Below are 121896 nucleotides of genomic sequence, written 5' to 3' on the forward strand. Positions count from 1 at the left end.
TGTTGTTTGACAAAATGTCTTTCTTGCTAAATGATGCAAAACCATAATTGTAGCATGAAATTCTGTGACAAAACCCTCAAATACAGAAATATCTTAGATGTAAAGTAATTGTTGCCACAAAACTACACTTTTAAGCATGCTTTTAGTCATCCATGTTGTAGTAAATTTGTGTTGGAAATATAATAAACTATTTATAAAGAACAACTACAGAATTATTTTCCATATTTTCTATATTATATTTTACAATGTCAATGCAGCTGGGAGCATTTTATTTCTAAAGGTTTATAAGAGTATGTGTTTAGCCATATGTCAAGGTCACACCTCAGAAATGGCAGTGTTCCTGGTCCTCCATTGCCTCAACGTGAGCAAAATCTATTTTGATGGCACCCAGTAAAGCTCCAGTATGCAGCTGGAAGAGCAACAAGAGTAGTGTGTGTGTGTGTGTGTGTGTGCGACATAGGGATTTCATTTGTATGTACATGTCACAGAGTCCAGAGCTCGGAGATGTTTGATGATGGTAGAATGAGGTTTCTGGCTGCCCTCACTGTCACATGCGGATAACATCTGTCTACAAACACATCCTGTTCACTCACTCATTTCTCATAATGACAAATAATAAAAGTCAATGTAAAGTGAACAAAACACCTTTGCTAAGTCCTGTCGGCTTGTCCAGCTGTCCTGCAAAATAAACAGCCCCTTCCTGAAATGTGCAGTCTCATTCTTAGAGTCACTTCCAAGAGCTTATGACGTTAGTGCTGGCCGTCAGAGCAAACCTAAGCAGTATATCAAGAGGCTTTGCTTTGTGGCTCAGCTCTCTCTTTATCACCATGGCGCAAAATGATTCCTACATTACTGCAGCAGCTGCTGCTAAGCAGCGGTCAATCACATAATTACTTTTACCCTCACTCATAAATAATCTGCTGTCACATGCTGTCAGAGATACAGGAATTACATCTTGCTGACGTAGAAGCTGCTCATGAATCTCATCATGGTGGGAGGTTCACAAAAAAACTGATTCACGAGGTTGAACTGGGAGAGCTTTCTGTCATAGACATGTTTTCTTATTTAAAAGGACGCAATGTATAGATACAATGTAGGAAGCCTGCTGTAAATTATGTAGTAATTTAGTGGCAGCTGGATGCTGGAACGTTACAGCAAAAATATCCTGTATCCTGTAATTGCATTTACTGTAATTTGCTGTAAATTTGAATGGCCACCTTGTGCTGAGTGGCAGTTAACTGTTAAAGTGACATCTTTTCTCTGTTATCCTTTTGCTGCAACCTCAAACGGATGGTTAAACATTGAATTTTAAAAGAAGACTCTGCCATTGGTCAGTTTTTCCCATGCAGGTTTTACTTCTGTAAAATGGAATTACAGTAGTGAACCAATATTTTCCCATAATCCTTTGCCATTTACAGTAAATTACTCTGTAAACCTACTATACTATCTTACTGTTGGCATTACAGTATAATACTGTTCAAATTACAGAAACTGGTTACAGTATATGAATAAAATAAATTTATAACAGAGATTTATAACAATATGATTTTATTTCTTATTCAGGATGTGGAAATAACAATATAAAAAAAAATCTGTTTTATCACAGACTCTAATATTCTGACACATTTCTGGGCCACTCTTTACCTTAAACATTACAGTTTTCATCAGACTTGGATGCTTTAATCAGCCAACGCATCTCCTTGACAATCATAATGTGGGAAGATTGGAAGTTGCAAATTAAACGTTAATGAAGAGGTTATATCATTGTTATTACTACTCTTGTAAAGTTAATCAAAATCTGTTTCCACTCTTCTGGACCCCAGCTTTTCATTTTAGAGTAGCAGCTGCACACTGCTGCACAACCTGAAAAACCAGGCTGCTCCAAACAAGGGGATGGATGTGTGTATGGAAGGTAGTGTGGGGGTAGAGGACAATCTGTGTGTTTGTGTGTGAGTGTGTGTGCATGATGAAGGGCCAGGGGACGGGGTGTTTATAGGGAGAGTTCAACCTGTCTGCACATGAGCAGAAGGTATCCACAAACACACATACAAATGCATATGCAAGCAAGTGTGTGAACATGTGATACAACACTGGATAACACATAAGGAGGCAAGCAAGCGAGCACATATAAGCAACTACACACTGATACACACAAAACCAAAGTGCCTTCTCATTTGCACACAGGGTGTAAGTTGGACACTCCATTTGCAGAAGTGAAATGTTTTGATCACATACTGGGTATAGACAAAATAATAGGAACAGTTTACCGTGTGGTGCAATCAAATGCAATATCCCTGCAACAAATGAAAGCCTTTCACAGCTACAGCTGTGGGGTAATGTGGCTGTAATGTTCAGTTTGCTGACTCTGTGTCAAGAGAGTGGAGATTAAATGTGACTGAAACTTGGATAGTTTGTGGAGTTGCATTGATCTCCTTGTATTTTGGCCACACTTTGAACAGCAGTATGAACGGCATTCATGTGACAATTTCAGAGTAGCGGACCATCTAAATTAGTGATTTAATGCAAATATTCACACCATTATATCACTGAGACGAACATCAGTGAATGCATAACAGCCAAATATTCCACGTTGTTTTTGTTTTTTTTCCAGAAGCAGCAGCAGCAAAAATTTTGTTTACGAGCTGAAGTTTATATCTGGTCATCTGGTAATTCGCAGACTACATTTCACACCTGAGTGCAGAATAGGTGACCCAGAACAGAGGAGAACAGAGCACAGCAGAGCCATGCTGGACCATACTGGCTCCCAAGCTGTCCTGCTGTACAGCACACCTTCAACACCGTGGCTGCAGCTGCTCTGTCCTGTCTCATGTGTGCATACATTTATGTGCATGTGTGTGTGTACGTATCCCCTGCACATTGACCTCAGCTGTCCCTACCTCTATGCAGGTCTCCCGGGCAAGGCTGACCTCTCTCCTGAAGCCACTTCAAAGAGACCAGGGATGGGCTGTAGGTGCACAGGGTGCTGAGCCGGCCAGCACGGCTGCTTCCCTGGGCTTTGGGAGCTGGGGCTGGAGTTAAGGTAGGAGGGAGTGTTGCAGAAGGTGAAGGGAGTCACAGTGGCAGGCGAGCAGAGACAGGAGGTAAGGGAACGGGATTAGGGATGTTATGATCGTCAAAAGCTGGAAGTTTAGACTTGTGTTTGTTTGCTTTTCAACCTGGGCAGGCTTTCTGTGCTCTGGTGTCACCTATAGGAGTATGTGCATGCGTGTGTTATTCACTCAGCAGCACATCCCCTCACCCGCAGGGAGTCATATGTTCAGCTTGGTAAGAAGCGACGGCTAGGGGACCTGGGGGCCACTGTTACATTGGACTCCCAGTGGAAAAAAAAGATTACAAGACAAACACACCCATATTAAGAGATGGGTGAAATAACATAACATCTGATATAATCACGGAATCTAGTTTAACAGACATAAATGCATTTTTAGAGTTTATAAGTTAAAGAAATTGGGTGGAAAAAAAGGAAATAACAAAAAAGATTGGATTGAGATGTTAATAATATAGAACAACTGCTGGTGAAAAACCTTATTTATAGATTCTTCAAGACAACTGTCCAAATATGTGCCTGGACACCTGCTTACTGTTGGCCCAAGGACCACCACTTTGGTTCACTTTTCGCATCTTTGTGAATTTTATGTACCGTATGGATTACACACATACAGGTTATGTATGTATTTCTAGATTAACCATATAAATGAAATGTGAAAACCTTCCACGTGCAAGACTCAAACTTTGGTTTCTGGTGTGAGCAGCAAAATCCAACCTTTTAAAAGTGAAAACAATAATTTTAAACACAACGACACAAATCAGTGCATATGATACTGACCAGATTCAAAAGAAATTTTGTCCAGGCACACATAAACTAAGGCTGTGAAACTGTGTTCTTTGCTGTTCTTTGTACAGCAGGTTTATTCAGTCGGTACATTTCTCCAGAGCATTTCCAAAAAATTGAAATGTGACTCTACTGAGACATTTAAAACACAATGGATTTCAGTCATGTGTTAAGATTCACAGACTTGTCGGACTCTTTAGAAAGGGCGACATTACAATGACAGGCAGCTGGATACCCTAGTCAAAGAAAAGCAGCAAAGGATGACATCCATTCAAGCCACTATGTTGGTCAGCTGAAAAACTATTATGTTATTATGCATGTTCTCTCTGCGCCTGTGGGTATGAATGGCACATCTGCTTGGGGTGTATCCCACCTCTTGACCAATGTCAGCTGGGATAGGTTTCATTGAGGGATACTGATCGTGAGGCAGTTATTATCATAATGGAGCGTTTTTAGGAACTATATTGTCATTTCATCTGTGGGTGCACCAGTTTTCATCCAGTCAAGCAAACACTGGATGGATTACCATGAAACGCTGTGCAGACATACTCCTTGAGCACCAACAGCTGAAAAGGATCTCAGTTTAACCTTGATGGACTGATACAGCATTTAGTGCAGATATTCATGTTTCCCAGGGGCAGTGTATCTTTACTCTTCCTCTTTTTTTGGCCTCAGGAATATATTGACAGGTATTTTGTTCCTGTAGAAAACAGGAAGCAGGAAACAGGAAGCAAACTGATATGCAATTATATGTAACACCAGCTACAGGTTGAGACATCTGTCACCTTGCATTCTTCTGTTACATCATCATTGTTTTTATTTTATTTTTTATTTAGTGCGTGACTTTCACCAGCTGTCTTTGAAAGATTAGCCAACCTTTTAGTTAGCTAGTATCTTTTCTTGAGAGCGCAAAAACCTCAGTGAAACATAAATACACACAAAAGCAAGATGGACAACGACAAACAAACAAAGATTAAAGGATGGTGGAATGAAGTTTCTTTCACCTCTACTTTCTCTCTGTCTCTCTATCTTTTTTAAAATTTGTGGACATGTGCATGTAGCCTTCCGAGGTAGTTTTTTTTTTTTAGTAAAAAATTAATGGTAGACATTCATCCACCTCAAAGCAAATGGCAAAGAATTTGCTGATCTCTTCTTTTTTATATGTTGTGCTAAAAACTAAAAAAGTACTGCTTCTTTCAGACTCTCTCTCTCTATATATATATATATATACATATATATATATGTATATATATATATATATATATATATATGAATATTTACTTTGAGTTTGTTCTGCTTATTTCAAATATATGTAGTGTTTCTTTTGTTTGTTTCTTTTACTTCTTTATGTTGTTGTATTATTAGAGGGCTAATATTTTCGAAGTTGCTTACTGACTCTAAGTTATCTGTAGGTTTGTGTGTGTGTGTGTGTGTGTGTGTGTGTGTGTGTGTGTGTGTGTGTGTCACAGGGGCACGTCTGGCCACAGCAACAGTAACAGAAGGGCTCCCCTGTGTTGCCTTTTTCCTTTTCAAGCTGTCTCTTTACCCCCACCTCAGTTATTCGACCTCCACACCACACACACACACACACACACACACAACACACACACACACACACCTTCCTTTTGCTGCTGGTTGCTACCCATACTCCCCCTCGTGCACACAGGGCTGTGAGCGAAAGGCCAGCTGATGGCAATACGTGTATGTGTGTTAAGGGAGGCCAGAACAGTAAACACATATATTATGTGACACGCTAGGTCCACCTGTGTCTGCACTCTGTGCCCAGCCATGGTCCCATACCTAAACCCTCTGCTGCTGAAGCTCCATGCTCCACACAGATGATGATAATGGAGGCCAAAAAGCCAACAAATGAAAATTCTAGTTTTAATATAAGGACATGTCTTTCTAAGATGTTATCAAAAGCATAAAAATCATTTGTCTGTATCAACTCTTGAATAACCAAACTGACGCTAGGATGCCCTAATTCAATACTGGCTGTAACAAAATTAAAGAACCATAATAGGACAGCTGACCCTGTTGGCTTGAAACAAACTGCACAGGAATTCAAAAAATGTGTTGCATAAACAATCTGAGCCTTATATGTGCACTGAACATTCTGGTTTACACTAGACTGATCAGCTGTTGTGTAGAGATTTCAGTCATATGCTGTGCAGCTGTCTGATCCTTCCGGGCTGTAAACAGCATTTGGAAAATGGCAGTGAAGAGGATGCATGGATTGTTGACCTCACAGGTTGGTCATTGTTCAGACACTGTGTCTTTGAAATACAAAAAGTAATAAAAAACAAAGAAAAATCTATTAAAACATTTCTAATGATACAACATTTCAATGTAACACAACCACCCAGTGAATTCTCCTGGCTTTTGTTTGTTTATTCCAAGACTGATCTTAAAGATGAAAAAAAGTTTAACTGAAATCCAGATTGCCTTGTAGGATTAAGTGGTTTCCAAGATTTATCTGTTTGCATACAACAGCCCAGTGTCTTAAACTGGTATCTCTCTTTTTATAACAACAGATCAAGGGTTTTCTAACTTTTCAAGATTTAAAGATGTTGTAGGCTTTCTTCAAGCAACAGTAGGAATATCATTTAACCATCCATCCACCTTGGGGGCCATGTTGCAAGTTTATTGCAGGTCTAATAGAGATAAACAACTAGTCACGCATATATTCACACTTAGGACCTATTTAGGGTCACACTGATCACAGCATTGATGTGATTCATTGTTCATTTTTCTAAGCAAATTTTGGGTTTCTGTGTTCTGACTTTTAGACCTCTTCATGGACATCGGCAAATGTCCCCAACGGGTGCCTGAGGATCTTGTGATCATGGCGTATTTGTTGTGCACCACACCAGTCTGAAAACTCAGTGGTCTCTTTCAAGAAGCAACTAAAAACTTATCTTTTCAGACTTGCTTTTGGTTAACTCCCTTTTTTCTCATTTTTTAATACTCTGGAATTTTTTTGTGAAACACTGTTATCTTTGTCTGGAAAGGTGCTATATAAACAATGTTTTACTTACCCACAAATAAACCAGACATGCATGTCCTTGAAGTGTGGGAGGAGTGGGAGGAGAGAACACATGCAGGTGTAGGAAAATCTCTTCTCCAAATACAGTAAGATCATAACTGTAAATAATAAATCAGTAATGGTTTCCATATCAGTAACACTTAGCTCCACTGATTTTAGAATGGGTCACCCTGTAACAGCTGGGATAGACTCCAGTCCAAATGTGACCCTGAACTGGATAAGGTAAAGAAAGTGGATGGATCATTTGTGGACATTTGGTGAAGCTAACATTTTGGCAGTATTGTTAGTAATTGGTTGCTTATTCACACAGACAGCAGTTACAGAACGGGGCATTATTATTAATATGAGTCATATTTTTGGATGTAGCTGAAATTAATTGAAAAATAAAGAACAGCCAGGAAGGTATTTTTGGTACATGGTGTTAATGATCATAAGTATAAATACAACTGACAAAAGTACATTTTCAGTCAGTGGTAATAACATCTAATGGTTTTTTGTTTTTTTTTGTAATATGACATTAAATTGTAACATTAGGGTGACATTTGGGCTGAAGGGTTAGCTTAGGCTGCTGCCCCCGCGACCCGGCCTCGGATAAAGCGGATGAAGATGGATGGATGGTTAGTTTTGTGTGGGTTAATATGTGAGAGTCAATATGAAACTGTGATATACTTCAGCAAAAGATAAAGAAACTGGTTTGTATCAGTCTTGTGATGAATAAATATAATGTTGGGTGTTTTTTTTGTTTGTTTGTTTTTTTAACTTTAATTCATACCTTCTTATTCACCTAAATGGAGGTTAGATGTTGTTTTTCTGGTCTAACTGATAACATTTGTACATTAGTGAATTCCCTTTTTCTGTTGCAATACCTGTTGAAATTTCTAACTGTTATTTCAGTTGCCTTTCTGTTTGGTAATCATCTTTGGGTTTCGCCAAGGATCCATTCACAGATCAGGCCTTTTGAGCCACAAGTTTCTTGTGAGATGTGTCCAGTTTCGCAAGGGACAAGGGATACAAAACAGAGAGACCTGTTTCCACTGATTTTCATCCAATCACTGTGTAATTTGGAATACCTCAGCATTTTCTCCCTGTTCCTCTTCCTTAAGAATTAGTTCTTGGATTAGCTGGAGGGCCAGATGTATCTCTCAGGTTCTTGCTGGATTTTCTTTCTCTTAAGGACATGACTTTCACATACTCTTCATCTGCTGTAGGTTGTTTTTCAGGCCCGCCACTTCTTTTTGTGTCTTCCACTTGTTTAGTTTGCTTAGTTTTTTAAGGAGACACGACACACCATGTCAAAATATGCCAGGTTTTCAGCTAATAGTTCTTTCAAAATCTCTTGTTGGTGGAAAAATGTAATTTTATGCCTTTCAAACAGGCAGCAGCAGGCTGCTAGTCACAAAGCGCTTGCAGATGTAATGTAAAATAATAATACATGTGATAATGCACTTTTATTTAAGAATAATCACTTAAAGTTATCACACGACTTCTACTCTACACACTGTATTGTTCTCTGCTGCTTCCATATATAACTTACTGTCTGGAGATATGGGGTAATGCATATATAACAAGGCACTCTTCCTATTTTCAAGTTACAAAAAAGAGCTATAAGAATTATAAATCAATCAAACTATATAGAAGCAACTAACATTTTGTTTATTAATCTGAATACCCTGAAATTTTTATGATTTAGTTGAATATAAAATGGCACAGATAATGTATAAAGCACAAAATAACTTGCTTTGCCCCAGTACTCAGAAGCTGTCCAAAGTCAGAGAGAGTCAATATGACTTAAGGGGAACAGATTTCTTTAAAAAAAACAAGATAAGGACAAATATAAAGCAGAGATGTGTTTCTGTTAGAGGAGTTAACCTGTGGAATAGTTATGACAGTGATTTAAAAAGGTGTAGTTCATTTTCCTTGTTTAAAAATATGTTTAAAAATAGAGTATTAGAAAAATATATAAATCAAGAATGAAAAGAGCAAACCCCCCCCCCCCCAAAAAAACCCCTCTTGATTCTTTTGCTTTGATGTAGTTACTTATCTAAGGTGGAAAGTTTTTTTTTTCCTTGTTTGTTTGTTTGTTTGTTTTGTTTTTGCTTTGTTTTATTATTTGCTTCGAGCCCTGTGTACAGGAGCTGCATGCAAAAAGATCTTTTGTTAAAAGGGTTGGCGTAATAAGCAAATGGTTCAGCCAATACCTTTTGATTAGCCTTGTCTCATGCTTTCTTGCTTTGTGGTAGATCTTTGTTCTGTCTTCACTGAGATATTTGAATGCTAATCAATAAAATAAAATAAAATCTACTTTTACTTACAAAGTAAAAACCTCACTTTAGTTCAACAGTCTTTGCTTCAAAACTAACGTAAAAAAAAAATAGTAAATGATTTCACACTTTGCAAAGTGACCCAGTAGGCCAAATTTGATCCTTTGGTGCACCTTATGTTTGACACCCCTATGGTTATTCAAGTAAGTACAGCTCTGATGAACAGATGATGAGTGGCTGCACCTTTGCTAAGGCCAATAAAATTAATTTAATGGACATGTTTTTTGAGATGTTTACTGAGATTTTGGATGACTGCAAGTGTGTGAGTCAACAGTTTTCAAAAAATTAATGATTTACCAAAATCTGTATCTGCTCAATACTGTAAGGACATTAATGAAGAACGATAACAACTTGTAATATAGCCCATAACTAAGGGCGTAATTCCCCTGTAATTAAAAGGAATTTCAATGTATTTTATTTTAAATTACAATGTAATTATATTTGCATTCAAATACTTAGAAGAATTTGGTAAGAAATCAGATTTTTACAGGAAATAAAGAATTAATACTGTGAATTTTAAGTATAGCATAAGTAAAGTTGTGTGTAATATCATGGTAAATATTGAGGAAAAACAAAAAAAATCTGGTTTATTATTAATATACTTAATGTATACTTAATATAAGTATGTTTTGGGGTGCAGGTCGTATTATGAAGTGACTTAATCTTTTCTCATCTTTATTTGTTTTAGATCTTTGTTAAATATTTATTATGTAGATGTGCAATTTGCCTGTTCTTTCATTTCCCCTTTTAGTAGGCATGCAGTAGGGATTTAGAACACTTTATTCTTAAAGTTATAGTTGAACAGTTATTGTGAGGTGATTGTGAAGTTTGATATTTTAAATTTTAATGGTATTTGTTTTTGTGTAAGTTACAAAAAGAATAGTCATGATCACATTTAAATATCACATTATCACAGATTATTATGATAAAAGCACAGTTGTATAATAGAACATCCATCATGCACATTAACATAATGAATATTAAATAAGAACGTAAGAAAGCGAGATTAAAGCACTTCATTATATGGCCTGCGCGAGAAGTACAGTACAGTATGTAAGATTTAAGATGGGGAAATGTTGTTTAAAAAAACACAATAAAATTACGCTGTACTTAAACTTACCTATGGTGTACTGAAGATGACTTATGCTGTACTGAAATTCACTTGCCCTATACTTAAAATTACTTACAATGTAATTAATTCTTTGTTTCCCATAAAAACCTGACTTGGTGCTCCCTTATTCTAGTGTACTTACCTTAAAGTATTTGCAGGTAAATATAATTACATTGTAATTTCAAATAAAAAAGTGGAAATGAAGTTTTATTACAGGGGACTTGAGCCCTTAATGATAGGCTTATTATAAGGTGTTACCTAAGAGACTAACAAAAACACTAAAAGAAATAAAAACTAAAATGAAATTTAAAAATTTCAGAGAATAAGAACTCATGTTATTTCCAGCTAAGAAAACCAAATAATACTAACTTGAATTTTAAAAATAGGGAAAAAATTAAATAAAAATAAATAAAAATAAATAAAAATAAAAACTACTTAGACAACATCATGGTATTGCTCTATTTTAAAAATTGTGCTCCAATTTTTCTGCTCTTGTCATATTATGCTCCTTATATCTGGAACAAACTCCCAGAAAGCCTCAGATCAGCTGAAACACTCAGTTTATTTAAATCCAGGTTGAAGACTCACCTGTTCTCAGCTGCATTTGAATAAAGCACCAAATCCACACTTTAAGCTTAAATTTCAAAACTTACATTTAACTACTGATTTTATCTACTGTTCTGATTTTATCTGTTTTGATTTTATATACTGTTTTGTTTGTTTGTTTGTTTGTTTGTTAATTAGTTAGTTAGTTTATTTGCTTGTTTTAATCAATTTTAAATCATGCTTTTTATTTGTTCTTGTTTCTAATGTCTCTGTAAAGCACTTTGAATCACCTTGTTGTTGAATTGTGCTATACAAATAAACTTGCCTTGCCTTGCCTTGCCTTACTGTTCTTCTTTATTTAAGCTATTGTCATAGGCTGTGTAATGTCTTGACTACTGTGACACAACAATCACCAAACTTCTGGGATCGATAAAGTCTGTCTCACATCTTATCTCTGATGATATGTTTGGGTTTGTGATTCAGTTATCTCGCAGATAAACCACCTAAGCACTTAATTCTCGCGATACTTGGCTTATTAGCCGGCACAGACGCACAGGGTGTTGGGATGAGATGATGAGAGAGCTCCACAGGGAAGGAAAACAAGACACAGAACTGAAACCGTTAAAATCGAAAACGGGAGAACGAGACGAGACGGTAGGGAGTGCGCGCGCGTGCGTGCGTGTGTGTGAGAATGTGGGTGGGGGGATGGGGACATAACAGAAATGGGGTTGCCGTTTCCCTGAGTGACGTCACCGGTTTTCCTCACCAGAGTCAAAACAACCGTTGGCTGCGGTAAACGAAAGCTCCGCGGAAATCCGTTTGATGTGTCTGCAAACGATTATTTCTGCATCGGCTCGTAACGTGAACCGACGACGGTTTCTTAGCTTACTTAGCTTGCAGTCCCAGGGATAGCTTAGTGTTCCTCACTTAAGAAGCGTGGAAAAAAATAATTAATAACCCGAGCCGTCCTGTCAACAGCAGGTGCAAGGGGGATACCACACACCACCACCTCTACCGCACCTGCGGCTACAGGTAATACTGTTAGCTAGCCACACTGTTGTGACAGTAAACACGGCACGAGCAACGCTAAAGCTAGTAATATAATGCCTCGTGATAACATTAGCGAGGTGTGTTTGACCGCTCACAAGGGAAAACTGAGGCGGGGGATAAAAAGTAGTGTTTTTAAACGTTTATCGTGCGTGCAGTTTTCTGCCTGCGTGTGATATGCGTCAGTTGTTTCAAATCACCGTGACGCAGGTATTGCAGTGGTGGTACCTGTGTGTCTTAATCAATCATATTCATCCTACCTGCTGGATACATCACTGCAGTTTGAGGCAGCAGTATATCGGGATGATTTGCATGTACGCGGTATGCAGAGAAACGGCAGACTAGGCCTGGCTCGATTTGCCTACACAAGTTACGGCAAGTAATTAAGAGGGTGTGCCACACTCGTAGATAATCCAGTTGATAATAATGGGAATAGTGCTGGTTGAATTAGTAAACAATATGTGTTGCAAATTTTTACTTTTGGAGCCTGATATTTGGATTATAATCGATTTAGGAGCCCAAGCAGAATAGAAATTAGAGGAAACCTGCTTACCAATTTTTATTGATTCTTATTTTCTTTTTAAGAATTGTATCAGAACAAAATATTATCTTCATGTCAAAGAGATCATTACAAAAATCCCCAAACTGCAATAAGGCTACAGAATCTTCTCTCTCTCTCTCTCTCTCTCTCTCTCTCTCTCTCTCTCTCAAAAATAAAAAAATAAAAAAAATAAAAAAATGCTTTGCTACTGGAAAGATGTACAGATAATAAACTGAAAATGAGTTGCTTTTACCCACCTTTAACTTACCCTATGAAAGAAAAGTAGGTGCCCCAGATTTATGTAACATGACAAAGAGTAGGCACTTGTATTATTTACCTAATGTTTGTAACTTCACCCTTTTCTCTTTTTTACTCATTTTTATAATTTTCTTCAAAACTGCTTTGATTCTTTGCTCATACTGATTCTGCTGGCTCTGAGCTTGCAATAGGTCATATGGGAGGCTGACCATCCGATCACTGGTTTTGAGCTGAGAAGACTGGCAATTGACCGATTTGGTCCCTGGCCGGTCAGTTGGCGCATGTCTAATACAAATGCTTAATTTAAACAACTTAGGTCAATTAATTAGGCCCAAACTGATTATAATTGTTCAATTTAAACAATTTAATGTAATCCTTTGGTTTGTTTCTTTCCATATACTTCTCCTTAATGTAAATAGGGAATATACTTTTCCTTTTCACCAAAATGTCAGTTTACAACCTTAAAGGCTCCCCTGCAATGGGTTTTTTTTAATGCAAACTCTCAAGAAGCTTAGAGCAAAACAAAACGCATATCTGATCAAATGCACAGAAATACTGAGTGGCGATAAGGTAACCACCGAGGCATATTCATTACTTTGGTTTTGAACATAATAGCCTCTGTTTAGTATGTGTATTGCAACACTCAACATTAAATATTGACCCACTTTTTAAATGTAGTATATATTTTTTTAATTGTTTGATTTAATAGTTTCTTTACATAAAGTCTGAAAAATGGTTAGTACATGAATTCTAATGAAAAGGAAAAATTAATTTATAGAGCACTTTTCTGCTCTTGCTTGTAGTGTAGATAGAACAAAGTGCTTGTAGTGTAAAGCACTTCAATGACCAATTGAAGTGCTTTACACTACAAGCACTTTGTTCTATCTACTTAAGCACTTTATCTAACTTACATCCCCACCTCCAGCCAATTTGGATCCAGCAATTAACCTAACAAACATATCTTTAGACTTTGGGCGGACGAACATGCGATCTCAGTACAGAAAGACACCATCTGACCAGAGGTTCAAACGAGGGATGTATCAGTAATAGTAAAAAATAATAATAATATTTCATTAATAGGAAAAATTAAGTCTATACATTTCTATAATAGGCAGAATCCAGCATATGTGAACATTGAGGTTATGCATGCATATAAATAACATACCAATACCATAATCCAGTAATGACATAAAATTTCAAGCAACAAGTCTTGCACATTGCAACGCCCACCCACCCTCAAACCTTTCCATTATAACAAAGCATAGAGCGGGGGCTGGACTGGGTGACACTGAATCCACCTTTAGTTACGATAAAATAGGCCAAGGCTGCTGGGGGCTTCCCATGATGCACTAACATCACTCACTATGTCTTTTTATACCACTCTGCATTTAATCATTAGTTATTATTATCTCTGCATGTCTTTTGTCCTGTCTTCCTCTCATCACCCATAACCAGTTGTGGTAGATGGCTGCCCCTCCCTGAGCCGGCTTCTGCTGGAGGTTTCTTCCTGTTAAAAGGGCAATTTTCTTTCCCAGTGTTGCCAACTGCTTGCTCACAGGGGGTCGTTTGATTGTTTTCTTTGTATTATTGTAGGGTTTTTACCGTACAATTTAAAGTGCCTCAAGGTGACTGTTTTTATTATTTGGTGCTATAAAAATAAAATTGAGTTAAATTGAACTGAACAAGTCTTATTGTTGATTCTAAAGTAGAAACCTAGTTTCAGTTTTAAGTTTTCTCACCAGTTGCTGAAGTGAGGAGTAAACGAGAGAGTCATAACTACATATATAGAGAAAGTTTTAGTGCATCAAATGCATCTGTCCAGCACCTTTTGTTGCTAGGCTACACAAGGCTTCTCAAGTTTTTCTCCTTTGCTGTTATTTGCAGAGCAGATATTTTAAGTCCCATCCCTTCTGATTTCAGTTGGTTAGTGAAAGAAGAGAGAAGTGACCTTGACAAGTTCCTAAACCTGAACTGTTTTGAACAAAGAACGCAACAAAAATCAAAAAACACTTGTGTACCAAGGCCAGTTTTGGGTCTAGGACTTTTAGCACTGTGAACACTCAGCTTGATAGGATTTGTATAGAAAATAAAGCACAGATCTAGACACAAACATTTAATCTCATGTGTTCACTTTCTAGTTAAATTCACTTTCATTTAATAATAACAAATAAATAACAGTTACATTACATTCCACATCTCAGGCTTTTCATACAAAGGAAGAACTTACATTTCAGAAACTCTGATAACCATCCTCAGCATGTTTGCTTGATGCAAAAGATTAAGCACTTGTACAACAATTGACTAATCATTTTATTTTTAATTTTATTTTCCGTCTCTTCTAATGAAAGCAGCACTTCATACAGAAGCATCAGTGTTGTGTGCTTACCTGTGTTTTGGCAGTGTTCGCCATCGAATGTACCCTCGCATCATTAAATGCTTATGAAGAGAAGAAAATAGACTTGAACCCTAAGTAGCCTGTGAAGGCAGCTTCATTGATTAAAATAGAAGCGAATTTCTCATATCAGATCCGGATTAAACAGACCATCTAAGGGAGGGTGGGGGACAACAACACCTAAAGCACTTTCTGTGTTAGCAGAGTGTAACACTTGAGGTCCTGCCAAAGGCTGGCTTTCATTTAGGAATTTAGATTGTGGACTTGCGGCTGTGGATGTCAGCCAGAGTTTTCATGAGGCCAGTGTTGTGGGTGAGGAAGGGTGATGAAAGGTGAATTGAGGTGAGGTGTACTGTCCTGACCTGAGTTTGATGGGAATGTTCTACCTTTTAGAGCTGATTACATATAGAATTAGCTAAAGAATAGTGATAGCTTGCGACGTCAGCGTATATCTCCTTTTGTAGATGACTTGTTCTGTAGAGCTACACCAGTAATGGTGCATATTTTAGTCTTATATATTTGTATATTTTATACAAGTGCTTTGCTTGGAGTACAGTAGACTCTCTTCCACTTAGGCTTCAGTTTCTATCGTAGCACTGCAAAAAAATCTACTTGCAGACATTCTTCCTTATTACTGTTAAAATTTATATCAATTAGTGATATAACTTTTTCTGTCTTAATACCTTAGGTATCTGTTGATATTGAGTACAGATTAACACCAGAGTTAAATTAATAAACTATATTCCTTACTGTGGGTAAGAGACTGGGAATCAGTTCAACATGCTTGACTTACACAGTCTCATTTGATATCATCTTCCAGTCAGCTGAACAGAGAGACCAGTGCTGTTTGGCTAACTTATATGAAATTTTATGTTTTTATGTTTTTGTTATGAGTTATGGATTGGTGAACTTTCTTTCCAACTATACTGAAGTGAACCACTCCTTATTACATACACTTGAAGAGTAGTATGTATACCTCAACTCACAATTATTTATTTTGGTCTTAGTCTTTACAGTATTTTCACAATCAGAAGAGATAAGTGGTGAAACAACAGCTAGTAATTCAGCAATGAACGAATTTGCCTGTGCAGAGACTAGCTGCACAGACCCATGAATTGGGATGTGTGTTGCCAGGTTTTGCTGCCAGATGGTTGAAGTTCTATGTAGTGTGTGGTTGTGTGTATGAAGACTGTGTTTCATAGACAGTCTGGCAACTTGAGCAACATAAGAGGAACACAAAACTTGCTGATTTTTTTTTAGTAGAAAGTTTGCGGGTCATGCCAAATACAGAAGTTTGCCAGGAGAGTCTTGAAATATTAGAGAACCTGGGGAAAAACCCTGTTTGCAGGTATGCTTGTTAGTATGTTACAAGAAAGATGTTTAGCTTTCTTTCCTTGAACAGTGGTTGTAAAATGCTGGTGTCTGAAATGTGATCTGTTTTTTTTTTTGTTGTTTTTTTAAATAAAATACAACAAAGATTAAATTGTTTGAGGCAGACCTGTGGATTTAGATTTGGGTCTGTTTCTTACCTTTGCAATATTAAGAGACATGAGTGGGGATTTGAGCAGTGTAGATAGCTTAACTTGTGTAAGAACTGGCATTGCTTGTATTAGTGTTCGTCAAGCTGAAAGTGTTCCAGTTCAAAGCTAAAGCAGATGGAGCTTATAAAGTGTTGAAATTATTCCACTTTCATCACAATTTCAGAGTAAATTATGGGGGAATTCATCAAGTATTCTGTGGTTCTCAGTTGTAACAAAGACTGTTAAAAGAGAAGCACAGAGCTCTCAAGCAACCCTCAATGTCCCTGGAAGAAGTATAATTCTGGGGACAAAAAACAATTTAAAGCTTTATTCTGGGGTGGAACTTACTGGTGATTATAGAGATGCAATTTATATGTCCCCGTAAATGAACTGACAATAAACTTAATTCAGATAATGCTTTATATCAATTGCCCAAATATGTGCTGAGAGGTGTTGTATCGTTACAACACCTTGTAAGTATAGTTCTTCTAGTTACATTGAGTTCAAAATCCCATACTGTGCTCTATGTACTCAATATCATGGTTCAACAAACTTAAAACCATGGTAACACTACTTAAATTATGGATAGACAAATTAAAAATGGAAAAATTGTATATTTGCTTTAAATCCCAATTTACTCGTCCATCAATATCACTACATTGCATTGTGGAGTATACATGCCAATGTAGTGTCTTGTGCTTGCAAACTATAATATTCCCTTCGTATTGAGATTGCTCATATACTGAAAAAATATTTTAAATTTATATATTAAATTTTTTTACTAAGTAGTAAGTTTGTTTATTATTTTGAACGCACATTGTTTTCTATAGGTGTGGCAACTGATGCTCTTGGATACACTATCTCAAAATTATAGTGAGAACATCACTTCTGCAAAACAAAGTAAATAATAAAAACAGGGTTCTGCTGTTATGTAACACATATTCTTTGAATGCTGCCACTCGCTATGTGTCTGCCTCCACTGAGTCTTTTTCTCTTTTCTTAGTTTCTTTTCCTTATTTTTATTTTTTTGTCTTTGTTGTTGCCTCTGAAATGAAAGGGCATGAAATAAATGTTGTCTGGCAGGTGCTTCCCCTGGCATGGTTGGTTCATCATGGCAGTACATGTCACCATAGCAACAGCCACCCTAGTGACAAGGGGTTGCCGCTGTCTGGACATTCCTCTCCTCTCCTCACTTCAACTCTCCTCAACTCAACTCAGTCCAGGCTATGCTCCACAGATTAAGGTTGAAGCTAACCAAAGCTTTATTGAATAACAAGCTTAATCCAGAATTGTATAGTGTCTATAAAAAGAATTGTATCCCCTTGGATGTAATTACTAGGGCTGAAAGTCATTTATTTTTCTCTTCTAAAGTAGTGCCATTATGATAGTCTTTATGCCTCAGTTTCACAAATATGAACTGGATTTCAAGAACGAGGTCTCTTTCTATTGAACAAAAGGACACAAAAGGAACCATCTGAATAAGTAATATTGTAAATTAAATGTTTGATTTTTGTCTTCTGTAACACAAGCACCTTATCTTATGGTGTGAATTTGATTGATTTTAATTTTTAGACATTTCAGAAATAGATATTTAAGAACTAGAAAAAAGTATGATGAATAAAATCCAAACATTAAAACTACAGCAAGAGATGTTCCCATAGGGTTAATATATTTGCCAACAAAATTAATAGGTTAGATGTGCTGGGGGGGAAAAATTGACTATTTAACTAGTCTAAAAATAAGAGAGCACACACACTTTATGTGCATTTAAGTTGTTTGAAAACAAAAATGTATTTCTTTATAATCAGATAATCAAATCTTATTTCTAAGTTTGCTGAAATATGTGGCAATTCGACACTAAAGTGTGGCCGATGTTTACTGTGTTAGCGTAAGCACCCTTCTTTCTTACAGGTTAGCATCCATGCACCTTTGCAGAACATGGTTGAGTGGTCTTTGCCATTTTACTCTGGCACAGCCTCTTACTGATTTAGATCCAAGTAGTGCAGAACCATGATGTGATATTTACAACTTCAGGGCAGGACAGTAGCCGTCGTAGGTGGCTGCCTAAAATCTTAAAACCAACAGTTGGCTGGTGATGTACCTGTATAAAATGTGAATATCCTGACTAGAAACTCCAGTTTAATTGTATAGTTGATTAGTTGATTGATTAGTTGCTCACATACCTAATTACATTGTATTTGGATTGGTAAAATATTAAACATCCTCAAATCCAAGGTCATTTTTAGATATTATCAAAGGTGCAAAAATGTACATTATTGATTGTTTTCAATAATTAAACAAAATAACGGCATAAAACGTGCTATAATTTCTTAAATCCAAAAGTGTTGAAAAAAAGTTATCATTTTGACATTTGAGACATATGACATGTTTGAAATGTGAAAGTAGATATCCTCCTGTTGATTAAATGAATCTCTGAGCTTTGATTACCAACAAACCTAAATGTGATGAACTAGTCTGCATTTGTTCATTTGCTCGCTGACTAGTCACGACTCTGCTGCTTCAAAATGTATTAAAAAAAAGAAAGAAAAGAAAAAGCCCTGTGTCACCTACTAGGGTGTGTGCGCATCTGTGGGTCTATTCCAGCATTCGCTCTGACGCTGCAGACCCCACAAGTGTCTGCAGCATTGCAGACAGTAGCTGATCTGAATACTGATTTCCAGCTAGATAGCATTGACTACTAGCCTAGCTCCCATGGTGCTGATCTTCATTCAAGCTGAGCAGCGTAGTGTCATTGCGGGGTTTTGTAATATAGTGTAGTAGGGTGCATCTGAGGTGAACGCAGCAGCTATGCAGAGAGACAAAGAGAGGGGAGGGAGAGCAGGAGTGAGACGACAGAGAGGTGCAGAGATTTGCAGAGAGAAAGGGAGCGTGAGAGCATCCCTAACTGCCGTTGTTGCTATTTATAACCAAGCCCTACTCCACAGTCCTGAGAAGCTCTCTCACCTCCCACATACATTCAAATCAGCCCACACATACCCACACACACACATACACACACACACACATTGAAAAAAATTATTTGATATACAGAAATATATTGAAGGCAGAGCGCTAGATTGGCTTATGTATGGAGCACAACCTGCTAACCAGGACAGACATATCTGTGAATGAATGAGTTCTTTAGCTCTGAGATTTTGGTTTGGCAGTCAGTGTCAGGTTTTTTTTTTTTTTTTGGCTTCATTGACAGTTCTGTAATAATTCATCTTGTTTATCAGAGAGAGTGTTGCGTGGATAAAAAGAGGAACTCGGTGTATGATTGGGTGGAGAGAGAAGGAGAGGAAGCAGCCCTCCCAATAACTAGTTGTTTGTCTTGTCAGAAAAGGACTTATGAGAGGAAGAGGGGACCAGCAAGAGAGGAAGAAAAATAAACCCATCTCTACTTTTTTCTGTATTATTATTTTTCTCTCCTTTCACTTCCTTACAGGCTGAGTCACTGCTGGTGAGGAGGAAGGTCTGGAGAGGGAACGAGAGAGGAGGAGGTGGAGGAGGAGGGGGAGAAGAAGAAGAAGGAGAAGAAGTAGGGAGGGAGCTGAGGAGATAAGCCACAACAGGAAGCAAGTCGACACACACGTACAATATACATACACACCGCGTGTTTGTGTGTGTGTGTCTAAGAGAGAGGCTGCGCGAACGAGAGGGTGAACGGGAAAGGAAGGGAGGGAGAGTGACGCGGAGGCTGGGAGAGCCGGCCCCCCTCCTCTCCTCTCCTCCTCCTCTCCCTCTCTTTCTCTCCTCCTCTCCTCCCCTCCTCCCTCTCTCTCTCTCAGTGGAGCAGGCGTGCAGCGGCATCAGACTCGGCGTGAAGGAACCATGAGCGATGTCACCATCGTTAGAGAGGGATGGCTCCAGAAACGGGGTAAGTACATCCAGTACCTCTCTTCTTCTTCTACACCCCTCCCCTGTGCTTCTGCCTCCTCTCTTCTTCTTTTCCTCTGCCTCTTGTCTAGACTGAGGGCCTGGCTGTGCCTGTCCACATGTGCTGGTGGGAGGATGTGAGTGTTGCGATTGTGTGTGTGTCTGTGTATGAGTGATAACATGGATGTCTGATTATGTAGTATGAGACTGTACATGAGTGTGTGTGTCTTTGTATATTATAAGCTTGCCTGGCTGTGTTTGCTAAGCCACTATATGCCCCTCTCAAGTTGTGACTGAAAGGACTGTGCATGGGTATGTGCTTAAATTTGTATGCACAAGTGTATATATGTGTGCACTTAACAACATCTACTGGGCTGGTGTGTAGTGTTCTTTTTCTGTTTTTTGTTTTTTAATGCCAGTGTCTCTGCTTGTCTGAAATACAGTTCTGTCTCTCTGTGGTGTTATTGAAACAGAAGTTTTAAGTTCATAGCGTGGTGTCATTGGGAGTCATATGATGTGGGGTTGAGGGGATAGTTGGGGTGGAGTCAGGGTGTGTGTGTGTGTGTGTGTGTGTGGTGGGGGGGTTCACTGACAGCACATCCTGTTTACAGCAAAATGAATGAGAAATGGGAAAATTTTGCAATAGCTGAAGAACATGTGGCAAAAAATAGTACTTCCCTGTCCTCAAACATTCACAGCTTATGCTCACTCAGTGGTAGTCACAACACAAAAGAAGGCATTTGTAGCAAGGCCAGACTGGACAGAATTGGCCAAGAAAGTGCTATAGAGTAGCTCTGTGATGAATGCATCACTGACTGGTAGACACTTCAGGACTTTTTTTTTTTGTTTTTCTCCTAAACCACAATTTCATGGGGTCGTGTGTCTGCCTGAGGGATAAGACTAAGTGTATGTGAATGTCTTTTAGAAGGAGTGCTTCAGGGGTAGAACAAGGGGATTTCCAGTCTTTTAGGCCAATGAGCAGCATCCTCTTGACTGTGATGCTGTTTTAGGAATGTGTAACAGAAACTCTTGAACAGGAAGTGACATGGGTACATAACAGACAGCAGGTTTCTGGGTATTGTAGGCTCAGCCTACAGCACAGCAGGAGTATATGCTGCTCCTACTACATGGACTGGATTATCGCTCTCTCACTGTGTCAGACACTCAAAAACAATCTGTATTAGTAAAAAAGAGGGGCAAATCGTTGTCAATATACGCCAACATGCCAGTATGATTCTCAGACAGTCGTCTGTGCATATTAAGAGGAACACATCGCCCCCAGTCACGACGCAGCAATACTAGTGCTTGCAGTGAGAGGGAGAGAGAGATAGAGGTTAGGGAGGAAAGAAGGGGTGTTTGTTTGTGTCAGGAATATGAATGTTTGTCTGCATCATATGCTAAATCTTTCTCTGTGTTTGTGTGTGGAGCGAAGCAAGGTCAGGGTGCTGACTCACTGTCCAGGTCGTGATACAGCAGACACTGCAGTCTTAGTCATTAAACAGCTTTATGCTGAAATAAAATGGCAAGATAGGCCAACGCAGAAAGTTAAACTTCCACATACACAAAGCTTTGTGCTAATATGATTGCATTCAGTTGTGCTCTCACTGTCTGGAAGAGCCTGTACTTTCTAACTCTTCTAACGTCTTTTTGTTTTGAACTGAGTGACAGTGACAATAGACACAGAGACTAAAACACTGAACCTCTGGAGTTTTAGAATCTCTCTGTATAAAGGAATGAGGCTCTTAAGTGCCTTTGAAAATCTCTAGTTAAAAAAATTGTAAAAACAGTTTTCCTGTTTTTGTTCTAGTCAGTATGAGAGCAATACCTAAATAACTGCTGGGTTTGTGTATAGTTTCTGCTTAGATGAGTACTGATGTGTTTGTCTTCCTGTTACTAATTCAGTCTTGTTTGTGTATTCCATAATTCAGGTTGTATTTTTGGTAATCTTGTAATTGATCATTTTAGTTTAATTTTATTCTCTCAGTTCAGGTCTACAGCAGCTGTTAAGTATGTGGTTCCAATATGGTAAAATCTTGCTATCAAAAACAACTTGATGTTAATTAGTTGGAAAAACTCTGCTTGCGTACAGAAATTTTCTTTTAATAATAAGCAGGTTGGTTGAATATTTTGGTTGTTGTTTTATTTGGTCTTATTGCTGATAGCTCAGGCTTGGTTCAGATATAAAAGAGCTTTATAAAGACTGTTGTTTGTACGTTTGCTGATGATATAACTGTTCTAAAGTTGTAGATATGTATGTCCATTGGATAAATAAAACGGACAGTTTTGTCTTCTTTTAATTTAACCAGATTAGCTAAAAGATAACTATGATAAGAAATGTCTGATTTTTATTTATTGTTTTATGCTACTCTTTCCTCTGCTTATAAATTAGAAATGATTGATTAAGAGAAAGCATTTACCCTTCAAAATATCAGTGACGGTCATGACTTCTTGCTCATGGACTTCGAAGGGACTATGTGTACCTGTGAGTTTAATTGACAAGTTGGTGTCTGTATACACTTATTTCTGTAGCTTATATCTGTATATGTATGCCCAACTGCACCAACCTCAGTCAACCTTTTTAACCTGTACTGTAACTATATCAGAGCTTCAGGATGCATCCTTACTTTCCGTATTGCCTTTCCTTTCAAACAATGAGACCAATTTGAAATACAAAGTGTTTCATAAACACTGAGTAAAAGATCCATAAGACATGAAAGAAATGCACAAGAGATCGCATAAAATAAAGCGTAATGAAATGTAAATGTAATAAAAGCATAAAGTTGCGCAAAGTTAAGATGAATTATCTTTGTAATCTTGCAACCCAGAGATAAGCATCAAGAGCTTTACCTCTACAAAAACAGAGTGCACCATGTCCTTAGATGACCGAGCCTTTGAATGCTTACTCGCTCACTACCACAATGATGATTTCCTTCCTCCTTTCATTGAATCAGAGTGGGGAGTGCATTTGGCTGCATTATGTCTTTATCAATGGAAGTAAAAAAAAAACAGTGGATAAATCCCGTAAGCTGCCACACAATGCGTCATAAAAGGAACAGATGGAGAAGTAAACCAAAATCATTATGGAATTAAAACAACTATAAATTTTAAAAATATCTAAATAAATTGTTAATTTCTGAAAATAGGTGCAAGTGTAACCTTGGAAGGACACTGTATTGTGTTGATTATCTTTGGGTAACAATCAACATTTAAAGGCCTAACAGAGCTGTTTTAGTTTAGCTTTAATATCTAAATCTTGAAGTATAGCTGTCTTCTTTTCTGCCAAAGCTGGGACTTTACTTTCTGACAACCTATATGAGGCCACAGAGGTCACACAGTAGTTGTGGATAATGTTACCTCCATCAGCATCAGCCCACACAGCAGTCAGCACAACAGATGGCTAGGAGGGAGGAGAAACACTGAAGGAGAGAGGACAGGGTGAAAAGCATTGTCTTTTCTTTGACACTTTGTCCCATGTGAAGTGCTCTTCTGTAAAGCTAATAATCTCAAAACTATATCAAAGTAGAGTTAGGCTTCTTGCAGACTTGTTTGATCATTATTTATCTCCCAAGAGATAGAGGAGAGATACAGTTTTTTTTTCAAACAACTTAGATTTATTTTTACATGAAACTTAAAGAATATAGACTCATTTAGAAAAAAATGTTTAAAGAAAATGCTATGAAAACTTACTGTTGAACTCAGAAGGGACACACAATATGCTGCAAATATATGCTGCAGTTTTTGCAAACAATATGTTTCCTTCTTTAAATTTCACTCAGCTTCATTTAAAAGTATAAATCTTGTATTTCTGCTAGGAATTAAAAATATAAAAAGGGCATCAGGCTAGTTCAGTTCAAATACCTCTTTGCATATCACTTCTATTCCCATAAGCTGTAAGAAACTAGAAATTATACTACAAATACACATCCATGTTTTCTCAAATGCAGTCATCTTAATAATATATGAATCATCACCACAGGAAGGAACACTTCTCTTTGTTCTTCCTCTCTGAGTTCAATAATTTTGTAGTGGAAATTATTGATTTCTTTGACTGCATAATGGAGGGAAAAATCAAGAGGTCAAACGAGGCTACAGGCTCGGACATATGGTCTCGATTGTGTATTGGTTATGATATTATATTATAAAAGGAATTAAATTACATTGCAGCAATTAAATTACATTGCAGCATCCTACATATTCACAAAAATGTTTGTTCTTCATAACTTCATTTGTATCTTTAGCTCTGCTCATGCTGCTCATGTTGCCTGTATCTTTCCATCGTTTGTTTGGAAATGACATAATACGGAACCCAGGAAGTAGCTGCATTAGATATTCAATGTGTCTCTTTATGAAAATCCATTTATCTGTCCCCAGTGAAGTGGCTTTCCTCAAAGCTACTGATCTCTAAACTATGTCAAAGTGGAGTGTGTCTTGTTACAGACGTGCTATGAAGTGGTCAGGATCAATAATTCTTTGTTGATAGAATCAAGGGGATGTTGTACATACTCGTCCTTGTGCAGTTTCACATTAGGCTTTTCACGCAACCTGTCTGCATCTCACCACTCTCTTATGAGACACTGAGCTGCAATAAGGAACAGCACACCTGTCCTTTCTGCACTCTTTCCTCTTGTACAGTCTCTTAAAATTAATCCCTCTGGGAACTGTACGTGCTATACTGTATACATTGGGCCGCTGTGGGGTTCATTGGGTGCAGTGCAGTGAGGCAGCCATCTTGGCTCAGTGAGTTCAGTGAGTTCAGTGATGCTGGAGGGAGGCTGGCTGGATCAGGTGGCAGTGCCAGATCTCTGATATCAATCACCAGCCGCTGCTGCCTCTGCTACTGTCTGCTGTGTCGCCTTTCTCTTTTCTCTTCTCTTTTCTTCTCTTCTCTTCTCTTTTCTTCTCTTCTCTTCTCTTCTCTTCTCTTCTCTCTCATTTCCATGTACCACTATTCATCCCCTCTTTTTCTCAAACTTATTCTACAGGCCAATAGTAGACACACAGACAGTGAAGGCTTTGTTATGAATGGCATCCTCTTGCACATCCGGAGGAAGTGTACGCTCCAGTGTGGCTTTACAAACTGTCTCCATTGTCCTGAGAATGACTCACTCTACACTGCAGAGAATGGCAGACAGCCAGGCAGTCAGACAGACTGACAGCACAGTGCAGACAGACTAGTCTGCAGAGCCTACAGACGAACAGCAGAGAGACAGTTTGTGACAGGTAGAGCCAATATGGAACAGAGGAAGCCAACTTGTGAACTAAAAAGACCTGCAGCTAGCACGTGTGGACACAAAATGTAGATGGATAACATACACAGATAACTTTGTGTTTAGCTGGAATATGTTTTTTGGTTTTTGGATTATGTCTGTGTTAGCGTTACACTGCCTCAGCATAACCACGGATAAATTTTGCGAGTTGTGAGCTCAATGGCCTGAAGCAATATAACTGTCAGCTCAGTAAGATCGGCTGAAGCATCCCTATAAAAGCCATGCACAAGGACACTCCTGGAGTAATGGATGGGTGTGTGAATGAATTAATGTAGAGTTAGGCAGTCTTGGATAAATGAATGAGTGAATCAATGAATGGAGTGCTGATCACTGCAGATGAACAGCTTGGACAGAGGAAGCGAGCGGGGAGTAAAGGAGGAGAGGTTGAATAATGGGATTAGTTTGCAGCTCAGGATCATCAAAATGCTGACCTCAAACATTTGATCACACTGTGGGTGGATGCACATATATTCACACATGTACACTTCACAAGGTTATTGTTAGTTATTATTTATCACTACTCTGAAAATCATTGTCAGAATCCAAATTTTGCTTAATGCACCCTGCTTACATGCTATACATTATCACTCCTTTCACTTGATTAGTAATAAGTGTGATCAGAAGCACCCTCAGCTAAACATATTGTCTGTCATCTGCTGCTAATAATTAAACAAATTATGCAGTTTGTTATCAATGTTAGAATTTAATACATATATAAATTAATAATTCATCCATATAAAGGTGCTACTGTGTGTATATATAAGAATGTGACTCAAGCTTGTTAGACATTTTCATGGTCACGCAACACAAATCCAACAACTAACAGATGTTATATGATGGATTTCTTTAACAACATGGTTTATGCCACTTGCATCAGTAAGGCTATTGTTGAATATCGTTGCCAATGCTTGCTTTGTTTTTCAAATTTAGCCCAGACAATGTTTTTTTTTTTTTTTTTTTTTTTTGTTTTTTTTAAGGGAAAAAACCTTTATGAATCCTAGATTTCCTACATGCCTCAGGTTCCTCCACAAGTATTTTCCCTTGTTCCAAAGGGAGCCTGTAGATGTGTCCTTAGTTTAATAAGATCTGTTGACAGCAGCTGCACTGTCCTCACTTGACAAAGCAATTTGAGTTTAAGTGGAAACCAGAATCTATGTTTAAATGTGCTAACACAGATTAGACTAATAGGGTAGTGTGTGGTTTAACATCTTGAGGTTATTGAGAGCTGGTGGGAGCAGGCTTTGGGTTGATTAGAGAAGGCAGGTTACAGTGGGGGTTGGTTTGGCTGATTTGGGCCAACAGATTAGTTCCTAGTCGCTAGCAGCTAATGTAAGTGTTACAGTAGCTGGCAGAAGTATTACCCCAGAGTGAGACTTTTTTGGCTTTTTATGTGGCCATTTTTTTTTTCTTTTCCAGTTTTGACAAAATTTTAATCCATATCTTGATATGATATTAAAACTTCTTTCTGGTTTCAAATACTAGAGAAAAATAATAGTCTACTGTATTTAATAAAATGCTGTAATGAGACCTTGTACAGCTCCATTTCAAACTAGTTTTTCTCTCCAGTATCGAGTACTACAGATAATCAGATATACTGTCTGTTTGTGCCTTTTTAAATAATAGAACAGCACAGTCTGATCGTATGTCTTAGAACTGCCTTTCACACTGACAACAGGACGACACTAGCCAGGCTGTTGCTTACCACAGCTGACAAAATGATTACTGCTCCAGTAACAGTGTGTGTATTATTTAGTATGTCCATGCTGAAAATTTCCCTAGAAACTGTTTTTGGTGCCCAGTTTTTTCTCTGTGATGATTTTATTCTTGTATGATTTTTTTTTTCACATGCTGAAGTTTCAAATAAGATAAGGATGAATTAAGAAATGCTTTATCCCCTGTTTGGGGAAAAAATGGATGTTGCAGTTGATTTGGGTGCAGCAAGAATAAATCAGGTGTATAACACAACAAAGGTGTTTTCAGCAGAACCAAAATGGTCGACAGTGGTGTACATCTGTTTGCTCAAAGCAACTGGACAGCATCCTTGATGCATTTCTCTTCAATTTGTAGCACAGAGCTCTTTGTTGCCTCATTTTTAAGTCCGAGCATGAGCTCCACAGAGCATCGTCTGTTACAGAAGCCAGGAAAGAGGTTTTTGTGGTTATTGGAGCCCCTTTTTAAAATTTTTATTCAGCATTTCTGAATCTGACTGATGGCTATTGGGTTGGTTTAGGAGTAAGTTATGCCTGGATGGAGTGTGCAGGAATCAGCACGTAGGATATGTAGTCGCTTGCTTAAATTCACTCTTCTCACACAATCTAGGATCTCAGTTTGTGCAGTATTAGTGAGCTGGCAGGGCAGAGTTTTTATTGTCCGATCCAACTTTGTGGATTTGGGTTCTCGCATACACCTCTGTGGGGTAAGATCTAAAATTCTCAGAGGGTTGTAGTGCATGTGTGAAGACCTCTGCTTATATGTGAAGCCAAGACATACCACTACATCTGAGGTTGTCTTTAAGCTCATGTAGAAGAATGATTGATTACTGCATGAAACACTTTTTTTTAAAACTGTCTTTAGTAGGTTTGATTTGAGTTTGCTCCTGTTATGCCTGACTTAATAGTTGAGCTGCATGTTGATGTTACAGTGATCATGGTTAAAGGGTCAGTCAGTCTATTTATAACTTCCCACCTGTAATCTGTCCCTGACGGGATTAACAGAGCCACTAGCTTCAGCCTGCTGTGCCACACAGACACGCTGAAAATGTGACACATGAATAAATACATGCATTAATAAAGGTATAAAGGTGTACAGTGCATGCAGACCAGAGAAAATGCATAAAATGTGACCATGTTTTTTTTTACTGTACGTGTACATGTTTGTTTGCATGCATTTTTCTTATTGGTATACACGTTTCACAGAATCTTGGTTATTTGGCCTGACTAAAAACAGAAGAAGACGACACCAAACAGTGACAACATTTTTTCATCCTCCCTCAGACTCCTCCATCTATGGTTGCCAATCTCCAGTCATTAATTAGCTGTCCATGATAAAATTCCCCATTCCCAATCTGACACTAGTGTAGAGCAGTGGACAGCAGTGGTAATCATGTCAGCAAGGCTTGGCTCAATGTTCTGAGGGGGCTAAATGGCCCCCATATGGTCCACTGGCTGGGACCCGCTCTTCACCATGCTCTCATTAAACTACTGCTTAATATACCAAGGTAAAGAAACACACACACACACACACACACAGACTAATGCATACTCTCAGCTGTAAGAAACAAATCAAGGCATTTGACAAGGGATTGGACACAAAGGGACAGGAGGACAAGGAGGTGGTGTTTGTTTCTGTGTTTGTGTGTACATGTGGTGTGTGTGTCTGTGTTTTGAGAGACTGACGCTGTACAATTGTTGACTTGCCATCTGTCATCAAGCAAAGAATTCTGTGTGTGTGTGTGTGTGTGTGTGTGTGTGTGTGTGTGTGTGTGTGTGTGTGTGTGTGTGTGTGTTTGCATAGACAGGAAAGATGAGACAGAAAGGAAAGAAAGAAACAGTGAGTGAGGTGCAGATGTCTCACAGCATAGCGGCTGGAACATGAGGTTCAACAGCAGACTGCTGTATGAGAGGAGGTGGAGGGGGAGAACTGAGAAGAAAAGATGACGAACATCTGCCATATTCAGATATTGCTCCGTGGTTTGAGTGTTTCCACAAAATATTTTGAGCTGGAATAGGCCTGGGACATTGCCTGCTTATTAAGTAGTTTGCAGGACTAGACTGGCAAGTTCACAAATATTCTTAAGTATTTAACCAATAATGCGATTTTATCTCCCTTCACCAACGTTTTGTTTCACTGGGTGTATGTCTTTGTTGGTGAAATACTCTGTGGAGAAACAGATGAGCAATTTGGAGCCACGGAGAGCAAACAGTTGAACGAGTTGGTGCAACTATAAACCTCAAGAAATATTTTAAAGTCAGATAAATCGTACTGCTTGTTAGCTGGTGTTCTTTGTCTGTATATTGGAGTTTTTCTATACTTCAGTCATCTATCATTTCCTCTTTACTGTTAGGGGAGTGACATATATAATGATTTGTTGCCTTCACTTTTTGATTGATCACTTGTTTGGAAGCTTTTTCTTTTGCAATTACAGTAGTTAGCTGTTACTGACTGGGAACTTTTCCCCATTTCCCCATTGTAGTGAATGAATTTTAACATAACTGCGTGTGAAAACTTTGGTTTGATTTTAGTCTGGCATATGTATTTTTTAATCTTGTTTGTAATTTTCAGGAAGTGCAAGTAGCAGATTTAATACTTAATATGAATACTTTGAGTTAAATGAAAATTAAAGGTTTAATTTTCATTAGTAATTGGCTAAAACTGATTACAGCATAGATGACACACATATAGCCATCTTTGTTTCTTTTTAACTGTGTGAGAGGCCTAAGTGCCTGATGCTGGCCAGCTGAGGTGGACAAGTTGTCAAAAACAGCCTCTTAGACAGAAAGGCGTTACAAAATGACAAGCACCAGCTCCCAGGGACAGAGAGAAAAGTGTTTGCTGTAGTTAAAGTGATATACTGTCTGCCACCTCAAAGTGTTACAGACAGGCAAGCGGTCACTAATTGCAATCACACTGTGATTCGTTTGTCCAAAGTCTGTAATACTTCCTGAATTTACATTGCCAAATTTTAAATAAGCAATCCATCCATCCAGGCATCCATTCATTGATCACCCAGGTTGAGTCATGGGGGCAGCAGTCTAAGGAGAGATGCCCAGACCTCCCGAGGATGGGAATGCAGAGGTGAAGTAATTTCTTCAGCATCCTTGGCCTGCCTAGGGGTCTACATCTGGTTGGAGATGCCCAAACCATGTCCAACCAAAACTAGACACCTAGTTTATGCTTGCCATTGTCATGAGCAGAACTTAGGGTGAGCCCCTACCAATGGAAGCTCATTCTGGTATCTGAGGTCTTGTGCTTTTGGTCTCTAACAGAATTATAGACAGCTTTACTTTGCTTTCACCCTTACCTGTGAAAGCACAAGTCTCTTGTTGTGGGCACAACTGGGGCGCCACTGTTTCCACAAGACCCTGAAAATATTTTTTAAGGCTTACGCTCAAGTCTTTTATTGAACTGAGTTGTGGTGTCTTTATGAGACATCGGGAAGTTTTAGTTGCAGGTGAACCAAAACAAATATGATTTTCGTTCAGACGACGAGGAGTGAGTAATTGTGAGGGAATTGAATAAGTGTTACATTTTAAAAGCTTTATGAACTGCAGTCTGTCACATCCCTCTATATCCATTATCCTTGAATTCAGATGTAAACAACTATATTACTTATGTACTTCATCACATAAAAAACTAAATAAAGTCTCTTTTCTCTGGTTATTTGTTGGCATCGCAATTTCTGAGTTGCAAGAACAAAGTTTAGTGAGAAAATAATAAAAAGTGTGTGAATGAGCTGTGCTAAATATGCCCACAGTGAATTCACCGTAATAGACAGATGGGCACACACTGAGGCAGGTGGAGAGACAGACAGGTAAACAGGCAGGACGGAGAGGAGAGCAGAGAGCAGCAGTTAGTGAGGTGGAGAGCACTTACTGTCGGCCCTTCAGTGCAGCACATGAATGGACCCTTTGAATGAGGCGCGGCTGGGCTGGTGTGTGTTGGGGGGAGTACGGGTGCAGGGGAGGCGGTGCTCTTGACAATACTTGGGGTATAGTACTTGATTGTTTACTCTTGCCTGTGGGGCTGAGCTATTGTGCTCTAGTGTGTATGCGTGCATGAGTGTGTATTTGTGGTTGCAGAGTAGAGTGTGTATGTGTGGTGGTGTGTATAAAGTTTACAGGCATTCAAGGAGACAAACGGCACAGTGCTTCTCTGTTGATCTAGAAGAGTATAGGGGCTTCACAAATGATCAGGGAGGGGGTCTTATGTTGGCCACACAAACACTCACATCCACACATAATGCCAGCTGCCGCCCTTAGCCCCAGCCCAGTATTTCTGAATTAATAATACAGGGCCAGCCACTCTGGAATAATGGTGATTTACACACACACACATCCATGCACAAAGCTTTGCACCTGTTCACCACTGCTTAACTGGACAGGGTTGGGCTTCACCACCACACGCGCACACACACACACGCACATCCACACCCCCCTTGAGTCTGTTGTGGGCAATAGTTAGACAGCTGTGTCTATCTCCTGACCCTCCCCTTCTATTTCTGATGGCAAGCTATTCTCACTGAATGATTGGTCCAGTTGTGTTACTTTGTTCCCCTGATTGGATAGTTTTATATCCAATGAGGCAAAGAAACAGGATAATAATTTGAATATGAATGTCAGATTTAAATGGGGACCCTCAAAGCTATGCACTTCTAAGTGTTAATGCACAGTATGAATATAGCAAATACTGAATGGGGGGAATGCAACCCGTTGTAAAATTGTGAGCCCATACTGGTATTGTTTTTTGTTTACTATTATTGTATTTTTATTTTTAGTATTCATATTTACATTTTTTTCATATTTTATGTTCAGCACTTTGGTCAGTGCTAGCTGTTTTTAAAATGCTCTGTAAGTAAAGTTGACTTGGCTTGTTTTTGTTCCTCCTTTTGCTCCAGACTAACAAGTAAAATCTTTGTAACTTAGCTTTTTAAAACCTTAAACCGCTTCATCATTTTCAACATTTAACCCAGATAAACAGAGAAATGTCAAGAAGGGACATTAGTGTATTGCAGCAGAACCAGACTAGTCATCAGGAAACCACTGATAACTTTGGTGTTGTTATGATGATTTTCATTTGTAAACAGCGCCTCTCAGGCATGAACTAACTGAAAGTAATAGTTGAGGGAAGTAAATTGCCTTTTTTGAAACAATTTAAAAATATATTTAGACCTGCTAAAGATTTAAATTATATTTCTATTAAAAGCAAATGAGAAATATCTATACAGCATTTAATTACTGCATTAAATGTAATTGCCAGTCATACAAAAATAAAGAAATCCAGGGTGCTAACACACAATGCCTCAAGGAGAGAAAAAGAGGAGCAATATACCAACAATCAGTACAATATGATTAGCCTGCTTATTGGCTGTGTGTGTGCCTTTCCTAATCTCATTGGATCCACCTCTTTCTGAACACAGGCAGCATGTCATTCCTAATGTTATCGGGTGTTTGAATGCAAAGGATTTTTTTTCTGGTCAGCTCAGATTGTATTTTTACCTTCTTGATGTGCGAGAAGACATACAAACACATCAGTCTTCGTGTTTTCAGTGACATGCTGCCTGGGTAGTTGTGCGTGTGGGGGTGGATGGTTATATATAAAAATGTATTTTGGCGGGGCAGACCATCTGACTGAGCCGTTTTGAATATTGTTGACAGAATTTACAGATTTAAACCTGGATTGTCCGGTCAATGATTCTATCAGCATCAATATTTGCATATCTTGCATATCTAAATCTTACTTATACATTGACAAACAAACTACGAATTTTAAAAAATGTAACAATTTTAGGGAAAGTCTGCAAAAAATAGTATAATATTTTTCTGATAAATAAAAAATGGTCATCTTATGTATTGATTTCCTGCTTTTGGCTGATGTTGGCCTATTGCAGATATATTAGTATTAACTTGTTTGTTTTTGTTTTGTACCTTCAAACTACGAAGGTTTTCTGACTTACAGCCCCTCAAAGTAAATTGGTGTATTTGGATAGAAATTTCAAACTTAACTTACCTTTGAGTCACGTAAAGTTTTAAGGACGGAAAAATGCATTTAAATTACTTAAAAAAAATTTAGCATGAGTTTTTTCTGTTATCAACTTTAAATATCATTATCACGAGTTGCAGTAATTGGCGTACATCAATTTAATGCCTCGAGAATATCTTGAGAGCAGGGGTTAAAGTGGGCTTGGACTGCCTGGATCAGTATTTTGGCACCTTCAGTTAATAAGCAATTAAATCTGATGGGTAGGTTAATGTAAATTGCTGTCAAATGAGTTAATTTTTTTATGTACTCCAGTCCCTAAAGGTCAGCACCAGTCAGGTTCAAGTAGAGATGTATTTTATTTGTAGCTGAAACTGTAAAAAGAAGCCTCTGTAATGTGTAAGGAGAAGAATTTGTACTGAACCAGGCTTCATTTACTGGACAGGAGGTCGTTCTGGGCCCAGGTGTGTCTCATGCCCCTAATAATACCTCGTCACAGGACTGATTTCTGAAAACAGAAGAGCATAGAACATAAAGCTGGGCAGATGGGGAATCGCAAAACCCTTTGAATGACACCATTAAGTCAGAAAACTCCTCACACTTTCTAAAGTTCATTAGCTTCTGTGGGCATTTTTGTGTGCGTTACATATCTGTTCTCTGTCTTTTACAAAGCAAAGATTTGCTGTAGGGGTGGGTGACAGACCCTACACAATGCGGTCACATAATAAAACTGAAATTCAAAAATATTTTCTGCTTGGGATGTTTTAGCCTGGGTGCCTCTTAAAAGCACTCCATTTTTATCATATGAGTTGGCACCATATACTTGGCCGCACAATATTTAACCACATCAGTAATTTCCATCCACTGTTTGCTGTTCCCGTTTTCCTGTTATATGGAGTCTAACTAGCATGTGCTCTAGCCATTGAATATTTGTTTACTTTTGGGCCATACATCACCTGCTGCTTATCTCCTTGCGTGCCTTCCTAGCCTGGTTGAATTGTATGATGTGTGCATTTTTTTTGGTTTTGTGGTAAAACAAGTTTGTTGTTTCCACCTTTACCACTATTGTTGGAGGGTGACATGCGGCTCTGGCTGTCGGACATGTCTGGACTGGTCTCATTGTTTCGTGCATTAGGGAATGTAAATGTTGTTGCTATAGCAATGATATCATGATATGACACTTTTTTTCTTATGACGTTAAAATGTATATCATATTGAAGCTGACTGAACTGGAGAAATGGTCAAACTGACATCAATTGACATACAAACACGGAACTGCCATCTTATATATATACTGTTCACACACACACACACTAGCACACACACTCACAACTGTGCTCTTAGGGGGATTAGAATGAGCGGCATCTTGGCTGAACCATGTTTGTCAGTCACTTTCCAGCACAGCAGCAGTGGCCACCATGCTTCAGGGAGCCACCACCATCTACTGGACTGTAGTGGTACTGCAGGAGAGGATATCATAAAAAGAGAAGAATTTTATTTTTTTTAAGCAGAAGAAATGAGTCGAGGAAAAAAAAAAAAAGGTTCAATTCTGTAGTAATGTTTCCCCAAAAGAGATGTTGTATTCCTTGTATTGCAATTGAATGTGTATGCTGCCAGTGTGTATGTGTGTGTGCATGAGTCCATGAGTGTACCTCCTTCTGTACCAGCTGAGGGAGCAGAGGGGCACCAGGGCATGCTGCATGCATGTGTGAGTGTGTGTCTAAGTGCACCCAGCACAGCTTACCAGGAGGCTCTGGCTGTGTGCAGCTGGCTGGGTAAAATCTCCTTGGCCCCCAAGGGATGGACATACTCCCATGGGTTTACACTCAATCTGGTCACCCTGTGGCTGCCCTGCCCTGTCCCAGCTTTCTGTCACTGTCATAGCTTCAACCACACACACACTGAGCCTTGTCTCACTCTCACTCAGTATCTTGCTCAGTGTTTTCCCCTCACTCTTCACCATGACATCCTCTTCATCATTACACTGTTGTGGCTCCGTGTAGTAACGCCCCACAGACAGCGCTATAAGCTTCTACAATTACTCTAGCACTAAATGTTTAAACACAGCACAAGCAGGAAAAATGCCATCTCAGTTTTACAGGGAGCACGTAGCATAAGTTTTATGCTCTCACTGTATTTAAAGCAGTCATGCACACGCTGGTAATGTGGTAATGAGACTAATGCACACTAAGTAGATTGGCTTTGAAGAGTCTGGACTCGCCTTAAGAAGTCTGAGCAGACTGGAGTTAGAATTGCTGGGGTTGAGGTCACGCATAGAGATATTTCCTAATAAATGCTCACATGGCTGATGGAGTAGACTCTCCAGATAATGCTAAAATTTTGCGCTCTTTTGAACCAGTGAGACTGACAGTAAATGTCTTCTGCAGCTGCATATACTGGACAAACTCTCAGAAAGATATAGTCATATTGAAGCATCTTTCAGCACAGTTCTCCCAGTTCCCCGTATTCTCCGTGCTCTCTGTGCAGTCACTACACTGTTACCTTTCCTAACATCAGAAACCAGTTAGGTGTACCTCTTCGTCCTCCACACGATCTGTTAATGCCTCCTTCACACAATGTCTTGTGATGTATGTTGACTTTTGTCAATAAAGAGGTCAGCTAAAAGCCCACCTACCAGTTTGACTGTGTTCTGCTTTTGTTTCACAATGGTTCGTTAAACCCCTAAAAAACAGTAATTCCTGCCCACCTACTATAGGTCAACTGCATAATATTTTGGTTTTTCAATGCTTTTTAAACATGATAATTTTTTGCTTTAATGCAGTAACTGGAATGTCACAATAATAAATAAAAAGACTAATAAAAGCTCAACTAAATCTGCTCTGGAAACTAACAGAAACTAACTAGGATTGAAAGCAAACATTCAAGGCATAAAATACATGAAAAAACGAATTTAAAGAAATACAAAACAGCAGTAAATCTGATTGCAAGCAAACCCTGTTATATGGAAGTGAGTGTGTGGTGTTATGTGGCCAGACGTTTTTCTTTCTGCTGGTGAGCTGCTGTGTATGTGCTGGAACGTGGCAGAAATTTCCCTCCACCCTCATCCCCGCCTCTCCCTACCTCTATACACCACCACCCACCACCTCTCCAGCTCCCAGAGTGCCAGTCACACAGCCCCGTCTCTGCACCATCTGCATATCAGCTCTAGCCTCGGCCAAAGCATTAAATTAAATCCCTGTTTGGGTTGATTAACAAATGGCTGGTGAGCTCACATAGTTATGGACTTATTTATTTAATTGTCATCAAAGCTTTTCCTGATTTTCGTCTGTCGTGTTCTCAGCTAAAATGTGGTTAAATCAGGAGAGCAGAGGTATACCGATGTCCTTAAGGAGTCAGTGCGAAACAAAGAGATGGGGAGAGACGAAAGAAGTTTGTGCAAGTTTGTGTGTCTCATTCCTGTTTTGCTGGCTGAATTTCAGCCTCGTCATTTGTACCTGTCTCCCCATTTATTCTCTCTGCATTTCCCTCACTGATTCTCTCCTCTTTTTTCCTCCGCCCCGAAATGAATAGTTAATCAGTCCGCTAATTGAGTGACAGTTAGCGAGCGCATTGTTGTAATTGTCCAATCAGAAAGCTTGGAACGGACACAGTCACAGCTGATTCATCTCTGCTTCTTTCTGCTAAATCCACAAGCTGCAACTGGAGGAGGTGCCAACGAGATTTATTTCTCCTATAAATCGGAAAAATTACTTTAAAAAAGTCTAGCTTGATTTTTATGTCATGTTGACCTTTGTGAGTCAGCGTTACACTTTTATTTAATATTTTCCTAATAGTTACAGAAAACGGAATAGAGAGGAATGTATGAATATGCAACCTCTCATTTCTAATTATATGGAAAAGAGCACTTTACATCTCCTGCTGAAGTCTATATTTTGTCGTCTTTTTGAAGCAATTTGAATACACTTCAGAATGGTGTATCCTATTCTCCTAAACATCTTCTGTTCCTTCGATCCTTCAGATCTCCCACGTTCTCCTGTTTTACTGATACCCTGTCGTTCTAACAAGAAACAAGAGACTCCTGTTGTTTTAAGCACTGTGTACTGTAGTATTTACTAATTGGCCTTAAGGGAAAAGTAAAGTTGTGCAGAAAACTAAATGAAACTGAAGTGAGGAGTCCGAGAGAGATGGTGTGGGAAGGAGACCGGCTGTTCTGTTTTCTCCAGCAGTCCAAGCTAGAGACATGTGGCTCCCCAGACAAGCTGTCCAGAGTGGGAGAGCTCGCTGGACTCATTACAGGCAGGGCCAAGACGGGATAGCTTGACAGAACAGCATTGGATCATACAGAGAATTGGATCGGTCAGAGCAGAATTGTTTTAGTCTGTGTGTGCGTGTATGTGCATGCGCGTGTGCTTGTGTTTGTTTGGAACGGCGTGTGCGGACAACTGTCCATCTCCTCTCTCTCCGTCTGTGCCACCCCTGGCTGCCCCCCCCCCCCCCCCCCAGTGGACATGTACACACAGAAAAACACACTCACAGACTCACACACTCACGTACACGCTGTCTAGGCCCGGCCAGAAGGATCGCTTAAATGTTTTCAGTTGTACTGGACAGCTGAGGGATGAAGTGGCCAACCACAGGCTTCCATTGGTTGGACACCTCATCTAGAAACTGACTCATAGAAATGACTGGACTTGGACCGGCAGGCCAGCCGTCGCTGCCAGTTTATAATAGTTTTATCAGTTTAACTTTCTCTTTATCTTCATCCATTTTGACAGTCAATCCATCTCTTTTTCAATCCAGTTTGAAGTTAAGCAGAGTTTCTTTTTTCCAGATGATCAGTTTCCATTTTCATTCCTTTCTGAGCTCACAGCTGGAACGGATAAACCTCCAAAACTGCTAATTTCTGTCAACTTTCCACCATAGATCTTATATTCATTCATTTTTAATGTCTGATGCATATCTATAAGAGCTGAACACAGTTGCACAATAATAATTTACATGTGCACTGCCAAACTCAGTTTGTGTGATGTGTAGGAATGTCATTTTGATTCTTGATACCCATATGAAGATGTCATGGTATGAAAACCAAAAATGATTACCCTGTTTACTTAATCGTAAACCTCTCCAATAAAATGTATTTTTAGATCACTGACACAATGGTTTATCTAAAATATGAGCATTATATTTTATTGATACAGAAATCTTGGGAGGCTTGCTGAGTAGTTTAGTAACATTACTACAAGGTTGCATTAGGTTAGCTTCAGCAATAAAACAACATTACATACTAAATGTGCACAGAGGGACTAAATATTTTCAGTAGTACTGTAGAGTTTAGTTTTTATTGCAAACATTTTATGCTGTGGACCACAGATGATTTTACACTGCCTGCAGTACTATCAGGATGGCCGGGCCAATAGGACACCTGCAAAATATTGTACATACATTATATGAAAAACACAATTTTCCTGACATTTTCTCTTCTGTATAGTAATTCTGGCATTGGTGCTCCTGTGCATTTCATTGAAAAATAGATATCCTAAACCCTCCTTCAGTTTTTACACTGTGCAAAGCTATCCAATTGGATTGGACCTTTGGGTGGGCTCCTTCTGGCTTCCATAAAGATGGATCATGACATCTTCAATCTCTAAAAACACTGAACATCTGTATTTAGTTTAATTTTTACTTCATCTTCATCTTTTCAAAGTCCATCCATCTCTTTCTTAATCCACTTTTAAGTTACTTAGTTTCACTTTAAGTTTTTTTTCAATCATTAATCATTAACTTCTGTCTACTGATTAATATCTAATGATTAAATCATAAAATATCATAAAGATATCTAACCTCGGAATTAAACTTTCAATAAATAGAGCATTAATACACTTTCTCTGATGCAAATCTAAAGGAGCTTAACTTAGCTACAGAAGAGAATATCTCATCATAATGTTTTCCAGACACGGTCTCCGCAAGCACTGAACATTATAACCTTCAGTATTTATCACAGGGCTTTTTTTTGCCTTAGATAATTTTTTCTGGACTTTATAAAGCACACGTTGTTTAGAAAGTCTAGTGATTTTCCACTTACATTTATTCACAAAGTAGCAATGAAAGAAACATTCATTCCTGCTTCAGGGAACCAAAACCCACAAAGTATAACAAAATGCTGAATTGATTAACTGTGAACCTCATTAAATATTTATTATCTTTTTTTATGCCCGATTATCTATTATTGTTTGGTCAGAATAATGAGAGATTCTGGGTTCTTTTTTTTTTTTGCTTGTTTATAATCTACCCCCCTCTCCCCCCATATTTTTTGGAATGCTTTCTTTAATATTTTTTCTTTCATCTTCCTTATGCCTCTCTCCACCCCTCCCATTCAGCCCCTCTTGCAGCACTCTGTTTATCAGTAGCAAGTGATCCAAAGAATATGCTTTGTTTCTGAAAGAACAGGAGAAGGAAATAGGAAAGGAGGAGAGAGTGGGTGGATTTGTGAAAAAGAGAAAAATAGAGACTAGGAGAGGAGAGGAGAGGAGAGGTGTGATTTGGTAGCCCTGATGACGCACTGGCACCCACAAACATTTTATGTGTCTGTCTGTCTCTGTGTGGTGGTTCAGATCAGTTGCAATCACTCCACTCTGCGCCACACACACGCACACACACACACAAATACACACATGCACCTCTACCACCATCAGCGCCCAGAGGTACCGGCAGGGCCCGCAGTCGCATGGTTCCTTCGGTGGAGCAGGTGTTTTTCTGCGATGTGTTAACGAGCACGGCCTGCTGTCATTTCCGCTTTAAATGGATGTCGCAAATAGAACACACACACATATATAAGCTCTCCGTGTTCTCTTCTCCCAGCGAATTAGCTGAAACAAGGTGATCAAAACTGTTACTGAGCTTTGTATGTCAGCTGTGAGCATTTCTGCACATATTATGTGGAAAAGGTGTGTTAAAAGTGTGCGAAGTATGCACGTGTCAAACATTGGCTAGTTTATTTAAAGGGGCTGAGGTTTCAGCTGCTTAAAATGACAAACTGAGACGTTTACACAGCTTCCATCTTACCCTGTATGTGCACTCATTGTACTCGTCCAACTTTGTGTGAATCTGCACACGTGTGCACTTTAATCCATGTGTGTATCCATGCTGTTCCAGTAAGTGTTATCCGCCTCTGTGGTGTGGAAGTGCTTGACACTCATGTAATCCTGCAGCGGGTCATCTGATAAAGCTGTGGTGCCACCTTTGCGTCAGTCTGTGCCAGCCAGTTGGGTAAAACTCTGCCACCAGCTGCTCAGCAGATGTTTATATTTGTCTCTGCAGTCTAGGAAGGGTTATTTTCGATAAGCAATCTTATCTGATGTAATCTTGTCTCATCTGATCTGTCTCTTCTTTCTTGTCTTCTAGTGACCAGTGGTTTTTGTAGATTTGTGTGCGTTGTGTGTCCGCGTGTGAGTATTTGGTAGAGGGGTCGTCACCTCAACACCTGCCCATGTATCAGCCAGATGATGTTTCTGGCATGGATAGTTTGAGTTCTGCGCTGGTAAACATGTTTTTGTCATTTTTTACATGATAATCCGATCTGAATCTGGCAAGCGCTGTGGGAGCCATAGAGATGCTGTGTGTAAGTGTGTGTTTGTGTAACACTGCAGAGTGTATATGTGTGTGTGTGTGTGTGTGACATCTTTTGGACAGATGAGAGTTGAGCAGACAGGCTCCTAACTGTCCAGGGAATAAAATCTGTATTTAAAATCCTTAGCATTGTTATTGTTGCAGTTAATGCGACTGTCCATATATCATGATGATTATAGTAATCATCACAACCCCTGAATGAACTATTCCATCAGCATCACTCTTTCCTCTGAATCTGATCTGAATTTACCTGTGTGTGCACCAAGTATTTATTGAAGATATTTAACTCCTACATTTTCTTTCTTTTTGTGTTCATCTTTCTTTTCAGGTGAATACATAAAGAACTGGCGACCGCGCTACTTCCTGCTGAAGACAGACGGCTCTTTCATCGGCTACAAAGAGAAACCTCAGGATGCCGACCTGCCCTACCCCTTAAATAACTTCTCAGTAGCAAGTATGTTACCTACAACATATGCCATTATAGACTCTTGACACTGTGCTCTAAAATTTTGTGTACATGAATTTTTACACTGTATACAGACAGGAACATTAAAGGCAAGTGAGAAAATGATGATCCACAGATTTCTGTCAGAGGGATGCAGCTGCAGATTACATCTTTTTGTTTGACTCTCAACATTCAGTTGACCAATCATGTCAGCACCTTAAAGATATTGAAATGTTAAACTGTAAGCAGGGTATATGGGAAGTCTAGTAGCCAGGAACCTGCATCTTTCCTCTACGTACATTACCAAAGTACCCTGCATACTTCTCTGGAGGCTCATAATTAAGTAATGATATGGTAACACCTCCTGTAATTTATCTGTGAAGGGAACATTTCAGTTCAATGAAGAATCTCTGCAGGTGGTACTGAGTCACAGTCTTGCTTTAGGACAACTCAGCACTTGATGAACTTTTAATAACCATCAGTATTGCCTCCAACTGCTTATAAGACAGAACTGAGTTTCTATTAACTAACGAGGCACCTTTCTGTTTTTAAAATATCAAACTTTCTCAAGTTAAGGTTACTTTATACTACACATAGATTAAAGACATTAAGTCTGGGAAATGAGAATAAAAGTGGACTTAGCTGGGCTTAGTGGAAATGCAGTAAAATACTTTTTCATGTAACGTTGATTAAAGATATCAGTCAGATCATAGTAAAGATAATGTTTGAAAGTGCCTTATAGCAGATAAAATGAAAGACTGAAATGGAAGAAAACAAAATCATTACCATCTGTCCAAGTGAACATCAGTCTACAAGTGAGGGAGGCGGGTTGAGAAGACGGTTATATCTCTGTCAGTATTAAAGAATGCGTGTAATAAAAGTCCTCGAGAAGTAAGTTGTGCAACTAGGCAGGGATCTTGAACTGCCTGAGGGCACATGTGGAGGCAGTAAACCTGATTTTTTTGGGGGGGAGTACCACAAGGACTACCATTCAAGCTGAAATGAGATAAAGGAGCAGATAACCTTGTTTAATTTTGCAAAATGAACCAGATCATTTTGTTGTTTTATAAAAAATATAGTGTAACACACAGCAGCTGTCTGTTAATGAATAAATGAGTATGTATTATCTAGTTGTTTACTCTAGTTCATGTTTATACATAATCTGATTGTTACTATGATGGTGTTTGCCCTCTTGGCACAAGGCCTTATGCAGATGCCACCAAAATTATTAGCATCTATTTCCAATTAACACTGTATTGCTGCACAATATCTCAGATTTCAAAATAACATAAATGAGGCGAATATGTTTATTCTTTTAAATCAAATGGCACCTGCAGGGCATGTGAAATATCTGCAGAGAAGCAGAGAATATGTGTGAGACGAGAGCCAAAACAGAAAATATGATGTATGATAGAATACAAGCTGATACCTCAGAGAAAATGATAAAAAATGGTACATCGAACAATGGAGGTGGAGAAAGAAAGATAGGAGTCCAGAAGGGAGGACAAGTACGGGGAATGAGCGATGGTAGCTGATCAGAGGTGGCAGAGGAGAGAGGAAGAAGAGGGAAGGGCAGAGATGGAAGGATGATTAGGGTGGAGGAAGAGAAGGACGGAGGGACTGGGAGAGAGGAGGATCATCAGCACCGAACAGACAGGGAGGAGGAGACGAAGACAGGACTGGAGAAGGAGGAAAAAGGGGAGAGAAAAGAGTTTGTGAGGAGGACAAGCCAGGCCATACATCCGGCCCTGGCTGCTTGGCACAGCACTGGCATTGCCACATCTGTTGCCCAAAGCTGGGAGGCCAGGTGGTGTGTGTGTGTGTGTGTATGTGACTGTGTGCGTGTATGTGTTTGTTTGTTTGTTTTTGCGTGGTTGTGCGTGTGTGTTTGCGTGCGTGAACAACAGAAGTGGTCAGATGGAACAGAGATGGTACAGGCCTGTTCCCTGCAGAGGGACTCATACATACAAGCCTGTCGCGCGCGCACACACACACACTAACACTGCTACACAGTTTTCACAATTGCCTGCTGTGGCAAACAACCCAATTTCATTCAAACTTTACTTTTACGTGTGTGTATGTGTGTGTTTGTCTGTGTGTGGGTGTGAGTGTTTTTTGGCATCAACCATAGCATAACATTGTTTTCAGGCAACACTGCAGGCTGTATTCACAAGTCAGGTTGTAGCTTCTTTGTGTGTGTAGTTTTGTGTGTGTTTACATCGAAGCACTGTGGTCTTGTCATTAACCTTCCTGTCTATATTTAGGCAGAGCCATGACATGCTGTGCTGTGCCACAGTTAAACAGATAGCATTATAAGGAGGGGAAGGGAGAGATGAGCGAGGGAGAGAAGGTGAGCGGAGAATGACAGGAGACAAAAAGAGGACAGAGGGGAGGAGAAAACAGGAGAGAGAGAGATGGAGGGTCACATATGTAGAGCAAGTGGGGGAGACGAGAGGACAAAAGGTGACTCATTAGGCTCTTTTACATCAGTTCTCGTCTCCAAAAACCAGAGAGACTGCAAAGGGGCAATGAAGATGCATTCTTTCCCACAGCAAGCTCACAGCCCCATCTGGCTATGTGTGTATACGTTTCTGCTTTTGTGTACTGTAGTATGCTTTTGCGCAGTAATGGACTGCTGTATTGCCTATTTTCATAGAAATGCGTCTGTTCTGATAGTCACCAGATGCGTATGTGGTGCACCACATAATATCCCTTGGCACAGTCATTGGTTGCTGAAGTTGCCGTTTTTTTAAATCAACAAATTAAAATACAAAGTGCATGTTTTCTTAATGATAATGTTAAGGGTAATTTGTTACATGGCTTCTTTTTCTAGCTAAATGAATTCTAGTGTCACTGTGGCAAGGACTAGGCCTTTTTAACAGCAGAGGGCTTTAAGGGAAAAACACAGATGTTGCTAATAACAACTGCCTAGGCACAAGTGTAGAAAAAAAATACCCTGGAAAATCCAATGGCCAACATGCTATACGTGCATATTTTTAACTTGTCATAAGTCATAAGTAACTTTGACCTGAAGTCACTACATCTTAATTTATTTCTGGTAGAGTTAGAAGTGCTCTGACCTCATCTGAGTTTGTTTCTGCTTATTTGTTTTTCTTGAGTGCAAAGTGATTGCAGTCATGGTACAGTGAAGAAATCACTTTCCCCTGGTTGCCCATTTTCTTTCTTTTTATTTATTTATTTATTTATTTAGAATGTCAGCTGATGAAGACAGAGAGGCCGAAGCCAAACACCTTCATCATACGCTGCCTCCAGTGGACCACAGTCATCGAGAGGACGTTCCATGTGGACACCCCAGATGAGAGGTCAGTTTTCCTTTAGGCAACAATTCCTAAAGTGTTCAACAATCAGAGTTTGATCAGTGAGTATCTATGTCTCTCTGAGAAATGAGTGCAGCATGCTGAATGGACATTTTGTAATCTAGTTAAGACTTATTAGTCAGAATACCAAAAAATGTCTATTCTTCCCTTAAGTTTTTGGATTCTTTATTGAGTTTAGTTTGTATTATATAAGATTATTATACAGTGATGAAGGTGATTGAGGAACCAGTGTTGGGCTGGCACTTCTCCCTGTTGGAAATAAAACATGAATCAGAATTGTCCACAGCTTACAATTATTTAACCACCTCAAGTGAGTACAGAAATAAGTATTTCTAATACGTGTAATTCTATTCTACAATTAGAACCTGCGTGTTATTGAATTATTCGTAGTATCTATGTAAATACAAAAAAAAGTTATAGTACAAAAAAGTCTGAGTCACTCTTCATCTCTTTTTTCTGTGCTGTGAAAAATAGGTGCTACAATATATTAAAACATGCAGACATAAATTCAAAACTAAGTTTTATGTTTATTATTCTCATGTTGAAAAATGAAGCTGTTGCCAATCAGATCCACAAGGGGTATTGCATGCTGAATCAAACTGTGCCGGTACTTTTCTCTGTTAATTCCACCAGATTTTTAGAAAATCTCCAGCACTGGCTGAAAACCCCAAACCATGACAGAGCCTCCACCATGTTTTATTGATGACTCTCACTGTTGTACATCTGTCTTCTGTACATATTGACAACAACTTGCATCAAAAATGTGAATCCCACAGATTTTCAATCCAGTTCATTTCCCTTCCTTAAGAATTTCTTCTTGATAGCTACGCTTGCACTGAGACCATTTTTGATGACGCTTCAGTTAACAGTAGATGGATCACATATCATGAACGTCCTGGTGCATCCCTCAGGTTCTGTGTCAGGTCTTTGCTGGAACGCATGACTTTAAGACCCTGTTCATCCACTATCGATATGTTTTTGGGCATGCTACTGCCGCTTGTGTTCTCCACTCCTCCAGTTTCCTTATATTTTTAATGATACTGCGCACCATGCTGAGATATTCCAAGTTTTTGGCTAATAGCTTCTTCAATCACCTCATTAGTGCAAAAATATTATTTTTTGCTTACCAAACTGTGTTATGTTTGTCTTTTCCTTAGATTCAACTAAAGAAATGAGAATAAATTATACGCTTGTAAAAAAGTTATTTAAAATTGGTTCCTTGATAAGCTGACTGTTATATGTAGACACGACAGTGGTTCATCTCTTGAGTTAGTTGCCTTTTTATCCTTGTAGGATGCATAGGTTAGTGTTTCAACAAACAAAAAACATTAAACTGAAAATGATCATGTGGAGATACTGGACTAAAAATGAATGAAAACCAGCCAAAAAACCACTTTGAAAGCCCTTCAGAAACCCAGAGAACTGTTGCTCAAGAGCACTTAAAAAGAAATTTAAAATTGCAAGAGAGTTTGGATCATTGCATGCAAAATATAAAGAAATGACAGGCTGATTTTTGCACAGTAATGTATTCTTTGTATTACATTCCATTTGGAATTGATTTACACTCTCCAAATTAGGCTCTTCCCAGAAGAGACAGTTTGTTGCTTTCAGGGTCAGCTGTTGTTGCGGTGTTTTTCATGCCCCAAGTCGGTGCTTGAATTTTGCTTGAGTATCGTACCTCTTTCTCAATAACCTGTGGCTACCACCAGTCAAATTGACATCCACGACTGCTTGACGAAGCATTTTTTTTTTCATTAAGGGAAGCAAAAATAGCCAAATGAGTACAATTCATGTTGAAGTAAAATAAATGGAAAGTACATGGGTAAACGAATTATCAAGGGCAGGGATACAGGATGTATGAAGAGGTCTGTACTGTATTGCTTTTGGTGGTGTGAGAGAGAAAGGAGAGGGTGAGAGAGACAGAGTGGAAAGGAGACCTTTCAAGTTGCGTTGGCATAAATTCTCCAGCTGCTCAGTTCCTTTCTGAGGAGCTGAGGTGTTTATCTCCAGAAAATGAACAGCTTTGCCCAGAAGACCACAGATGCTTCTGTGCATCCTTTGAGTTTGTGTGTGTGTGTGTGTGTGTGTGTGTGTGTGTGTGTGTGTGTGTGTGTGTGTGTGTGTGTGTGTGTGTGTGTGTGTGTGTGTGTGTGTGTGTGTGTGTGTGTGTGTGTGTGTTCTTCTTTTTATTTATTCATTTTTTTTGGGGTCTGTGTGTGTGGGCTGCAGCTGTCTGTCTAACTTGGTGTTATATGTTGCTTTTATAGTAGTTTAGTCTCTAGATAATCAAATAAGCATTTGAGAGTTAACATTAAACTAATAACTTTATATTGATGGAGGAAGAGGAAGTAGATGACTGTGAGCTCCAGATGTGCCTGTGCTTTGTTGTAGAAGTGTGCGCAAGATTTTTTGCGTTATTGAAGTGGGTTGGAAAAAAGTCTGCGTGTGGGAGTCTGTGCTGTTGTGTGTTACTGTATCTGTTGTACTGTACCCGTGCTGGCAGAGCTCCAGCTACCACAGCACCAACCCAGAGAGGGTGGCACGTGTTGGCGTGGTGCCCGACTGTAGGCAGGCCCATTATCTCTCATTAGCAAAAAAAAAAACCCTCATTACACAAAAAAAAATACTCAAAATGAGAGAGCATTTATCTGCTGTCTGACCTTGAGAGAGTTCCCGTTGCTTTTCACGTAGCACACACACATTCGCACAATATGGATGCCACAAATTGAGTGCTCCACTGTTGTTGATAGAGTGTAACTTGAGTTTGCCCTTGTTTTGGAGTGTGTAGGGTATGCTAAGAAGTCTTTGCAGAAGAAAGAGATTCAGATCTTAAAAACACACTGCTCTGTTTAGGTTCAGATGAATGTTCCTCCAGATCCCTCAAGGAAACATATGGGCGTCTAACTCAAAACAAAACAAAGCAGACAGAGGTGAATGTTTATGAGTCAAGCAGGTTTCATTATTATGATCTCCTCACGGCTTACTCTGGGTAAGTGTATTTTCAAAGTGCATTCTCGTAAATCCAGATTTGCTTCTCCCGAGTCCAGGGGATTTCAGAATATTTGAGTATCATTTTTACTTCACCTCAGTTCAAGCTCTCTGGTGTTTTCTGCTAACATGTAACCCCTGCATGTGGCACAGGATTAACACTGTTTGAGTGAAGATCAGTGGCATAAAAAAAACTTCAAAGTACAAGTCATTTTGAACCATTTCATTCTTGAGGAAAACTTTCAAGTTGTGTGAACTTAAACTAATTTACAATTTTTGGATACTGCTAAAATCACAGAATCTTCTCTTCTCTTCTCTTCTCTTCTCTTCTCTTCTCTTCTCTTCTCTTCTACATTAGGGCAGAGGGAAGCTAGACCCTCTGTCCTAACCATTATATTCATCATTGTTAAATACAGTTAATGCACCTTAACATCTTGATGCATGGCCATCCATGCTGCTACAGATTATAATCACTCTCTCTCACACACACACACACACACACACACACACACCCACCTTCTCTGAACAGATGTTGAACATCACTGCTAATGGAAAGTCAATGGGGAGGAACAATGTTAGCAAACAACAAAGCATTGTTCCCTCTAATGCACTGGTGTGTATTTGCACACACTCATTCACCCTCTCGCCTCTCGCACATGCACACACACAGACTGGTAGGCATTAGTTCTGCTCTATGATCATTGCTCATTTGGTTGATTCTCTAGTTGACCGTGTTTCCACTCTGTTGAACAAATAGGTGTTTATGTTAATTGAAAACACTTTGACGCCTTTAAAAACCTGGTTAAATAAGTGCACTCAAATTTCTTTTTAATATTAGGACCAGTATAATGCATTACAGCAATTTAATGTTTTTATACATGTGCTAGTTACAGGTGTGTGCTTAAGCATAGTAAACTGGGCCTTTTTGGACAGTCAGTATATTAAGAAAGGTCTTAGTAAGGCTGCAAATGCTAACTTTACCTTTTTACATGCTTTGACTCCAGAGATGAGTGGACAGAGGCAATTCAGATGGTGGCTGACAAGCTGCAGAGACAAGAGGAGGAAAGGATCCAGTGCAGCCCCACCTCCAACATCGACAACATGGTGGAGGAGGAGATGGACATCTCCACTACACACCACAAAAGAAAGGTAAAAACTACACTTGCACGTGCATGTATTTTATACCCAAGGTACAAAAAATATTCCAGCCGTTATGCTGTTTTATGTAATAATTTTTTTCATGTTATAATACTCCAGCGAGTAAAAACAGTCCTGCTAAATATCTTCTGTGAAGGCACAGGTGATACTTGGGCACATTTCCTACTACATACATAAAAAATAAATTTAACAATCTACCACTAGCTGCCTCCTCTGGCTCTGCTGTTTATTACACCCCACTCTGCAAAGGTTTTATGTAATAATGTTATGGTTCAATAAAAATCTGTTTTCAGTGTCTATCGTAGACTAAAGGGCTTGTTTTGACCTGACAGTCGCACTCGGCATGGTCATGAAGATGACTGGGAGTCATCTCACGGGTGCCATTAACATCACTCATGAATTTCATGGCATTTAGCCCAGTAGCAGTCAATAAATGTTGTTTTTGGCTGCTTGAATTTAGATATCATTTACATTGAGGAAGATTGCCACTTTTCTGTTACATGAAAAAAGGCTTCACAGAGAATCCTCATTGTATTGCTTAAAGGAGAAAAATATACTTATTTCAAAATATTCACAGCCCTACACTTCCAATGGGATTTTAATGTTTCTAAATGCCAGTAGATACTGCATCAATTATTCAACTGAGGAACTCATGATATTGGCCTTCTCTTTTTTTCCTCTAATAGACAATGAGCGACTTCGACTACCTGAAGCTGCTGGGAAAGGGAACCTTTGGTAAAGTGATTCTTGTCCGGGAAAAGGCCAGCGGGAAATACTACGCCATGAAAATCCTTAAAAAAGAAGTCATCATAGCCAAGGTGAGTCTGGAAAATACATCAAGTATGTATTTTCAGTTGCGTCCATTAATTTGAATATTTTATCTTTTACTGTACTTTTGATTCTGGGTAGTGTCAGATGTCAGTATCGGTTGTTTTTATTGCACTGCTGCAGCACTGTTCAGCTGTCCTCTTTCTTAGTGGTTTAAGTGGACTGATAATGGTTTTCATTGCATGTTGTATGAACAGGATGAAGTGGCTCACACACTCACAGAGAGCAGAGTACTAAAAAACACCAGGCACCCCTTTCTAACTGTAAGTACCTCGTACACACTAAACACAACTGGTTTAAATTTATAGATCTTTACATATGGACCGTGTCCTGACATCTGTACACACACAGCTTATTGATCCTCCACATACCTGAGTCTTCTGAGGCCAATTACGATTTAGAAGCCACATTGTTGTACTTTAACAGCTGCATCTGTTAGCTTTGATGTACACATTCACACATTAGCTGCTGCACACATATATGCATGTTCACACACACACAGACACACACACACACACACTATCGAAAGAGCAATTACACTTCACATCTGAGTTTAGCCCCGTCACACCTGCAGCCACAAAGAGACTTCAACCAACTGTTCTTTTGTTTAGCAGATTTCTCCCTCAAAAGAGAAAGTGAACACACAGACACACAGACACCTACTTGCTTTGAATAAACAAATAGAGGCATAAACAGTTTAAAGCTTAGGCCGATCACGTTGTGCTCCTCCTGCTGTTCTAGCTAGAACGGCAAGACTTCCTGCTGTGTATGAAATCGTTCACTCACCCACTTCACTGTTCACTGTACAGGGAGTGCATACGAAAACAGGCAGATTGTTTGTGTTTTTTAAGCCAAATGAAGAAGGAGCATTCCATATTACCTCTCCTGTACAACCAGTTAGGCCTGAAATGTTATATTACATATATATTCTGAGATTATTTTATTTTAATTAATGCAAGGCTGATGCTTTCAGTGCCTCGGAGAATGATTTCTGTTATATAAATTGTTTGTGTGTGTGTGGTTTTCGTTTCAGTCTCTAAAATACTCATTCCAGACTAAAGACCGCCTCTGTTTCGTCATGGAGTATGTGAATGGAGGAGAGGTAAGAGACACACACATTTGTGATGGATGTGCTGTGTGTGGTTTCTCATCTTTGTGTTACTACTTTAAAGAGCCGGTTAAACCACATTTCCACCACAATAACTGTCGGCGAGTTACTTTCTCACAGTAACTGTCTTATGGTATGTAAACAGATACATTCCTGGATCTGTTATCTTTATTTTCATTTCAGTTTTTATATATCAGGGTTGTTACAAGTGTTTTAAATCATATTTAATCACTCTCCAGATGCCAGTGTTCAGCCAAACTAAAAGAGACTGGATTTAAATTGTAAATTAGTTGTTTTTGTGATTATTATTATTTCAAAGACAATTTCCTAAACAGTTTTTGGGTTCATAAATGTCTCACAGATGAATACAGAATATGTTGTAATTGTATGTGCAAAGCTGCAGCAGCAGTGCCGGGAATGATCGGTTGAACGTGCAAACACTGAAGAAGTGGCTAAAGTTTCGCTTTTGAATTGCTTTCTAACACGGTTAATTTTCCAACCAACTGGCCTCTCACTTGCCTTCTCGCCTCTCTTTTCTGTACTCTCCTTCTCCTGCGTGCGTCTATTTATGAACACACCTATGGGGAGGACACAGCCAGAATGACAGTCTGAGATGAAATGAGTTTGGATTCCCCCACTTTTCCATTTCTCAGATTTTTAATCGGGCCGTTTTTGCAATCTTGGTTCATTCCCTTAGTGTAACTGTCACCTGCTCCCCTCCCAGCTAGTTAAGCAGTTCAGCCAGCACCAGGCCTGAGCAGAACTCACTCACACACACTCACACACACACACAAACACACACACACTTACCCTGAGAACACAAGCACAGACACACACACAAAAGGCACACATACTTAGACAAACACACGCAGCAAATTTTTACCTCAACGGACAAATTGTGACCACACATGCCTCACACACACCACACACACACACCGAACCCATTACAAACCTGCCACAGTCACAGCTGCCAGTACACTGATGAAGGCCCACCTGTCGTGTTACCCCCTCTCACCACAGCTTCAACACATACACGCACACACACACACATGCACACACTTGCACACAAACAGACACCATTTGAGCAAGGTGGTCTGTGAGGATCACTCCAGTGGCCATTATGCAAACCTCCCTGAACAATTAATGGGGAGATATGTGCCCTTTGGCCTCATGGGTAATTTGTACGACTCGACTGTTGCGGCACAGCAGGCTGATGTCAGTTTGGTGCCACATGTGTAGCTGTGTGACAGTGAGAACTTGACAACTGACAGCAAAGGGGAAAGTAAGTGAGGAAGGGAATGTGAGGTGAGCCATTTAAAAGGAAGACAGAAGAGGTCAAACCACAGGGGGGGGGGTTGTACTCTTTAAAGTATGAAAATAAGCCTTGTGCCAAAAACAGAGAACGGTGGATATGAGAATGGAGCAAATGAAGACGGAGGCTCAGGGGGCAAGGCCAGTTAGGCCACTAATGAGTACTGCACCGTAGGCAGTCGGGGGGCTGTTGGCGACAGCGGCAGTCGGCCTGTCTTTAACTAGACTGGTGTATTGATTAAACCCTTGATTTGGCCCCCATCGCCGAACTCCACGCCAGCACCGTGCCAACCTAGCCCAGAGGGTAACGTGGAAGAGGTATGCGTGTCTGTGTATGTGTAGTGAGAAGGGGGTGTGGGGGGGCCACTAGATGAGGCGCCAGCTGCCGAGCGCCTCCACCCGCCGTCCTCTGAGACCCCCCCCCACACACATGCACCCCTCACACACACACACACGCGCGCGTACACACACCCCACTCACCCTCCCCTCCGCTATCTATCATCTCAATATGGTGCGGGCAGCCAGTTTGTGTTGTGCTAATTTCCTCCAATAAATCAGTAATTATTGCTGTGCCGTCCCTGCTGTCTCTCCCCCTTCTCTCTCCCCCGCCCTCTCTCTGTTCTCTCCCTCTCACCCGCTCTTCCCTTCTCGTCCTTCCTCCTTTTCCCGCAGCTGTTTTTCCATTTGTCCAGAGAACGGGTGTTCTCAGAGGAGCGCACGCGCTTCTACGGCGCAGAGATTGTTTCGGCTCTCGACTACCTGCATTCAGCCAAGATTGTGTACCGGGACCTCAAGGTAAACAGAAACAGGGAGGAAAAGCAGGCTGGGGGCATGGAAGAGAGTGATCAGATATTTTAGGGAAAACTTCTTTTGTTTTTGCCCCCCTCCCACCTCTTGTGTTTCGGTGTCCCTCCCCGTCCAGGAGAAGACGAGTGGCTCAGGATGTGTAGTAATTAAAGAGACGGACAGGGACAAACTCACACAGACATAAAGCAGCAAAGAATTGCAGGAGGCAGGGAGAGAGGGAAGGAGAGAGGTGCTGATGCCACAGAGGTAGAGAGGTAGATGGCTCCGTCTGAGTGCCTGCCTGGCAGCCTTGGCCCCAGCCCCACTCGCAGCAGCCAAGAAAACAGAAAGGAGAAAAAGCAGACAGAGAGTGAGAAAAACACTTCAGCCATTAAAATTAAAAGGTTGAGTGGCTCCACTACATGCCTGAAGTTTATTTCCCCTTTCAACTCGGTGTTTGTGTGTCTGAGTGTGTGTACTGCCACACTGTGGAGTAATACAATACAGCTTACTCGTCCCTCACTGCTTTCCTCTTCAAAGTGATAACAAGTTTGACTCCACAGTGCACAAAAAGTGTTCAGCCAGTTAATAAAGTGTCACATAATGACAAAGAGATTTTGCTTTCCTTCCAGTTGGAAAACTTAATGCTGGATAAAGATGGCCATATCAAAATCACAGATTTTGGGCTCTGCAAGGAGGGCATCACTGATGCTGCTACCATGAAGACCTTCTGTGGTACACCAGAGTACCTTGCACCTGAGGTAATGGTGTTTTTTTTTAAATGTGTGTATATACATTTATGTTTTTTGTCATCAGAGGGTGAATGTGAGGTGCCTGCACTGCACTGCAGTGTGGTAAATAAGCACACATCCTTGGTATTTGCACCTGGATGTATGCACATCTGTAATCTTGTACAGGAAAGGAGAAGCTTTTTTCTTTGATCTTCACTAATTGATCACTCACGCGTGTACCCCACGTGTGAAATTTGAAGTGTAACATGATGTGTGGTGTCAGAGAATTTGATGCATTTGTTGCTTAACTTTTTCATTAAAATTCTGTTTTTATTTATAGATGAGAAGAAGAAGAGTTGAGAAGCAGTTAAAGAAATTGCTAATATGTCACAGGGCACATTCCTGAGAGTTGTACTGTATAGTAGTTCTGGGCACCATGTAAAAACCATACACTGTCAGGACAATGTACGTGTAAGATATTTTTTAGAGGTGCAGGATATAGAGCTCAGCCTGTTTCCACATGCGACATTGATTCAGCACAGTCATCATGAACATGTTAGGTGTTCAAAGGCCAAAAAGCAAAGGATTCAAACCACCAGATCCACGAAGGAGCGTCCACTTTTTAAACTGATTTATATAATTGATCAACAAGAGAAATCTCAGTGACTGTATGTTATGTTCCGTAAACTGAGCAGATTGACTTAGGCCTCGTAGTACATAAAAGCATCTGTGGCATCCACAGGCGGCCTATCCATTAGGCAGCTTTTCTGCAGTGCTCAGGGTTCCACCAGGAAGGCCCCTGTGAACTGTGAGACTCATGTTGCCCACTGCACAGTTTCTGTTTATCTAACAACAGCCCTGGCTGATTAATTTAACTACCGGAATTATTACTGAGCTTTGATAAATGGGTGCCTGCAGGGTAGGTTCATGAAGAACCTGTAGGAGCCACACATACAGTATCCTTTACTGCATTACAAAAATCCATTGTTAATAGCAAAATGTATTTCTAAGTATTGAAACACACTGAAAGAGAGGTCATTCTGTGTTTCGTTATCATGAATTATCTTATTGTTTCATTTATGTGTCTGGTTGAGGCGGAGCTAATGCGCTCAGTACACTTGAATCACAAAGTGATGATCCAGAGACTCTCTCCCGACCCGTTACCCATAACACTCATGAGGGTGTTAGGAGTCTTCTTATAGTGGAATTTATGTATGTACAGTTTCATTTGCAAATTTCACAGGCAAACAATTTCCATAATATCAGGGTGAACAGTAAATATGCAGTTTTTGCGTGCGAAGCAGGGTGTTGGTTGAATTGGAAAAGGGCAAAGCACGGTTCCTCTCACACACACACACAAAAACACACACAAACACACAGCGCTACGATCTTGTAATCATTTTTTTCAACCATCCGCTGTCCAGTCATCAGCTCTGCCTCACTCGAAGGCCAGCAGATCAACTGCAGAGAGTGTTGCACGACTGTGGGTGGTGGAAGCAGAGCGATGGTGATGTGGAGATGAAGGCAGGAGGGGAGAGGCATAGTATATATCCCACTCAAAAAAGTATGGAGGACAATTTGGCGCAGCATTTTGTGCTTTTTTTTTTTTTAGTCCCTTCCTTTGCGTGCCAAAAGCTGATTGGAGGCTGTTGGTTATTTTTCACAGGATGTGCGTCTGTGTGTATTTATGTGTATGTGTGTGTGTGTGTGTGTGTGTGCGCGTGCGCGCTGTGTGTGTGTGATTGCAGTAGAAAGTGCAGGCTAAAGCGAGGCAGATGGCGGCAGATGGGCGAGGTTGGAGGAAGGTGCTCGGAAAAAACCTGGAAATCTACACCACCGCCGCCGCCACTCGCCCGCCCGCAAGCTCTGCTCGCCCGCCCGCGTGTAAAAATAACACAGTTTGCTCGGAGCCAAGTTACAGAGATGCAAAGTAGCCGGGATAAAAAAGAAAAAGGGGGGATGGGGGTTGAAGACAGAGGAAGATGAGAAGGGAGAGAAAATATTTCAGGGTTACAGGAGTGAAATTCAGACAGTTCCTGTGTTTGCCGTCAGTGAAAAGGGCAGATGAGAAGTGAATAAAGAGGGTTTCTGTCTGCTGCGTGCCTGAAGAACACACAAACAGATACTGCAGCAACGCAACGCTGAATAATTCTTCATCCAAACTCGTAAAGAATTAGATTGAAGTGTTATCGTTTGTTTCAAGGGAAGTCAACAATTATAAAAAAGATTAATGTAAGATTAATAAAGAATAAGCAGTGTAAGATCCTCGCAAAGGGATGGAACGGGATCAGAGAAAACACATGGAGAGTGTTTTTTTCCTTTTCTTTTTTGTGCGTTTGACACATTTCTTTGTGGCAAATTTGAAAGTGTTAAAGGGAATGGATTTGGGCCTTTTCCATTTATTTGTATGTGTTTGTTTTTATTTTGTTTGTATGTTGTATATGTTGGGTATTATTGCGACTCCTTTTCTATTGTAAATGTTTCACAAACATAGCGGCACAGTCAGCGTATTTCAAAATGTTAGCACAGTGACAGCACAAATTCATTTTCAAGTGATGACACTTTGGAGATGGAAGGCCTCTGTCTGATACCCACAATATGGGATGGTATGTTCACAGTATATGAACTGTGTATGTGGATGTGTGTTTGTGTTTCCTGCTGGGTATCTGGGCTGGTACAGCCTCAGGCTGTGTGTGCCCATCCCGTCCCATCTAGCCCTGTCCAGGCTGCCAAAGCCCTCATCCCGCGATCGGCAGCTAGCTGCCACATGGCTGCCACTATAGGGACCAGGACAGGACAGGACCTTCTCCATCACTGCTGCTTTAAATCACTCTCCTCCCCTCCTTCTCTTCTTCGCATCCTCTCCTCTTCTTCCTCACCTCCTTCTTTCCTCCTCTCCTCTCCTCCTTCTTTCCTCTCCTCTCCTCTCGATTTGTCCCATTTGTTTCTTCCTGTCTTGTCCTATTTATTTGCCCTGCCTCTTTTTAAATTATACACATAACCACACATGCCATAAACACACACACACACGCATACACACTCCAGTGCCTCCATGCCTCGGGCTGTGGGGCATCATTCTGGCTCTGTGTGGATTAATCTGCTCCCTGCCTGCAACCGAGCTGCCACCACTTTCTTTAGTCCCAGGACACACGGACACACCATTACACACACTGTTACAGACACTGACAAGCACATACATATACATGCCTAACTGGACACGCTGATCAGTTTGCATTTCTGTACCTTTTTTGTACAAAGATGCAAAATCAGCCTCGTAAGCTGCTCTGAATTTCATAAACGGTTCTGTGTGTGTGTGTGTGTGTGTGTGTGTGTGTGTGTGTCCTCGAGCTGCAGGAACTGAAACAACACCAAACATCTCACACTCAAAACTTTATGAATTTGATGAGGATGGATAAATATTCCATCTGCTGTGTGTGTGTGTGCGTGTGTGTGTCTTGCAGTCTCCCAGCAGTCTAAGCCAGTGTTATCCCTCCAGCCGTACCAGTCAGTAATATATCTGGAGCTGGCGGTGTGTTTCATTCCCCCAGCTCTTCTCTGCAGCTGCCAACTGGGTGACCAGCTTAATTCTCACCCAAACACACATTCACACATAAAATAGCACTCATAAGTCTCTTATTCACTTCCACGTACTGTACATGTTGACTTGCACACATTGAAGCAGTCCGCCTGCATCATTAGCAGTTTAGTGTCAAGTGCATGAGCTCAGTCAGTTAATGACCAGCTTTCCGTGGTATTGAACTGCTGTAGAAACTCACAGGCAGCTGTTTGGTGTGTTCTTCGTATTCTTTCTTTTTCTTTTTCTTCCCTGCGTGGTGCACTGTGACATTTGAATTCAGCCGTCTTATCTAATTGTAGAGCTGGAAAGAAACTGCCAAGTAAAAATGTATTCAAAATAAGCATATTGCATATTTTCTGTCTGCCTTCACGGCATTTTAGGCTGTGGTTACTTTAAATGACAGCAACTCTGTTTAGGATTTAAAATGCAGAAATATGCTAAATAAAACTAGATTTTTCTTCCTCGAGTTTCCTCATACAGTTGATTATATCACATCCGTAACATTGAACTGATACATTTAGAGTGGTATGGTTTGATTTTAGACACTGTTTTCACCTTTTGACACTGCTAATAAGGCCTATGTGAACATCAAAGCACAATTTGCAATTAGTATGCATCAACGTTTTTTTGTTGTTGTTTTTTAAAGTTTATTAAAAGTTTTGATATGTGGCCCTGTTTTCTGTTTAATATGAGCCAGTTATGTATTTATGACACCTGTCCTCCCAGCATCTGCCACACAATGTCTGGTGTTAGTTCAGAGTGGAGTATATGTTTTTAAATATTATGATATTATTAAATTCACTGTGTAATTGTTTCATGTCATTTTAAACAGTGGCAGTACAAACAGGCCTTTTGTGAACGTTTTAGTCTCTGTTAGCGTGTGCTCATGTCCACCCTGACTGGTCCATTATTAACAGTGAGTGAGATGTTGTTATTATTGGCGAGATGTACAACATATGCTGTTCTGGCTGCTCTCCAGCCCTGTCTGTTTGTCAGTCACACGCACATACACACACACACGTGCAACACATGCACACACTTGTACTCATCATGTTAATAAGCTTATTATGTTAATGAGGGCCTCAACAGCACCTGAAATACCTCTCTTCTTGTTTCTGCCTCCTTCTCTTCTCCTTCTCCCTTCCAGAGGTTTGCAGAGCGGAACATGAGGGGATGAAAGAGAGGAAAGCGAGTGAGGGAAGGCATGATTAGAGGATGGAGAAGGCAGGATAAGACAGGATGGAGAGGATAGTGCAAGGAAGGCAGGAAGGGATGAAGAGTAGGAAGGCGGCCCAAACGTGAGATTTAGATATAAAAGTGACTTACTAAACAGTACAATTTTCCTTAAAACACACACAAATAGACATGAAACACAGCAGTTTACCATGCAGTACTTGTGCCACCCAGCTTGGAGGTTGGTGTGGCCCTGACTTGGACTGGAGGCTGTTCCTGCCTTTTCCATCCAGGGACATTCTTGTCTGTCACTGCCAGGAGAGCTTAGTGTGCCAGGGAGAGCTGGCAGCAACCGGGGGGGCATCTGGTAGGCCACGCCAACACGCTGACTTTCCTACTGTAACAGGAGCCTCTGAAGACCTGCCATCCCATAATATTTGCCTCTGTACGTGGCTGTGTATTGAGAGAGGTGGGGGCTGTCGTCTACACCTTAGTCCTTGATAACTGTGCAGCAACTTCTGTTCATCTCAGACAACTTTTTGGTTTTATTCATCCCTGGAGCCTAATGGCATATTGACTGTCCTTTGGTGCCGTTCCTCGCTCATCTGTTTATTCAATGGATACCTTAAGCAGTCAATATTGTCCAATAAAATAAATGCAGACGTTCACTAGAAAAAGCAGATGCCCAATAAAACTAATGGTCCCATTTTAAAAGACAGAAATTCTGTATCTTTTTGTATGCTCCTCAGGTCCTGGAGGACAATGACTACGGTCGAGCGGTGGACTGGTGGGGTCTGGGTGTTGTGACGTACGAGATGATGTGCGGTCGCCTGCCTTTCTACAACCAAGACCACGAGAAGCTGTTTGAGCTCATCCTCATGGAGGACATCAAGTTCCCGCGCACTCTGTCAGCTGACGCAAAGTCCCTGCTGTCTGGCCTGCTCTTCAAAGATCCGAACAAACGGTGTGTGTCGAAGCTTTTTTTTTTTTTTTTACTTTCTCATGAAATCAAATTTATTCAGTAATGTGAAGCAGGACCTCTGTTAGAAATACTATTTTGATGTCAAATAAATCTCTTTATTCGTATCACCATGTCAGCGAAATTTAAATTTTTACTTTGTATCGCCAATATGGCCCGGTACTGACTTAATACAAGATATTAACAGATCTGGTGAATTGACAACCACCGGCAAAAGTGGGAAAAGTTGGGAAGATGATTCATATTTGTGCCCTTTGTGTAAAGTTATTTTTCAGTTACTACCTTCAGACACACAGAGGAGACTAACTTTAGTTATTTTGCTATATAAACAAAAAACACCCACTACTTTTAGTGTACAGCCACTAATCATACAAATATAGAGATGTGCTGATTCTTACTGCTGTTTTAATGGGCAAAGCCTTTCATTCTGTAGATCACTGATTAGCCACCATTTGTCGATATAGCAGCAGTAAGACACGCCATATAAAAAATTGTAGAAATCTTTCTTACATTCTGTTCACGCTGTGCTGTTCATTTCTTACTACGTTTGTCACTTCTGCTTCTAACAATCCTGTCTTCACCTGTCCTCTGCCCTAGGCTCGGAGGAGGGCCAGATGATGCTAAAGAAATAATGAGACACAGTTTTTTCTCTGGTATTGACTGGCAGGATGTCTACGATAAAAAGGTATAGTTTGCATGTCTAATTAAACATAATAGGACTGTAGAAAATAATGTATTCAACTTATTAAGACAGGCAGCTGTAAAGAGCACAGTGTTACAGAGATGTGTGACTTTGTATCCTGTGCATGTGTTTCTCATATAACACCATCAAGTGAGAGTCAGGTGGCATCACTTAAGCAGCTAAACAGGTGTCAAGCCTCCTCATTTGACTTTTTTAAAAAAGTTGTTTTGTTCTGTTGCAGAGTTTAGTAGAGTCCAGTGATTCAAAAGCATAAAAGACCTCCTTGAAATTATTCAGTTGGTTTAACTACTATTTATAGGGTTTTATGGTAATGATGTAAAGACAAGACACTCTGGATCTGAGGCTCGGATGTTAACTATGAATAATAACTGTGGTGAAAGGAGGATTTTGGTGGATTTATTTCTTCTTCTTCCTGGCCTTTTTTTCCTGACTTTTAGTTACAGGAATTTTTATGTCTGTCAGTCTGGAACAACAACAACGACCACTGCTGTTATTTACAATCTGATGTGATCTCTTCGCATCTCTGTCCCAGCTCGTTCCTCCGTTCAAGCCTCAGGTGACGTCGGAGACAGACACCAGATACTTTGATGAGGAGTTCACAGCTCAGACCATCACAATCACCCCACCAGAGAAATGTGAGTGTCTCCTGCCTCTTTCTTTTCCACACGCGCATATGAACAAATAAGTCAAGAATAAAATTTGACTAAATCACAAATTTTGTTTTTTTACAAAGCTGCAGATATTGTCCTTGGACATAATGGTGAAATAAACAAACACGCCATTCTCTGTTGTCGGGTGTTTAATACGTGTCAGGATTTCTGTAAAATGTTAGTGGTGAAATGACAGCGTTTACTCAAACAGATGACTGTTTCACACTGTGGAACAAACACCTTTGTCTGTTTATTCGAGTGTCTCTGTGTTAGTCCTCCGGCCACATGCAGCTCTTCTGGGCTTCTGGGATACAGATCGTGCTTTTAAAATCATTTAACGCTGTATTATACATGAACTGATGTGAGGTTCCACTTGTTTGTAGGTCACATGTTAGTAGAATGAAATTGGCACATCAGAAACTTACTTTTTAATTGTTTAACTCGACAGTAACAGAGAAGATGATCAGATGAGAGAGAGAAGTTGTATCTTTCCTGATTGATGTCATGTATTAATACAAATGAACTGTGTTATATAGTAAATGCTTTAAAAATGACCTCTGAATCTATACTTTTCATATTTTTTTCTTAGTCGATGAGGATGGGATGGACTGTCTGGACAACGAGAGACGACCACACTTCCCGCAGTTCTCGTACTCTGCCAGCGGTCGGGAATGAACTGTCCATCACAGTGACATCATCACAGCTGGTCTCTGAGGCCATCACTGTGGGCGCAAAGAGACCCACAGCTTTGGACCAACCCAGAACAACCATGACTTGAAGGATTTTTGCCCTTTTCCTCTTCCTCGTTATCTGTTTTTCACCTCTCCAGTGTGCTTCTTTTCTCTCTCTCTCTTTTTTAATTCTCCCCAATCCCTCCTTAGAAAAAACCTTCAGGCGAAATTACGGTCTAATCCTGCACTGCAACCCCAGGTGATCCGAACTGTGATGTGATCAGTTGTTATGTAATGACCCTTTAATGATGGGAGCACCTCCGGTGGCCTGCTGTGCTTTGACGTGTGTCGGGCCTGCCAAACTCTAAAAATGAACATCTCTGATGCACTTAGACAACAGCTGATGCATTTCTAAGGAGACGTTTTTGTGGCTTCTTTATCCGTGGGACGGAAACGCTCAAATCATTCAAAACCCAAACTGCCATTACCAGTTGTATCTCAGGCTTTTGCAGACAGGTCAGATTTGAAATCCTCAGTTACATAATTCTGGGATTTATTGAGGCTGCCTGGCATCGAGGAAGCAGTTGTCACCAGTGAGCAGAATCCTACACACCTCATGTTGTCGAGCAGGATTTGACTCAGGTTTTGCTCAGTGCAAGTCATTATCATCGTTGCTGCTATTTCAACTACTACAACAACTATTACAGGTACCGCTGTTCCTACTGCTCTTATACTATTACTGCTACTACTAAAACCCGGTGCTACAATACTGGCTAAATGCTGCTGATCATTATACAAGCGCCAGCAAAACATGAACCACACTTATGCTTATACAGCTGCAGAACAGCTGCTGCTCCTGATGCACAGCTCTTACACATCAGCTCTGTAGATCAAACGCGTGTCGTGTGTGTCTGTGTGCGTGTTTAAGGTCCAGTTATGGGTTTGTGTTTTAAGATCGCATCTCAAAGCACAGCAGTTCAGAAGGATGTGACTCTCAAACCATGAGCTTTACTACATAACCTACAGTGCAGTGCAAGATGGTCGATGCATATATTACTGCAGAGGTGAAAACAGCTGGTTTGAATGTTCCCCCCAATTTTTTTTTTCTTTTTTAGTTTTCAGTCCCGCTGAGTTTAAATCTCTGAAAGGGAAAACAAAAGCAAAACGGTACTTTTGTTTCGACGATGGAAAGCTTTACTGTGACGCATCGTTATAGCGGCTGTTGGATCCACGTGGCTGTACCTCTGTGTCTATGTGCAGGAAAGGGAACCTGAAGAAAGGAGCAGATTCAGCACAGAGCAAAAAAAAAAAAAAGTCTGAGATGGCAGGGTGAGTGCAGCGATGAGAAAAAAAATCAGGAAAGATGTGAAATATTTATAATGTGATAAGGAGCCGTGAGGTAACAGGTATAAAAAGTATATATGTTTCGTGAGGAGGTACACGTCTACTGTTATGGGTTTACAAGAATCACAGCAATGGTTATAATATATATATGTTTTATTTATTGTTCTACTCATCAGTTTTATATTTAACTTTTTCTATTGTTATTACATTATTCTAGAAAGAAATATATTGTTATTTCTTAGGGCTGAGAGGGAAAAAAAAGCACCTCAAGAAACAAAAATGGCTGAAGAATGTAGGAGGGAAAGCAGATAGCCTTCCTGCTCCATTTGTTTTTTTGTTTTAATGTTTTCGTGTTGTTTTGTGACCAAAATGTGACAGCCCAGAGGTGACAGGACATATTAAAGACAGACGACGAAAGTTTGGGAGAAACATCTAGGAATCTGCATAATTATCTCAATGAGATGTCAGATATGAAGACTAGTAGATGTTGCTCATATTTATTCTTATTACAGGTGTGTGTCGGTGATGGTTAAGGCACAGTCGGGTGAGAAAGACAAAGTGGAAGTTGAGCAGAAGGATAACAAGTGCAGCACAAAAGGCTGAATGCAAGGCTTTAGCTGTAAGTGTTTTGAGGAGAGGTGAGTTAGCACTCGGTTAAGAAATGTATGTTTGAAGGCGAGTCGTCGTGTTCCTGTCGGTTCTTTGGATGTTTAGAAGATCAAGTTTATTTAAAGATCAGGTCCTTACCACTAAACCATCCCCGCACTCTTCTGTCTATAACGTGCGCCGTCATTTCTCCCTTGTGGACTTTTCTTTGTTTCCAGTCGTCACGTTGTCGTACGTCTTCCAGTCTGACCAACAAGATTTGAAAGTCCCCTCAAAGTCACTGTCTTCAAATGGCCGGTAAGCCTTACGGTTTAGCTCAGAACAAGTCAAAGACGTTGACACCCAGCATTTCTGAGACAAAAATATATATATCGCCAGATGTGAGGTAATATATTTTTAAAATTTTAAAATAGCGACATGTTCATCTTGTGGGGGAGATGTCACCTTCAGTGTCAGGATGACGGATTAAAAGAGTACCAGGGGATGTGCTCTTATTAGCCGTGGAAAACTGTATTCCACTTTATTTATTTGAATGTTTTTATCTTTATTGATGGATAACTTGAATTTATTTTCTATTTAATTTATTTAATGTTGTTTTGGCGTTTAGCAGTAAGGGGATGTAGCTGTGTTTCAACACTTTGTGCTAGAAATAAATGTCTCCTTTTTTTTTTTTTTTTTCCATTTTCAGATATACAACAAATTACCTGTTTTTCCGCTGCTCTGAAGTCCATATGCTTTACTGTTGCACATCCATTAAACCGCTACTAGGCGCTTTATGGCAGAAAGTATAAAAGGATGGCGCTGGCCTGCAAGCTGTAGTCCTCCTCTGTCCGCTTCACCAGTCCTGAGTCAAAGTGGCACTCAGAACTCTTATGAAAAATACTGCTCTGTGATCGATTGAGCCTGTCTGGCACGGCTGAAGCGAAATGAGTACAAATCCCACCCAGCTGGCACCCTCGACAGGCTCAAGCAAACGCTCCCCAAGTATTTGGAAGGATTTCAGCTTTGATTTGACCCAGGTCTGCGAGCGACTGAGGAGTTCTAGCTGCATGTGCACGCTTAACGCCAAAAATCATTAGAAACCAGAGTTCATAAAATATCGCTTTGTAGCTTCGGCCATAGCACTTTCAACACCCATCACTTTTTATATGACTCAGAGGAGTCTGGTTCAGCTTTGCTTTAAAGGAAGACTTTTAGCTTGTTTTTTATGTTTGTAAGGAAATGAGGATTTTTCAAAACACATCTCCCCCTCCATCTACAACCACTAGCTTTGATGTTGCTCTGATGTTGAGAGTTGGCGAGACTGGATGAAGTGTGTCGCATGCTGAGACGAGTTAGAGCGGCCTGTGAACTGGGCTCAGTTGGAATTTTTAGTAAATTGGTCAGTGTTTGTTTAAAAAAACAAATCCACTGATCAGCCGTGGCACTGATGTCCCAGATTCCTGCTCTGATTCGCAAAGTTTTTTTCAACAGTAAGCCGCCAACTCTCCCACACTCCATCCTCGATGGATACAGGTCCATGTAGTGACAGCAATGATATCAGAGTCTGACTGTGGGGTCAGAGATCCTAAAAAAAGAAGGAAGGGTTTCCTCTGACTTTTAATAGGGGGGGGAAGGTAACGCTTTGTAACACACTTACTCAGTGTGGAACAGCAAATCAGTCGTGGACACGTGGCTCAGTTCTTAAACTGAATGCAGAAATTCATCGTTCCTCACAGCTTTACTGGTGGCCTCAGCAGTTTGAGATTTGATGCTGCGCTGATGGTGTTCCCTCTTAAAGCTGCTGCTGTTTGTACACCTATCACACAACACATAAGACCCCACTCGTGTTTCAGACATATGTAAAATTCTTTCAAGAACTGACCTCTTCCATTGTTAATGAACCCATCAGCTCTAAATGGCAAACCGCTCTCCGCCAGGTGATCAGTAAACGGCTCGAGTGTTTGGAAGGTGAAAGTGTTCGACCTCGTGTCTGCGGCAGATTCCCCCTCCCCTCTCCTCTCTCTGGTACTAGAGCGCTATCATCACATTTAACATAAACAAGCATGAGATGCATTTATTTATAAACGGCAAACAAAAAAAAACAAAACAGCAAACATGTACAAATATTACACAGTATAACTGGGTTTTGATGCCATGTCCATCCACTGTAGCTTTACAGTTGCATGAGACATTTGCGGACAGCTTCCAGCTGTTCGGCAGAGTGGGCCGCGTTTTCCCGAGTCGCTGCGCGGCCGAGGTCGTCGCCGCTCTTGTCGAAGGCACAGAGATGGCGTAGACTCTGACACGGCATCGGGGAAACTCTGGAGAGCTTCACAGAAAAGCGGATCAAACTGCCTTTTTCTGTGCTCCGTGCAGATGCAGAGCTGCTGGCCAGTGAGCCCGCCACGATGTGAAAACAACAAATTACCATCAACATGAAGCTGGTTTTTTTACTCTGTACATCCTTAGTATTTTTACACATAAAATGTATATGATAGGGATGCACATTATTTTCCTTCTTACAGACAGCTTCAATAAAGCACTATGTCAATCTGCTGCCATCGTGTCGACTTTTTGTTCGCTTTGTGGAGTTTCAGCTCAGTCTAAACGGAGCAAAAAAACAATGTTCACTAAAAACTCACAAAATGAGTGTTGGGGGTGCGCTTTGCACACATCATAACAATCTTTAATACAAATCAAGTCTATGTCCAGTATGGCAGAGGTTTACAGAGGCACTTTATGCTCAAAGTTTCCCAGCAAATAAAATCCTGTAATGGAAGTAAAGTTTGGATTAGGATCTTTACAGTTTTTAATCCAGGACACTTCCTATTGGACATTGAGTTGTGCATCATGTTAGCATTTCTATATAAAGAAGTTGTACTTCAGAAAGCTCATTAGTGGACTGAGCTTTTATTTATTAAAATGGATTCTAAAGTGGGAGGGAAAAAAAAAAAAAAACATACTTTGAATACTCACTTGACCTATCAATCATAATTACACTCTGTCATGAGACAAAAAAATGCCACAAAAAACCCAGTTACATGAACACAATCCACATTAATAACGAATAGAGGACATAAATATCCTCTAAGTAAACAACAGTTTGTTTTCCTGTTGACAAACGAACAGAACATCGTGATCCACGGAGCGATGAAGGGAAACCGGCGAGACAGACTCATGTGGACAGAGTCTCAGTTCGTCTCATGTTCGGCAGCTTGAAAGACAAACACACAACACATAGTGAGAAGTGTACGTGAACACACACAGAGGCGCGCACAAACACACCCTGTGATAATGAATCACAGCAGAATACAGACAACATGTTTTTCAGCAAATCCAGAACCAGACAGAATCATTAGTCACGAAGGGACAAATGTCTTCTTACTGGTTTTTATTCTTGGTAAACTGACAACTCTTAGCGTGCTCCCAGAGAGAAAAGACACGACTACAAATTCATTTAGTATCAGAACAGTGAGTCACACACACAATCACACACTCCTCTGTGTGTTCGTACCTCGATGCGTAGGCTCTGCATCTCCTCGCTCAGTGTGTTTCTCTCCTGCATCAGCTGGTTCTGTTTGGCCAGCAGCTCACACACCTGCTGGGCGCTGCTCTGACAGTGACGGTCCAACTGCTGCAGCCTGCAACACACACGCACACACACACACAATATTGACTGAAAGAGTGTGAGAAGAACGTACCCTCCTGGCTAATATAAAACCAAATGTTGTAAATATTGAAAGAGAGCTGGATCCACAAAGAGCTTTTAATATCACCGGACTTTGTTTTGATCAAGCAATCAACAGTGTTTACAGGGATACGAGTGCGGTCTAAGTTTTTCACTGTGAGTGCACATAGGGATGATGCAGTAGCTGAAATGTATCAAAGGACTGGATGCTGGCTAGATGTTTATATAATGACGGCTATTAAAAATTCCTCTTCCAGACAGTTTTTGAAAACTATAAAGTACGTTTAAAAAAAAAAAAAATGCTGACTTGAGGCATCGAGTCGATAAGCTTGGTGCATTAAGAGCTAATTTATATACAGAAGAAGTTTAATCCAGTAGGCCGCATTATCAACCTATTGATAATTAATGAGGAAGAGTCAACAAAAAACAAACAAAAAACCCACTCATCTTATGTGAAACTGGATGAAATCTTATCAAAACACTTATTCGAGGATACATTAGTGACACACTCGACCAAATATTTTTTATAAAATGAGTGACTAGTAACCAAAGGTACCAGTTCATGACTCAGCTGGTGTTTCTTATCAACAGAATCAGAGTGAAATAATTAATGAAGTTGCCGTGATGCCCACAGGCCTCAAACTTTCGTTTTTATCCAACAGCAAACATCGTAACCTGACAGACAGCTCCCTAAAAGTGCAACCACACGTCAAGTCGACGCAGCCCGCAACTATTCTGATTGGTCTGTTCAGTACTGCTGATTCCTCCTGTGAATTTAGTACGCAGAAGTCTACATCAGGCCTTACAGGCGTGTCACATTTTCCACCTCGTGGATATGCTGCACTGCAGATGTCTGCAACTGTAAACACTCCTTTGCAGAGACATTACAAGTCAACAGCTCTGCCTGCGGTCTTCAGAGCGATATAGCAGGAATGAGTGCTCGTTATTAACAGAGTATAATCCCTGCATGAGACACCGAGGGACACCGTGTGCTCACAGGGCAGCAGCTTGTCACTCATACAATCCTTCATCATTTTTGCTGACTTTAATGACTTTATAAGAAAATAAGCTTCACATGGTGTTCAGTAAGACTTCAAACTAGTGATGGAGCTCATATACTCCTCAGGTCAAAGATCAAATGAGCCAACGGTAACTTTCCTTTACACTTCTAAACAAAGTGCGTTAGTAAAAGAAGTCGCCCCCTGTGGGACACTGAGAGAAGAAGAAAAATGCTGTGACTTCATTTTTAGATTTTCAGACCTATAAGACACATGCATCGTTCCTACTGCTTGCTTTTTCAGGACTTCCAACATAGAGAGTGTTGTAGTATATCACTATATCACTATATCAAGATCATTACTATGGGCAACATACTGTCATACAGTTGTTTTTTTAAATTTAATGCTTTTTCACTCATAAATGATAATAATGAGAAAATTAACCCATAACTATAGATTGAGTTAGTGCAATAAAGTAAGATTTGATAACATGGGACAAAGTGATCAAAATACATGTTGACCATTCATTTGTTTTAGTCACTGTTTTCATCACTGCAGCGTACCATTAGCATCTCTGGATATTACATCTATCTAACGAGATCATTCAAAAGTAATTAATCTTTAAAAATTACTCGGATTTTCTTGGTTATATCATCAGTCTGTCATCCTGTAGCTGTCAAAAACAGTCAGTCTGGTGAGAAAGTTGTGTGTGTGTGTGTGTGTGCGCCGTTCTGAAGTTTTGATCTTTACTACGACATCCCAATTAGTGTGTCCCTCCCTCTGACACAGCCGCTCCTGCAGACAATGAACTCTTTCACTGCACACTAGGATTAAACTCAGAGTGTGTGTGCGTGTGTGTTCCAGCTGGAGTTCAAGGATGTGTGAGAAATTGTGTGTGTCGAATGTGTGTTTGGGGGTGGTGGATGAATGTGTGTTGAGATATTTCCCACCAGCAGCCCATTATTTCACTCATTCATCCATCCATGCTCCCCTCAAATGCAGTGGTGAACTCATTCATTTACACACACACACACACACACACAGATAATGAGAGCGATGTCACAGCACTGGAATGCACATTTACATATTTAACCAGCCATCTATAAAATTATACATATTTCTGTCTTCTATATGAGGAACTTTAGGATAATTTAGAGACTCTTGCACACATAAAACAATGCTTCAAAGTATTAAGTACAATTACTCGAGTACCACAACTTCAGATTACTCATGCTTTACTTATGTATTTTCATTTTTTTTTTAAATTTACTTCTGCTAGATTTCAAAAGGAAATGTATCATTTAGTCTGTCTATTAAATAAAAATAGCCACTAGTTAATCCTCTATAATATGATGAAATATTAAAGATTAAACCAGTTCTCAATGAATAAAACACTTTTGTGGGAGGATTTATTTATTGCTTTCGTTTCTCTCCTGTGTAGGAACCCGACCTTTAGATTACAAACCACAGACTAGCACCACCTCAAGGAGCATTAGAAGTTATATACTGCTCACATATTGATATGCAGCTAATAAAAAAGGAAAAAAAAATGCCCTACATAAGAATAATCATAAATCCAGTATCTCAAATTCTTAGAATATTATTAAAGACCAGTATAAAAGAGATTTTAAATACAAAAATGTCCAAATTCCAAAAACTGTACACTTGTTTGGAGCTTCTTTACCACAGTTTACTGTTTCAGTGTTTGTGGCATGGAGACGATCAGCTTAAAGCACTGCTGAGTGTTCCAGATTGCTCTGACAGTGTCCTCCATCCTTATTTTTGGATGAGGTGTTTCTCATCTTCCTCTTGAAAACACCACATAGATTCCTTAAGACTTAAGAGTTCAGCCTGTATTATCAGTGTATGTTTGTATTGTGGTATTAAAACTTTATTTACTACTTAGAGGGAGACAGGAGGAAAGATAAAATGGTTAATAAAGTTAAGAAAGTATCTGCTACACTTTTTGAATTTAGAAAACCAACATCGGTCTCTGCAGAGCTTCTCAGAGCTCATAAGCACCCTGTGAGGAATTTTAATTACTCTGATATGAATTATAAGCTAAAATTGTCGCCGTTTCAACAAGTTCATTAGAAAGCAATGATGTGGGGGGATACAGACAAGGAAGAGCGAAGAAGAGGAGGATGAAGAGGGTAGTGGCTTGGGGCAGAGAGAGACAGAGAGGGGGTAGCTGGGAGGGAGACAGATGCCCCTGCCCTGCTGGTCATGTTGGCAGTGGTAGCGCTGGCTGTGTGAGACAGACGGGGGAGGCGAACATCCCAACACTTCACACTGCTCTCCCCACCCACATGGTCCTCACTCCGCTCTGCAGGGTTTAATCCTTTTTTTTTTGCCTGTCCTTCTTCATCATCCCTACCTTCCCTCTTTGAGCCTCCTCCTTCTCCTCCATCCTGTCTCAGGGCCCGCTGAGTGGTTTATCCCAGACCTGGAGGCTCTGTCCAGTCCTGGAGGCTGAGGGCGATGACTCCCCTCCCTGCCTGGTGTTCCTCCAGCCGGCTGCCAAGCTGTCCTGACCAACCACCCCCTCACTCCCTCCTCCCACTCTGCTCTACCTCCTACGCCTTCACACAGCACCACAGCAGGACATCGCCACGTCACCCAACAACACAACAAACACACACACAGAAGCAGCCCCGCTGCGGTGAGCGAAGACACAAGGTACAAACACAACCAGTGCGGGGATGTCGGCCGCACGCACGCACGCACGCACGCACGCACGCACACACACACGCACACACACAGCGGAGCACCTAAAGGTCAGAAACAGAGCCTGTTGTTCTGAAGCTGTAAATGTTTGATGAGGGAAGTGTTGGGAATGTGTCGACTGAAGGCCTTTAGCTCCACACCACTAAACTAATCTGAGTCACGCTGGGAAAATGCCAGTCTTTATCCATTCATGCCCTCTGATATCGATACATGTAGATGCACCACTCCGAAAATCAAAGAGAATTTACGGGAGATTTTGTGGCGATGACTTGGCCCGCTTTGAAATCCACTCTATGATCCAACAGGGGTTTTACACTTTGTCTGCTAGTGGAGAAAAATGTGACACTGGAGTGAAAATGTTTTCATTCATTGATTAAAGCTGGAAGGATATTTCTATGAAATGATCCACAACTTGTTCACAGAGGACATCCTACAACGGTAAACAAAACAAAACCTGACATATCTTAAAAATCCCATTTTATACCAACTTTAACTTAAACTTTATTACCCAAAATAAAATATTTCTAGTCCTACAGAGAGTTCTGTTGTTTGCATTCAGAAGTTTAACTTAATCAAATTTCTTTTTTCCACGCACAAACCACTACTCTTTAAAATCTGTATCTGAAAACTATCCCTCTTCAAAATGTGGATATTCTTTCAAATGTGAGTCTGAATCATTTAAATCCTCTCTTTAAATAAACATTGTGAAATGACAACATACTAAATGTTTAAACTGAGAAAATGTCTTTCTTTTTTAAAGAATGTGTGCTCTCTTTGAGTTTGATCCCTGTGACGTGTTGGAAAAAGACTGGAAACGTTATTTAATTGGGAAAAAAAGTGGGAAAAACACCTGTTGGAATATCTTTAAAGTAATTAGGTTAATTGAAAACAGGTTTAGTAGCAAGGCTGGCCTACAAAACACATGCACTTGGAGACTATCTTATAAAAAGAATGTAAAAAGTCCGCATGGAGAGGGGAGTCACCATGTTTAAGGTGTAAGGTTTATCTAAAACGATAAAAAAAAAAAAAAATTGGGGGTGTACTACTAAAAGAGTGAGAGATTCTGGAGCAGAATGGGACGAAGTAGGGAGGAGGCCAAAAATCAGGCCTCCAGATAGCGCTGCATTTGACAGCCGTGCAGTGGAAATCCCTGCATCGACTCAGGGACGCTTCTAAAAACTAGTCTAAATTAGCATACACTCACCAGCCACTTTAATAGTCCTACCTGTTGACGCAAGTATCTCATCAGCCAATCACATGGCAGCAACTAATTGCATTTAGGCATGTAGATGTGGTCAAGACAACTGCTGAAGTTTAACCCGAGCATCAGAATGGCGAATAAAGTTGATTTAGGTGACTTTGACCGTGGCGTGGTTGTTGGTCTGTATTTCAGAAACAGCTAATCTGCTGGGATTTTCCTCACAAAACCATCTCGACGAGAGGGATCATCCAACATATCAGCACAGAGATCAAAAACCAGCATCGGTGATTGAATGTGAGGCATTAGAGCAGATGGCACACTCAATTAGCACATTTTTGAAGTCGCCATTAATACAGACAAAGTTCTGGAATATCGACATCTTGTTCAGGAAAACTTTCTTATTTTAGCAAAATAACCACACGTATTACAGCAGAGCGGCTTTGCAGTAAAAGAGTCCAGGTGAAAAGAAAATGACCTCCCTGTAGTCCTGAACTGACCCCGGCTGAACTTTTAACTACAGGAACTAATCGTCTCAACTCCCACACACATGCAGTGTTTCTGAAAGAAGAGGTGATGCAACACAGCGGTCAACATATATATGTTTTTATTGCGTTGCTACCCTTGAATTCAAAATGAGCTTTTACGTGTTGCATTTTCGTTACTTTCAGTTTAAAACAGGCTTTTAAATAGTTACGTTACATTTTACACTTCCACAAAAGTAACTTTGTAGCTGTTTTTTGTCAACACACTGATCACCCATTCCTAAAGCATAACTGGGTCACTCTGGAGTTAATATATCCAAAACACAATTATTCTGAACAAAATGGCAACAGCTGTACAAAATGTAAAATGCCAGCAGGCTTCTACACAACCCCCTGACGTGACGGTAAGTGAGCTAAGCAGGCAGCCAGTAAATCAGTCGGCCAGGTCGTGGCTCGAGATGTTTAAACCGGCTATAGGTTGTAAGCTGAAGGTTTATGTAATGCAGTAAGTGAAGGATTTGACCCCAGCACAGACATAAACAACCACAGACGCAGTTTGTCTGCCCTCAGAGACGCCAACCTCTGACCTTACACAACACACTTTCTCTAATCCACTTCACCTCACCTTGAAACCCCGCCTCCTAGGGGGGATGTGTGTATATGCGTGTGTGTGTGTGATTAAGGTAGCGCTCCTTCCAGCAGCTAAAGCAGCAAATCCAATAACTGGTCTCTATCGACTGGCACACTCATTAATTAGGGCTTAAAACGGCTTAATGCTCAGGCACTGCCCTACACTGAACACCCCCCCAAACACACACACACACACACACACACACACTGCTGGCTTGCTGGCTCAGTTCTGCACACTGCTTGGAATGGGTTTGGTTAGAAGGAAGCTTGGATTCACTGACCGACTGATGGGAGGACAGATAAACGGATGTTTGGGTGAAGGGGATCTGCAGCCGGTGAAAAACGAGGGCTGACAGTTTGTGGTGTCAGGTGAGGTGTCGGACTGAGCGGTGGTGGGGGCGAAGAGAAACCGAGGCTCCAAGCTCCAGCCGTCACCATCCCCTGCTGCCTGCTGATGGCCGGGCTGGCAGCTCAGTGACCGGGGTTAGAGAAGGAGAAGCTTCCCCGCTGACCTGGTAAAAGGACACCACCTGCTGGATCCAGCGCTTCACTGACACACACACACAACGCACACATCTACACTGAAATAATTCCCCTAAAATACCTGAAAACAGCTTCCAGAGCAGTCCTGGTACTAAGTGTGTATTCTGCTCTCCAGCAGACATGACAGAAGCAAGTTTTGCTGGGAGGCAGTTTGCAGTAATTTCCCCTGACAGCCCAATAATCAAACTCTGCTCACAATCTGCACCTCGAACCACAGCACTCTCTATTGACTGCTGCTAGTAAGGAGATTAATTACAACACACAAACACAGACACAGCTACCTCTCTCTGGTATACATCAGTCGTAGCCCACAGCTAGTGTCTAAACTCTGTTCTGTGTGTACGTGTTTGTCTGTGTTTGCATATTTATTTACAGGTGGGAGCATATGTCCTAAAGGCATGGTCCAAAGGGAAAGTGCTAACGTCACGTTAGAAAAACAGAGACACTGTAATAGATACAGAAGATCTGGAAGCGGCGTTCAGGTCTGTCACTCAGCAGCCCCTTATGAATGTGTGTGTGTTCCTATCACTAAACAAATCAGCCAGTGGAGCGTGCCACTTTAAGAAAATATTTATCGCACAGTGCATAGATTATCAAAATTACTCGAAAACAAACCACAGAGTAAACTGACGCTATCCTGCATAAACTGGGTTGTGAGATCAGGTATTTTACTTTTTTTTTTTTTTTTTAATAAGAGTAAAAAAAAGGAAAATCTGTCAGCGATGGCGAACGTGGGCTGTAATTAAAGAGTACATTTCAAAAATCTGCAAACCAGAGAGATAAAAAACACATGCTCAAACATCACAAAAAACTAAAGAATTGGACTCAATGTTGCAAAAAATTAAATCTAAAGACAATGAAAGATCTCTGAACCTACGTGTGTGTGTGTGTGTGTGTGAGTGTCTGTGTGCAGCAGGCAGGGAGCCTAGGGGGGTGAAGAACGCAGGCAGACGGCCTTGGTTTGCCTGGTTACAACAACACTGCCAGGGGCATGAAGGCTGCAGCTGCCACACACACACAAACACACACGCACAACACAAAACCATATTTCGCCCAACCCCAGGCTTGCCCACCATCACCACCCTCACACCCCAGCGCTCCAGCTAAATCTTGGCTGGCACAAAACCGCACTCGAGAATATGTGCGTGTGCCTGAAGGCCATGCCCCTCGTCCTCTTCCACCAACCTGTCATGCCAGTTGTTGCTCTCGCTAACATGTGCATTTGACATGGGAACGCCATCGCTGACGCTGCGGGGTTTTGATCGGGATGAGCCCGACATGCATTCCCTCACTGTCTTTTGATTTTCTTTGCTTTTTGTTTACAGCCACCTGGCAATTTCCAGAGACTTTATTCTGTAAAGGCACAGCGCATTTCACATGTGAGCGTCACGCTTGAAAGACACGCTAAGTCAGTCTTCATTTCCAGATCCACGACACAGAAGATCACTATCCCCTGAATAAACAGATAAAGAAATTACATATACTGGATATTAAAGAAGTATATTGTTTATGGGCAATTTCTAAAGCAGGATATAGTTGATATTTTTCTGTAATTTAGAATTGAAGAAATCCTAACAATCAAATCATTTGCAAAATCCTCTAAGATCCAGTAATCTTTAAATATGTACATTCTAACTGGAGCGGCTTTGGTGCACCGCATTTCTGTCAAATTGTGAAGACAGAAATGGCGATTAAACAAATGTCGGTTGAATTGGCATCTAATCATCAAACTAAAAAAAAATATCATCTGTGAAGCAGCCTCTGTTAAAACTGCTCTTTTCCCCCATTAGTTTCCAGCTCACAGCTGTTCCCCTGCAGTGCTGAGCACAGTGTGAAGATCACGAGGGGAAGAAAAAAAAAGTGTCTTAGATGTTACTAGTCCGCCAGATGTTCCATGAACAGTCACATGAAAGTTGCAACTCATCTGTCGCAGTCCTGCAAAACCAATATTCAGCACTTATTAAAGGAACAACATACACGAGGCAGCGATGCTATAGCTGTTCAGTTTTAATTCCTTTTACTTTGAGCACTGCACTGTGTACACATTTATATTCATGCACGCTGAATAACAGCGTGAATATAATAACCTAAAGTCTGTCAGGCCAGCTTCTTCTTCTGAGAGCACGGCATGAAGTGAAAAATACTTTTCAGCATGTGATCACCAACATTAAATAATACTTTTGTTAAAAATGTTTCTTTTTTGTTGATTGATTTTTTTAATTTGGCTTCTCTTGTGTTTGTTACTACAAAGTCATGTTAACTAATCATGCTTTTATTGTGAAATCTTTATTTAACAGGTGCAAGAAAATGAGTTTTAATGACATTTTTGTTTGAAAAAAATAAAAGATCAGCATGCTTAAACCTTTATATGAGATTTAAAAACACTAAAACAGCATTTATATTATTACTGGTTTGTTTTTTTTAATTTTCAAATACAATTACTTGATATTACTGCTACATTTACATTGCATGCTGTGGTACTTTACAGTTTTTAGCTTTACATTAAAGAGAACATAAAGTTGAGAGTAAAAGAAATTAAACATCATGTCTGCTTCTTGCGCTGATTGCAACAAAAACCATAAATATCCAGCTTACTTAAGCATTAAGTTATTATCAGTAAAATAAAATTTGAAAAGTGCTGTGCAAAAAAAATCTTAATTGCAGATTCTAAAGTGGGGCTAGTATTAGGCCGTCAGCTGTGCTGTACCCAATAAAACATCTGTAACAGACAAACTTGGCAAATCTGTTTGTCTTTTTTCGTCTTAAGACCTCCCAGTGCCATCACCTTCCGTATGATGTAATTTCATATTTTTAATATCAATTATTTTCCTTGATCATTTCAGGTGCTTTTTCTTTCATTCCCGTAAAGCGTCCCAGACAGCAGTTCACCAGCGTAAAATGAAAGGCTCCTGGCCAGTATCTATAATTAAAAATAAAATCTGGAAAGAGTTTAGGAAGGGATGTTAGAAATATATTCACGATCTGACGAAGCTGTAAACAGCTCTGAACGTGCACAGAAGTCGTCTCTGCTTTCATTTCTGCATTAACAGAGGTGTCGGTGCTGCTGCAGGCTGGGAAATCATCTATTTAACATCAGAGTTGTTTGCTGCCGTGAGGCCTCCTGACTGTTTTAGGCCGTGTGTTTGAGCTTTTGCTTTGCTGGCATTAAAGTGTTTCTGCTGATGTTACTTTTAACATTTTTTCTAAAGAAGGGGCAGGTGCTTCTGCTCGAGTTTTCTACTTGTAGTTTTATGAAGTAGTGTTAGAGTCACTGACTGGGGCTTGAGATGTGACGCTTTGCACAGTTAACGCTCCAGCTTGCAAGCCTCTGGCTACAGCCTGACATCTGAGCTGCAAATCTGTGCGTCTGTGTGTGCGTGTGTGTGTGACAGAGCTGTAAAGCCACCGTTTGACAATGCTCTTTCAGCAGGCCGCCCTGCAGTCGCTCCCGGCTACGGGAGCCAGCTGGGCCATGCGGAGACAGAAACGATGAGAAAAGAAGAAGAGGAAGATGAAGGAGGAGGGAGACGACTGATCAGCGCCATCCAGAGGTAAGAACGCAAGTATGAGTGAGGAACGAAATGGAGGTAGTGTCTTAAAACGGTTAATACTTCCTCGTGTTTGCTTTTGTAAAAATTTAAAATATAAATTAAATATTTGAAATGTTTGGAAAGTAGCTGCTAACAAACCACATTCTGACTACCCAACTACCTACCTGTGATCAGTGCTTTATGATAAAAACCTGAAAGGCAAAGGGCTGCTGTTATGTGAAAAATAAAAATCCATTTTTAAAAAAATCTGTGAAAAAACAGCTATGTGTGATCAGTAAAAAAAAAAGAAAAAAAAGAAACGCATGTGAAATGTAAGGAGGTGATGTTAATATTAGCGCTCTGTGGAAGATGAATACGAGGCGTTAACGACGCTGAACCTCACACTGGGCCTTCTTTGTCTTTATCCTCACTTTCTCCACATCTCACTCTTTTTATCGTCCCCCTGTTTCTCTGTACCTCATAGATCACACACATAGTGGCAACTCATCACACACAGATGCACGCACACACAAATATCTGTGTGTGCGCGTGTGTGTACGCGCGAAGACACAGATGAGACAAATGAAAGCTGTCCTGTTTTCTTCTGCCCAGCCTCTGCCAACTTCATTTGCAAATGAAAAGTTTTGCGAGGAGCGTCCTTTTGCTTCTGGGGCGGCATGGCAGCACACTGTGTGTTTGGGAGCGGGGGGGATGAGGAGAGACGAGGGTTTGACAGAGGGTGTGTGTATGTGTGTGGCATGAGCCCAGATGAAGCAGCCCTCGCCTGAGGCTCGCTGTCCGCCCGCGGTAGCAGCAAGCCTGTTCCTTCTTCCCTGGCCCGCCGCGACCATTTGTTCCATTAACCAATCTCCTGGAGCCTCTGGTGCAAACGCACACGCTCATAAACACGCATGCACTCACACACACACACACACATCCACAGGCATACATACTTCAACAACTGCTTGCACAGCTCATGCCACACATGGCCCTCCATCCTCCGCTCCATCCCTCCCTCCCTCTTCTGCTCTCCTCCAGACGCAAGCACCATCTTTCTCCGTGGAGGCCATATGGCCCAGTGAAGCCTGTGGATCTACAGACACATCTGCGTATATGTTGCTACTCTTCTTAAAGGGCTGCACAGTGAGCTGCGCTCGTACACCTCTACAGCACTCGCGCACCGAGGCCTGACAAACACACTCCGCTGTCACGATGCGTGGTTAAGCAAGCGTTGGTGTTGTGCTGGTCCGTCGTACATGTGTGCGAGAGTCTATGTGCGTGACCTAAGTGTGTGCATGCGTAGTGATAATTGGTAAAACAGCCTGCCAACAGCTGTGGGGTGAGAAAAGGTTGCGTGGTGTTTAGTACGGAAAGCAGAGGGGAGGAGGAGAAGAGAGGAGAGGAGAAAAGTTGGAGCAGGAAAGGAAAGTAAAGTGAAAAGAGATAAGAAGAAGAGAAGGGGGAGGTAAGAGGAGACGGAGGGCAGAAGAGCCACAGCTGAAAAAATAATTAATATGAATAGAAAACTGGAGAAGTTACAGTTTAAAGTCACATTTCCCAACAAACATTACTCTGTTAGAAAAAGGTTATTTCATATATAGAGAGATCGACAGATATGTTTTCCTTATTCTTGTTAAAGCTGCATTATAAGAGAAATTTCCAACTAAAATGGACTAAAGTGGATTAAAGTTTCAGGGCCAGCTGTACATGTACTCATGCAGCGTTTTCAGATTTTAATAATATCTTTGCTTTAAAAGAAATGCTCATTTTTATTTATGTATTGATTTTAAATATTTTGGAATAACTAAGAAATGCATGATTTGCACTGAGAGTTTAACGTTTCTATTAACTAATTCATCTGCACTGCAAAATGTTCACTTTTGTCACAGTTATAGCAAAATCTAAAACCATATTAATCCAAATAAAACATCTTTTTTCTTCCGTTTATGCTTGTATTAAGTTGTTTTCACATAATCCAAACTCACAAACATCACCTGCCCACTGACAAATGATCGGCTGTCATGAGTTAATAAAGGCTGATTTGTTGTTTGTATTTTTCGGACACAAAAGCATCTGAAAATGATCAAATACCTTAGTAAAAATGTTAAATAAAATATTCTTGAAAACTAAAAAAAAAAAAAAACTATTTAAACCTAAAATCCCAAACTACATTAAACACTAAACTAAATCAAAATGTTTTTAAAAAAGGCTGATAAAAATGATAATAATCGCAGAGCCTTTAAATTCAACATTTGCATCTATGCATCTTCTCTAACTCGCTGCTGTCCTGCTCCATCTCTCCACCCTCCGCTCCATTCCTTCATTTCCAAGCAGAAAAAAGGAAAAAGAAGAAAGAAAAAAAAGCAACAACACAGAAATAGTAAAATAAATAATTAAATGGTGCAGCAAAACATTGTGTGCTAAAACCCCTGTGTAGTTTGGCAATCAGCTTGCCCATGTAAAAATAAATCAAGCTGATTTTCCAAATGTTTTGTGCGTGGTGCGCTGTTGCCGCTCTTCGCAGCACAGATTGCAGGCCGATGGAGAGGCTGTGGGGAGGGGCGGGGCGCTGGATATTGAACCCACTTACACCAGCTTGTTAACACGTACACCTTAACCCCCGAGCGGCACGGCGGGGCGCCCACCGAACACTCGGGGCCTGTGGGGACCAGCGAACATATACCCGACATATAGACGTGCAAGCACACCGAAGATCACGACAACAAGTACAAGAAAAGAACCGATGACGTACTGGCTTAAACGCGCACAAACAAAACTGCATGCACACACACTCGGAAGCCACATCTCAAAGTTCGCGCCTGTCGCTAAACTTCCCAAACTCCAACAAATATTATTCTCTTATACTCTTATGATATACATTCTATAATGTTTACCTCAAAAAGAAGCACATATAGAGATAAAAAAAACAAGTTGTAGCAGCATTGTGTATCATAAATGTTAATCACACCTCTCTACCTCATCTCTATGTTGCACCTTTTTTTTTTTTTTTTTAAAAAGGCAGCTAAATGCCAAAACTACTCGTCAAACCCGTATAAACGCACTCTCAAACAAACACACCTTCTACCGGCTGAAAAATAAAAACGCGGTCAGCCGGCTTAACAGTCGCTCCTGAAGTGACCTCTTGTAGAACTGAACTTGAGAGATTTTTAAATATCAGGAGGATTCATCAACAAACTAAGTGTCAAAGCAGAAAATAAAACTCAGTAAATGCCAAGAGTGATTATCGTGGTTCAGTTGGGAGAAGAGAGAAGTTAGGTGCCAACTTCCCAGCCAATCCACTTTTGGCAGCCACATTCCTGCTCTGCTAAACCTCCTGAGAACATGCAATAGCAACCAACACACACACGCACACACACATACACAAAATACCGCAGCAACATATGCACAGAAACGTACAGAATATTCATACTTCACACTCCTTGTCAACTTAAATAGCTTTTCTTTCTCTAAACCACACAAAGAGTCACACAGAACCAGGAGACAGCTGTGACTTGGTAAACTTTGTTTTTTTGGCAGCGTGTGACTATCGACAGGTTAACACCGGTGGGAGGTAGACAATATGTAGTGTCATGGATGGAGCAGGAGAAAAGGGTGAGCGTGATTGCAAGTGTGTGTGTGTTAAGAGGAAAAGTGGGGGGCACTGGGGTAGAGATCCTGCAGAGTGGGGCAACAACACCCACACACCCTCTCCCACATTGGCAGAGCCAAGCTGTATGCCAGGCGCCCCGTGGAGACACACGCCAACTGGGCTCCGCACTTAAGGAGGAAGAGACCCCCGCATCATGCACACACATGTACAGATACTGTAGCATAAGCCAAAGATGGCGGCACTTTTAGCTGCAGCGTTCATAAGTAAAGAAACCCAACAAATCTTCATATTTAGGACGTTTGAGTAATTTTTATGCATTTTCACCCAAAATACATATACTAAACTATTACACTATCAGATTTATTTTCTCTTAACTGACTCCTCAGTTCATCAGCTCACTCTGATCAGCTTCGTTCTTTTCTTAAAATGCACACTGCCATGTTTTTCTTTGACTTGAAGACTATTTATGGTTTCTAAATTCCTCCAAATCTCACTTTACTGTTCACTGTAGTGTAATTAAGAGTCTATTAGAGTGTGACAAGCGCACGGGAGCATCGTGTGTCAGCTCCCGCTGACAAGAGATCAACTTACCGCTGCTTATTATAGGTTTTAGTCACTGCCGAGACGCACAACTTCTCACGAATTACCCACTTGTTAACTTCATAACTCATCTGAGCCACAGAGGTGTGAAGAAGCACAGCTGTAAACGAGCAATTTGATAAACGAGTACCTAACGTCCTCGTTTTAAGACTTTTTCCCCTTTAACATGTGTCCATTATCTGTGTTGAGCTGTGAGAGACTTGCGTGTGAACGGGGCGAACAGTCGCAACCGCGTAGTTATACCGCTATAACTACTTTACTTTCCTCCTGTCTGTTATGTAAGAGAAAAGTTTCTGATCAGAAACTCTTGGTGTGTGCAGCCTCAGTACAGACAGCAGGAGAATAAAGCGCTGACACAAAAAACACTATGTCAACAAAAAATTAAAACAATTCTTATATAAAAATAAACATCAGATGTGCAGAAGATTCACTGGTGAGGGGACAGAATGTGAAGAAAACTGTGCTTCTTTTTTTAAAAGGCTCGCTGCCATCGCTGCAGAAATGTAAAGAAATGAACATTTAAACACTCCGAGAGCAGGAGTGATTTCTATGTAATGTCACTGATGTTTACGGGACTCTTTCAATCAGATAAAATTCTTGACGGGGAGTTTACAAGACCAATAAACAAATTAAACAACCCCAAAAAGATGTCAGAAGATGTTTTGCCCTCTGCTGCACGGACAGTATGTGTAGCTGTGTAGTTATGTGTGTTATGCGCCCACCTGTCCTTCATGCGCTGGTGCATGCGACCGTGCTGGACACACTGTTCTTCCATATCCGAGCAGCGAGCTCTCAGATTCTTCACCGTTTCCTCCAAGTGTTGTTTCTCCAATGCCAGCTGTTCCAGCTCACTTCTGCACACACACACACATACACAGCTGCTATATTCACACTACCAACGTACGAAGCATTATACAACCAACAAACTGAATTCATCATCCACTTTTTTTTTCTTTAATATACGACTTTTTAATAAAGTATATCTGCGTAGTCCCAGAGAATGAAACAGCAGAGATAGCAGCAGAGTCTTTGTCAGTGTGTGCGCACATCTTACGAGAACGTATGTGTCATCAAATAAATGGCAGCGAGGTAGCTCAGTGGTTAGCATTGTTGCCTCACAACAGAGGTCACACACCTGAGTACTTTTCTCTGGTGTCCAAGAACAGGCTAGGTTCATGATGCCTATGTTGATCCAGGAAATAGAAGTCTCAAAAGGCAAAACAACAAATAAATAGTGACTTCATTTACTCTTCGGCTAATTTGGCAAACATGCCTGTTTTAAGATCACCATTTTCCACTCTGCCTACCTAACATCAACAGTAGAGGTAACAGCAGGAAATGCAGGGATAAAAATAGAGGTAACGGGCTGCATGTCCAGACGTAGTAAGTGTCACTTTCACAACATTACATTGGCCAATCTGCAGCAGCACACTCGATAAAAGGTGCAGAGTCAGCAGGACTACCAAAAACAGATGATCATTTTTCTTTTCCATCTTCCTGCAACTGTCTCACTGTAACCTCACTTAGCCCGAGTGAGGCAGTCCAGCAGGACTTTAACCGCTACGTTGGGCTTAGACTCCAGGAACTCAAACAGCCCGAGGCACCAAACACACCACCACGCTGCTGCTAAACTACATAACGCACACATCCAGAAGATGTACACAATGAGCCTTCAGGCCAGTGTGTCTGCATGACTCTGTACCTACAAAAACTCTATACGTGTACCTGGTACTCACGTCCTTCCAAACAAACAAAATACACAGTGTACTTTGGTGTGTGTGTTGTGTGCATGTGTCCTGTGGTTGGTGAGGCCAGTGCGGTCTGGCAGGGCCAGATTGGAGGCTGTCATGTGACTAATGTGCAGCACAGCTCCAACAGCTGACAGGACACTGAGCCCAGGGTCACTGTCATACACACACACCCAGAAGACAATCACACACAGACACACACGCATTCAGCCCAGATGGAGAGCTGGGCAGGCCTGCTGTGACTACTGTAGCATCAGGTTAACAAGAAAACAGGTCAGACTGGAAAGCAGTATGTAGTATGTTGACGTGCTCTGTTCAAACAGCCTGGATAGATGATGCTTTGTGAAATGATGACATGGATGTCCAGCAGATAGAGGGAATAAACAACAGAGTGGCAGAGCAAACAACTGTTTCATGGAGAGAGAAAAAAGCCACTGAGCTAGGAAGCAAACGGCAAATTAAAAAAAAAAAAATCCAGGCATAACTGAGCGAATAAATGTTCAAACACAGAGGAAACACTCACCTGCTTTTTTCAGCCAGCTCTTCCAGTTTGGTCCCCAGGTTGCAGCACTCCTCCTTCAGCCTCCCAATGAGGGAATTCTGGGAACTCAGGAGACCATCCAACTCTCCAACTGTAATCAATGATGGGAAAGCTGGCAGTCACTTTAGGTTTAACCAGCACAGGTGACGTTCCTCCAGAACAGGTGAAAGTCCTCACCTACCTACCCTTCTCTTTAAAAATTAAGTGTTATTTATTTTGGATGCAAACATAGTTTAATGCCATCAGTGATTCTGTAGCTGACTGGCTTTAATGATGATATCAACACGTGCCAGCTAAACACAGAGAAGAATTAGACACCTTTTTCTGAATGATAAATTACACATAGGTTATAGAGATACAGATGTGTATTCAGGTCCTTTCAAAATAAATCTCCAATCTGACCAAAACAAAACTGAGCCTAACTAGACCATTTCCAATCTAATACTTAAACACAACTGAATAAGTTGCTCTGACAGTGTAGCAGCTGTTGTTTACCTAACAGCGGTTACACTCCCTTTAATTAACTGCTGCTATATGTAAAAAGGACAATCTCAGTAACAAGGACATGATGGTTACATTTTTAAGCCGTGGAGCCAAATCAAAAAAATTGACAGCATAATAAATGTTTTATGCGTATGCAGGTTTTAAACACAAGGAACAGCGAGAGGCTTAATTTGAAGATTGTATCTATCAGTTTCACCTCTGAGAATATAAAATACTAAAGGTCAAAAAAAAGATTTGGGCGACTGTTTTTCACAGGTGAGGACGATATCTTAATGTCATAATCATTAAGATATCATCCAAGTATGTTTTTACTATAATGCCACCGCTCATAAAACTGAGCATGAGGAGAACATGAGGAGAGTAAAGCATCCATCCTTCAGTGGAATAAATTCAAGTACACCTGCATGCCCGCCTCAATATTATTGATATAATTAACAGACAGAGATCTGATTCCCAATCTGGAGAAATTATTGAAAGACATTTACAGAACCCTATAAAAGGCCTCCATATTTTGGAAAACCCTGAGATGCCCCTTTTATTCTAATTAGCAGTTTTGCATGCTCATGTCATTAAAAGTACAAAGGAAAACATAAAGAAGATTAAAATTATAATTAAATAAGTAAAAAAAAAAATGTGGGTCAGGGCCAGGGCTGTTCGATATAACGATATATATCGGATGACGATATAAAAACGTCTATCGTTTCATTTTATGCTATCGTTTGTTTCGTGGTGTCGCAAAATAAACTGTTTACAGCAATATTTTTTTCATCCTTTTGATGGTCACTGTAGTGCCATCCATCCATCCATCTTCATCCGCTTATCCGAGGTCGGGTCGCGGGGGTAGCAGCCTAAGCAAAGAGGTCCAGACCTCCCTCTCCCCAGCCACCTCCTCCAGCTTGTCCGGGGGAATACCAAGGCGTTCCCAGGCCAGCCGAGAGATATAATCTCTCCAGCGTGTCCTGGGTCTGCCCCGGGGCCTCCTCCCGGTGGGACATGCCTGGAACACCTCGCCCAGGAGGCGCCCAGGGGGCATCCTTGCCAGATGCCCGAACCACCTCAGCTGGCTCCTTTCGATGTGGAGCAGCAGCTGCTCTACTCTGAGCCCCTCCCGGATGGCCGAACTTCTCACCCTATCTCTAAGGGAGAGGCCAGCCACCCTTCGAAGGAAGCTCATTTCCGCCGCTTGTATCCGCGATCTCGTTCTTTCGGTCACTACCCACAGCTCGTGGCCATAGGTGAGGGTAGGGACGTAGATCGACCGGTAAATTGAGAGCTTCGCTTTTACACTCAGCTCCCTCTTCACCACGACTGACCGGTGCAGCGTCCGCATTACTGCAGCCGCAGCCCCAATCCGTCTGTCGATCTCCGGCTCCCTTCTCCCATCTCTCGCGAACAAGACCCCGAGATACTTGAACTCCTCCACTTGGGGCAGGAACTCATCCCCGACCCGGAGTGGGCACTCCACCCTTTTCCGGCTGAGAACCATGGCCTCAGATTTGGAGGTGCTGATCCTCATTCCCGCTGCGTCACACTCGGCTGCGAACCGCTCCAGTGCGAGCTGGAGGCCCTCACCCGATGAAGCCAACAGAACCACATCATCCGCAAAAATCAGAGATGAGATTCTGAGGCCACCAAAGCGAAAGCCCTCCGCCACTTGGCTGCGCCTAGAAATCCTGTCCATAAAAATTATGAACAGAACCGGAGACAAAGGGCAGCCCTGGCGGAGCCCATCACCCACCGGGAACGAGTCCGACTTATTGCCGGCAATGCGAACCAAGCTCTTGCAACGGTTGTATAGGGATTGAATGGCCCGTAGCAATGGGCCAGACACCCCATACTCCCGCAACACCTCCCACAGGACACCCCGAGGGACACGGTCGAATGCCTTCTCCAGGTCCACAAAACACATGTAGACTGGTTGGGCAAACTCCCATGCACCCTCAAGTATCCTGGAGAGGATAAAGAGCTGGTCCAGTGTTCCGCGACCAGGACGAAAACCGCATTGTTCCTCCTGTATCCGAGGTTCGACTAGCGGACGAACTCTCCTCTCCAGCACCCTGGCATAGACTTTCCCAGGGAGGCTGAGGAGTGTGATCCCCCTGTAGTTGGAACACACCCTCCGGTCCCCCTTCTTAAAGATGGGGACCACCACCCCGGTCTGCCAGTCCACAGGCACTGCCCCTGATCTCCACGCAACATTGCAGAGACGTGTCAACCAAGACAGCCCTACAACGTCCAGCGCCTTCAGGAACTCGGGGCGGACCTCATCAACACCAGGGGCTCTGCCACCAAGGAGTTGTTTAACTGCCTCAGTGACCTCGCCCCCGGAAATTGGCGGGTCATACCCCTCATCCCCAGACTCTGCTTCCTCCTCGGAAGACGTGTCAGTGGGATTAAGGAGGTCCTCGAAGTATTCCTTCCACCGCCCGACAATTTTCTCAGTCGACGTCAACAGCGCTCCGCCAGCACTATACACAGCGCAGGTAGAGCACCGCTTTCCCCTCCTGAGACGCCTGACGGTTTGCCAGAATCTCTTCGAGGCAGTCCGAAAGTCTTTTTCCATGGCCTCCCCGAACTCCTCCCACACCCGAGTTTTTGCTTCAGCCACTGCCCGAGCCGCATTCCGCTTGGCCTGTCGATACCTGTCGGCTGCCTCCGGAGTCCCACAGGCTAACCAAGCCCGATAGGCCTCCTTCTTCAGCCTGGTGGCTCCCTTCACCTCTGGTGTCCACCATTTGGTTCGGGGATTACCACCACGGCAGGCACCAACCACCTTGCGGCCGCAGCTCAATGCAGCAGCTTCGGCAATGGAGACGCTGAACATGGTCCATTCGGACTCAATGTCCCCAGTCTCCCTCGGAATGCTGTTGAAGCTCTGCCGGAGGTGTGCGTTGAAGATCTCGCGGACTGGGGCCTCTGCTAGACGTTCCCAGCACACCCTCACTACGCGTTTAGGTGCACCAGGTCTGTCCAGCGTCCTCCCCCGCCACCTGATCCAACTCACCACCAGGTGGTGATCAGTTGACAGCTCAGCCCCTCTCTTTACCCGAGTGTCCAGAACATATGGTCGCAGGTCTGGTGATACGATTACAAAATCGATCATCGACCTACGGCCTAGAGCATCCTGGTGCCACGTGCACTTATGAACACTCTTATGTTCGAACAGGGTGTTCGTTATGGCCAAACTGTGATTAGCACAGAAGTCCAATAACAAAGCACCGCTCGGGTTCAGATCAGGGAGGCCGTTCCTCCCAATCACGCCCCTCCAGGTCTCGCTGTCGTTACCCACGTGAGCATTGAAGTCTCCCAGCAGGACAACAGAGTCTCCAGGTGGAGCACCTTCCAGCACCCCCCCCAGGGACTCTAAGAAGGCTGGGTACTCCGAACTGCCACCCGGCGCATAAGCGCAGATGACAGTCAGGACCCGTTCCCCGACCCTAAGGCGCAGGGAGCAAACCCTCTCGTCCACCGGGAAAAACCCCAACGTACCGGCAGCAAGCCGAGGGGATATAAGAATACCCACCCCAGCCCGCCGCCTCTCACCAGGGGCAACTCCAGACTGAGACAGAGTCCAGCCCCTCTCCAGGAGACTGGTTCCAGAGCCCAGACAATGCGTAGAGGTGAGCCCAACTATATCTAGCCGGTACCTCTCACTGTAGTGGCTATATTAATTTCTTCTTTCTCTACGGACGGACAAGCGCCTGTTTTATGCGTTGTCATTAGCAACAACGACGGTAACACAATCCCGTGTCCGCTTGTTTATGTTTCACATAAACCTTTCACAATAAAGCTCAAGATCCTGTTGAGACTTTTCAAAATAAACTGAATCACGTGAAAGAGCAGATTATTTACGGATGAGAATTAAATTAAAAAGAGCCGCCAGGTGCTAAAAAATAAACCTTAGACTCAAACGTTAGAACAGGCTTTTCCCCGCAGCACGCCGTGTAATAAATACTCACAAAGAAAACGGCGGCCTTTACAACTTATGTCTAAAAATGTGTAGTTTCATGCATCGGTTAAAACACTCGACTCCAGCAACATGACGCGCAGCTGGAAACACTTCCCGCAAGTTGAGCTGCCCGAGATTCACAGAATTTACAGAAAATGCTACGTTTTTGTGATTTATATCGTTATCGGACGATAGAATTCTTATATCGGGATATGAGATTTTGTTCATATCGCACAGCCCTAGTCAGGGCCAATAATATCAACAAAAAAAGATTCGAAGTGAGCTGTACTAAAGGACTCTGCACTAGAGGATGGTCACTGTGACTTGTAAACTGGAGTCATCATGTGAGATCTCATCATGTTTTAGAAAGAAAAATCAATGTTTAAATGGTGTGTCTATGTGTGCTACTTGGTTCCTGTGCAGAATAAAAATTACACCGCGACTGACTAAATAAAATACAATAAACGAAACATATGTTGTTATGAAAAGTTAGTTAAAAGACATTTCCCAACTTCTGTGGGCACATAAAAAACCCCAAGTGGCCTCACGTCAGAGGATAACATCTACCTTATGGACAGCACAGAACAATGAAACTAAAGTCACATATAGATACATATGTCTCTTTGAATCTGCAAAAAATGCTTTAGTCAACAATCCTATTAAAATAAAAACTGTTCAATCGACACAAATAAATGTACAGGAAAAAAAAGCAGCCATGCACAGAAGAGAGAATTTAAATATAAAGTGAGAAGGGTAAAACAAGGTGGAGAAAAAGAGCAGATAGTTGTTTGAAAGCGCTTTCTTTCTCCTTTCCACCCTTCCTGCCACCTCCTCATCCGCTCATGGGGGCCTCTTTCTGAACAATCCAACACGGGGCTTTCATCGTTCCTTTGAAATGGTCCACGTTCAGCTCTCCAGCATATGTCTGCTCTTTTAAAATAACAATGGCTGCCGGTTGGATTGAGGGAATGATCCACCTGCTCCGGCATTCTGTTACAGTCGACCAAAAACCAAAAAACACCAAGGACTCGCAGTCTTTGAAAAGTAACTCAGACTTTTTTCCTTTTCATACAGCAAATATTGTGGAGAAAATAAAGATCTCTGCAGGCAGAAACTGGACTCTCCCCTTTAGACATCTTTGCTCTCTCCGAGCTACAGATTAGCTATTAAAACGGAAAGTTATACAAGTCTTGATTGGGAGAAATTTAAAGGGTAATGCTTAGGATGATGAGCACCTCATCCATTGACCGTGACTCCAAAGGAACCTCTAACCTATTTTATTCCACTGTCCACAGCCGCCTTCTTCAAATCACTACCACAGACAATGTAAGTCGAGCAGAAATTGGATGCTACTGAGCATTAAACTATTAAACTAAACTACACAAACTCACAGCCGTGCACACACACATACACTCTACAAAGTTTGGTCAGTGCTGGAAAAGTTGTATGAAGAATGCTAATTAGCTGAACAGGCTTTGAATGCGTCTGGCCATGCGTAGGCCAAAAAGAACCCTGGGACACAGAAACACAGCAGAACTGGCACTGGAAACAAACAGAGGAAAAATGAGGGAGGGAGGGATGGAGGGAAGAAGCGTGGCAGGGAGGGAGGGACAGAGAGAAACAAATATCTGATATCATCTAGAGGCTGCTCTGTACACATTTACTCAAAAAAGAAACATGAAAAAAAATTTCAGAAAAAAGAAAAAAAGGTGGGAGGGAGCGGAGAAGAAGTGAGAGAGGGGGGGAACGGATGGATGGAAGGACAAACGGATGGACAGAGAGGCGGGATTTGGAGAGCAAGAAAGCTAATTATCCAGCTCGTCTGTTGAGTTGCACGGGGAGAGGAAGTGATGCGAGCTACTAAAGGACGTCCACCCCTCTATCCCCTCCCCATCCACAGTTTCCTGCTGTGCTCTGATGTCAGCTCTCTTTAGACAACATGTGTGCTGTCGACACGCGCCAGCAAAAAAACTCTTTGTTTACCCCCCCCCCCCCACCTACACCGCCACCACCCCTCCCTCCCTCTATACCCTCCATCTTTGTTCTGCGTACCAGCAGGCTCCCGGGTTGTTGAAGGGAACCACAGGTAAATAAAAAGATAGGGGAAGGGAGGGAGGGGAGGGAGAGTGGCTGAGGGTGGGTGGTGGGTTATGGGGGGGGGGGGGGGGGGGGGGGGGGGGGGATATCCAGATGGTGCAACAGATGTGCTAGCAGCAGCAGCTCTGCTGTGCAGACAGACAGGGAGCTCTGAGCTGGGTCTCCCTGCTCTGCTCCCATCACCTTCCCTCTGCTCTGCCCCTCTTCTCTCTATTCTCCTCTTAAGGCTTCTGTTTGGCTCTTTCTGCTCTGTTCTGCACTTCTGAGGTCACTTCAGCCATGTTTTGTACAGTTCAGATGAATTGCTCTCCTCTCTGTGCCGTCATGGCGGGGACGAGGGGGCACAGAAAGAAGAAAGACATCCTTCAACTGGATGATGCAAGTTCAAGACCTTGTTTGAACAAAGATCCGCCATGCTGAATTGCCCTTGAGGAGGAGAGTGAAAATCATCCAGCTCAATGGATGTGAATGTGTAGCTGACCCTGGTCATCTCTGCCGTTTTGCCTCTTGTTGTTCTGGATATTTGACTCTAATTGCTCTGTCCCATTCAGTCCTGCTGCGTTCTGTAGTCTTGTTTGTCTCGACCGTACACCGACCTCTCCTCTGTGTTAGAACTGACGTGCCTGTGTACTGCGGGGTACTGCAGTAAACCTAGCTGCGATGCAAATCGGAGAACAGACGGCTGCGTAGCCATGTACAGTTTCACAAGTGTGTGCAGGCCTTCGCTGAAAACTTTTTAAACGATGAACCTGCTCTATCAGCATCGACGAACTCAGATTTCTTTATTCACATGTTGTACATATAACATTTAAAGATTCATTAGATCCTGACACTGTCTTTTCTTTTCGGTCTCCTTACTCTGAAGCATAAAACAGAATAAGAAACATTACAAGATTCCTTCTGCTAATATTTTTTTTAAATGTTTTAAAAATTATAAATACAAATTGCATTAAAAAAAACTATTGTAAAACAGTTTGTTGTAAGCTTCATAATGTTCAATGGTTTTTACGTTACAATACAAATTGCTTTAAGAAGCTTTATCATGCTTTGCTCGTCCAAGTTTTCCAGAAAGCATTTAAACTGCGGCATCGAGCTGTGGTGCAGTCTGTAAGTATTACGACAGCATGACTCTGAACGACAGGTTCTGTGGTGACTAAAATGCCGATGGGGAAGAAAGGAGGGGCTTCTTCTTTTGAAGAACTGACCTGTCCTGATGTGAGCCAAAAATGGCTGACTAAGTCAGAGAGGTGAAAAGAGGACATTGTGACCTACGCCACAAGTCAAAAGCACGAAGACAAACCCGTTGTCACTGCTGTGGATTGAAGCACTGACCTCTCTGCAGGTGTTCGGCTTCTGCTTGCTGCAGCATCACAGTTAGCTCTCGCTCCCTTTCCCGAGCTGAAAGAGTCACCGATGCCATTTCCTCTTCGTGAGCCCGGTCTGCACCCTCTCTGTCCTGTCTGAGGAGAAAAAACAAGAAGTTAAAGAAAAAAAAAGAAGAAGAAGAATCAGTGAAAGAAAATGTGTTTTCACTATTTCTACACACTTTCTAGTTTCTGGCACATCATATAAAAGTGCACTGCAAAAAATACACGCACAGCGGCCCATTGGTAGAACCCTAAAGACTAGATGACAGTGTTCCGATTCCTCCATAGCTGCTGTGTACACATGCACAGCATCGCATGTGAAAAGGAAAATAATGTGAAAAGTCTCCACAGCCACTCGCTGACATTCTGTGGCATCTTACTCATCACACTCTGCGGGTGATGGTGCATGAAAAAGGTTTCACTCTGAAGCATTTCAAGCACAATCTTTGTTTTTAGGTAGGAATTTGTGTTTTATGGCTAAAAACTGCAGAAATAATGGGTCTAATGTTTTACTCCTGCAACATAATGCAGACGACAATTTGTACACTTAGATCAAGTTCAAGTCTGTGCATTAACAGACATGTCAATCAGTGCATTTAAGTGGCTTCTGGTTACTAAGGAGATTAGTTTGTTGACACACCGAGAAAGAAATTTCTTGCGTGCAATCTGCTCTGGAAGGAGTACGTTAAATAACTGCACTCAAACTGAGACGTGGAAACTAGGCGTTAAGTTAAATGTCAGATCATCTTCATTACTGTTGATGTTTCAGACTTCCCACGCGTCCAGTAACAAATGCACAAAGGCTTACGATGTAATCGGGGTCATTTATCAAGTGAATCCCAGCAACCTGACAAGAATCCACCAGGTCGTATCTGCAGCCGTTTCTATAAAAAGAAAACGTTATGCGTCTGTGTCTATGTGTGTGTGTGTGTGTGTGTGTGTGAATGATGTCAGACAGGCTTTTTGCTAAAACCAAGGTGAGAGAGGGAGCAGGAGGAGAGCACATACTGTACAACATGAGAAAGAAAGGAAGGGCAGAAAGGACGATGACAGAAAAGACTTGGAGGGGGTCGAAGGGTAAATGTGTCAGGCCACTGTCAGCTTAGAGACCCCTGAGTGATACAGCAGCTGTCTCATTCACACAACACTCGAATAAACTGCCATCCCGCGCATTTTGATACAAGGTAAATCACTGTGATATATGCTACACTAATGCTGAGGACACACAACAGTGAGTCAGCTGATCTGTCATCTCTGTAAGTACGTGAAGGAGTCAAATAACTTTAAACTGCATTCAGATTTGTGTCAGTATCAGAATAGAATAGAACAGGTACGATTCAAGCTGAGGTGCTTCTGGCTTTGAACAGCGGCACATTTTGTTCCTGTCTGAACCAAACTTTCTATCTCAACTAAGTCCAAACGTACCCAAACAACAGAGAGACAGACAAAGAAGGAAAGAAAAGAAAAACTACAAAGAGCGGAAAAAAACGAACAAATAAACAGAACTCTTCCTGAAGTCCAAAGGCGCTAATGAAGAGAGAATTCTCCAGTTTAAGTGAAAACTTTTCTCCCCTACAGCGCTTGGCCTGCATCTCTAAAGTGACCGCGTCTGTCTGTTCCTTCGTGTGTGTGTGTGTTCTCCTGCTGTCCTGCTGTCTGGGGTGTGAAAGCGGGTGGCGGGTGTGCAGGGGACACAAGGAGACTGTGTGTGTCTGTACGCGTATGAGTGTGTGTGTGAGTGAATGAACCCCCGCTGGGCTTGAACAGCAGCCTGAGCCACCAAAGCGCACACCAGGGCTCAGCGGGAGATGGCGGGCAGGCGTTGCCAGCCATTTGGTCCTGCAAGAGGTTCCAGGGGGCCGTGTGTATTTGTGTATTTCTATGAGTGTGCGTTTGTGTGCGATTGGGACGGGGGGTGGTGGTGGTGGGGGCTCACACCAGACCTGTTTACCCACCAATTAGCATCAGACAGATCGCCAGAAAGTTCCAGCAGTCAGCAATAGAGTGGTGGTGAGGAAGAGGAGGGTGATAAAAAACTGAGGAGAGGAAATCAAAAGACAGAGAGCTTCACATTTGGCATCTGCTTGGTCGTGCTGATTTACAGAACCGAACCTCAGAAGTACGACCTAGTTAAGGACAGAGAATTGAACAAGCGGACTGGAAGCTTTCGTTCCTGGGTGAAGAAACCCCAAAGAAGTGCGCTGAGTTTAGGTTTCGGTTCGATAAGTTGGGTACGAGCACTTGTATCTCTGTGACAAGAGCCTGAATGCCTCACCAAAGATCAAACTGGAGCTGGCAGATCAAACTTTTGCGGTTGTTTCTCCCCTGCGCCATTTTGTACCTCTAATCCAGTGCAACATGTTTACTTGCAAAATGCTGTCACAAAATGGCTGCTGTTGAGCACTATCAAATTAAAGCATAAAAAAGAGAAAGCGAAGGCGAGGTATCAGCGAAAAGCCAAGCCCTGGAGCAAGCATAAGGAGTGACGGGTAGAGCAGAGGCTGAATATGTGGGGCTGGAGCTGTAGAATTCTCCTTGGGCATTAATCTGCCTTCCAGTTAATTGGTGAATGGGCTCTGGGATGCTGCCTGTGGCAGGAACTCTTGTTTGGGCCTAGGAGGCAATAGACTGACTGTTCAGTTAGCAGATAGCTGGGCCTGTTTGTATATGCCTGGCCTGATGCACAGTAGGACAGCTTGATAAGTATGGCGAGAGCTGCATGGGCCAGGGGCCTAAGGTAGGCTGGAATGGCTCTGGGGCTGCGTCCAGGTACAGTGGCTGCTGGGTAAGTGGGAGGTGGCAGAGGCGGTGGCTGGCTGACTAGCTGGCTGGAGTGGTGAGGAAGAAGAGGGAGCCCAGTCCACACTGCCTGCTTAAGTGGGCACTATTCAAGCTGTTGCCCATTAGATGTGGGGTGCCAGGGCCTGACCAAGCGCGGAGTTTGCAGCACCCCATGGTGCAGCCGGCATCCCACGCCAGAACCACCAAATGCCGTGGTTTATCACAGAACGAGCACAAATTGGAGTCAGACGGTGGACTTGGAGGAATTGGAGACATTCGCTAACGCCAGACACAACTGACCGCTGTTCTGACTAAAGTAAAAACAGAATCAACTCTCCACTATATAACTCACATACATATACATGCATATTTAAAGCATAAAAATACGAACACACACACACACACACACACACACACAGATGGGGAAAACAATAATTTAGTTTATATTTTGCTGTAATTTCAAATCCTTAAAAAGCAGTCACAAGACTGATGAAGGAAAAACTGGAGCTACTTATTCAACGCACTGCGACGTAAAGAAAGTGTAAAATATTGACGTGTATCGTATATTAATTATCTACATAAAAACAAGCGATAAGCTAAAAAGAACAATTCCTCAAATGAATGAATATTCAGATTTATGCTCTGCAATAGTTATGTGGTGCAAAATAACAGGTGTGAAATTAACATACAGGTGAACAGACTGCGAACTGAGCCTATAGCAAAAAACATGTGAAGACGCAGGCTTTGTTTGCAACAAAAAGGACTGAATGTTGCAGGTACTGATGATCCCTGCAAAGAGTTGAAGAATCAAGACAAAGACAAATAATAGCATTTCTACTGCGCAGGTAAAATACCTACGAGAGCCCAGAACCAGAAGATGCTATCAATTATGGAATTAGCGGTTCAATGTAACATTTTAATTGCAGATTTACAGATTTACGTAATTCACATGCAACTAGGATGTCATTATAGAATAAACAATAAAACACACTGATTTCTGAATTAGATTTTTAAGCACCTATAACATTAATTAAAGGAAAATGTCGGCACTCCCTGCCACTGATTCATCGAGTCTCTTTAACTCTTCTGGGTCCCTCCAATTATCATCTCTTTATGATGCAATCTCTCACAGGTCCTCAAAAGGATTAACTGAGGTGGCCCTAACACCTTTTTTTCCAATTTACAGCCTGTACAGTGACCCTTGGATAGGGAGCACTGCCATCTTTGAAGAGACCTCCCTCACCAGAATAGAAACGTTACATTTAGGAGATAGTTTCTTTCATTTTAAGGCCACAAATGAAGTCAAATCACCCTAGCAAAACACAGCATACCAGATCTAGGTCAGGTTTTTCCCTTTATTTTGCCTCTTATATGAACATAGCTATAAAAAACCCACAGTTAATTTCCACCCCATTTATCGAGTCAGTAAGATTTTACTGAAATAAACTCATAGTATACTATAAAATGACAACTGTTAATTATTTGCTCTCCAACCGCTCAAAACGGTGACACTCGTGATGATTCACTCTGGTGGAGGAATTCCAGTAGATACACGGTTATTTATGATAGACTGCATCAATCAGACTATATTAATATTCAACAGTTTGATACGCAAGACTACAAAGATGATTTCTGCTTATGTGCGAGTGCGATGTTTATGTGTGCGACAGAGAGACGGTGAGCGAGCGGCCTCGTGTAGGCCCGTCTAACCGGTAACTGCCAACAATCGATGAGCGCGATACAGAGAAAATAATGTGACATATTGAACATTTGCAGCGCTGCGTATCGGTGATGTCGCACACAATAAACATCTGAATTGTTCCGTGTGGCAGACCACGCAGAGTGTCACACGATTTCCTGTCACACGCACCTCAATGTGTTTTAGCACATTTTTATTAAACCTCTGGGTGATGCAAGTCAATCACTCTGCTCCCACATTTTTCCTTGCGGCACCCCTCCCTTCATCTTGCTGTCCGACTCCGTGAAGCAAGCACATCCAACACAGAGGCGGCCTGATGCAGCCTCACTGCTTCTTTACTCTGCACCCAGCCTTATATATATATATATATAGATATATCTATATATCTATATATATATAGATATCCGTCCATCTATCTGTCCAGAGCATTCTCATCTCTGCTCCGATCCTTTTTTTTCCTCCCGTTCCCATCTCTCCCTCCTCCTTCCTCTTTTCCCTCCCACCCTTTTTTTCCTGTAACTAAACTGGCTGTGTCTCTCTCCATCTGCTGGTTCTTCCTTCAGCGGCCCTGCACCTGTTCACACCTCCTCTCCTGTTGGCCACCTCTTCTCTCTTCTCCCCTCTCTCTCCCCCCCCTTTATCTCTCTCTTTTTCTCTTTCTCTCTCCCTCCCTCCCTCTCTCTCCGCTCGGTGCGATGCTGCCAGGCCCATTCCTGGCTCAGTTAGCCTCTCTGTCATTCAATCCATCTGTCGGCAAGTCAACTTTGTTTACAGCGGGCGGCCCAAGCCTCTTTTCTTCTTCAAGGAACACTAAAGCCCCCCCGCCGACACCAAGGTCAGTGGTTAGCAAATCGTGCCCGAAAAGCAGAAAGCTGCAACTGTTAAAAGTAGCGCAAAAAAAAATAAAAAAATTTATATACCCCCTCGCCTCCCAAACTGTAACACACATATGCAAAAGTATGCACAAAAAAAAGTGTGCAATTTCGCTCATCTGAAAAGCTGTTTAATCTCCCATGCATATGAATAAATGTATGCATATACACACAGACGGCTACAAATAGACACGACCCTGCAGAAACAAACATTTGCTGTTACAGCACACATTCCCTCAGAGAAAAAAACCCAGCTCTAGATTGAAGCAATTAGTGGCTGATTGGCCTCTGTCATCATCTATCTGCTCACAAAACAGAGCGAGAGAAGTTTAAAAATCTTAATTGGCACAGATGACTGATGGTCTTAACACAAGAAAAGCGGCCTGGCAGCGCAGGCATCTGTGATTTTTAAAAATAAACACACAGCATACGTACAATATGCTCTCATATTGACCCAATCCAGAAACCAAAGACCTAACGTCAGTGTCAAATCTGTGCCCCGCAGAAATAGTTGTGGGTAGCATATGTGGCAGTGCTCGAGGTCAAATCTATTTTAGCAGAAAAGGTAAACGACTGCCTAAAATTAATTATTTCAACCAGGCTACCTCTCATTAGGCATCTTTTAAAGTGTATGTCTAATACCTGTTGTGTGAATTTTATGGGACAAATATAATAAGAAAAGGTTCTGGTTAATTACCCAAATAAACAGAAAGAAATCTGTGATTACAACTGTCTTAATGTTAAATGCTTAACTTACATGCAATGCAACAAAAAAAGAGAGAGAGAAAAGAGAGAGGAAAGAGTGAGAAAGGTACTTATACTACAAGTCCAAATCTTGTGTACTACAGCAAATTTATCTCTGGTGGCGTGAGCACCGTCTACCTGTGACGGAATTCACTTCTTACTGGAGACATGCATGATGTTATTTAAAACACCCACCAGCCTTCACAGTGGGTCGTGTGCTTGGAGGTAACAGGCTCAAAGGACTATGCACCACCTTTCTCTCCTTATGCACCCAAATCATCGTCAGTGAATTCAATCATCTCCTTACTTTCATACCTCGTGTCTCTGACAACGTCTCTCCTCTCCCCTGGGCTTTATAATCAGATGTGTCTTTACCAAGTAGCAACCACTAGAGTTGCCAGAAACTGCAGTTCCCCTGGTGGCCACTTGAGGCTGCCTAAGAAAGTCGAACAAATTCCCAGAGCCCCCTCTTCTTAAAATACTTTACAGTTATTTTTTTTTTTTTCCTTTTTGAATTCTTCAGAACGACTTTTAAAGTTTAAATTTTCATACATTTTGCATCTGGAGTGGTTGCATTGATTAACTGTCCCGGCACAGGGAGCTGTAGCCGGGCAGGATTTGCTAGGCTTCACCTCTGCTAACTGGTATCACTGATTGCTGCCGATGCAATCCTTAATGCAATTATCTGACAAATAATACAGCTTGCTGTGTACAGACTATCCAAGAAGTTGTGCTTTGGTGAGTGAAAATTATTAGTACCTTATCATTAGTCATTACGTACTTAGTACTAATTAGCAGATGTTTGTCGGTACATTGCACCTGTTCAGTTTATTAATACAGCTTGCAAAACAAGCTTCCAACTTGTCCAGATATGGTTTTATGGTAAAAAAAATAAAAAATAAAATAAAATAAAACTAAATAAATAAATAATGTGCTGCCAAAGACAGCAAATCTTGAGGCTTCAGAATACAGAAATCAGAAAACTATGCGTGATGTCACAGTCTATGGTCTCAACTAGATCACTTTGTTTGTCAGGATCAGGTCAAGGCGTCTTTAACCTGGCTCGCACGGCACTTTGTTTGGAACGAGCAGCACATCAACATACACTGCAGGGAAATTATATTAATTCACTTGAAATGTAGCTGCAAGTGCCAATGAAGAGGCCTAGCAGTTACAGAGTTGTCACCATGGAGAGTTGATTGGATCATGTTAAAAGTATGGCTGTAAGTACCAATAGCAAAAAGCTTTTTCACTCATTAAAGTGGCCAAAGTGGTCAAATAATGCAATTTTTTATATTACCTCAGGAAGGGGAGAAATCGTCCTTCTTCATGTTTTTTCTGCTAGTTCTGCTGCTGGTGTCATGTATAGACACCAAAGTGGACAGCACTCCTTCATGGGCTTCTCCTATTAGTGCTTATAGCCACACTGATCAGATTTCTTATTTTGTTTTGGGGTTTTATCAGCTTTGCCTGATTTGATCTCTCAGATCTAGCTTGCAGGAGTAGATCCTTCTGTCTTCTCCCAGTATATAATTATTATTACTTTCCTATGCCGTCTGAACTCTTTGACACTCTTCCCTTTCAGTATTTGTCCTGCTGTATCTTCCATCGCCACTTAGCTGCTACCTTGCTCCAATCTTATCTTTCATCCTTCTGTTCCTTACTGCTCTTTGTGATCAACTCCCAGTACAATCTGCTGAGGGCAGCACTGGCCCACTACCTACGTGGCACCGGTTGGCACTGCTGTGTCCACCCAGGGTAACAGAGAGAAGCTGATGGAACGAAGGCAAAAGAAGGGGAAAAAAACTGAACAAAAAGCAGCTATGCAGAAAAAAAAAAGAGGATGAAACGACAAAAGGATAGATCAATCAGGTAAAAGAGAATGAGAGAGGTAAAAGAGAAAGGGGGGGGGGGGGGGGCAGAGAGAGGTTCTGTCATGTTGGATGAAAGCTGTGCCTACTGGGTAGTGGGCACTGGGTAGCGCCACTGATCCTGCCACCCTCACAGCAGGGGTGTGCAAAGGCACAAAAGTTGAACAGATGACACGGTCACACAAAAACAACACACACTTTTAAACACAGATTTCAAAATCGACCTGCACTGGATCTTCAGCACAATCCTCTAAAACGTATAGAGCTACTGGTAAACCCTTCTCACCATACCTATTTAGAAAGATATGCAAAAGATGAGTACAGAATGAGGTGAAGGGTGGATGGTGGATGGATGGCAGGGGGCTGGTACTCCCTTTCGTTTTGTCCTCTAGCAGTAGTGTGTGTATGTAGGCCAGTGTCCCAGGGCACACTTGGCTGGGGTGGCAACAGTTGTAGCCGACAGATTTGCCTCCATCTTGCCTGAGGTCTCACAGTCAGCGATCTGTCTTTTCTATCCATTCTCAGCCTCGCCGGATGGATAGATTACAGTCCTGCTTAACAATCTTCATACTTACAGTAATGAGTGTGAATATTCTCTGGTGAATTTATAGCATCTACATTTTAACTGCGAAAGACATAAATAAGCTCCTGAGTTAAGAGTGAGAAGGACAGTATACCATGGCTGCACATTATCAGTTATCAGCCATAACATATAACATGTTTATATATAATACTTAGGTTGCGAATACTAGTGAGAAATGCGTGCACTGGCTGAGAACCTAACAAGAATGAATTCTCTCTGTATTGCAATTCTGTAATGCTCAAACTACTGTGTTTCCCCACATAAACTATCCACACTTGCACCTAACTGGAAAACTGTTTTAAACCTACATGCATGATGAAAATAATAGTATTTAATCGTATAAAATCACTGCAGAATACAATCGCAGCACATGAAACACATGTTTAAGGGATCAGGGAGTACCTGGTAAGGCCAAAGCCATAAAGTCATATGTACTAATGCAGTAGTAATGCTGTTCTAAGAACCATCTTAGATCTATTACCTGATAGTCAGATGCCTCAAGTCTGGTAAATTTCCTTTAATGTTATCCACACTCAGGTAGAATAAAGGGAAAAGACTCATAAGCAGAGCATAAGAACCACCAATATAGAAAGAAGATACATTTATTAAGATCAAGGGTGAAAACGAAATATGTTAGTGACTTTATGCATGATTTCAAAAGGCATTCAGACACTGACCTACTTCATGAAGTCAATAAACATCAACATAACAGACATGTTCCTGCTCAAGGGGTCACATTTTTATACGTATAGTGCCAATTCCATTAAAACTGTACAAAAATGGTTTCAGTATAAATTTGCTAGTATTTTAATAACTGTTTCATGGCAAATTAACATAACCTTTGAACAGTTAGCCAAAGAAATACAGCAGTGACAGGAAGATCAAAGGAGACAGTTAAAAAAGCTAAAACGAAGACACAAACAAGTAGGTCTCAACAGATTGAGCGAGAGAGGCAGGAAGAGTGCAAGAGAGAGAGGCGAGGAGGCACGATGGCAGAGAGGGCACTCCGACAGCGAGGAGAGAAGAACACGGCAAGGTCTCGTCACCGGGCCAACGGGCCCACCACTGTCAACATCATGGCACTCTGTGGTACACACACAAACACACACACGCACACACGGCTGGCCGACGGCCCTCCCAGCTGCCCTATCCGTAACTGTCTGATTAGTTGTGCTAAGCAGCCCCTCCCCTGCCAACCATGGTGCCATCTGCTACCCAACAACATGGCCGCCGACCAGACAAGCACACACACACACAAACACACACACACAGAAACACACACACACAGAAACACACAGCGAGTCTCATACCTGGCACTGCACTGCTGCTGTCACACAGAGACACACACATCAAACTTCACAGACACAGGTGTAGCCCAAAGGTATCAACACATAACATTCACACACAGGCGTGCACGCACGCTCGTCTAATTGCACGCTCGCAAACAAGTCAATACAGTTCACGAAACAAGAATACTCCAAGCATGTGCGCACACACAAGAATACATGCACACAGTTGCCTTAGAGGCAGAGTGCATTCATGTTCGTGGTGACAGTGGTTAGACACTCTTAATGCCAGGTAGAAAGAGTGATGCTGTGCTCAAGTGGTGTGTGTGTGTGTGTGTGTGTGTGTGTGCTCGCTGGCAGCGCTTGAAGGTTCATTATGGCCCCCGCCTCTCCTGAGCGACTGCAGCCCGCGTGGCGCCCCGGCCCTTTTATTCCGGGCCGTGATTGGACAAGGGCCTCCCGCCGAGTTGGTTTGCAGCAGTTTTGTCGCGCCCAGATTTCACTCGCTGCTCAAAGCGAGCCTCTGGCGGGACGCGGCATCTGCTGCCTCACCTTCCTCATTTACACTTCTCCGCCCTCGCACACACACACACACAGTTCTGTTCACCGCCTTTCCAGACCTTGCTATCACGATGTACAACAGAGGGGAGAAAAAAATAGAACGAGGTAGAGGTACAGAGGGAACGCAGCAGCGTGACGTGTTTAATAGAGTTTGGGGAACTTCATTTATATAAGTCACAGCGGTTGGTCCAGAGTTTTGTCTGCCTAACCCTCTCGCTCTGTGTCTCTTTGCACCCATCTTCTGATTTCAGGGTCACAGAAAGAAGACTGTGGCCTTAAAACACAGAATGTATGCTTCTCTCCTTGCCCGGCCTATAGGGTTGCTTTTGTATTTCCCACACTACCAATTTGGTGCATTCCATCATTTTACAAGTGACTTAAATGTCTCACATTTTTGCATCTCTAATACATCATCTCTTATGCCCTAACCAGATAACAAGACCTGGTCTAGTACCAAATATATATAAGTTTTCTGCAGAAAGCAATGCAGTCATGGCATGCATAACATAGCTACAACAAATACAAGAAAGACTTTAATAAACAACTACACAATCAGAAAATATTAATCAGCCCTTTCACTTTTCTTTCTATTTGTGAAAATATAAAGTGATGCCAAAAGGCAGGAAAGATGTTAGTTCATGCAGTACAAAGTCTACCAAATCTTTTCTATTTACTGCAACTATTTGTTGGTTAAAGCAAGAATACATGGCAGATCAACAATGGTGTCTTCACCTCGCTGTTGGATATGCTCTGAATACATCAGTGAACAGTGAATATGCACCTCTGTATAGCCCCCACCAATGGAAGTGTTTTTCCAAGGTCTCTTAATAAGATTATTTCCAAACCTAAGGCTTTGTGTAAAGTGCCAACAGAAGCTTCAGCCTCATGGCTTACATAGTTAGGTTCATAAATATCTGGACTAGAGATGGTACGATACCACTTTTTTTATGTCCGATACCGATACCGATATCATAAATTTGGATATCGGCCGATACAGATATGAATCTGATATAGTGTGTTTTTTAATCAATAAAACTGTTTTTTTTTTTATATCGTGCTGCATTTTGTATAAGTTCATACTCAAGTTTAAAAACAAACAAACACTAAAGCTATTGTTATACCTGTATGCAAAAAAATACAGTGCACCCAAAATATTTCATAGTTCAGCAATGCTGATCAATCTAATAAACCTACTCCATCCTCCCTATTCTGGTATTTTAAAGAGTAAGCAACCTAACTAATAGGGTTGCAAACTCCCAGCAAAACTAGCTTACTAGGGTGTATTAGACTTAATAGTTACTATATACAGTAATGAACTTCTATGCATTTTACATCAGATTAAAACTTTGGGTGTAAGATTCAGATAATTATTTATTAAAAGCTAGATATTTTAAATGAGAATAAGAAAGAAAAGTATGTCTTTGTGCCCCCTTTTCCCTGTTCATGCCCTATCGGCCCCCCTGGCTAAACTTTGCTAGATCCGCCCCTGCACAGTTACCAGCCATCAGCTGCATAGAAAAAGATCCTGGTGTACAAAGTAATATTAAATACATTCTAACAACAGATTATCAAGCTGTTGTTCAGCCACTGGTTTCCTCTTTCTGGCGCGAAGTGGGCGATAAACAAACAAGAGAGATGGACTCGCGACAGAAAAGCCGATCAGCTGATCATTAATCAGTTTCATGATTTAAGTAACAGCAGGAGAGGGAGGGGGAGAGAAGAGGCAGTCGCTCCATATATCGGTTGTTAAGCATAAAGCTGGAATGCTTTACAAACATTCAGAGATGAACTTATACACTTGCTTTACTTCTCTCTGGGATAACTTCCTCGGAGATAAAATGCCGGTTTGGTAGCGAGGCTCCAAATGCTCAACCAGACCAACCAGCTGACAGGTCTTGCACGTGTATAGGAATTTCTTTTATTTATGTATTAATCACATTATTTTATTGTACAATGCCTTGGTGCCACTGGATTTAAACATGTTCCACACTCATACATTAAGACAAATGGTGGGGGGTGTAGTAAGGAAGTTGGGGGAAGCAGACCACTCCACAAGAAGAGTCTTTTGTCTCTTCCAGAACTCTGAGAGGTAGCAAGGGAGTGTGAACTTTAAGGTGTGAAACAGCTGTGCACTGCCTTTTGTTCCTGAAGAAGATATTTAACTGAGAGCCATGCTAGGCTCAGGGAGACTCTGCTGACTGTCTCCCCGTGGTCATGCAGGCTCTCCACCAACTTGGTTTTCTGTTCTTTGTGTGTTTGGATTAAAGAATGTTAGCTACCGCTCACCGCTCGTCTGCAGGCTTTATTTAATGGAAAACTTCCACAACACACGCCACAGCCGCTCTATCGCGTGACGCATACTGCTTCGACGTGCTACAGTTATGAGCCGAGTTATGCCATGTCGCAAGTTTTGTGAGCTGCTTTTGTGATATTTAATGGATCGGATTAAATTTTTTATTTCTCTCCGATATCCAATCCAGTAATTTAGGTCAGTATCGGACCAATACGATACGTAATATCGGATCGGTCCATCTCTAATCAGAACAGAGACAACCTTTTTCCTAATTTTGGTTCTGTACATTACCACAAAAATTTTTAAATGAAACAACTCAGATGCAGTTGACTTTCAGCTTTGATTCAGTGGGTTGAACACAAAGACCTTTACTGCAGCAGCTTTCAGTTGCTGTTTGTTTGTGGGCCTAAGTTTAGTCTTCAGCAAATGAAATGCATGCTCAGTTGGGTTAAGACCAGATGACTGACTTGGCCATTCAAGAATAATCCACTTACTTGCCTTAATAAACTCCTGGATTGCTTTAGCTGTATGTTTTGGGTCATCATCCATCTGTATTATGAAACGCCATCCAACCAATTTGACTGCATTTACCTGGATTTGAGCAGACAGTATGTCTCTGAACACCTCAGAATTAATTCAGCTTCTTCTGTCCTGTGTCACATCATCATTAAACACTAGTGTCCCAGTGCCACTGGCAGCCATGCACACCAAACCCATCGCACTGCCTCCGCCGTGTGTTACAGATGATGTGGTATGCTTTGGATCATGAGCTGTTCCACACCTTCTCCATAGTTTTTTCTTGTCATTATTCTGGTAGAGGTTGATCTGAAAACCGTGTTCAGTTTTATTAGATGTTTTTCCAATCTAGCTTTTTTATTATGAAGACTTATGAGTGGCTTGCACCTTACAGTGAATCCTCTGTATTTACTTTCATGCAGTCTTCTCTTTATGGTAGACTTTAATACGCCTACATCCAGGAGAGTGTTGTTCACTTGGCTGGGGGTTTCTCTTCACCATGGAAATGATTCTGCAATCATCCACCACTGTTGTCTTCCATAGACGCCCGGGTCTTTTTGTTTTCACCAGTGCTTTCTTTCTTTTTCAGAATGTACTATACCAGCGGTCCCCAACCTTTTTTGCGCCACGGGACAGGGACACCGAGTTAATGATAAAAACGATAACAAAATAACGCTGAAAACTGATAAAAACCCTGAAAACCATACATTTCACACCTTCACCTCAACTCTCGCGGCCCGGTACCAAACGACTCACGGACCGGTACCGGTCCGAGGCCCGGGGGTTGGGGACCACTGTACTAAACTGTAGATTCTGCCACTCCTAATATTGTAGGAATTTCTCTGATGTGTTTTTTTTTCTGTTTTCCCAGTTTAAGAATGGCTTGTTCACCTGCATGGAAAGCTTCTTTGACCGCACGTTGTCTGTTCACAGCAAACTCTTCCACATGGAAGCACCACACTTGAAATCAACTCCAGGCTTTTTATCTGCTCAATTTAAAATGACATAATCAACGAATTGCCCACACGTGCCCATGAAACAGCCTTTGAATCAATTGTCCTATTACTTTTGTTCTCTTTAAAACGAAGGTGGCACAGGTTAAGAGGCTGAAACTCCTAAACCCTCCATCCAATTTGAATGTGGACACCCTCAAATGAAAGCTTAGAGTCTACACATTATATCCATGTACATCATATAACTATAATTGCAATATGTTTTATCAAACAAATTGAAAAAAACAAACTAAACTTGCGTCAGTGTCCCAATATATATGGACCTAACTGTACAAAACTTAGTTCTCAATTCCACCTGCATGCTTGACTTGTGGGATAAGCATCATTTTATCATCATTTTGAAGGTTTCAACCCAAACCAATTTTTCTAGCTAATCCTAATCTAATACTTTTTAAGGGCCTAAACCTCACAAGCAAATGAAGGAGCAAGTTTAAGAGAAGACAAGACATAGCGCCAAGCACAAAGGTCCTAATGGAAGGCAAACTGTGGCCTCCTGGGTCATAAACATTTGACTCTTTCAAATAGGACTGTTAGCATGCAATACTGCTGCAGTGGGTGCACTTAGCACAACTGCCAAAGAACAGATCAGGACACGCTGATCCAAACCCAAAAGACCTTCCTCATCTCACAGCCCGCTCTGCATTATCCAGTATCAACCTTTGGAAACTGTGACCCCAAATGCATAAAGATGAACATTTGCTGATAGGATTTTTAACCAGATATTCACAGATAATCATCACTGCAGATTTTCTCATAAGAGGTTTATTCAGCCTCTTCGACAAATTTGCTGCCAGGACAATTTCAACTGAAGACTCATTCTTCAGGTGTTTGTCACATACAGGCACAGATTATATGGACCAGCATGTTCAGATATTTCCTGGCTGAAGACTCCACACTCAGAAGTTTTAGGTGGAAAAACTGAGCGCAAGTAAACTTATTCACAGAAGCAGTTTGAAGCTCCAGGTCCATCTACATCTCTAAGCAAGCACCCTAATGAACATGGATGCTTGATTTCATGGGGATAACAAAACCGGTGGAAGATCTGGAGCCTCAGACATTCATCTCGGCTCAAACACAATGCAGGCCCACAGGTCTCAACTAACCATGGATACACTAACGCATGCAAACACACATCTCAGTCCTATCTGGCGTGTGTTGAAAGAGAAGTTATGCTGGGCAGTTTTCACTATGGCCTTTGGGATGTGTGATCACAACATGGGGAGAGATGAGGCCGGATGGAGACATGGAAAGAAGAAAAGAAAGAAAGTGAAGAAAGGCAGGAGCAAACAAACAAAACAAACTTAGTAAAGCCCTCTGCTGGGTTGGGGCCGGGACTGGAGAGTGTGTGTGCGCATGTGAGGCGATGTGAACAGAGTGGCGGGGATTAGGACAGATCCTGGGCTGTCCAACTCACAGCTGGCTGATGATCCAATCCTGGAGCACAGCGCAGCGCACCAGCCGCCATGGGACCCCCGGATGCGTGCTTGCATCTGTGTGTGAGCGCGTGTGTTTGCGTCTTTGTGTACAGGCATGTGGGTTAGACTGATGTGAATATCGGCGTGCACGTTTGCAAAGATGCCGTTGTACAAACAAATATGTGTGTGAGTGTGTGTGTCCATATTATATGTATGTGTTTATCAGGAAGGAAGGTAGGGCTATCAGAAATCAAACAGAAGCTGTCTGCGCTTCATGTCCCCCCTGTTTGAAGGCGAGCTGTGATCATTTGCGCCACGAGAGGTGGACCGAATGAAAGAGAGGAGCGAGCAAGTTGCAAAGAGAAAAATCAAAGAGCTGCCTTCGAAGGCTGGCCATATAAATGCCTTCCAGCCTTGCTACCGTGAATCTCACCCTCTCCTCTTACTCTCCAACAACACACACAGACACACACACACACCAACAAAAACACAGCCCAGTAAAGCTACAAAGACTCTTGGATGGCTCTGTAGCGAACAACAGCAGAGGGCATGACTATGAATGAAATACATGTAGCTCTGCATAACCCCTGAAGGCCCACAGATGGACAGAAAGAGAATGACACAGAGCTAGTGAAAGAGCAGAGAGACACAATCGCTTGAGGTTTATTTGTTTCATTTTGAAATGGCAAAAGAAAAAAGCGATGAGGACATGACAAGTAAAAGGGGGGGGAAAAAGAAAAACCAACCATAATGCAGTGCTGAGGAGGGACAAAGGCTTTGACCAAACTTCAACAGGTGTGTACGATGCATGTATGCTACCATCTTTGCATGGATACATTTTTGTGCAGAGCCATTGCACCGCTAAGACTTGGTTTTTACCATCACAAATTTGATGAATCTTTAAGATGTGAGTGAAATATACCATTCTCTAAAGCAGTTAAATCAACAGAGATCCCATATCCATGTATGGATGTTAAGACTTTCCACACTTCTAAGAAAACTGCTTTTTGGAAACAGGCCTGCTGGACAGCTTTCTGTGTGTCCTCGGCAGACTTTTTCCTTCAGAGCTCAGAGTAATGATTAACCAAATATCAAAAGTAATGAGTTGAAACTGCTTTAAAGTGCATCTCAGACGGACAAACCTTTAGTCTGTACAGTCAAACGGTGTTCAACGTTTACTGTAACAGCACAACAACTCGTGGTGGATTGATACCTCTGTGTTAGGAAACTGTAACTGCAGAAACATCTGAAAAACTACCATTTAAACTACGCCTTAACCTGACATGCACCTCCATGGAACTATAACTAGACGTCACATCGACCCAGCCTGCAGCTATTGTGATTGGCCTATTAGGTGTGTTCCTCCTGTGTGTGTTTCTAGCTATTTTTCACTGCAGTTTCTGAATGAATCAGAGAAAGAATAATAATTATCATCTAAACATGAGAAATTACAATCATAGCCTTAATATTAGTACTTACAGATGTGGTCAAATTCTTGAGGGGAGACTGCCAAACTATTGGGAGTGGGAATGTACAAAAAAGGGGGGAAATCTCCCAGGATTTTTGGGTAGCACTGCATTTAAAACACTGAGCCACAACCACAAGATAATAAACACATTGCAGAAGGCCACTTGCATTGGTTACATTGTAGAATCAACAAAGATTTACAGCACAAGTGGAAATCAACTGTCAGCCAGCTGCTATAAAAAGCAACTTTCAGCTGCTGCCTTATTCACAGGAGAGTCGTCATAGCAGGTAGCTCCACAGGTTTCATTGTGTCTCCTTTCAGCGTCAAACCAAGAATCTTTCAGCTGTCAGAAAAATGTGCAAACCACCGCACTATTATGGAACCATCCAAGCTTAAAACCAGGGGCGGTTATGGGTATTAATCATTTTTATACTCTTATACTCTTTTGCCTTTAAATGTGACTAAAGGTGTTACTGTGTGCAAAAAATTAAGACTTCTTCTCATCTAAAACTGTTTAAAAAAAAAGAAGCAGCCATATTAAATCTCTATCAGAAGTGGTTTTCACTGCTAATGACCAAAATTGAATCTGAATGGCTACATGCTTAGCCAAGTCAACAGCTGTCAAACATCTCGTATGCAACTGAGGACAGATAAAACTATAAACTCTCTCATGCACATACAGGCGCACACATGGCAGTAAAATGGTTTCGTCCAGTAGCTCCTCTAGTACAGGTCAAAGTCATCATGTAGCCACATTAATATGCATGTCATTCTCCACAGCTGGCTGCAAAATGCACACACGTGTGCACGCACGCACACACGCTCATTACATCATCTTTTTAAAAAAACAAAAAACACACAGCAGCCAGTCATGAAACCAGTGTGTAAATGCTGGCCAGCTGACAGACAAACACACTTAAACACAGATCAGAGCCAGAAGCAGCAGTGGACACACACACTTAAACCAGACACACATATACACACTTAGATTGCACAAACTTGCATCCCGCAGCCTCCAGCACCACGGGACACCGCCGCCACATCTGTGCCCATCTCAAACACCTCGGCTGTGGGCAGCGGGGGTGAGAGAGTGCCCTGAGCGGCTGGCATTGGCTGGCGTGGCCTTGGCGGTGAATGGTGTGGAAGGAAAAAGCAGCCAGAGGATGACAGGAGGGACAGAGGGAAGAAAAAGACAAGACCGTAGTAAGAAAGGAAAGAAAGAATAACGTCAAAGGAAGGACGGCGATAGGATAACGTTACAGGGGAGATTAGTTTCAATTAAAGAGGAGACAGAAAGGCCAGATAAGGACAAAAGAGCAGGTGGCAGTAAATATGAATCTATGCCCAAATAGGTGGGATGAAATCATAAAGAATATCAGAGGTCTTGATATAGAGATGCTGGAAAAAACAGGACAGAATGGTGCAAAAATAGATAGAAAGATAATGGAGGGGTGCCGGTAGTGCCCGTTGTGAGGACGGGTGCAGGGCACTGGCAGGTGGCACTGAGGCCAGGCTGTCCAGTGACCATCAGCCGCACTGTTGTGTGTGTGTGTGTGTGTGTGTGTGTGCGCCAGGGACAGAAGAAAGGCTCAGGCGCCATTTTGGCTCTGTTGTAGCTGTTGCTGGGTTGGGCACTGGCCTGGTGGCACAGAGTGGGCAGTGTGTGTGTGTGTGTTGTGTTGCATTATGTTGTGGCATGCTTAACAGGATTAGAGGTGACCTAGTGAGGTCCAGTTGGTATCGGGACCATGGCACAGCGGCGCGCATGTGTGTTTATGTGTGTGTGGTTTGTATAATAGGATTAGCTGTTACCTGGTGCGGTACAGTTGGTGTGCTGATCTGAACTGGACTGGACTGGGCTGAGCTGGGCAGGAGCTGGACAGAGGGGAGCACTGTGTGTGTGTGAGTGTGGTGGCATGTATAATAGGATTAGGTACTACCTGGTGAGGTGCAGTTGGCGCTGGGCATTTGCCAGCTGTTCTGCTAGGCTCAGGGCTTCGGCCTGCCATTGGCTCCCATCCTTTTGGACCGCCTCCAGATGCTGCCGACAGCCAACCAGCTCTGAGCTCAGCCTTTCCACTTCCTGTCCCGCAGAGATGGAAGAAGAGAGGAGGTGAGGAAATCTTTCACAACAACCCACCCTGTGCCCTCAGATGAACGAAACATTAAAGCCTGGTTACAATAACATGTAAAAACTGAGCAGGACAAAAAAAAGACGTCAGGTTTGATCTTCTGAACCTCAAAATGGAAACACAGAATATCCTGCATTCATTATTTAAATTTAAAGGGACAGTTCACCCCAAAAATCAATCAGAACCTTTAATGCCATTTAGTCATATAGATTGTTTTGGTGCGTCTTGTCCAGTTTTTGAGGTGTGTAGCAATGTCTGACTTCTTTTATGGCATTTGCCTTGTGGTGCTCAAAGCACACGAAATACACTTAAAAGACATAAAATATATTTCTAGAAATCATGACAGAGTTATCCCAAACTACTACCAATACTTCCTCGTGTAGAGTGGTGCGTCTGTCAGCTTTCTTTTACTAGCCAGGTCATGACTTCTTTAAAGAGAAGTTAATGCCAATGCCGTGGGGCTTTGAGCACCACAAGGAAAATGTCATTTAGCTGTATTATATTCAAAAGAAGGCTGTCATTTCTACAGTGGAAAAGTTCACACCAAAACAATCTCTATCGCTTAATATCACTAAAGGCTGAAGGAAAAGTATGCAAATTTGATTTTGGTGTGAACTGTTCCTTTAACAGTTTGGATAATTGATGCTTGTGCAAATAACTTGAGAATAATTTGGAAAATTTGAGTTTTAATACTCATTTTGCTTGCTATGCTTCATTGCAGACCCTCAAAAAAAGAAAAATAAAGACTATTTATGAAACAATCAACTCTACAAAATACTGGGTCAGTAGCCGACTTAAACAAATATCAAATAAATCCTAACTAATCAATACATCGGCACATACCTGTGCTGCCTTTTCCATCCGTCTGCTGGTCTTGGCGTTGAGCTCTCTGAGCTCTCGTTCAGCCTCCTGTTTCTTCAGCGCGGCCTGGCTGAGCTGATATCTCAGATCCACACATACCTATAGAGGAATAGTCCTCATTAAACAAAGGCAGTCTTTTAATTAACAAGTATGTCACATTCAATGCTTCATCATTTATTGATTTTCTTTTTATTGTCCTATCATGTCCTTACTTTGAAAATCACCCATCTAAATCATCAGACTGTCTCGTTCCCAGGCTCAATGTTTTTACACTCGTGTATTTGACTAGTTTCACATTTCATCATCCCTAAAAGCACCTACTAATTCAGTCTTTCACCAAAAATATAAAAGCACTGTGATGTTTAAGCTCCAATCCTCACCTAGAAGGATTAAGAAACAAACACAAATAAGACGCATTTGAAAAGTTTTGAGAATCTCTTTGAATTATTAGAAAGATTTGAATCTGGCTGTTTGTTGTAAACTAAGTTTTATTTTTTTTAAGATTTGTAAAATGATACGAGGGTTGAATTTTGTGTGAACCCACACACTTTGTTTGTCTTTTTCTGAAGTCTTTTTCAGCCTGTGGGTTGCCATGTGTCGATTGAGAGGAGCAGATTGCTGTTCGCTTTTTCTTTCGATTCACTTGGTTTATTTTTGTTTTTGTTTGTGTTCTTGAATTGTTCAAAATAAATACAAATATTAATGAAAGAAAAATATGCTCTTGCATTTACGTGTTCAAAAACTGAATATAAAGTTGGAATAGATTATCTTTTGCTGCCATCCAGTGGATTTAGAAATTAAATGCAAGCAGATAGTGAAGCATGTGGGTCCTTAAAATTAATAGTTCTACTTTTTTAAACAACAACAAAAGAGCTTTTTGCTTTTTCAATCCCACACTTTTAAAGACAAACCCTGGCTGATGCTTATTTGAAATGCTCATCATGCCATCAATAAGAAATAAGAAGACATACTGACACAAAGTTTTCTTGCGCAAACAGCATCCGATACCTTTGTGTTTTCTTGTTCCTGGCTGGTAAGTGTGCGGAGAGTGTCCTCCAGCTGACTGGTCAGTGAACTCTTGTCTCTGAGAGCTCTGTCTAGCTGTCCTTCCAACTCAGCGACACGCTGGGAAAGGCCAGACACCTGACAGACAAACACAGTACACCATTTCAGTGGCCATTTCACTGCAGCGTCACTCAGAACTCAAGTAAAATGTCCTGCAAATACAAACATTTTTTTTAGGGTATCATTACAAAACATAACAGACATAAACTCTAAGTACAAGAAATATACAATAGCTACTGCAAAAGCAAACAGCAATGATTCAATTTCCTACTTTTTACTACTTAATGTTTCATCAAAAGAGTATTTTTTTAAATTTGTCTGTTAATATAGTTATTTACAGTATTTTACAGGCAAATGAACAGACTCATTCTTCTGTAATCCACTTCTTCTGTGAATTTCCCAATTCTGCGACTAATAATCATGTACATGAAAAGTAAGACTAACTATATTCGTCAGCTCCTCTTTTTGTTTGCGGGCCTCTGCTCGGCCCTCCTCTCTGGCCTCAGCCAGTCTCTGCTGCAAACCGTGTGCGTCTCGGTCGAGCTGTTCTCTCTGTCGAGCCAGCTCCCTGGACAACTGCTCGCACTGCACCTCCACCTGCATGTGTACAAAAACAGAAGGGTTAACAGAGTAATAACCAGCTGTACTAGAACAAAGAAAACAAAAAATGATGTTGTGAGTCAACACCGAGGTTGAAGAACATATGAAAGCTGAATATGTCCTTAATTTCAAGTTACTGGCAATGTTTGAGCACCCTCTAGTGGACGCATGATGATAGTGGTATTCCCATAAGCTTGTATATGTATACAGTGTGTGTAGCTTATAAATAGGTAAATCTGAGCATTAACAAATGCAATGCATTCTAAATATTAACTGTATTAAGCAAAGATGGCGGTCAGCTGGAAAGTTGTGTGTGTGGATGTTTCTCTGACCCTAGCTTTCTGCAGGTTTGCTTCCTCCGCCATCTCCACAGCCTGTTTGACCTGGAGACAGGCTGACCACTCCCTCTGTTGTGTCTCTTGCTGACTGGTCCTCACAGCACGCAGAGCCACCAGTAACTCATCACGCTCTCTGAGAAAAATCAGACAAAAAGGAATTAAAAGCAGAATCTGGATGGTACACTTAACTAAGTCTAAACTAATGCTATGGTTTACGCAGTCAGTATGCTGCTGCTAACGTCTGATTGATTCTGCACGAAGCATTTGTTACCACTGACTTTGTGAGCCTGTCAATAGCCTGGACATGCAGGTTTGTGTGAGTCCCAGCCAACACTGCTTCGTGCTGTGCACACTTCAGGCACAATCCTGCCACACGAGGAGCTCCATCAGCCTTCAGTGCATCTGCGGCCTGCTTCTCCCTGTGTCTCAGGCGAAGCTTCACCTCCTCGCACTCCTTCTGACTGACTGACAGATCCTTTCTGAAAATATCAGAGAAGGAAAAGTGTTCTAAAAAGAATTAAAGATAACTGATTTTTACAGACATAAGGTACATTTGCTAGGGTTAAAAATGACTAAGGTTTTGAAACGGAGGGGATCAGAGATGGGCTTGGTATAAAAATGTAGGTAAGCTATGACTTATTTTGACCAGCCTACAAGAAATGGACTTTTTACATTTTTCTCCAGTGAATTACCAGAAGACAGATAAAAAAAAATTCAGGTCAGAACGTTTCTGTGACACCGCGTCATTGACAGCAAATAACAGTTTGGTTATTGAAACTATATGTTGATGCTCAAAGTTGGTTATTCAAAAACTCATGCTGAACAAAAACGTTTTGTGTTTTGCACTGTGACACTGAGTGGGTGTCCACTTGATCTGGTTGCAGTTTTAAATAGAGCATAAATGTCTTTTTCAGCCCTGAACATTTTATGTTGAGCTCAAAAAAAACTAGAAGACAATAACTTGAAAAAATGAGCATTTTGTTTTTAACCAACTCCTCTGCACTTTTAACTTGGAAAATATTTAGTACAAAATAAACATTTTTTCCAGGGTATCATTAAAAATACTAAAGTGACTAAACAAAAAACAATCTGCAGACTCTGAGGGCGTCAGTGGGAGGAACTGACCTTTTCTTCAAGGAATCACCCAGATGAGTTTCTGCTCGTTTGATGCCGCAAAGAACTAACCTGAGAGAGATGACCTGCGCCTCCAAGCTTTCCATCTGGGCCTGGTAGATCACCTTCAGTTTTTCCTGATGAGCACAAACATCTGAATCTAACTGGATAACTGGATGCAATTAAATATATTGCAACAGCTTCCTATATAAATGTACTAAAAAACAGAATTCATGTTTCTACTGTTAAAGTTTTATTGGAGGAAATTAGCAAAAAGACAAATCTTAAAATACAATCTGGGACCATTGTGCATTATTGTGACGCATAAAATCTGATGAACACTGAGGCAAAAGAGAACCGAACGGCAACCAGTAGAGACTCATCTTTCCTACCAGCTCATTTTTCCATGTGTTGTGTTCTTCTTTCTGTAGCACACTGTGGTCTCGAATGGAGGCTACGTGGCTGTTGTCGATGACTTCATTCATCTTAGGAAAAAAATTGGAACGGGTGACCAAATCTTTAATTTGAAAGATGCTTTTATGATGCTTAAATTCAGCCTGTTGAACTATAAAAACTTTGCTACGTTAACTTTATATTCTAGTGTCTTTCTACTGAAAGTGTCCAGAGAAAAATGACTAATGCAACAGTCACAATATAATAAGAAAACAGCGTTTGGAGACCATAGCATGACTACGATTAATGCAAGCCTCAAGCCTCAGTCGCTGTTGTCAAAGCTGGAGTGTCAAAGCTGGAGTGTCAAAGCAGCAAAGAAATGACCGTCCTATTTTTATTTAAGTGTGACTGAGCCATAAGGTAACCTCAGTCTTTATTATGTTTGTACTATACGTGCCTTCATTGTTACATGCGTTACCATTTTCACACACACAAAAATCAAACCAATGATTTTCACACACGCACAAATTACCGTGGAGTTTCGGATCGTGTAATCTTTTAGGGATTCATCCACAGCTTCGGCTTTCAGTTCTGAACGTAACTTCTCATTTTCCACCACCACTACTCTGATCCGCTGTTTCATTCCCTGCAGCTCCTCCTGAAGTCACACAAACAGAGAAGCCGATTAACATCCGTTCACATTAGCACACTGGGAATGAAGGACGCGCGCACACACACACACACACGTACATTTGTGCACACAGACCTTACAGAATTTAACCTCAGCTTCCAGATGTTGGATGTATTCTGACTTGTGAAATACAGGAACCAAATCCTGAAAGGCAGGTAAACTGGACATCCCCTCCTGCCATGCAAAAGGGAAAGAAGAGTAAAAAATAAAAGCCAAAACACAGAAGAGCAGCAAGTGAAGTCAGTTTTAATTCCATTTTATTTCAGTTTAGCTTTCATTTGTTTTCAAAGCGGCTTTGCACATTTCACTTTTAGCACATTTTTTTTAATTTTACTTTTTTATTATTAGAAAGTGAGTCTGTGACAAATTTTAACAAATTTACAAGGCTTCCTGATGCTTGCTAGAATGACAAAAACTAAAACTGAGGGCCTTTCCTGTTTATTTTTAGTTTATTTCACTTAGTTTTCACACCTACTTTTAGTTTTTTCTTTCATTTTAGTGAACTATAAAACCATGGTACATTCAAGTATGGAGAATTGCTCCTAATCTGAGTATCAGTTCTGTAACAGGCCTTCGTCAGATCTAACGCATTTAAATGTTAAACCATGCACAACTGCTCATTCTACCTTGGATGGAGACTGTTTCTTGGAAGGGGAGACAGGTGTGGGAATTTCTCTGCCCTGCTTCAGCAGAAGGCTCTTCAGCTGATTAACTACAAAAGACATAAGAAATAAGTATGTACACAAACACATAGACACTTTATTTAAACTTTGTGTAAAAAGACTGTGAGAGGGGAAATCTCACGATACCCCACTGTAAGGGCTGAGTTTTATCACATAACCGACTTCCAACTAATCAGAAACATTTCATCACTCATCCAAGTAACTTCTTCGGTCTCAGCTGACTGCACGTTTCCCAGCCTTATAAGCAGTACAAGTGCATACCATCCCCACGGACACAGCAGCCAGGGAAGCAAAAGAACATCATATCAAAGAGCGCCTTATTAAAATGTGGTTATCACAGGTTGGTTAGTCAAAGATGGGAAGAATGCTATGAGCGATCCAGGAGAGAAGAAGGACAACTGCTGCCTAAAGAAACAATCTGATCTCTTATGTTTCGGGAGTATCAGAACAGCTGAGATGCATTTTTCTTTTTTTCAAAACACCATGTCTCTGTGGTTTGAAACACCAAAAGATGATCCATCAAAAAGTGGTCCACCTCAATGATCGGGTGCCCCAGAACAGACACAGTAATATAGTACATGCAGCTGCCAAGACGACTGCAGTAAATTATACATTATCAGAGAACCCAAACAACCACTGGCAGACGGGACAACACAGAACATTCAGTTTGTCAAGCCAAGACTGCATGTAATTATACCTACAGGGTACTGCCCAATCTTTCAATGTTGAGGAAGTTTGCATCCCAGGCTGGTAGGAACACTTGGTTATGTAAAAAGAGAGGTGACCATTTTTTAACACTGGAGGGGGCCTAAGAGTACATCTTTCACAATCTTGCAATGCTATGATTTTAGCCACTCCTCACTGATCAGTGGTCATGACAGTTGGCATATTAACAATCACGGGACTGAGCTCATTGCACATTGTTAGTCAGTTGCGCCAATTTCTGTCATTATGCAACTATATTGTTTATAAGGTTGAGAAAGCCTGCAGTCAGCAGAAAAAGTTACTTGGTTGGTGTAAGGTTTCTTCCAATGAAATGCTTACAAGTGAACAGAATCAACTTTCTATGTATTCAAGCAGTCACCTGCTTCACTCTGTGACTTTTGGTTCCATGCAGCCTTGTCCTCTTCGGCCATGGTTGTATAATGGTCTTCATCACCACCTCTGACCTCCTCCACCTCATCTCCATCAGGGTCCAGCTGCAGCGGAGCACTGCTCAGATGCTGGATGCTTTGGTTGGCCCGCTCTGAATTCAGCATACACATAGATGCCAGTGTAACATAGTATATCATTTATTTGATGAAATGCACAGACAACCAAAGAAGTCATGTCTATACAGCAAACAAATACACCACCAGTGTTGTGTTCACGAAGGTAAGCAGGTGGCACTTGCACAAAAACTAAGCTGTACAATCTCAATTTCACCCATTTATTTTAGCCAATCAGAAGCCAAATAATGCAAAGCTTTTATTTTGCTTAGGGCAGGCAATGCATCCTAAAATGAAAGCTTTAGAGCAGTGGTGCCAATCATAAGGCCCGGGGTCCAGAATCAGCCCAGCAAAGGCTTCAAACTGGCCCACTAAATGGCTTTGGAAAGGAGAAGGAGAACAGAAATCTTGGACTTTTAATTGTATTTTCACAAGTTTTCATACTGATAAAGACCTCCTCCATGGTCATTCATACTACACCAAAGTAATTAAAATTTAGATTTCTGCAATTTTACACATTTACTTCTTTGACTTTCAGCCCAAAGAGTCATGCTAACAAATCTCGGGGATTAAATATGTAGTTAAACTTCTGTACACTGGCAGCAAGGGCAGTTTCCCTGGTCCGGTTCACATGAGATCATAATGTCTCCTTTTTAGCTGCACTTTGAGCGCCTGGATTCAGAATCTGAAGCTTCATTTTATTGTCAGCTTGTGTTTTCTTTTGGTTTAAGATTGCATTGACACTTATGTTCTGTGAAGTGTCCTCATCTGCTGCCCCAGCAGCAACAGGTGGCAGTCATGTGCCTGTCACCTGTACTTTTCCACCAATAATAGTTCTCTTCGGTAACATACCTATAGAGATAATGCTCTATTGGGCTCTGGCGGCATAAATTTAATACACCAAGTCGGTTTCATCTTACTATGTGCTAACTAACCATCCAACGACGCTCTCTTGAGCTGCCCATTCAAACAGGTTAGCAAACGTAGCACGACAAAACATTAACATACGCCTCAGCTCCTTCTGCGTGGAGCTTGGGTGCTCTGCTTCATCTTCATCCGAGTCTGTCGGTTTCATGGATGTTTAATCGTCGTTAAATCGCACTGTTAACTAAGGAAACATGCTAGGCTACGTACAACAATCAAAGCAACAACCATCACATCGAGCACGACGTAACGGTCGTCAAATCCCAATGGAGGTGTGCTTAGTTCATTAACCAGTATCGCCCGAGAACAGTTCCCTTTAAGTAGTGAATTTTAGATTTTACGTCACCGCCCCTGCGAGAAATCACATCAGCTTGTACCCTAAAAGCAAAACGAGGCAACCATTAGCTTACGGGTCAGGCTTCCGTAAACACACGTAGCTGATGGGAATTGTAGTTGTTTTTTGTAGTCATGATACAAATGCGAGCGCTTAAAGACGAAACGTTTTTTGTTTTTTGTTTTTTTAATTCCCTAAACCCAGTTGTGAGATTACAGAAATGTTTTAATCGACGCCAGTAGGCAACACTTAATGTTAAACTACCTTCCTTGGTATTTAACACCATTAAACACCAAATACAAGTAATACTCCATATTTTAAAGTAGTATTTCTTATTGTCCATTCATGTATTTTCTCAGTAATTGTAGGGAGTTTTGTTTTAAATGGTTTGGTATCTTTATAGCACTTTCTTACTAGAAGCCTCATTCACACACATATTCATATAAGTTCCTTTTTTTCTACACCTAAGGACTTTTAACACAACATTGGCACACTCGCAATTTAGTGGATGCACTAGGGGTAACTTAGGGTTCACTATCTTGCCCAGGATACTGAATATGTAGACTGGAGGCCAAGACTCAAACCAGTTTACACATATGATATTCCAGTTGACAGACGACCGACTCTGTCTCCTGAACCACAACTGCCTCAGTTATGCAAACATTTTAGAGCTGTCTATCAGTGCAAAAATCCCTTATTGCTCTTTTAGAAAGAAATATAAACGTGACTAAGTATATGTTGTGATGTTAAGACAACTCCCTTGTTAGATGTCATAAAATAAAATGTTTAATCATCTCTGTGGGGGAAATTACTGCTGCAGTGGAGACTATGATGTAGATGAAAATATAAACAACCAAAATAGTTAAATGCAGTTTATTTTGTTCAGCTAAAATCACCTTAGGGAAAGTTAAGAGACCTGAAACGGCAAGGTTAATGACCTGCTGCATGGTGTTTTGCTGTGATCTGTAGCCCATCGGTTTCACTTCTTTTATCATTGGCATCTAGACAGTCCAGTGACGCACTGTTGAGCACTCCTACAAGCATACACATACTTACACACAATGATAGGATTAGAGATCCTAGATTAGAAAGATTAATAACTGTGAGACCGCCTGTTGGATTACTCAGAATTACTTTTATAACACAGGACTTTGGGTTATGAAACTGTGGAAATTTCACAGATGTACATCTGTAACACTTTTACTTCCTATATTAAAATAAGTAGCTTATGAAGGACTCTAATATAGCTGTAAACCAAAATGAGATCATTTTTAGATATCCTTTACTGCATTTGTCATGTATGAGGTAATTGGGGGTGAAATGTAACACAGCTATATCACATTAAGCATTTTAATAACAGGAAATGTAAATACAGCACATGTATGTGTTTGTTTTATATTTTTACTGGTAATCAAAACTTACTTGAATATTTACAGTAACATGTTTAAGTCTGTTCACGAATGACAGTCATGAGATGTGGCTGAAAGCACAGAGGAAATCTGAATGAGAAAATCTAGCTTTCAGTTAGAAACATTTATTTTAAGCTACCATTAATCAGGCTGGTTAGGACAAAACACATTTATATGAAGGACAATTCTGATACTGACACCTCTCTGTATATACTGTGAATTTTACACCTGTGATATTTTATTGGTAACTTATTAATTTACTTTTAACCCTGGAGAACCCATGGGGTCAGATCCGACCCCATTGGTTTACTAGGGAAACCATGGGGTCAAATTTGACCCCATGGGTTCTCCAGGGTTAAATACCATACATAGCTAACAAATGAATGAGCAAACACTTTAAGTGTTCCCTTATCTGTGGCTTTTTTTTCAGCTTATGAATGCCAAATAAACAGGGTTAGATCATATTTCATGTGGCATGTACAAATTGTACTTTATATACTACTTAAATAATAATTTTAATGGTTTATGTGAAGAGCCTGAGAATGGCATTGATAATCAGTCAAACAAACTGTGTTCTGCGTATTTCACCTCACTCTATAACCCGAATCTGAATCCCGCCTCAGTTTCCAGGAATGTTACAGTACTTGAGAGTTTTAAATGGGCCAAAAAAAAAAAAACCTCAGTTGGTGGGTGTTTATGTGATACTGTTAGGGTGAATGGGCGTGCCTTTTGTTTGCTGCTGTTACAAAAGGGTCAGACAAAGGTAACCATGGATACACCCTCTTCCTATTGCACAACAGCAGATAACTTCCTGTCGAATGAGCTTCAGCTGTACTTTTGAGTTTTGCGACATGTCAGTTTTCAAAAGAAGAGGCAGTGAGTCAGATTCATTCATGAACAGACATTGTGCAGCGATCTTGGTTTGACATTTTCATTCATATTTTATTGATGACTGCTTAAACACAGAGTTTGGGCAGCTGTTTTTTTTCCTGTGTAAATCAGGGCATTTTGCAGTCTTGCGAAATACCACAAACGTCAAGATGAAAACTTTTCTCGTATAATCCTTGTAGTTACATATTTGAGAGTTTGTAACGGCTTGATAAAGAGGCTACAACTAGAAGGTCACCAAACTTCCAAGTGCACCAAAGCTCCTCTTTCACTGCCTTTTTAAGGAAGTTCTGGTAATGACTCACCTTTTTCACTACTGCACAGAGTGCTACTGTAACCATTTCGTTCCACTATCTATATTGGATAGTTGTAGTTACAAGTTACTTGGCTGATTAGGATCATTTTGTTCTACAGGTATGATTACCTTATAAAAAAGTGGTGCTTTCTTATAGATTAATCTATCCACTGGTGGATAGATTAAAAAAGTACATATTTGAATGCT

General features: G+C 41.3%; 2 protein-coding genes and 1 long non-coding RNA gene across 7 annotated transcripts; 2 read left to right on the plus strand and 1 right to left on the minus strand.

Moving 5' to 3' along the window:
- Positions 1-11404: 11404 nt before the first annotated feature.
- On the plus strand, positions 11405-65994 carry akt3a (v-akt murine thymoma viral oncogene homolog 3a). 3 transcript variants are annotated; one of them, XM_040001402.1, is made up of 14 exons: positions 11405-11531; positions 20081-20512; positions 41389-41514; positions 44717-44828; positions 48836-48980; positions 49676-49807; positions 50015-50080; positions 50851-50919; positions 52909-53031; positions 53655-53783; positions 59253-59467; positions 60080-60167; positions 60718-60820; positions 60919-61371. In XM_040001402.1, exons 2-14 carry the CDS (start codon positions 20467-20469, stop codon positions 61026-61028), a joined length of 1464 nt encoding a protein of 487 aa, XP_039857336.1. In that variant the 5' UTR covers positions 11405-11531; positions 20081-20466; the 3' UTR covers positions 61029-61371. The 3 variants fall into 3 exon arrangements, with proteins under 3 accessions (XP_039857336.1, XP_039857335.1, XP_039857337.1); XM_040001401.1 differs by lacking the exon at positions 11405-11531 and adding an exon at positions 11607-11909; XM_040001403.1 differs by lacking the exons at positions 11405-11531; positions 60919-61371 and adding exons at positions 11613-11909; positions 61425-65994.
- Positions 64104-119284, minus strand: sdccag8 (SHH signaling and ciliogenesis regulator sdccag8). 3 transcript variants are annotated; one of them, XM_040001399.1, is made up of 18 exons: positions 118848-119282; positions 117716-117877; positions 116575-116660; positions 116024-116122; positions 115790-115915; positions 115257-115349; positions 114937-115001; positions 114030-114230; positions 113746-113884; positions 113258-113410; positions 112757-112891; positions 111731-111847; positions 110696-110838; positions 91619-91746; positions 83719-83827; positions 82170-82301; positions 66953-67079; positions 64104-66652 (listed from the first exon to the last, which is right to left on the minus strand). In XM_040001399.1, exons 1-18 carry the CDS (start codon positions 118912-118914, stop codon positions 66614-66616), a joined length of 2121 nt encoding a protein of 706 aa, XP_039857333.1. In that variant the 5' UTR covers positions 118915-119282; the 3' UTR covers positions 64104-66613. The 3 variants fall into 3 exon arrangements, with proteins under 3 accessions (XP_039857333.1, XP_039857332.1, XP_039857334.1); XM_040001398.1 differs by having other exon boundaries at positions 64104-67079; positions 118848-119284; XM_040001400.1 differs by having other exon boundaries at positions 64104-67079; positions 118775-118876.
- LOC120714859 lies at positions 69464-74404 on the plus strand. The gene is made up of 2 exons (XR_005691518.1): positions 69464-70803; positions 72245-74404. It is a non-coding gene; the product is annotated as an uncharacterized LOC120714859 (long non-coding RNA).
- Positions 119285-121896: the final 2612 nt, after the last annotated feature.

Source organism: Simochromis diagramma, unplaced genomic scaffold (genome assembly GCF_900408965.1).
Source record: "Simochromis diagramma unplaced genomic scaffold, fSimDia1.1 OVJJ01000421.1, whole genome shotgun sequence".
NCBI classification, from domain to species: domain Eukaryota; kingdom Metazoa; phylum Chordata; class Actinopteri; order Cichliformes; family Cichlidae; genus Simochromis; species Simochromis diagramma.

What these genes read in the sequence shown, in the direction of transcription:
- akt3a (XM_040001402.1), top strand. Translation starts at nt 20,467, where the DNA reads ATGAGCGATGTCACCATCGTTAGAGAGGGATGGCTCCAGAAACGGG. An exon ending in GGGATGGCTCCAGAAACGGG is followed by an intron (nt 20,513 to 41,388) that starts GTAAGTACATCC and finishes CTTTCTTTTCAG; the next exon opens with GTGAATACATAAAGAACTGG. An exon ending in CAGAGTACCTTGCACCTGAG is followed by an intron (nt 53,784 to 59,252) that starts GTAATGGTGTTT and finishes TATGCTCCTCAG; the next exon opens with GTCCTGGAGGACAATGACTA.
- sdccag8 (XM_040001398.1), bottom strand. Translation starts at nt 118,914, where the DNA reads ATGAAACCGACAGACTCGGATGAAGATGAAGCAGAGCACCCAAGCTCC. An exon ending in GCGCAGGTCATCTCTCTCAG is followed by an intron (nt 114,231 to 114,936) that starts GTTAGTTCTTTG and finishes TGATATTTTCAG; the next exon opens with AAAGGATCTGTCAGTCAGTC. An exon ending in CGCCAACTGCACCTCACCAG is followed by an intron (nt 91,747 to 110,695) that starts GTAGTACCTAAT and finishes TTTTCTCCTCAG; the next exon opens with ACAGGACAGAGAGGGTGCAG.